This window comes from Myodes glareolus, chromosome 25 (assembly GCF_982192425.1).
Source record: "Myodes glareolus chromosome 25, mMyoGla1.1, whole genome shotgun sequence".
In the NCBI taxonomy this organism is placed as follows: Eukaryota; Metazoa; Chordata; class Mammalia; order Rodentia; family Cricetidae; genus Myodes; species Myodes glareolus.
In genome coordinates this window covers 28,481,201-28,603,096 of record NC_142050.1, presented here as the reverse complement: position 1 = coordinate 28,603,096, position 121,896 = coordinate 28,481,201, and the positions used below count along the sequence as shown (strand labels likewise).

The 121,896-nt window shown below is 45.5% G+C and overlaps 3 protein-coding genes and 1 long non-coding RNA gene across 6 annotated transcripts; 2 read left to right on the top strand and 2 right to left on the bottom strand.

Annotated features, from left to right (window-relative positions):
• Positions 1-23,850: 23,850 nt before the first annotated feature.
• On the top strand, positions 23,851-65,228 carry Cep41 (centrosomal protein 41). The gene is made up of 11 exons (XM_085683907.2): positions 23,851-24,009; positions 37,797-37,860; positions 47,269-47,316; positions 51,437-51,498; positions 52,517-52,586; positions 57,625-57,769; positions 59,827-59,978; positions 60,362-60,429; positions 61,269-61,383; positions 61,975-62,190; positions 62,829-65,228. Exons 1-11 carry the CDS (start codon positions 23,977-23,979, stop codon positions 62,975-62,977), a joined length of 1,122 nt encoding a protein of 373 aa, XP_085540033.2. The 5' UTR covers positions 23,851-23,976; the 3' UTR covers positions 62,978-65,228.
• Positions 65,229-72,567: 7,339 nt separating this feature from the next.
• Cpa1 (carboxypeptidase A1) lies at positions 72,568-78,527 on the bottom strand. Its single transcript, XM_087901695.1, has 10 exons — positions 78,372-78,527; positions 77,901-77,982; positions 77,266-77,499; positions 76,935-77,036; positions 76,305-76,412; positions 76,037-76,147; positions 75,528-75,618; positions 74,845-75,044; positions 74,262-74,346; positions 72,568-72,838 (listed from the first exon to the last, which is right to left on the bottom strand). The coding sequence occupies exons 1-10, from the start codon at positions 78,434-78,436 to the stop codon at positions 72,651-72,653; spliced, it is 1,266 nt and encodes a 421-aa protein (XP_087757821.1). The 5' UTR covers positions 78,437-78,527; the 3' UTR covers positions 72,568-72,650.
• A 442-nt stretch (positions 78,528-78,969) lies between these two features.
• On the top strand, positions 78,970-96,931 carry LOC146889435 (uncharacterized). Its single transcript, XR_015000003.2, has 5 exons — positions 78,970-79,237; positions 83,016-83,117; positions 88,086-88,224; positions 89,360-89,501; positions 95,556-96,931. It is a non-coding gene; the product is annotated as an uncharacterized LOC146889435 (long non-coding RNA).
• Cpa5 (carboxypeptidase A5) lies at positions 86,994-108,387 on the bottom strand. Of its 3 annotated transcripts, none has more exons than XM_085684011.2 (12): positions 107,099-108,387; positions 106,708-106,918; positions 104,907-104,979; positions 103,707-103,841; positions 95,640-95,738; positions 94,305-94,406; positions 92,244-92,345; positions 91,795-91,905; positions 91,262-91,352; positions 88,063-88,262; positions 87,675-87,759; positions 86,994-87,318 (listed from the first exon to the last, which is right to left on the bottom strand). In XM_085684011.2, exons 2-12 carry the CDS (start codon positions 106,821-106,823, stop codon positions 87,131-87,133), a joined length of 1,302 nt encoding a protein of 433 aa, XP_085540137.2. In that variant the 5' UTR covers positions 106,824-106,918; positions 107,099-108,387; the 3' UTR covers positions 86,994-87,130. The 3 variants fall into 3 exon arrangements, with proteins under 3 accessions (XP_085540137.2, XP_085540138.2, XP_087757794.1); XM_085684012.2 differs by having other exon boundaries at positions 86,994-87,312; XM_087901668.1 differs by having other exon boundaries at positions 108,240-108,387.
• Positions 108,388-121,896: the final 13,509 nt, after the last annotated feature.

The following is a 121,896-nucleotide window of genomic DNA, read 5'->3' as shown; positions in this document are numbered from 1 at the left end:
AGCTGTGGCAAGGAGTGTACGACAGCAACAATTAGTAGGAGACAGTAAGACACTAACTCTCTGTTCCCGTGAATCAGCGACTCTAGGGGTGGGAACCAGGGGCCTGCCACAAACCCCCGCAAAGCAGTCCTGGTGTGCCCTGAGGACTGAGAAGCACCCTCCTCGAGCCACCCTGACTCGCCTCTGATGGATACTGGGTTCACACTTGCTGGGGAGCAGGCCCCTTAAAGCCTACAGGTCCTTCAGACAAGGAGAGAGGTGTTGTGATCCTCGCGTAGGCAGTCACAGCTGGATTTGAGACCGGCTGTGAGACTGATGGTGAAGAGATTAGAAGGGAAGCCTAAAGCAAACCAGCTGAAGTGATAGGGTTCTGAGAAGCTCCGGGATTCACAGCCACCTCTCCCCCTCTAGAACAAACTATGGAAAACAACGGGCTTGTGACAGCAGACTTAGTGAGCCCAATAAGGGAAAACAAACAGAGATAACCCTCTGATCCCAACACTGGCCAGGTGTGCAGTTCAGAAGGCCCCCCGGGAAACGAGCGAGGCACATTTTCAGCTTGGCGAAACCAGGTAGTGGAGCGGCACGAAGTTTTAAACATCAGGAAGCAAACGTGCAGACATAATGGGCTGGGGTCAGGGCACTAATGGAGAAGGCGGCAAATGACTGTGATTTTCAGACCTGTGAAACCGTAAACTGGATCAGGAGAACTCTGCCCGCTCTTAGCATCGCATCAGCGGCGCTCACGCCGAAGCGGCTGGAGCCTGCGGAAGTGGTTCCAATGATTCTTGGAAAAGGGGAGAAAACAGTACGTAAAGGATCAGAAGTGCGGCCCAAAGCCCTGACTATAAGGACCTGTACCAGCATCAGGAATAAAATCACGTTCACGTTTCAGCAATGTGTGGACAGATTTTTACAGCTAAAGACTCAAGGGCATTAAAAACAAACAAATGAACTGCCTGTTCTGGCTACCGTTAGCTTTTACATAACAGCCCTAGAAGGGCCCAGTTTGTCCAGGTGGGGACTATGTGCAGGAATTATGGGGGCCACAAGGCTGTTTCTCTACAAATAGCCTCAGCTTTGGGGACCAAGAAGGCCAAGAGACATCCCAGGACTCAGGAGAGACTGAGAGACCTGGTACCTTCTTCACATTCCAACCCCTGAAACTTTTCGCAGACACCAGCGCAGGAAACAAAAACCAAGACACAAAGTGAGTGAGGATGAAAACACTAGAAGAATCTCGGGATGAGACCAAGGAGAATTCGGGAGCCAGAGGCGGGTGACTGCCAGAGTCCGATTTCCTTGACCTAGAGCGTCCGTGAGACTTCTCTCCATTTTGAGTGTTTATAAGTTCTTAATGGCTTCGCTGTATAATCGCTGTTGTACAACGTACACGAACAAGTTATTGTTCAGTGTACAACAGCTTTCAAAGAAAGAATGTGGTTTCACAAAACCCAGCACATGGCAGACTCTGAAATGACACCATGTTCAAAGTAATGGGCACATCCTGTATCTATCCCTCAGCTCCGTGCACTCAAGCATCTTTCTAACCCACTTCCGGTCCTTTATCCCACTTCCTGTCTGCTCTCCGCCACCCCAGGGACTCACCTACTGATTCGGTGTCTGTTCCTGTAGATTAATCAACGCATTCTAGAATTATATGTACATAGTGCTATGTAGTAAGTACCCTTTTTTTGTTAATTTATGTCTTTGTATGTGTAAGCATGTGCCATGGCACGCATACAGACAACGGAGGACAACTTGTGAGAGTCACTTCTCCCCTCCTACTAGGTGGGTCCCAGGGGTTGAACTCACTTACAGTGTTGGCTGCAAGTGCCCTCACCCACTGAACTACATTGCCAATCTCCTACATGCTCCCTTCTGACAAGCTTTTCTCCCTCAACAATTTTCTTGGAGCTTCGTTTATTTTTCAGGACTAAGTTGTATTTCACCATGTGTGAACAGATTTCTCGTAGACAAATATGGAGGGTGCAGTCTTTGATTTTACTAAGATGAGTTTTCTTATCTTATAATATCTTTGTCTAATTTTAGTACCTAATTACTGCTGATCCTAAAAACATGACTTGGGACGGGATTCTTTTTTCATCCTATGGAATCTTTTTGTAAAATGAGTCTTCTTCCTCTCTTAAATATTTGGTGGAACTATCAGTGAAGACATTTTGGTCTGGAGGGTTTGTTGGGTAGAGGGTGAGCCTGTTTTATGGAAGCAACATTTTAGTCTATACATAGGAACCCTTTTATAGATATATTACAATTCTTGTCACCTGCTTCCATCTTGAATGAGTTTGAATAGTGTATTTTGCTGTCAATTTTTTGGCATACCTTTTTCATAAATATTAATGCCACTTTGGCATCTGTCAGATCCATAGTGATACCCCTCGCGCATTCCACGCAGAAGTAATCTGTCTCTTCTTTCTTCTTGACAAAATGACTACACACTATCAGCATCATTGATGATCCCAAACAACCAGATTTTAAACATCCCGAGAGGAATGAGCTCTTGAAAAGTTTTCAGAACTTGGAGCCATTAACCCCCTACCTATCCCAAGAATATTCTAGTCCAATACCTAAAGGGACTCACATAGTCACACATGGTCAGCTGGGAGAAGGAAACAGAAAATTGCCTCCAATTGATGGTCAGCCTGGGCTAAAAGGTAAGTTCCAGGACAGCCTTGAGGCTAAATAAACAAACAAGCTCATGTATCAGTGCAGTTGTTAGGGGAGTGTGCTTACAAATCCATCCTCTGTCCCTCCAGCTGACTGAGTCCATAGCAGGACCAATCACACTGGCCTTCATGATACCAGGAAAGCCAATTTTCCATTCAGAGTGAAAAAAATCTACAGGTAATTCTTAGACCAACGCTGAAGTTTACTGAGGACTGAATGATTTCTTAGCCTGTTAGAGCTCCAGAACAGAGGAAATGGAAGCCAAGTTTCTTACTGTTGGAGAGGGAAGTCTCAGAAAAGAAAGACAGGACAGCTAAAATGAACTCTGTGGAACTTTGTGGTAGTCAGAATAGCACTATGAACTTACTCATCTATCTACCTACATACACATGCATCTATACACATCAACACACACATACGGTAAAACATTTAGAGATATATTTATTTTTATAAATCAGCATATATAAACATTTCCTAGATCAATGTGCTGTGAAATCTAAAGACAATGAGCAAAGATAGTATCAGCATCTAGCTTAGTAGATAGCATTAATCAAATTAATACAAAAGTTAGGCTAGGGTATATAGCTCAGTATTAGGCAATTGTCTAGCTCATACGAGGCCCTGGGTTCTAGCTCCGGTGCTAGAAAAAGATGAATTGAATTGAATCAAAGCAGGCTTCTTGAAGAGACGGATTGATGCTGGAGTGGGATGGGCAAAACTAAACAAAGTTGGAGCACTTTGTAATTCCAGGAAGTAGGAAATGCTCAAAACACAAAGGGAGTGGGCCCAGGCTGTGAAGGACCAATGTGGAAGACTCCCTAAGACCAAAATCTCGGTCAGTTCAAACAATTCAAAAGGCAGCATGGAATGTGAATCCAATGTAAAGTAAGTATACATGAAGTCCCAAGTAAGTAAATAAGTAAACAAGCGAAGCAAAAGAATTCAAGCTCTAAAAAACACCCCCAAAGCATCTGTAGCTAGTCTCCAGTCTAGCATGGAGAACTGAAATCTTTCTTCCGCTGACTCACAGTGAAGACTCAAGTGTGAAAGTGGAGAAAAACACCTATACCACAGAGACGGCAAGCACAGACTAGTTCACCCAAGGATGGCGAATACCCTCACCAGTATGTCATGTGGATAGGATGTGCCTCCTCATCTTCCTGACGAAATCGTATAACCTCTGCCTCATCCTAAGAAATAGCACCAGGGAAACCTTCCGAAGAACATTCAGTTTTGCAAAACAAGGAGAGACTAGACAGAGGCCAGAAAAAACTAAGGATGCGTGACCTCAAGAATACATAAGCAGCTGGCCCCATCGCACAATGGTAGCGCATCTGACTCCCAAGATTCATAAGCAAGGGCAGACATGAAAGTAGGAGGGGGGCGTTGGGGAGAAGAAGGGGCGGAGAAGAAGTGGGAAGTGGGGTGGTAGAGGATAACGGGGAGAGAAAATGACCAAAGTACGTTATCTACATGTATGAAATTAATTAAAAAGTGTGACATGTACCTGGGACAGGGTCCGGGAATAGGAAGACTGCTTATGGCTGAGCGGCTACAGTGCAGATGGAGTCTAGAGTTCAGCTAATAGGAAGGTATAATGTCGGCTTCACGTTGTGCCTAAGGTGTCCTGTAATGTAAAATGCTGGTAACAGGGGGATGGTGGGGGATTAGGAACACCCTCTGTGTTGTTTTTATTCTCTTCAAAATAAAACCTAATATCTACATGGAGATGAAATAAATATGTTCTTAGATAAACACAAGATGAAATCACTGAGCTCCAGAGCTACCCAATCCCTGTTAATGGATTCTTTCTATCTGCGAGAAATGACACCTGGATGAAAACTGGTTACTACTTGAAGAAAGGGGCCTAAGATCTCTCCCTTCTCTGCTGCTGTGGGTTCAGTCTGGACTGTCCGCCCCAGGCCGTGTGTTCAGCTTCTGCTGTCCCCAGCTTGGGTCACTATTGGAAGGCTGTAGAACTCTTTAGAGATGGAGTCTGGCTGGAGGAAGTAGATCACTGGGGGCGAGCCTTTGAGAGTTGTACCCACCTTTGGTTATATAAAAAAAAATATTTCCTGTGTATATGTGTTTGCCTGCATGAATATATGTATACCATGTATATGCCTGGTTCCTAAGAATGTCAGAAGAGGGCTTTGGATCCCTTGGACTAGAGTTAATTATGTTTATGTGGGTGCTGGGAACAGAACCTGTGTCTTCTGCGAGAGCAGCCAATGGTCTTAACAACTGAGCTGTCTCTCCAGTCCTCTAGGTACTTTCCTGACTCCTGGTCGTTCACCACACAAAGAACTAAAGCTCATATTCCTGCCTTCAGGGACTGAGCATTCCTGCCCCCATGCCTCCCCCACCGTGACAAACTGAAGTCCTGAAACCAGGAGCCCCATAAATATCTCCCTTCAACCTTCCCCTCAGAGAGTCTGTCAGGATGAGACAAAGGGAGCCAGTGCACACCCAATAGACTGTGAGTTAAAAGAAAGACTTTTCTAGCTTTATCATTTCCTTAAAGTATAGTTGATATTTAGACTAACATATCAACAGTAACTGACATATTAACTGGGTTTACATGTGTACAAGCAGAATGTATTATAAGAACAAAAAGGACAAAAAAGGCATACAGAGGCCTGCGATATGGCTTAGCGGACAAAAATACTTGCCACAGTCTTAGCAGTCTGAGTCAATGCCCAGAACGCACTGCGTAAAGAGAGAACCAACTCCTGAAAACTGTTCTCTGACCTCCACATGTCCCATGGCATGCACGTCCCCACACTCCCTCACACATCACACACAATAGTAAATAAATAAAAAGGCAAGTCATATTCAAATGTACAGTAGTATACTTAACATAAGACATCAGTTGAAGGTAGAATATAATTATGAAGGACAGCCATTAAATGACATCAAACAAGCACAGGACGATGGAGCTAAAAGCTGTCACCAGTAGCTTAACAGAGAAGATCAAATAAAACACAGAACCACATCCAGTGAAGGCAAGAGAAGGTGTGGGAGGGAAAACAGCAAACGCAGACAAAATAAGCAGAAAACACCAAGAGCAGACACAAATTAAACAAGCTATGATAAAATCTAAATGAACGAAAGTTTCTGCTGTAAAGCAGATAGTAGCCCAGCGAATAAGAAGACAACTGGGTGGTTGCAGAAAGACCCAAACATCTCAAGGAAACAGTCAAAAGATGAATGTCATGTGCAAGCCCTAAGCATAAGAAATCTAGAGTTGACCACATGAAGTTCAGCCAAGCAGACTTCAGGGTAAAAAATATTAGTAGAGATAAAGGAATGTGTCCACTTTTTATTGCTTTATAATAAATGACCACAAAGCTATTAGTTTAGCTTTAAGACAATCCTCATGTGCTAGTTCACAGTCCTGTACACGGGCAGCCTCGCCAAGCCTTGTTGAGCTTTCTACTCCCAGTGATTACAAAACTGAAATTCTCCAAGTTAAAGCTTCATTTAGAAGCTCCGCGGAGGGAATCTGCTTCCAAGAATCAAATTCCTTGTGGTTTATTATTGAGTTCTGCATGTCGTTGCTGCCTCTCATCTGGAGGTCACCCTTCGTTCCCACAGATTGTCTACCATAATTGACGTGTGGTCCCTTCCATCTTCAAGCCAGCGCCAAGGTATTAAATCTCTCTTAGGCTTCAAACTGCTGGCTTGGCTTCTGGAACCAGATAGAGGAAAAACTCCACTTGTAAGTGACTGGGTCAGACCCACTCAGATAGTTCCCATCTTAAGGGCAATGGTAGACATGTGACAGCCACACTCACCAGAGGGACAAGAAATCTGTGTGGTTGTTTTAGAATTCTTCCAGTCAGAAACTCAAGATACATGAAAGCAAACGCTAATAAAGATTAAAAAAAAAAGACAAATTCACATTCATGGTTAGATTTCGCAGCCCTTCTCAGTAATTGATAGAACAAGAAAAAAGAAAAAAAAATACAGATGACCTGAGAATGCTATCAACCAAACTGGCCTAACTGAAATTTGTAGGGCGTGTCCCGATGATTTCAGGATGCTTGTTTTCCCCAAGCTTTCATGATTCACCAGTGTAGACAGTAGAACCGCAGTGTAAACGGCTGAGAATCGTGCAGTGTGCACTCAGAACACAATAACGTTCAATTAGAACTCCATAAAACCCCTGTCACAGTAACTCTACCAAGACGCAGAGAACATGTTTGGATGTTATTCCTTTGGGATGCTCGAAGAAATACTAACTTCCTGGGAGTGGAGGCCCCAAACGTCTCAAGAGTTATAGAGAAGATGGCTTTCTGGAACAAAGTTCGGAAGAGGACGTGAGGAATGAGCAAGCGTGCGATGTTTTACAACAGGAAAGTCCTGCCAGTGGGAATCTTGAAAGGGCCCCACCTACCATGAAATTTCAGAGGCAGCAAACACATGTGCTTGTGAGACCGGGAGTGGGAGAACTTTACAGCATCCTGCAGAAGAGCTGCAGACACTGGCAGGAAATGAAGCTCAGAGATCCAGAGGTAACGCAAGTCCCAGAAGCCTTTGTATGGTCTTCATAACCAAGCAGAAAGAAAGCAAACAACACATTTATAGCTACTGCGCGGGTCAAGGAAATCACGAGGGAAGTGAGAAGGTATTTTGAACTGGACAACAATGAAGCTATATTGGGGGCTGGGGAACGCAGCGCGATCGGTCGATTGCTTGCCTTGGGTACCTGAAGCCCTGGGCTCCATCCCTAGTATCCATAAAACCAGACATCATAGCACATGCCTGTGATCCCAGCACCACTGTAGTGGTGGAAAGAGGCTCTGAAGTCCAGGTTCGTCCTTGGATAGATAATGTCTGACACCAGCATGGGTGTCATGAGAACCTGTCTTTAAAAAAAAAAAAAGTAATAAATCAGAATTCTGGGGATGCAGCTAAGGGAAACCTTTCCTGACTCTAAGAATGTTATGACCTAAGTTTCTGCCTTAAAAAGCTGGAAAAAGAGCAAAAAAAAAAAAAAAAAAAAAAAAAAAAAAGAAAAAGAAAAAGAAAAAAAAAGCTTATAACCAATAAAAAGAGCAGACACTAATAAGGAGAAAATAAAGAAGGGAAAATTGTAAAGAGTTTCTCTGAGAACAGCAACAAAACTGACACACCCTGGGCTTGATCAAGAATTAAATGGTGCATTCCCTGACATCCACAGGAAGGGGACCAGCACCGCAGACGATACACACATTAAAGGAAAATAAAATGGTCCTGCTAATTAGTTTGTGATGAGTTTGACACCCTAAATGAAATGGTGTGCTTCAAAATATACAACGTATAACTCAGACCCAAAATTCACCACCTATGTGTAAGAAAAAGGAGTTGTCTTCAGTACAGATGTAAATCTTAAAATGCTCTACTAAGAAAACCAAAGATCTAAAGAGTTCTTTACAAACGAACATATTTAATGAGCCAACTAGCATACAGTTACAGTATCCCCAGTTAGCAGAGGAAAGCACCCCAACCTGCCATCTTCACCACTACCCACCCACTACGATGACTATGACTTTGAAACCTAGAATACTCCGCACTGGAGAATTCTTCTGTCTCATGTGGAACTGCAAAACGTTTTGGTCACGTTCAAAGAAGTCTGTCACTTCCTTACACAGATAAGCACACCCTTATCCAGCAACCCAGCCATCCTGTTTACACAAGGGAAGAAAGACACATGTCCACATAAAAGCTTGTAGGAGTATTTATAGCGGTTTTATGTAGAGGCTCTCAAATCTGAAAATAATCTGTCAATTAACGGGTGAATGGAAACAGACTGTGGTATGCCTATACTAAATAACAAAAAGTTAATGAGTAACCAACGCCTGAGAAAATGGTGTTCTGCGTCAAGGCGTATACCAATCCCCGCCATTAGGTCATTGCACGTATGTACTGAAATGTCACCCGGTACCCCATAAGTATGTGCAATTGCTGCATGCAGATTTAAACTAAATGGACATATTTATGGCAGAATGATGAACGGCAGTAACCACACCATGCGATTCTATATGGACGAACCAGAAACGAATAGCCAACCTGTAGTGACTGAAGCAGATCTGTGGTAGCCTAGGACCACAGCGTGCTGCCCGGACATAGTACGTAGGTAGCGTGCTGCCCGGACACAGTACGTAGGTAGCGTGCTGCCCGGACACAGTACGTAGGTAGCGTGCTGCCCGGACACAGTACGTAGGTAGCGTGCTGCCCGGACACAGAACATTCCCAGCGTGGCAGAACTGAGTGCTGCTGTAGTTATGTGGGTGCATGTGCTTTCCCAAATTCATTGGATTGTATGTTTGAAATCGGTGCGTGTTACTGTTTGTAAATTACAACTTAATAACGTTGAGTATAAACAATCTTTACACAAGGAAATCCCTAGGTCCAGACGGTCTTGCTAGTTTCTATTAAATGATTAAGAAAGAAATAATAGCAATTTTATACGACTTCAGGAAATAGAGATGAGGACGGTTTTCAGTTCATTTCTTGAGACCCGCAATACCTCGACACCAAAGTCACATGCGTTGCAATCAAGCAGAACTCCAAGCCAACATTCACTCATGAACACATATATGAAAGCAGACTAAAATTAATAAACTGAAAGTAGCAATAAAAGGATACTACATCATGACCAAGCGGGGGTTATCCCAAGAATGGAAAATTGGCTTAACATTTGAAAATCAATTGATGTAATTCAATATACTCTTGGAGTAAAAATGGGAAAGAAAAAGAAAAAAACCCACCATAAATGAGGCCTAGGGTTTGGTAGGCACACGTAGGGTGCTTTTGAACTGCCTCTCTCCACCAGCTGACTCCGGTTCAATGCCCGCTAATGGTTCCTGAGTGGTTTGACCCACCTGCTGATTTGCCTCACACCTAATCACCACCTCTGCTTGCCTCCATTAGAAAGAACATTATGGGCATTGCAGGCTGGTGCCCAGGGATGAGAAGAACAAACCTGGGCAGGATAGCAACAGCCCTGCCTCCTGACTCTTTTTCTGAGAGATTTCTCTCACAGAGAGGGTTCACACTACTGCGGTAACGACACTGAATTCATTTCTCGTGTCTTACTATCTTTTTAATTTTATTATTTTTGTTTTATTTTGTTTTGGGTTTTTGTTGTTTTGTTTTGTTTTTCAAGACAGGGTTTTCTCTGTGTATATCCCTGGCTGTTCTGGAACTCCTTTTGCAAACCAGGCTGGCCTCAAACTCACAGAGATCCGCTTGCCTCTGCCTCCCAAGAGCTGGGATTAAAGTCATATACCACTGCCTAGTGTGACTTATTATCTTAATAAACAACTTTAAAATAATTGTTCAAAACCAAGGGACCTCTGCCTGGTACTCTTCCTGTCCCCAAACGAGAAAGCAATGAGTGAGAAACTGTCTGTCTTCAATCCAGAAGAATCCAGAGTTCTCTCAACCACAGTCAAGTGTTACCTTGAGCAGCCAGCAGGCCCCAGTCCCCATGCCGCCAAACATATCGCTTACCATGACCTCTCAGCCACCAGAGTCTTTTACCCCACACCTCTGACAGACCAGACAGCAAGCATCGTCTTCAAACCAACAGCCCAGAAACTCCAGCCCCAAGATCTGGCCTCAGGAGCTTGAGGGGACCTGCCGCCATTCCACGGCTGCTCTAACTAAATAACCTAAAAGCCAGAAGGAGCCTGAATTCACCTGGGCACCACAGCCCATGGAAGAGGGCCGGAGGGAAGACCGTGAAGTGCGCAGAAGGTTTAAAGGATACCCAAGAAGCTGAGGCAGCTCCTCTCTACCCTTACTGGGGAGTCAGGTCCAGGCCTTTCATCCCCAGGTGCATTTGTAACACTAGACTGGCCATTTTTTCCTTTGTTGCAGCAGCTCCCAAAACTGTGGCCTGGCTGCCCCACCTCCAGCAGCTGTTGACCATAAACTGTATCACCCAAACTGGGACCTTCTGAGAGTAAAATGCGAACACATTAACAAACAATAAACTGGATTGTTTCAGGGAACACGGACGTGTCTCTCCCTAACAATTGCCCCAGGATGGGTCCTTTCAAAACCAACTGGAGAGCCACAACCCTGACACTGTCGTCTTCTCGGCCCCCACGGAAATCCAGGCCGGCTTTTAAAGACATTATTTTCCAGACACTAAACTGAGATTGAAAATGGAAATAAGCAATATGATAAAGTTATAAGAAGGTTCCTGGGTCACTGCCATAGTTCGCTGGGTGAAGGTGTTTGCTGCCAAGACCGGGGACCTGAGTTCAATCCCTGGGACCCCTAGAAGCTGTCCTATGACCTTCACGTGAACACTGTGGGACACACGCACACATGTGTTCACAGCCACCACCACCACTAGCAACAACAAATAAATAAAAATATAATTTTAAAAACTAGTAAAATAATGTTCCCAGTTTATGGTCTAGTCTAAATAGCCAAACTTATTTTGAAAAGACAAGTTTCTCATTTCAAATATAAAGGTGAAATGAGAAACTTGTCTTCTCATATATATTAAACATGTGTGTGTGTGTGTGTGTGTGTGTGTTTAAATGGCTGCTTGCTGTTTTAATACACTTCACACATATTGTGGACAATTAGAAAATTTAAATCAACCTAAAAAATTCAATATTGCATGGTTACCACAGTCACTCTAACTGAGTGAGTTATGTTAGCAAAAGTGGTGGACTGAGGACCTCAGAATCCAGTTCTCTACAAAGTAAAATGGTTCCAAATCAGCTTTTTCAGAACCCTGGAAGTCAACCATGGGGTCTAGCGATCCAGGGAGCATTTATTCGAGAAAGGCCACAGAGCCATCTCCGTTGAAACAGTGAGTTTCTGATTGTTTACCTTGCCCTGTTCCCAAACCGGCTTTCCAGCTCCACAGTAGCCTTGAAAACAAAGAGGCCACGATTCGAATAAACCCAGCGGCCTGGCCAATACGGAGGGAGCCCGCTCTCACCCCTGTGAAAAAGCTGGGGCCTCTTAAAAGCTCCATTCAGCAAGAACTGTTATTATTTCACCTATTTGGTGTTTCCCTGGGAGACTCCATTTGCAAGGCTTTCTTTATTTGATTAGAGTTCATCAGTGCAAGTAAAACCCACTTTTCCCTAGGATGTTTGTCAAAAACAATTAGAGCTAATTGTTTAACTTCATGGCTGCTTGAGTCTGCAAATAATGGTTGGGACAAATAATAGACTAACCAGAAAGCTTCAAAGGAAAAGTCTGGGGATGACATGTTCCTGGGGGAATTAAAATGTATATATTCTTAGACTATCAGAAGCTATGTGTGTGTATACAATACTCTCATGCCTCAGGCTGTGCACATGATCAGCAAGACCATGAGAGTCTGTGTCTCCTGACACTAGAGATGGGGACAATGAAAAGTAAGTGTTGTGGAAATCACTGAAGGAAGTTTAGAAAATGGAACGACACACTGCCAAAGAACTGGGAGGTCTTTTAGTTAAGATGACAAAACTCTGTAAGTGGATTCCATAGGTTCAGTTCCTATAAAGTTTCAACCCCCCCCCTTCTTTTTCATAAATAGACAAGCTTATCATATGAATGGAAATACAGGGAACTGAGAAGATTCCAGCAATCTTTTTCAAAATGCATATTTATTTTTATTTATGTATATGTATGTGAACCTTCATGAGTTTATGCGCATCACATGTTTGTGAGCCCACAGAGGCCAGAAAAGGACCTTGGGTCCACGCAGCTGGAGTTACAGATGTTGGTGAGCTGCCACATGGGTCCTCTGTAAGAGTGGCCAAGGCTCATAAGCCACCTCTCCAGCTCCAAGCCTAACTCCACTGTCTTGATAAAGAACAAAGCTGTGTCCCACATTTAAGTTGTGAAAGCCACAATGTGCAGCGCCCTGAAGTTGATGGAAATGAAAGGAACGGAAGAGATGAAAATTCAGACACGAACCCAGTCATTTAAGGCTCATTGATTTTCTTTGGCTGTTGTTTTGTTGTTGCTGTTGTTTGAGACAGGGTTTCTTTGTGTAGCCCTGGCTATCCTGAAACTTGCCCTGTGACTTAGAGATCCATCTGCTTCTGCCTCCGGATTGCTGTAAGGAAAGGAGTGCACCACCACGCCTGACCCACGCCTGACTCGGGTCCATTGACTTTAGACTAGGGTACTAAGACGATTCAGGAGAAAAAGGAAGAAATCCTCTTTCCCACAGTTGTTTCTAGGGTAACTGGATACAGGAGAACAAGGGTAAATCCTTTCTTCCTTTTCTTTTTTTTTCTTTTTTCTTGTTTTGTTTTGTTTTGCTTTGTTTTGTTTTGTTTTGTTTTTCAAGACAGGATTTCTCTGTAGCTTTGAAGCCTGTCCTGGAACTAGCTCTTGTAGACCAGGCTGGCCTCGAACTCACAGAGATCCACCTGCCTCTGCCTCCCGAGTGCCGGGACTAAAGGCTACGCCCATCGGTTTTGGTGGTGGTGGTTTTGTTTGTTTGAAGCTTTTTTATTACTTATATGTATGTGTGTGTGTCTCTATATGTAGGTGTGTGTGTAACTAGATGTGGGCGCCCATAGAGGCTAAAAAGAAGTCAGATCCCCTAGAGCTGGAACAGCAGGCAATTGTGAGGCACCTGATGTGGGTGCTGGGAACTGGACTCTTGCCCTCTGCAACAACAGCAAGTGCTTCCTAACCACTGGGCCATCTCTGCATCACCAGAGCCCCACCCTCATCATGGCAACTTGCCCTTGTACTTCCCAAGGTTAAGCAGTTCGTGGTCCTCGGCGGGAGAGGAGAAGGTGCCTGTAGGAATTCCTACCGCCTGTAGCCTTTAACTTACCCGCCCACTTGGGCGTGGCCCCTTCTAGTAGTTACACCGTTGCAAAGCGCACCATACCAGAGAAGGTGCTTACAGCCTCTAGAATTGTGAGGCAAAGCTCTTTTCTCTGTAAATTAATCCACGTCAGGTATTCTGTTACAGTCACTGAAAGTGAACTAAAGAGAGCTAGCTAATCCACACTGGCATCTGGGGATGGTAGCTCCTGCCTGAAATCCAGTACTGGGACCGCTGAGGCAGGAGGCTTCAAAACCAGCTGGATTCGTATCTCTCTGAAAGTGTTCCTTTCGGTCCTCAACCTTCTAAAGCCATCACCAAAGTGAGTGCACTTATTGGGGAAGAAGCCATGAGCAAGGATCAGATTTCTGAAGGGTCAGGAAGCCCGAGGACGTACCCTGACTGTGTGTGTGTGGTTAACTGTAGGTTGCCCTTCCCATGATGAAGAACAGGTTAGCCCAAAGCAAGAAAGGCTTGATCAATAGAAGCTGGAGCTCACTCAAGATCCTTTGTCCTCTGCCTATACTGAGCAAGGCAGGGGAACAAAAAGGGAAAATGGGGCCCTGTTGAAGGCCTTAGCAAGGGCTGGGAGAATGAGCACCTCTGTAGCCCCTGGCGTGTAGAAACTGACTGATATATAAACCAGAACACTAATACATTCATATACAAAGAGAATGCTCCCTGCCAAATGGACCAGATGTTCGTGCTGACTGGTCAGCGCATTCTCTCCTGTTGGAAAATCTACATGGGAAGCCAAATTATAATCAGGAGGTTGTTTGTGAGCCTGAAATCAGAACAAAGGGAGGAGCTGGATGAGTTCTGTGGCATCCATGGGGATATAGGATGGACTGCGTGCTTGTGTCTGACAGTCAAAAAAAACAACCCTTTCCCTTGACAGGGCTGGAGACATAATGACAAATGTTTGCTCCTTGGCTCCACTCTTCAGTTCTCCCTACAGACCACCCCCCTCCGACTCCCAGATTCTTGCTTCAGCTGTTAAGGCCATTGATTAGGTTACAGTTCTCCTTCACATTCCGTCATGCCTTGATTCCATTTCCAGGCTCCGCAGCATCCTGTTTCTCAGGATGACATTTGCAGACATTTATGTGTGTATTACGTGTGGGTCTCGTTGGTCTAACAATCAAAGGAAAATATTATTTATCACTTCGGGAGATCATTTATCATTAGGCCTTATTATTGATGCACCAGATTGCAGGTAAGAAAGGTTGAAACCGGCCAGGGTGACAAAGGAGGAGGCTTGCCACGTATCAGTCTCTCGTGTGTCTTCATAGCAACTGTCACAATTCGTTCTTGACAAATATTGAGCACCTCTCTTATCCCAGATACCAAGGGTGTGAGGAATGAGGCTTCGTGGAGTGTCAAGTAGGGTATGGGATAATGAAGGAAACAGATAAAGAAATCACCTATCAGCCCAGGCTGTTTGCAGGCACGTGTTGATGGCATCGGTCTGGGATGAGGACAGAGGTCAGTCACAGAAGGTTCCCAGAGTGTGGCTGTTTTATATCTCTCCAGTCACCAAGCGATCCGAAGCCAGACTTACCAAACAGAAGGCCGTGTAGACAGAGGACTCGGAGGCAAGAGGTGGCGTGGCATGCTGGAAGGAAGAGCTGTCCTTTGGAGTGACTAGATTCTTCAGGGCCATGAGAAGCTGTCCTTTGATAGTAGGCAGGAAGGGAAGCTCAGGAGACTCCATTGTGGGGGATCACTGAATGGTTATGGACCCTGGGGTTATGTGAACGTACCCTTTAAAACGCCGTCCTTGGGAAACTCAATAGCCAGATTCATATGTTCATAACCTTTGGAACTGGGGCATTTGAGAGGCTGTGAGGATTAGGTGAGGTCATGGAGTGGGGCCCCATGACGGCATCAGCGACTGGAGGAGAGGGTGAGAGGCTCTGAGCTCTCAGCCCGCTTTACCATGTGACACACAGAGAAGAGCCCCAACAGGTGCTGAGCAGGTGCTGGCCCTGCGCCTTTGAACTGCTTGGCTCCCAGGGCGTCTAGTCTCCATAAATTACCTGCTCTTGAGGATTTTGTTATGCACACTATAAATCACAGAAGACATTGTTACCACTTGTGCTTAATGAATTTTCTTTTAAAGACAATAAAAATTGATGAGAAATGTCTTTTGTATTTATCCTCATTAAGAAAATTATTCCCATTGTTCTTCGTTTCTTTGTGTTTGTCACGATTCTCGCTATGATCATGCTTTTTCTGGCAAAGAGTGCCTTTTAACATTTTGTTTAATACGAGACAATTGCCAATGAATTTCTCAAATTTTGTCTGAAGAATATCTATTTTTGTTTTTGAAAAATATTTTCCCTGACACTAGGATGTGAGCCCGCTCCAATCAAATCTCTTTGCCAGGGTAGACAAAGATCTCTAAAACCATGACCCAAAATCTATCCTTCCCCCTCAGATAAACAAACAACAAAAGGATACTCTGATTGTAGAACTCAGAATTAGCCTTTCCCCCCTTTCTGCTACACTTCAAACACATCCCTTAATTGTCTTGTTTTGTTTTGTTACCGAAAAGGGCTTTGCTGTACCCTTGTCTTTGTTCTTCTGTGTGTAGCTTCTTCTCTCCTTTCCCAGTGTCTTTGACTTTTTCTCTGCGCCTACACCGTGGTCGTGGGCTTACTTTCTACTTTTATTTGGTTGCACGTACACCATTGAGTTCTTGGACCTCTGCTTTGGCTACCCCCCCCCCTTCATTTTGGAAAATCTTCCTTGCTGTATCCTGTCATCTGCATCCCTCCTGCTTGAGTATCTTCTTGATGACATGCCAAAATTTAAAAAATAAGTAAATATGTTAACTCTTGTGGGTGCATGGATGATATTTATGTGTGAGTGTGTATATTCCAATGTGTGAGCATGGGTGTGTGGACCAGGCGCAGGGCTTCTTTTCAGCTGACCATGTCCCCAGCGCCCCCAACATTTTTAATGTTTTTTTTTTTTCCTGAATTCCTTTCCCAAGCTTTCTCTGCGTTTCATTTTGGATAATCCTCTTACTGTCTTCAAGGTCATTGGTTCCCATCAGCTTTGTCTAGGTTGCCCCTGATCTTAGGAGAATTTTTCAGCCTTTCAAAAAATATGCATTTATTTAGTGCATGTGCATCCTGTGACGCATATGTGCAGGGTAGAGGACAGCCTGTAGGCGTCAGCTCGCTCCTTCCACCGTGTGGGTACCAGGGATCCAATTCAGATCATCAGTCTTCGAAGCAAGTACCCCTTACCCCGTGAACTCTCTTGCCAGCCCCAAATTTTTCACCGTCGATACTGTTCTTACTCCCCATATTTAATTTTTCATAGTTTCCCCCCATTTGCTAAGATTCTCCATATGTTAAGCCATATGTTTTCTACCTTTGTCACTAGAACTTTCAGTATGTTAGTCAGTTATTGCAAAATCCAGGTCTGACGGATCTTCGTGGGTGACTACAAGTCTCCTTTGTTCTCTTCTTTGTTTCTATGGCATGTTTTGGTACCGAGTGGCAGCCATTATGTAAGTTAGGAGAAATGAGGTAACCTGTGTTTTCACCAGGGTGTGGGCAGCCTCCCTCCTCTGTTGGGCTGCTCTTCTGGGAGCCTCTCTAACTGGTCAGTAGTTGAGCTGGTTCATGTTTGGATTTTGCCCTCACTTCCCTGGGTACCACATGGGGTCACAGCTCTGTGCCTGGGGCTGGAAAGGTTTCTTCAGGATGCAGGGTGTCTCTGGCATTCCCGCCTACCTGCACACTGGCATTGTAAGGCTTTTCCCCACACCATCCCTCCAGTCCTGCCTCCTAATCCAAGCAGCTCCCTGCTTGTCACCCGACTGCAGTAAAGAAGAGGAGGTAGTTCTTGATTCTTCTGGTCCAAGCCCCTTGAGTCTCCCACAAGGATAATCCATCTCTAGAGACCTGCTCTGTCCTTCTCCCTCCTCCTGTACCTGGCCAGTCACTGCCTGGCACCTTTGGAGGGCCTAGGCAAAAGTGCCATTCCCCTTGGCACTCCATCCCTGCTGTGTGTTGGTGCAAATTCTTGGGATTCAGGACTTTTTCTTGACCCACCCCATCCTGCCCCCAACACAAACAGCTTATGCCTCTGCCCTTTCTCTAAAACAACAGATGTCTGTGGAATTCCTGGGAATGGAAGGCCAGCTTCCTTCCTGGCCCCAGATGTTTCCCCCCTTCGAGGGGCCCCCTACCCTGATGGTCTAAGGTTTTATCACTTACATAAGAGTCATAGGATATGGGTAATGTTTATGCCTGTCCCCAGTAATGACCGATCACTTCCTGCACATCTACTCCACCGAGGTAGCTTCCTTTGGATACCTTGCCTTGCTCCAGTCTTTCTGTGAGTAACCAGGGGATATGGATGAACAAGGGAGTTCAAATGTATGCTTGTGTCAGGGTCTGTATCCTGGTCAATGTTCTTAGAGAAACAGAAGAAATGGGTTGTGAATGTCTCTACCCGTTTATCTACAAGAGAATTTCTCTGTATGACAGGAAGAGGAGAAGAAAAGACTAAATGGTTTATGTAACTATAGAGGTTAGCAAGTCCAAAAAGTCCGCAGAAGGTGTGCAGGCTGGAGACAAAGAGAAGAGTCCAAAAGCAGCCTGTTGGCAAATTTTCACTTTCTCACTTACTTGAGGGTGGTCTGTCTTTTTTCTCTTAAGGTCTTCAACTGTTTGGATGAAGCCAAATCACAGCATACAGGGTTATCTGTTTTGTTCAAAGTTAACCAGTTAATCTCATCTTTTAAAACACTTTACAAAACGCCCACATTAATGTTTGGCCAAACATCTGGGTGCTTGGCCCAGCCAAGTTGACACACAGAATTAACTACTACAGGCTCTCCATTATTTCTTCCACACTGGTCTGCTAACCCAAATCTAGCCTCTGGGCATGAATCCATTTCTTCTTCCCCACTTGTATGACCTTTTAGTCCTGCCCAATGGGCAGAGTGGGCCCCCGCAGGACTCTGGAGTTAGTTATGTGGCTGCCTTAGGAACATGAGCTCATCTCTCTGAAGACTTCAAGGAAATGAGATTTTTATAGATGAGTTACTTGTCTATGTGTTAGAATGGAGCAATGTTCCCTTGCAGTCTTTTGTATATTAAATGAAAGCAGAACGCCTGTCAATGTGTTTTTGTTTTGCTTTTACTGTGGGTATATCATCTTGGTTGTTTAAAAATTATGGACAAGAATTATATCAGGAGAGAGAAAGAGAGGAGAGGGGGCATTACAAGCTAATGGCCTCAAGGTGTTTTTTTGTTGTTGTTGTTGTTTTGTTTTGTTTTTTTAAACTTTATTTATTTTATTTTATGTACTTTGGTGTTTCCCCTGCATGCATGTCTGTGTGAGGTTGCCAGATTCTAGAGTTACAGACTGTTGTTAACTGTCATGTGGGTGCTGGGAATTGAACCTGGATCCTATAGAAGAGCAGTCAGGGCTCTTAACCACTGTACCATCTCTCCAGGCCCTATGACCTCAAGTTTTTACATGAAATCCTGAGTTCTTGTGTTATTTTTGACAAATATGATCATCTGATAATTCTGTTCTTTTTGGACTTCTCTAGTCCCACAGGCCCGCTGGCCATCCCTTGTGCCCAGAGTACAGTAGTGCCTCCCAATTCCGACTCTTCGTCATTCTGACCCAGGAAGCTCTTCAGAGGGCTTTTGGTACTGGGTCTGTGGCAGAACATTGTTCCACAAAGATCCCAAAGTAATGGTGCTGGAGAGGTGGCTCAGTGGTTAAGAGCACTGACTGCTCTTCCAGATGGACCTGAGTTCAATTCCCAGCACCCATGTGGCAACTCGTAATTGTTTGTAACTCCAAGATCTGACACCCTTACACAGACACACATGCAGGAAAAACATTGATGTACATAAAATAGATAGTTTTTTAAAAATCCCAAGTCAAAGGCCAGAACATTTCTTGTATTCCCCTAACATCCTGGTCTCTATCATAGGTATAAGATCTTCTGGGAGGGAATATCACCTCTGTTTTCTGTCTCATCAAGTCAGTCCATGTACCTCATTGCTAGGGTTTGAAGGTGTCTTCCAAATTTCATATGTTGAAAAATTTAATACCTAATTCATGTATTTATACTTTGGACATTTGAGAGGTGATAGGGTCAATAAGAGTTCTGTCCTCACGAGTAGACTAAATCATTCATGAATCAGTCGATGAATAGGGTACCCTGTCTGGCCTCTGGCATTTTGTTTTAAAAACAGAAAATGGGCTAAGACACAGAGCTGACTGCAAAACTGCACAGGTAGGAACATGGACTCCAGAAGCAATTCAGCCAGGATGCCATGTACACCAGCTGGTCTGTTTCATCAGAAAGTGGTGCAGTATGTGACTGCAGCCTTGAGAACCAGTTCCTCTCTTTGGACTGGCTGCAGAGATGTATAGGCAAGGGCCATATCCCGCACAGATTCGGTGTGCTCCTCCTTTGGACACCAACATAATGGCACCAAAGTGTTACTACTGCTGCAGGAACCCTTTGGCAGGGTAGAGTTTCACTATTTCTGCTATGTTCCATTTCTGGGGACCCAGGAAAGGATCCCAGGACTGGACTAGATTGGGTGGAACTATCTCCTTAACATCTGGACATGCATGTCATTTGGGAAATGAGAAGAAAAGAAGCCAAGGAAAGGAGCCAAGGCCCATATTTGCAAAGGAACATCATGAGACGGGTCTGGTGGAGCGGGGGAATGTGGGCTTTAATCAAGGAATAGACGTGACACCCAAGGGAAGGCAGAGAGAGATTGGATGGAGGCTGCAAAGCTGGACCATCAGAGGGGTTTGGGGTAAAGGAAGGTACAGAGAGTTTGAGGCATGGGAAGGGACCAACCTGAATGGTACCAAAATGCCCATTTAGTTCTGGAGACGGGAGCTGGGGGCCTGAGGGAGCCCAGGGTACCTGCAATACAAGCCAGCTTTCATCAACCACACTGACCTTACCTGATGGCTCCCTCCCCTCCAGCTCAATAGAGACTAAAAGCTCCCGGGAGCCCACACAGGGTTAAAAAGGAGACATCAAACAAATGGAAGTTCCTAAGTGCACTTCTAACTTCAGAGAAAAATAAGATTAATCAGTGGGAGTAGGAACTTCTAAAGAAAAGAATCAGAACTCCTTCTCTCGCAAACAAAGCCCGGCCCTCTCAGCAATCACCACTCTGATTGCAAGGGTCTCACTCAAGTGCCTGGAGAGCCTTTTACCGCTAAGAACCGCAGCACTTCACATAGGGGAATTACTCAGAATTCTGCTCTGGTCTCCATCAGCTCAGACAAAAGCCATAGACAGCTTTTAGGACACAGCCAGCATCACGAGTTCTGTTTCTTGGGGGAAAGAATAAGATTTTTAAAGCGTGGAATGAGTTCATAGTCACTAAAGAAAATCTGCGAAACTCACAAAATGTCTACTGAACAAAACAAATGTCTATGTTCTGTAATCTGGACATAGCTTTTAAGTAAATGTTTTGTTTTTTTTTTTCTCGTTCTTTTCCCTGTGGATACCTGTATTTTTCTTCTCCATACATATCAGGATCATATCAAAGAAGAAGTTCCCCGGTAGCATTTGCTGCATCAGGAGTAGTTCTCCATTGCCCTGATTAGTCCTTGAAATATACTTTTTAATGGTTCTGTCAAAATACCTTTTATGAGTATGGCATCACATATTTTAATCATTTTTTACTTGATGATCAGTTAACTTGGTCCCATTTTTTCAGTATTTTAACTAAGAGTCCAGTTAACACCAGCAAGCGCCATTGTCCTACACTGCTCTGATTATTTCCCGAGAAACTCTTTGGATATTAAGATTTGAGGATTTCTAGTCAAGTAGTGGTAGTGCAGTCCTTTAATTCCAGCATTTGGGAGGCAGAGGCAGGCAGGTCTCTGTGAGTTCGAGACCAGCATGGTCTACAGAGCGAGTTCCAGGATAGTCAGGGCTATATACAGAGAAACCCTGTCTCCAAAACAAAACAAACAAACAAAAACAAAAGAGTTGAAGATTTCTCTGTAACTATTATAAATTCCTCAACAGACGCACCTCTTTCTATCCACACTGGTTATATCTGGAGGCGTTTATTTCATGAATCGCTGGGTGCTGTATAGTTAACATTCTAAAAAAGAAAAATATCTTTGGTCTGCTGGTTGAAAAAGGAGACTTAGCTCTTGACCTTGTTAGACACATCTTACTATGTGTATTGAATGTCTTCTTCCACGGAATATCATTTGATATAATTTAGCTACTTTTCATATGGAGAATAGATACTACTCTTTAACTTTTGCCCCAGTTTTAACAGAAACAGATCTGAAAGAAATCTTGCTGCAAAAAGCCTTTTGGTTTGTAGCTTGACACTGCCAAAGATGTCCATGAATGCATACTATGAAAGGGAGGGTGGCTCTTCCTGAGCAGAGTCTCTTGAAGTGTGGGCTTTGGGCTCTTCTGTATCAAAATCCAAGGGATGGAGAAGAATCCTATGTTTAAATTACTCCACCCCAGTCACAAGGCAGCGCCATATCAAAGAATCCACACTTTCATAACCTTCTATATGCTTTATACACTGCTCTAATTTGATAAACACAGTGGCCACTATGGTCGGTAAACCTGACATTTCCATGCCCACTGTCTTACAAGGAGGTAAACTCCAGCATTGAAGAATGGAAGTTGAGTGTGTGCTGAGCATTACCTTTTCTGTCCTGGGATACTTGATTATTTGTTCTTGATACTTGATTTCCAAGTTTAAAGATTTATAGCTACCCTCGACACATTCCAGTTCCTTACCCACATTCTCCCATCTCATGCATAACCATCACTTCTCCTACAGATGTCTTGAAATTTCTCCTTTCTTCCTTTTCTCCCCACCTCTTGGCTTGGTCCGTTATTACTCTCTCTTCTTCCTCTTTTCGTTTTTTCTCTCTCACACTCGCTTATTTGTGAGTCTGCATGTGAGTACACATATGCGGAAGTCACAGGACAACTTGCAAGGAGCTGGTCCTCTCCTACCATGTATGTTAAAGGGACTGACCTCAGGTCATCCACTTTGGCAGGCAGGACCCTCATCCACTTTACCTGCCCCTTTCTCAATTTTCTACCCCTAATTCCTGTGGCCACTCCAACACTGAGCTGCACAGGGAAGCACACACACTAAATACGCGTCTAGAAGCTTCCGTTTCCTACGCAAAGATCTGATAACTATTCTCCTACCTAATCCTTACTAATTTGTTGCAGTGGCCATTCTTTTATTCTAGAATGATGAGGGGCTGGGACTACGAGAAGGGCTAAAGGACTACAGACAGCAAAGGAAGCTAAGGAAAAGCTTGGCGGGCACTAAGGACTAAACAAAATGCAAGGGACAGCTATGGTGTTAGCCCAAGGTCCCGCCTGTCGGAATGACTTGAACCAAGAGCAGGTTTCTAAAGCCCCTAAGAAGACAGGGTATGGGAGCCCATGTTGTTAAACGGGTCATCTGTACAGACCCTCCCGCGGCTCGCGTGGGTGTTATTATTCACACAGCTAGTCAGTATGAACACCCCAATGTAACCCTTCTCTATTCCCGGAAAAAAAAGGCTTAGAGCAAAGGGCAAAGGGTTGCTGTGCTGGTCCCTCCCTGTAAAAGGGAATAATAATTTTGATGGATTCGGTGGGACAATTAGGGGCCGAGTCAAACTGTGTGGGTAATTGTTTTGTAAAGGTGCTAGGACTTAATTTTCAGATCTGGAATGAGAACAGGTGGTGGTTGGTGGCAGGAGTCACAATGGTTTCCATGGCAACGGGATTGGGTTTTAGTCATCTCTCCCATCCTCCACAAACCGTACTGTAGCTTTCCTCATAAGGTGCTTATTAAATACTTGTTAAATGAATGATGAGCCACTGAACGGTGTGTGCTCTTTGCAATTAAGGCTGCCGTTCTTTAGCTAGACTAAAAGCTTTTAAAGCAACAATAATTACTGTGTTTACTCATGATATTTTGCATAATTTGCATAATAACTTTAACCCGAAAATAATAAACTATGTACTCATTCCAGTTGAACAACCATGGCCCATATAATGCCTTCTGTCGTAGAAGAATAAGCCTCGAAGTTTGGTTAAAATGGCAATACGGGAAGGGGGAGGACAACCTGGCCAGAATTTGTGTTCTCACTTTGGCCTCAGGTCGGGCCCCTCGCCTCAGTTCTGCGCAGGCGCAGCCTTCCCTCCCACCCTCCACCCCCCACCCCCCACCCCCGCGCCCTTCTTCCCGCTTTCAGGCAGGAGCAGCGCTAGCGGGCGTCCCACGTTGCCCTTGGCAACCATTGAGCGGCTTCTCGCTCTCCCTCGCCCAGCCGAAACAGTAAACGAAGCTTTTATTGGCTGGCCTGAATAGCCTGGCCAATCGGAAGAGAGGTTACAGGGAGGCGGCTGAGCGGGCTGTGGGGGTAGGAAGCTAGATTAGTAGCAAGACGTGAGGCTAGAACCCCGAGCGTGGTCGGTTGGAGCAGATATGTCTGCCCGGAGGCACATTGGGAATCCTGAGGTGAGGGCCAGGTCCGGACCCGAGAGCCGGAGGGGGCGGGCGCACCGGAAAAGGCGCCACGTGGGCAGGGACGAACAGCCGGCCACTTCCGCCGCCTGGAAGGCGGGAAGTAGCCAGCGTGAGGAGGGGGCCGAGCACAGGGCCTGGGGCGGGGCAGGCCTAGGCTCTGCGTCAGGAAGCGCCCGTGGTGACAGGCGTGCTCCCCTCCAAATGCTGACCTGACAGCAGTGTTGGAGGGTTGGAGGAGCCATGTACGTAAAGAAACAGTCCCTGCCTTCAAAGAGTTTACAGTCTAGGAGAGACACTTGCCAAACAAGTAAAAAATAAAAGACACTCCAGAAACATGGAAGGAGGTGAAGGGGCCCGTCACTTCTGAGGGTCTGAATACAAGCAGACCAAGCCGTTGCAAAGGGAGCAAAATGGGACGCTTTCTATTGTACCTTTTACTTTATTCATCTCGTTTACCTTCCGTGCCCTTCTGCATTTATAATGTCACCCAGTATGATTTGACTCTTACCAAACAAGTTCCAAGTCTACAAAGAAAACAACTGAGTCTCCACACTTTGTGAGTTCAGTCTAGAGATGGGAACTTGAAAACTGGAGTTGAGTACGGTGAGATTGGGGAAAGATGTTAGAGGAAGATAAAACTCAGTTGAGAGAACGAGGAAGGTTCTGGAGTTGGAAGGGTCCGACACATTAAGACCGTTCACTAGCCAGATGAAGAGTTAGCCCAGCGCGAACAAAGCTAAGGAGAAATGAGCTCCCACCAAGCCCTTGTAGGAGTCTATGGAGGCAGGTTGAGAGGGGCCTTCTGTGCCTTCAGACCAAACACCAGTTGTGGGTTTTTCTTGGCGAATGCCTGGTGTTCAGAGAAACTGTGACATGTGCATTGAAGCGCCATAATTAATAATATCTGTTACTTTATGTTTTTGGTTTTTTTGAGACGGGAGTCTCACATGTAGCACTGGCTGTCCTGGAACTTGCTCTGTAGACCAGGCTGGCCTCGAACTCACAGAGATCTACGTCTGCCTTTGACTCTTGAGTACTGGGATTAAAGGCATGCGCCACCCCCACCCGGCCTTGATAGTAAATACTCCACGGTATCACTTCCGTTTTGGAATATAAATAAAATCCAACTCGTTGAAGAAGAAAGTCGAATAGCAGTCACCAGAAGCTGGGGATGGGGGGTACAAAGAGATGCACAGACACAGGTCACAGGTTAGCAAGTTCGTTACAACTAAAATTCTGAGGTCTGTTATGTAGCAGTATGGCTAAAAATAATGTATATTTCAGATTAGCTAAGAGAACATTCCAGATCTCTCATCACAAAATGTGAGGTGATGACTGTGTTTACCAACTTGATAATTCCACAGTGTGTGCACATCTGTACTGTGTCCTGTAAATAAATTTAAACGTTTTGTCAACTAATATTAACATGAGATGCATGTGATGGAGTGGGGTGGGAGAGGCGGCTGTAGGGTGACAGTGTACTTCTGCCTGTTGGTCAGAACTCAAAAAACTTTGAAGAAGTTTTGATAGTGTGGTCAGATTTGCAGGTTAGGCACAATTGCAGCCACACCGTGGAGGATGGAGTTGAGAAGGCCAAGGCAAGAAGCAGAGAGACTGAGGAGGTGACTCTGTTGATGTGTGTCTGAACTGGGGCTAGGAAGTAGGGACAGAGTTAGGGAGATATGTGAGGTGTGAACCCCTCCAGTAGGCATGATCACCCTCGAGAGAGGGCACTGAGATGGAGAACTCAGCTGGGACCACTCGTTGGCTCTCATTAATGAAGTCAGGGATCCAGGAGGAAGAGAATGTTAGAGGAGGGGTACAAACAGTTGCTGGGTTTATGGCCTTCCTTGAGTAGAGGGCAAGTTTCCAGGAATCATGAGAAAGAATGCATAATTAACTTTCATAGCTAAAATGTAAGGCATGTCTGAAACTGTTTATAGTCTACATTCACCTTTTGATTTTTCTTTTTCTCACCTGAGAGCGTGGCTGAGGATACAATTCTTGGTTGGGAACATTAACGTTTTGGAAACACTGCTCAGTGGCCCAGCAGCCAGTGTTTCTGTAGGAACCTCCAAAGCCATCTTGTTGCTCCCTTTATTCCCAATGTTAGGACATTTCACGAAAAGATCCTCGCTATGGTCTGTTTTCACTCACTTTGGTAAACACCAGAAACTGGTATCTTTCTAGTCTGTTGTTTTTTTCTTGAGTTTTTTTTTTATTGTCGACGTCATTTTCTCTGCCCTCATTCTTGTATTCGTTGTTTTGAGATTAGACCCATGGTTCTGATTTTTTTCACTTTTATCTCCTGTCTCTATATTTTTGTCTTTATGCTTTAAGAAATTTAACTTTATTTTCTAATTCTTATATTGGTTGTAATGTCTGCTGTGGTGTGTGTGTGGGATATCTGTGTGTGTGTGTGTGTGTGTGTGAGAGAGAGAGAGAGACAGAGAGAGAGAGAGAGAGAGAATCACTGTGTGTTTGTATGTGAGTTCATGTGTGTGGGTATGTGGGGGGGGGTCCTGTATGTGTATGGGTGTGTGTGTGTGTATAGGTCAGCAGCCTCAGGTACTCCCCTCAGATGCTATTCACCTTGGGTTTCCTGCTGTTGTTGTTTTGGTTTGAGACAGTCTCTCCTTGACTTGGGACTCAGCACTGAGCTAGGCTAGTTGGGCAGCACATGCCAGGGAATGGAAATCAGGTCCTCATGCTTGGCCAGCCATACTTTTACTGACTGAGATGTCTCTCAGACCCCCATCACTTTTAAGAGCCGTTTTTCACTCCGATGTCCCTTTTCAAAGCTTTGTAGAAAGGTGCCAGCATCGTGAGAGAGGTCTGTGTGCCTTTCACTGTGTTCCACAAGTACACGGCAGAGCTAGAGTAGTAAAGTCTGCACAATTTGTGCGTGGTTGTAGGCCATCTCCGCACAGATGCAGGTTCGGTGTAGTCTAATTTGCGTTCGTGGAGAGCTGCAGACACAGGGGAACTCTAGCGCCGCTGTAGCTCCTCTGCCTCCCCCAGTCTCACCCAGTTTCCTCTCCTGCTGCCCTCATCCCTGGCAGCCACAGAGCGGTTCTCCATCTCTGTACCTCTGCCATCTTAAGAGTGCCATCTGAATAGAACCGCCTCATAGATGACCTTTCCAGATGGCTTTTTCTACTTAGGATGATGTCCTTGAGACGCATCAGGGTGAGCGGGGAGCGTGCAGTCGATGCCTTAGTGATGGCCAGTTCCTGTAGTTTGGATGTTCAGTTTGTCTGCTCATTAGCTCGTTCAGTCAACGGAAAGCATTGTGGTTGCTTCCAGTTTGGGACTATTAGAAATAAAGATACCTGTCTTCGGGTCCAGCTTTGTGTGCGGGCATTAATTTTCATTTCTGTGAGATAAGTGGGGACCCAGTGGCCGAGTTGTATGGTAAGCATATGTTTAGTTCTAATAGAAAACACCATACGACTTTTCAGAGAGGCTGCACTGTTTTCCATTTCTGTTACTAGTGAATGAGAGTCTTGGGTTCTGCAAAAACGTTGTTAGCATCTGTTATTGTCATTGTTGTTACAGCTGCTCTCAGTAGGTACACAGTGTTAGCTCATTGTGGGATTAAAAGCAAACCATTTGTGTGTGGAGTGTTTGTGTGTTATGGTATGTGTGTGGAGTGTTTGTGTGTTATGGTATGTGTGTGGAGTGTTTGTGTGTTATGGTATGTGTGTGGAGTGTTTGTGTGTTATGGTATGTGTGTGGAGTGTTTGTGTGTTATGGTATGTGTGTGGAGTGTTTGTGTGTTATGGTATGTGTGTGGAGTGTTTGTGTGTTATGGTATGTGTGTGGAGTGTTTGTGTGTTATGGTATGTGTGTGGAGTGTTTGTGTGTTATGGTATGTGTGTGGAGTGTTTGTGTGTTATGGTATGTGTGTGGAGTGTTTGTGTGTTATGGTATGTGTGTGGAGTGTTTGTGTGTTATGGTATGTGTGTGGAGTGTTTGTGTGTTATGGTATGTGTGTGGAGTGTTTGTGTGTTATGGTATGTGTGTGGAGTGTTTGTGTGTTATGGTATGTGTGTGGAGTGTTTGTGTGTTATGGTATGTGTGTGGAGTGTTTGTGTGTTATGGTATGTGTGTGGAGTGTTTGTGTGTTATGGTATGTGTGTGGAGTGTTTGTGTGTTATGGTATGTGTGTGGAGTGTTTGTGTGTTATGGTATGTGTGTGGAGTGTTTGTGTGTTATGGTATGTGTGTGGAGTGTTTGTGTGTTATGGTATGTGTGTGGAGTGTTTGTGTGTTATGGTATGTGTGTGGAGTGTTTGTGTGTTATGGTATGTGTGTGGAGGGCAGAGGACAACATGGAGGATTGGCTCTTCCTTCCACCGTGTGGTTGGCAGGCTTGGCACTGAGTACCTTTACCTGTGGAGTCATCTCACCAACCCTCATTGTGGTTTTAGTTTGTGTCCCCTGAATGGACACAAACTGGCAGTCTTTTCATGCGGTTGTGTTATCATCTGTCATCTAGACAACTTCAGCAAAATATCTCCGTGTCTTTTCCTTTCCTCTTCTTTCTTTTGTCTTTTAATTTTAAGATAGGGTCTCACAGCCGGAAGGCGGTGGCATGCACCTTTAATCCCAGCACCAGGGAGGCAGAGGCAGGTGGACCTCAGTGAATTCAAGGCCAGCCTGGTCTACAAAGTGAGTTCCAGGACAGCCAGGACTGTTACACAGAGAAACCCTGTCTCAAAACAAAACAAAACAGAAAAGGATCGGGTCTCCACTGGAGCCTGGACAAACCTTGAACTCACCTCACTTCAGCCTCAGCCTCATGAGTGCTAGGAGTACCTGCACGGGCCTCTCCGCGGGCCTTCCTGCTCTAACACTTGAGCCTTTTGTTCCCTTTTGTTGCCATTGTTGCTGTTGCTGTAATAATAATTAGAATTTAAATTCCTTACTGCTTTTTGTTTTTCCTGGAGTTTCTGTCTGCCTTCACTCTGACTCTACACTTCTTATGAATAATGTGTCTCCATCATTATCACTGCTTGTAATTGTTACTATCAAATTTTATTTTTATTCTATTTTATATTTAGGAAAATTTCCTACACCACTATCACTATAATTTTTTTTCATAATTATCATTTCCAAAACTTTCTCTCTACACATTTTACTAAAAAATTTATGTCGGGTGGCAAGGAAAGATTTATATTGTAATTTTATTTTACATAAATGTTGTATTGTACATATGGTGTTTTGACTTGCTTTTTCCCCCCACTTAACAATATGTCTTGAAGCTCTGGGTGCCAGCTGATCCCATTTCTGGTGAGGACTGCCTTTGCTTGTAAATAGCTAACTTCTTATGATGTCCTCACGGTGTTTGTGAGAAAAGAGGCAGTTCCCTGGTGTCTCTTTTTAGAAAGTTGTCTTGTGTTTTTTAAAAGTTTACTTGTGAAGCTGGGCATAGTGGCACAAACCTTTAATCCCAGCACTCAGGAGGCACAGGCAAGCAGATCTCTGTGAGTTTGAGGCCAGCCGGGTCCACATAGTGAGTTCCAGGGCAGTCATGACTACATAGTGAGACTCTGTCTTTTTTTTTATGGTTTATTTAACTTTTATTTTATGTGCATTGGTGTGAAGGTGTCAGATCCCCTGCAACTGGATCTTCAGACAGTTGTGAGCTGCCATGTGGGTGCTGGGAATTGAACCTGGGTCCTCTGGAAGAGCAGTCAGTGCTCTTAACCACTGAGCCATCTCTCCAGCCCCGTGAAACTCTGTCTTTAAAAAAAAATTATTTATGGGTGTAGGTGTGGTATGTGCACGTGTACATGTTCATTCCTGTGCATGTGTGGTCAGAACTCGACATTTAGTGTCGTCCTTTGCTGCCTATTTTGTGAGATGGGGTCTCTCACTGAACCTGGAGTTCGTGGGCTAAGCTCTGCTGCCTGGTCAGTGAGCCCCGGGGAGTCTGCCCGTTGCCATCCTGCTGCCCATGGCTCCCACTGCTGGAGCTACAGAACATGCCATCACGTGAGTGCTAGGAATTGGAGCTCAAGCCTCTGACTTGCATGGCAAGCACTTTACCAATTGAGCCACCTCTCCAGCCACTGGTACTCTCTTTTTATAAGGACACTGATATTCTTAGACAAGGTAAGATGTTTTCAGAATTCTTTTAACCATCAGTTTTCGATTTATGTTTCTGAGTAGGCGATTTTAAAAGGTGATTGAGATATTGAGGTTTTTGTTTTTCATTAAGAGGCCTGCTGATGGTGAGCTACAGATGGTGACATTTACCAAGATGGGCAAGAAATAATTGTCTCGTGCAGTGATGTGTGTGTGTGTGTGGGGGGGTGTGATTTGGAGAGCCGGCTCCAAGAGCTTTCATCAGCCCGTATTCAGCCACTCCTTTTAGTCCCATTGTGGGGGATGCTGGAGGTGGCCCATTCTTCCGCCTTTTCAAGCTTGTTCCTGGCTTTCCCTGGCGGTCCTTCTTCTTCAGCTGTCCTAAGTCTATCAAGTCATTTTCACTTGTTGATCTCTAGTGATATATGGCTTATTCCCCTGCCAGCCACTTAATTACTCATTCCCTAGGGTTCTGCCTTCTCAGTCACTAGCTTCTCTGTGGCTTTGAGAACTCTGCTGTTTGATTGCTGCCATTTCTCCCACTCTCTGGACTTGGCATTGTTTATATTCTTTAGATCCTTTTTAATGAAGCCTTACTGAGGTTTTGGGAGGGAGTGAAGTTAGGTGCATCCATCCAGTCTGGTCTCTGTTCCAGTTTATCATCATCCACAGTGAGTTTATGGACTTGTTTTTCTGACGTGCTTGAGAGCATCGGGACTTTAAGTCACCTGCACTGCTCTTGTCAGGCATGGTAGTTCACAGATACTTTTGAATAAATGAGTATATGTCTAAAACTGAAAGGAGAAGTTAAGGGTAAAATTCCACCATTTGGAGATTAGAAGCCTATAAAAGGAAGTAAGTCTAAGTCTTTGACTCACAGGGAGTCTATTGATTGAGGAGGTGGAATCCTGAAAAACACAGTAATTAGGGGGCTGACAGAGGAATGAGTCATGTATCAATGGAACGTCAGGGGAGAGAGATATTACTGAAGCCAATTTCCGTAGGAACAAGTGTGCGTGTGTTTTATTATATTCTATCATGTGGTATAAAAGGATTAAGAAAATTCAAGGAAAAATACCCATTATATTTGACATTGGGCAGCGAGCATGAGAACTATAGTCATGTAGTGCATGACAGTAAAGTTCAGACAGTGTAGACTTTTGCCATTGTTAGACCCAAGAGACTTGGCAGAAGACATAAGGGTAGGGCACTACTCCCAGTATATGTTGGTTTGTTATGAATAGTGCCCTTATTTAGTGACTTGACAGGAGTCCTTCTGCCATTATCTCTTCTGACTCTTAGCTCTGCTACATGCTTATCTCATGAAAGCGCACGTGATTTTGCAGGCAGCCTGAAGCTGGAGTTTTTGAAAAAACTCCACTTACATGTATGTCCATCAGTGCTATCTGTTGACTGGAGCCAATAATCTCCTACCAATGTCCTTTTCCGTATGGACTGGACTTTCCCACACTTGGTGGCTGAGTTCTAAGAGCAAGCGGCCAAGAGAACCGCTTTTACCATTGCAGCTTAGATGTCATACCCCAGGCTCACCCGAGTCTAGAGATGAGGGAAGGCCTAGGCCCCATCTCTCAGACAGCAGACAGTAAAACCACAGGCTAATGGGATGGGAGATTTTGACTCCATCTTGAACAATACAGTCTGCCATCGGTAGTAGCTACTGAGAAAGTAGGTATTGTTATACATGGAGTCTTGGGCCAAGATGATTGTTTGATATTAACAAAACTGGACCATTAAAACACCTATTTCAAAAGTTCCTCTTTGAAAAACCTATTTTAATATGAGATTACATCAGGACCAGTATTCACCCCTCCCCCATTTGTGAATATAAAACTAGGGTGGATCTGAACCAAATGTACAGTGTCTTTTAAAAAAAAGCTGAAGTGTGCCAAACAGCGTGTGAGTCCTGTCTTGAGAGATGGGAAATCAGAAAAGCGCGTGTGGTTCAGACATTTTGCTGTTGTTGGTGTGTTTTGTTCTGTTGTAGTTTTCCTTCAGAAAAATGCCATTGCGGACGTCTCATTAATCTTTCTTCTCCCACATTCATATCTTCAGAAATCTGTGTCTGTCGGTATGCAAAGAAGACACTGCTAAGATAGTGTCGTGATTGTGTGCCTCACACCTCGGTATTTTCACTGTGACCATCGTTGGAAGGGCTAGTCCTCACTCCTAATCTATAGTCAGGCTTTCTCCTTTTGAAGTCTCACTCTCCAGGTGCAGCATTATCTATGGCCCAGGATCCCACATCCTGATGGTTATTGAGGTTTTGGGGATTACATACTCCTTTGGAAATTCGGTGGGTGCCCAGGACCCTGGCAGAGACAATGCACGCACACAGAATGTTTCACAGAGCTTCCCGGACTCATGGAAACTTACCAGTGAGCTCATGTGAAGACCCTGGCAGGAGTTCAGAGTCACAGTGGCTGATGGTTAAATGAGACGAAGTAGATAAAATGCTTAGTCAGATGTCAAACAACATAGGACGTGCTCACTAAATGAGAGGAGCGGTTGCCATTCTGCTGAGTTTCAACTTTCTTCAGCAAATAGGAACAGTTTGTTTTTCAAACATGCCCTTAAAATGGCTTTGCTATTAGAATTTATTTCCACTTGGAATACTTTTTCCATCCCTGTTATCTAGTGCTCGTTCTTCCAGGAAGTCTGCCTTCTCAACCCAGTGTCTGGGCTCTCTTTGTTCAGACCTCTAAGAGTCTTGAATGTTGAACTACTCTTATGGTACCAGAGTGTGCATGGGCCCTCATGTTTTGTCTTGTATGTGTGTTAGCATGTGTGTATTGAGTTGGGTTCTTACAAAGTTGCCCAAGTTGTCCTAGAACTCACATCCTCCCCCCAAACCTCCAAAGGACCTGGGTTGCAGGTGTCTGCCACTGTGCCCGGTTTCAGTGTATCTGGCAAACACTCCCTGCTGCTTTGTTAGCACAAGGTTTTCTGACAGGTACTGAATGGTGTACAGGGTAGAGCCCCTTTCCCAAGACAAACTATGATCATGACATGGAGCCAAATGAAGCCTTTCCTCATGGGATTGCTCTGTGGTCATGGTGTTTGTCAGAACCACAGGCAAGTGACCAAGATAGTGCACCTTAAAGTGTTTTTGATACAGCTGGTCATTTCCAAAAAGCCTGTAGTATTTTACAAACACAAACTTTCTCAACTTCCTGCCCACTCATGGTGAGCTTTATTATAACCATAGATTTTTTTAATCTTTATTTTAAATATGTATCAAAAGCTGCCCCTTCACCTGGACTCTGGACCTCTGCCCGTTCGTCTGTACACATCCATCCTTAAGTCTCTCCTTTAACTCCCTCCCCCCCCAAAAAATACATAAACAGCACCACAGAGAGGAGAGAGAGAGGGGGAGAGGAAAGAGAGTTCACCTTGACTAGTCTCCTTCCCCACCCCCATACATTTGACCTCTTGTTTTTGCTTCTGCCCTTCTTACTTTCCTATAATTGCTTCCATCTAGCCCCATCAACAATGTCCTGATTTGTAAATCCAAATTTACTTCTCTGTTCTGTTAATTGACCTGGATTCTTGTTTGTCTGTTCTTGCTTGGCCTCTTGTTCTTGGATTTGACAGCTTTGTTCCATGTTGACTCCTTCCTTCTTCCTGTAAATCTTTTCTCCCAGTTTTTGTAATCCCCTTCCTCTGGCCTCTCCTGCATCCCAGCCAGGGCTCTTCCCCACCTGACTGTCAAGGTTGGGAAATGTCTTCCGAGTGCACACTGTTCCTAGAGTAACTTTGGACAGTCCCCCGGCTTCATATCCTATACATGAATAATTCCCAAGTTGTTTTTTAACCTAGTTTTCTCCTGATCTCGATGTCCATATAGTCAGCTGGACACTTCTGTTTTTGATAACCTACAAACATCCCTACTTAATAGGTCCCCAAACTTCCCATATAATGTTTTTCCATATATGCTTTGTCTATTCACTACTTTTTCTGGGGGTTATGGTGCTACTGCCCTCTTTTTTTGGTGGTCCTTGAGTAGCCATGTTGATTTTACATGTTAGAGATGGAGGGGTAGGCACTAGGCAGAGCTACAACCCCAGCTTCACACTGCAAAGATTTCTCAAAACCTTCTTCTTCTCTGTGCCGCCACTTTTATAGGGCTTCCTGCCCGCTTAGCATGAACTTCTCAGCTGATGTTTGTGCTTCTTTTCTTGACTATGATCATGTTCTCCATATTGTGCAGATAGATCATCCCAAAATGTAAATAAGCTCTCACCATGCCTCCCTAAACCTTCAGTGACTCCCAGTCTTCTCCTCTTGGGCTTCTTGAGCTCCATGCTGTCGACATCTGGGCTGGCTCTTGTTATAGGATGTTACCAGTCTCTCTTGCCTTTTCCTAGGAAACGCCAGCAACACACCAGCACCATGACCCAGATATAACAACCCAGATGTCTCCAGACCTTGATAAATGTCCCTAGGCACAGAGCTGGCAAAATTGCCCCTATTGGAAACCAGTGATTGACGGGGCAGAATGCAAAGTGCCTTAGGCTTTTTCCACAGAAGGTCCTTTGTGATCTGCCCCACCCTGCCTCTCCAGTGCCTTCCAGTGATGACTAGCTTTCTGGAGATGTCACCTACAGGTTGTCCTCACAGTTCACCTGGGCCTCTCTATTATTGGGGCCTTGCAGTGCCCACAGGCCACTGTTTTCACTACCCACGTGACCCTCAGAGTTCAGCTCTCTCTTCAGCAGTTCTTGACTCCTGGCCTTGTTACAGTACTAGTCTCATTTGTCCCCATCCCTCTGTCCCCTCTCCTTGTCACATGGACACCAAATAGCTGCCAGGAGCAAGGGGTGATGGCCAGGCCTGTTTTTACCTCTGTGTTCCTCAGAGGGGCCCGCTTCTGCCAGGCCCTCAGTAATAAATGTCCATGGAATGAATGGCACTCACTAAGTGTTTGTAGAAGGAATGAACAGTCTCTCTGGAACCGGCTTCTTGTCACAGGGCTTCCACTTCCCACCATTCCAGCCTGTGTATATCATGGAAACAAAGCCAGTTGGTCAGTAGGTCAAGAGGCAGCCATCCCCAAAGCAGGAGTTTTCAGAAAGAAAGTGTGGCTCCTCCTCAGAGCCTAAGGCACTCCGCTGGCAGTGTAGCACACAGAGCTTACTGTCGATTCAGGTCCTAGAAAGGACTCAAAAATTGAACAGAGATGAGAACTCGGGAAAGAAATCTGACATTTTTCTCCAGCAGCATATGGATTTCTCATTAGTCCATGTAAGGGAAAACCGGGGGTGGGGAGGCCTCCGCAGCTGCAGCTGTCCACACTCCCTCCCCTCATCACTCTGCTGCCACCACACCTGGTCCCCAGAGGCACCCTCACGGCTCAGCTATTTGGCTGGGGGATGGACAAATATCCATGGTTCGGCAGAGACTAGCCTGGAATTTTTCAAAAGAAGCTTTGCTAGGAAACAAAACAAAAGTAGAAACAGGAAATAGGGTATAGAAATGATAAAAATATAGACTAGGGGGAAACGTCCCTCAGCTGAAGCTGGAGATAAGTGAAACTGTGCGTGTGTGTGTGTGTGTGTGTGTGTGTGTGGTTTTGCTGGACTTAGCTCCCTGTTTAATTTTTCATGATATTGTCTGCCTCTGGGAACTTGCCCTCAGGTCTCTCTGCGTCTGCGTGCTGTTCTTTCTCTTAGGAACAGTCTCCCTCTTCATCTAGGGAAGGTGTCAGAGCTGCCATTGTTCCTTGCTCTTCTAGGCAGCCATTACTGATCACAACGGGAAGCAAGTTTTCCACCATATTTCTGAGGCCCAGTCAGCTCAGTGATTGCAAACACTAGCAGCGGATCAGTGCTCAGTGTTCATAATAAAGGTTTTACTTGCCTAGTGTGAAATGAAAAACACAGACAACGTCATTGGCTTTTTAATAACATGAAGGAACTGACCTTTTTACCCTGAGGGCTTTTTTTTTTAACCTTTTAGGTAATTGAAATAGCAGATGGTGGGACTGGAGTATAGTGTATAGTTTGGTTGCCTAGCATGTGAGAGGCCCTGGGTTTGATCCTCAGTGGTAAAAAAAAAAAAAATAGCAGATAGATTATGTATTATGCCATTTAAAAATTAATTTAATTAAAAAACAAATATACTTACCTAAAAAAGTAAAATAGCAAGTGGAAGTTGTGAAGATTTTGTGTACTTACTTGGCAAAATTTTAAAAAATTAAAAATGGATAATTCTCCATAGGTACCCCCAGTTTTGTTTTGTTGGGTTTGTGTGTGTGTGTGTGTGTGTGTGTGTGTGTGCACAGATGTGTGCATGTAGTGTTAAGGCCATAGGACAACCTTCCGGACTTGGTTCTCTCCTTCCGCCATGTGGGTCGTAGGGATGAATGCAGGTCATCGGGGTTGGTAGAAAGCGTCTTTACCTACCAAGTCATCTCTCCGATCATACTGCCCTCAGTTTTTAAAAATTCTTCTTGGGCTCTGATTGCATAAATCATAGAAATGCCAGGCTGTTTCTGTGCCTTGTAGGCCATTCTGAAAGGTGTGATTTATTTCACAGTCCCCCCAACAGCATGCTTGTCCCTCACTGTTTGCTAAGGCAAGTGATCCACTCTTCATAAGTTTGACATTCTTCTCTCTTAGGAGCTAGGTAGTGTAGATCAGTCCTCAGACAAGTAATCATCGATTGACTGAAGCAACAATAAATGGACTTAGCATGTACTGGGTCCCACAAACATGAGTAACTCATTGTCTCTGTCTTCAAGAAAATCCAAAATTAGAGGAAAAGATCTAATGTGGAGGATGGGATGGGGTTCCATATTCTGCAGGCCAGGAGGAGAGTATCTCCTTCTGCCTCAGGCAGCTTCACAGTGGACAAAAGTTTTGCCAAAGAGAAGTTGAGGACAGGCACTTTTGGCAGTTATCTGCCTGGGCTGGTGACATTAGGAGAGACAGTCCCCACCCATGCAACATGGGGTCATGTGCAGGAGATGAAGGTCTGAAGGTACCTGTCCAGCACACACGCTTTCATATCCAGAGACTAGAAACAGGTCAGCGCAGACGCTCTTCATGCTGAGCTTGCCCTTCCTTAGTGGCTTCTGCATTCACCTCAGGGATTTAATATGGGGGATTGTCTGCACTTGGATTCCAAGGGTTAACTACCGGAACATAGCACAACACACGGCAAATCTGACATAGACGTCTCTGCCGACTGTAAGCTCACCCCGAGCCCACATGAGCCTCAGCTGCCACAGAGCAGATGCCATGGCACTGACATCTGTGGAGCCCCAGAGAGCCTGCCAGCATCTGGAGCATCTGGATCCCGCCTGCCACACTGTAGGGAGCTGTGGATAGACCTAGGAGTGTCCAGAGGAGATGGCCCTGAAGCCATCTGAAAAAGAATGACATTAAAAAGAGAGCAGCATAGCTGCTTCATTGGAAGATAACCTTCCTAAGGGTTTTTTCCTTAGCACACAGCACTCTGAGATTATTTTTGATAAAATGTGGAGATGTTTTAATAGAAACAAGGTAACTACCTCCACTGGAGGAAATGTACTGCAGAGTCCTTTCTGTAAGGGCTCCGACCCTCTGAACCTCATTCATCATTAGAACCTGAAATTTCAGTGTGTGTTCCTCTTCCCACCACAACCCTCACGTTAACCCCTTCCTTGTGAATTGTCTTCTGTTGTAGTACCTGACCAGACGGATACCACAGAACCCAAGGTATCAACATATCAAGTCAAGACTGGATACTGGTAAGTCACAATCAGAAACAGAATTGTAAAAATCTAATAGCTATTGATAGACAGGAAAGTGCCCATCAAACAGGGGTCAACCATAGCTGGAAGTTTCTTATTGTCTTGCCTGATGTCTTTGAAAGCTGATTTTCAGGTTATCAGTAAAATTTCTCATTCATATAATTTCAGTTATTGTTGCTTACCCCATTAAAATCATCTAAATCAAGAAAAGGAAATCATAGGAATTGAAGCCATTGTTCAATAAGTTACAGGCCTGATGCTGAGTAAATACCAGGAGGTCACACTCCATTTTGGAGCACCTTAAGTGTACTCCATCAAACTGACAGCAATAGATTATACATGTGCGTGTTTGTTCAGTCCCATGTTTGCACAGTGCTGACTGCATGTAAAAGTGTGGACTCTGCTAGATAGGAGGATGGCTGTGGGTTGTGGCTTTTGCAATTAGAGCACCAAGACTCAAGTGGAGGCTGACTGGCCTGAGAGGAACTAAAATGCCAGCCGAGATTGAATTAGAGCTGCCCGTAGGTGAGAGCAGTTGCAAGAGAGCCTTGCTAATTTCCATACTGTCCGAATCTCTCCCGAGTTCTGCTGCTGCTGCTGCTGCCCAGATCTCAGTGGGGCTGCAATCTTGGGAGGTTTGAGCTGCTTGTTTCTGTTCTCTTCAGCCTTTCCCTCGCAGTTGAGAACTTCTCTGCGGTGTCTGAAGCCACTTGAGGAGAGTGAAGGGAGGGGTTCCCTCCGTCTAAATCATCTTTCCTTTCTCCAGTCATCTTCAAAACCATGCTCTTCCATCCTGCATTTCCTAACTAGCTTAGGTACACATGATTTCAGTACCAGATTTGCATGAACTGTTCCTTTGAAGCATCTCCATGCTACACAGATATTTATTATTGCACATATTTTGTGTGATGGGCAAATGAAAATATTATTACTGTTCCAGAGGAGAAAATCATGACCTGGAGATTTTGTAATTTACTCAGATTTCAGTGAAGGAGATAAAAACTAGGGTCTTTGACAGGGTGAGGAAGTCAACACTGGAGAGTGGGTACCAAGCCTGATGCTCTGGCTCTTAGACTTCTTGTCCTGTGCCCCCCCCGCCCCCCCAGTGTTTCTTCTGCCGCAGTGTCCTAACAACTCCAGCTTCCCCTCAATAGCAAGTCCTCCGTCTTCTGGAAGACTCACAGTGCTATAGTGTTGAAGGGGCTCGTCTCTTTTGTTAAAAACCACTGGAAATAAATGAATTTCAGTCAAAATCTTCTGACCTCTGTATGTTTTTGTGCTGCAGATCCCTCGGTGGCTTGGAACTGCCATGTAGATCAGACTAGCCGTGAACTCACAGAGGTCTGCCTATCACTAAAAATTAAAAATCTTGTCTTTTAAAAGAATGGGAGTATAGCTCAGTGGTAGAGTGCAGGTCTAGCATTTGCTAGGCCTTGGGTTCTATTTCTTGTAGCACAATAAACAAGCAAAATTTAAGAGCCCAGGTTTATTTCAGATATCTAGATTTATCTATACCTTCATAAAGTTTTTCTCATGGAAATAAGTAGGAATTTGTGCCACCCCTGTCTATCTCTTCAGTTCAATCCATAACAAAAATTTGACTTAATAATGGCATCTGAAATTAATTTTAATTTTTAATATAATACATAGCATCTGATTTTGTAATGCATATTAAATGCCAGAATCCTTTTATATCCCACGAGTTTTAAATTGCTTTTTGTTAATTAAGCTTTTTATTTTGAAATAATTGTGGATGCAGATGTATTTGTAAGAAACAGAATGGAAATTCTGCATACTCTTTGCTAGTTTCTCCCCGCCTGCACTATTGCTATGGTGATAACAGACAGCATCGACATGTGCAGTCAGGCTATGGGCTACTGCCGTCCTCACAAAGATTCCCATGTGGTCCTTTAGTAGCCCTGCCTTCTTTCCACTCCCGTTCCTCTTTAATCTTCACAACTGCTAATTTTTCCAGTCTGTCATTCTGTCATTGTCTTTTCTGAGCGCTACATCTGTGGAGCTGTACAGTATGCAACGTTTCGGATTGTGTTCTGCTGTTCTTCTGTTTCTTTTCCTTGCTTTTATCCATGGGTATCGCTGGCGCAGGGAAGGGGAGAGTAAACACGGGGCCTTAAACTTGCTAGACTGTTGCTCTACCACAGAGCCACACGTGTCGAGCCTAGGTGGATGTTTTTCACTGGGCAGAATTCTCTGGAGCTTCAAGTTTGTTGTGGGTAGCAGCGGTGCGTTCTTTTGTGTTATTGCCTAGTGTTCCCTGGTATGGCTGTACTTGGTTTAATCACTTGCTAGTTGAAGGAAATTAGCACTGTTTCCAATTGGGGGATAGTTACAACATAAAAATAAAATAAAAAATAAAGTGTTGTAGGCATTTGTTTACAGATTATTTTGTGTATGAGCAAGTCTTAGTGTTTTTTTTCCTAGAGGCAACTGCTAGGTCATATTTTGTAGTTTGGTTTGATTCGGTTTGTTTTGTCTCTTTTTGAGACAGAGTCTCATTTAGCCCAGACTAGCCACAGACTCCTTTTATAGCCAAGACGGGCTTTGAACTCCTGATTTTCCTGCCTTTGCCTCCTGGTTGTAAGAAACTGTCAAACTATTTCTCAAAGCAGCTATACCATTTAACATTCCCACCAGGAGGAGATGCATGACCATTTTCTCCACAGCTTCACCTATATTTGGCGGCGGCGCCATCTTTTACCTTTCCCATACTGATAAGGTTTGTAGTAGTATAGCGTTACAGTTAGACTCACCTGCTAGCAAATGAGGGCTCTGTCTGCAAGTGCTCGTCGTCTGTCCTCCTTGCATTTTTGCCATTGAATCTAGACGCTCGCCTTTGTGAGAGGCATGGTTCATAAGTATCCTTTCTCCATCTGTAGCTTGTCTTTTCCTCTTCCTGACAGTCTTTGAAGAAAAACTTTTTATCTTGATGAGATTCACTTTTATCTGTCTCCTTTTAGTAATCATAATTCTAATCATCCACTTTAAGAACTCCTGACCTCAACTATATCCCAGAGACGCTTTCTGTCACAATTTTTTTTCCTTAAAGTTTTTAGGTTTTACCTTTAAATCCATGATACATTTTGAACTGCTTTCATGTAAAGAGGGTTGACTCAGATGAAGATTAGCTTCCTGATTTAGGGTCTCCCACTGCTCTGGCATCTTCATCTTTGTCAGCAGTCAGAAGAATATTTACGCGGGTTATTTACAGGTCCATGTTTTGTTCCCGTGATCTGTTTGTGTAGCCTTTTGCCAATACCACAGTCTTGATTAATGTAGCTGCATAGTGAACTGGATACCTAGAATTGATTAGCCTCATTATTCCCACTCTGTTCTTCTTTACAAAATTTTAGTAAATTTAGTAAAACTAGTCTAATTTCTTTGCTTTTCCATATAAATTTTAGAATAATTTTCTTTACTTTTGTAAAAGGGCTGATTTTTGTTTTGGTTTGGATTTTTTGAGGCAAAGCTCCAGCTGCTCTGCAACAGTCTGTAGAGCAGGCTGACCTCAGACACAGAGCTCCGCCTGCCTCTGCCTGCCAAGTGCTGGGATTAAAGGTGTGCGCCACCACACCCAGCAAAAAGGCTGGTTTTTAATAGGAATTATTTAGCAATTTGTAGAGAACATCTTGACTATGTTGAGAACTACTGGTCTTTTTCTGTTTCTGTGAATATGCCTATTCTGACCATTCATGTACATGGAGTTGTATTGTATGTGGCCTGTTGTGTCTATCCCCTTTAACACAGTGTAATGTATTCAGGGTTTACCCATGCCACAGCTTATGTCAGTACTTCGTTCCTTCTTATTGCCAAGGAATGGTCTATTGTGCAGGTATTCTGTTTGCTTCTCTGCTCACCAGTTGATGGACATTTAGATTACTTATACTCTTTGGGTATGGTATGTCTAAGAACATTATATATGCAAGTTTTTCTGTACATATGTTTCTAGTTTTCTTGGATATTGAGGAGTTGAATTACTGGTCATATGATACTTTTTTTTTTTTCTGAGAACATGCCAGACTTTTCTAACCAAACCACACCAGTTTACCTTGCCATCAGCAATGCAAGAGTGCTGTGTCCCCTCCACATCTTCACCATTGCTTTGTCCACCATCATGGGCATGAAGTATCTTCTTGTGATTTTAATTTGTGTGTTTCTAATGACTAATGATGATGAATGCCTTTTCTGTGCGCTTATTGGCACTTGTTTATTTTCTATGGAAAAATGTCTCTTCGGATCATTTGTTCATTTTAAAACTGGTTATTTTTCCACATTTTAAGTTCTTTTGTTTATTCTGGATACTAGACTCTTAACAGAAATATGATTTTCAGATGTATGTTCCTATGCTGTGGTTTGTCTGGGGTTTTTGTGGGACTCGGCTGGAGGAATAAATTACATCTACCCATCTTTCCTAGAAGCAAAAGTCTCTCAAACTAGTTTTGTAATAGCTTTTGGAAGAACCAAAGCATGCCTTATTGCTTCAAAATCCCAAGTACTTTATAGTCAGTGTGGGAGAAAAATCCTATTCTAGCATTTGGTTTGTGTGTGTGTTTCACATTTACCCATCAATCAACTTCAGGGAGAGATCTTTAATGTTTACATTTCCATGTATTTTTGTGACTTAGCTCCCTGGTGTTCAAAACCTGCGGGTTATATGCTAAGATGTACAGCCTGTCAGCCTTTGGGGGCTATCAAGGCCTATAGGAGTCCTAAACACATCATTTTGCCCAAAGATTATCATTGCCGTAGGTGAAAACGTTGAGGAGTCCTGCTTTAAAAAACACTAGAGAAAACCTTAGAGCCCAAGCTCCATGGAGAAGGTCTCACCTGAGCACGGGATGTTTTTAAGCTCTGTAGCCACAGCTGTGGAAATGGGCAGAATGAGTGGGCAGCTCCCATTTCCAGGCTAAATAGGTGAGCCTTTATTCTTTTCTTATAAAACAGTGATCAACTTAGAATTAATCACACACACTAACCAAGAACTCTGGGCATATCTTATCTTCTGGAGAGGCTGACCTCTTCCTTCTGAAGGAGGCTGTTTGGTCTCTGCCCCTGACTCCAGTTCTCGAGGAGACCTACCCTGCTGTACAGCAGTGACTGACAGCAGGATTGTGCTGAACTTCCAGTATTTCCTTTGTTTTTCAGAGGTGCCTAGGTTTATCTTTTCAGTCCCTACCATTGCCAGAATATGCCTGGAGTGGGCTGGCTTCTGAGTTATTTTGCTCAGTCCCAGCAGCAGAACTCTGTGTTGCAAGCACCCTCTCTGGGTTTCTGTTCTGCAGCTCTGCTTCATTAGGGGCCACTCTCTAAAGTGCCCGGCTCTTCCTGGGCAAGGCTCATCTTCATGGTCGCTGCATTGTTGTCTGCCTTCTATTTTCAGTCTAACTCTTGTTTCTTTAGCTTTCCTCCTCCTCTTGGTCTTTTCTACCATGATTTCTTTATTTTGGTGGATGTCGCCTTCCTTTTGTCACATCTGCACAGCTAATCATTTCCTTTCCTCTCTCTTAGTCACTCCTTTTGCTGATGATTCACTAATAGTTTTGATCTTAAGCACTCAAGCTCATTACAGGCTACGTGCGCTTCATTTTCATTTGGTATTTGATTTGTCTCTTACGTCAAAGAAAGAATGTATGTGAAAGGCTTTTACAAACCAGAAAGCTGTAGACCCACGTATAACTGATCTGGGTTAACAAAGGACCACTGTGCCTCTTTTCACTCTTCCTGCTCCTTCTGAGCCAAAAGAACTTCTCCATAGAGGAGGGAAATATTGAAGAAAAAAATAAAGCCGTGGAGCTGTCTCTTAGCAACTGAATTCCTGCCTTATAAATCTTGCCCTCTCTAGATTACTGCTGCTCAGAATCATTTGCTTTTGTTACATGCTCAGTACAAATAACGTTATTAAATTATAGGAACACAATGGGGAAAAAAAATCAAAGCAGTGAGTCACTCCGTGAATCGATTGTACTCTGTCTTTGCACAGGGCTACTGATAGAGTTGAGTTGTTTCTTTCTCTTGATTCAAATTGTAGAACTCTTGTTAGATATCTTTCATTGCAACTTCAGTGGTAAACAAGGTAGAAGCTAAATATCACCTTAGGCATTTTTAGGCTGCCTGAGTCGATGGCTCATATGCGTACTCTGTCACATAATTGTGTATCATTCAAGTTGCACGTCATTTAAAGGAAATTAGAAGATCGGATATATACGAAACGCAAGGCAAATTAGGATGTGATGATTTACATTACAAAATAACTTTCTCTAAAGACTTTTCAAATGGTAGAGTTTTGTAGTAGGTTTATCCAGCTAATGTCTTTTTAGTGTCTCCTACACTAGAACACAGGAATAAAGATTTTATGTGTGGATGTGCACAGATAAATGTGCACAGATAAATAGCCCTGGGCTTTCTGTAGAAGACAGTAGATAAGGCAGTCTAGTCAGTGATATATGCTTTGTTAGAGGCAAGCCGCTTGCTGTAGGAGTGAGGGGAGGGAAAGGCCACACATCCTGTGAGGAAGCCAGTGCAGGGACTCTAGAAAATGAAGGCTAACAGAGCTCAAGGTTAGCCATTAAGACCGCACTGAAAGTCAGCAAGCTGCTGGCATCCTCCCTACTAGAGCTGGGAATTCAAATCCAGTATTGGGCAGTGGACAGCCGCTCAGCTTTTATTTTGCTTCATTTGGCTTTTTAATTAGTCTTATTTAGGAAAATTTGGCAATAATAATGGATTTCAAAAAGTCTTAAAAGATTAACTCTCTGATAACTTTTCAGGCTCCTTTGGTATAAAAAGACATGCTTATAAATAAATGGCCTATGAAGTTTGTCCATTTCCAGTCATTTTGTTGCAATTAGATGTAGTAAGACAAAGTCCTTATTTGACACACCACTATAAAATGCTTGATAAAATGCCACTTTTCATACTTATTCAGACCATTTACAAGGGGCCGGGGGAGTCTTCCTACTGTCTCCGTCTGCAGCTGAAGCAGAGTAGAAACCCTCTGCTCTCCTTTCTCCTCCACGCCGGGAGAAGAGTGAATGTCTAAAAAGAAAACATCCTTTTGTTACTCGTCCTCCTGGATTTGATCATAATTATGCCAAGTATTTGTAGAAACAAATGCAAGAGGTTTTTGGTTTTCCGCCTTCAGTAGGAAAAGCAGAGGTGGTGAAGCCCTGGCCCTGCCGGCGCTGCTGCTGCAGGACAGGGCGCTGTGTAAACCCGCAGGAAGTGGGGGTAGAGCAGAGATTAATTTTCAGGGCCAGCTATCGCTTAGTGGTCGAGCACTTACTTAGTACATCTGTGGCCGTGGATTCAATACCCAGCACTGTAGAAATTTTAAAAAATACATATATTCATATATAAATTTTAGATACTTTGTTAATATAAACAGTATTAGTTGTGACTACAATATTTTAATAAGAGATTAAATTAGTGGAGCTGGCTGTTGTTTTCCATTCCTCAGGAAATTTGTAGCATCAAAATGATCCTGTGCTCAAAGAAGGAACACAAGTTACAAGGCATTTTAAACCACAGGAGGACTTGATTGTCACTTAAGGTAGACGCCTTGCCTAGCATGCAGGAAGCCTGGGGTTCAATCTCCACTACCAGTTACAATAAAACAGCAGTGGAAAAGCCAGGTGGTTCTGTGAGCCGTACTAGAAACTGGGAGGGTGGGAATGCTAATCCTCGAATAATTGGTAAGTTGCTGCATTGCTGGGCAAATTGATGAGGGTTTTTTTTTCCTCCCAGTCTTCTGACTAAATCGCCTGAAGCTCCCCCTAAACCTAAAGAAACCTAAAGAAACTGCCACTTCAACCACACACGGTGTAGGAGACACAGGAAGGGACCTGTCACTGGGACTCTTGTGTCGAGTGTTTTAAGGATAAGTCTATAAGATGCTGAACAGCAAACTAATTGGCGTTTTCTTCAAAACCTCGGTGTGTTGACTGGCAAGTCCACACTTGCGTTCAGAGCTGCAGTAGGGGAGAGGGTGGGGATCCAGAAGAATTGATGGTCTCTGCTGTGGAATTCCTGGGTCAGTTCGCAGGTCAGAGGCTTAGTTTAGACATTTAAGGAGTATCGGCTCTTTCTTTCTCTCCCTCTGTACATCCTCTCCACAGAAGGAGGAAGAAAGCTTTGACCCAAGAAAGAAAAACCCAAATCTCTTAAAACACATTGTATTTGGCTCTTGTCTGGTTCTTGGGGACTTGGGAGGGTCTTCTGAAACATAGTCAGGGTCCCTTGAGCTGGCTTCAAGCCTTCTTCACAGCCCCGATTTCTCTCTGAGATTCTGGAAGAATACCATCTGAGTTTAGGGGTGCACTGTACCCTTTCTTTCCTGATAGTGTGTGTCCTAAGATTAAAAACAGACAAAAGTAACAATAATAACTAAAAACAAACCTAAAATAGTGTCTATTCTATGCTGAATTCATGGTAAATTTTTAATAACAAATTAAGTATGGTGTTATTTTGAAAATACATTTGGGGGTTTAAAATGGGATTTTTTTTTCCTCTCAGTCTCTGACCCAAACATGACAGAATTAATGTCATCAAAGTGTTACTTTGATCTGAAGTTAGGCTGAATCTTGAGGTCTGAAGAGGAGCAAAACTGTAGAAATGAGAAATTACTTTTAATGTTTTTCATTTACCATGTTTAGGTGTAAGATAGAACTTGCCATGTTGAATAAATCAAATCGCAGCATACTCAGTTTAAAAATAATAATAGCCCTGGTTTGAGAGCTAGAGTTTAATTCATGTGGAAACCAGAATGATCACGGACTGGTTTTAAAGCATGAAAATGCTCCAAACCACCTTGGCTAGGGCTGAGTATTGCAGAACCAGACCATAAAACATGAGGGCCGGGCGTGCTCCGTGGTGCACACCAAGTCCATGGTGAATACTAGCGCCCAGATTGTGTGGTCTGGTTCAGGCTGCAGCATCAGCATGAATAGTGGAATACACGGTGGGGGAAGGGGAAGCCACAGAGACAAAGTGGAGTGGAAAGAGTTGCTTGGGCAGCCACAGAGGCAGATTTTAGAAATTCAAAGATGATTGCTTCTTTCTTCGTTTTCTTCTGTATATCTAACCACAAAAGGCTTTGGGGGGTATGAGGAGGAAGAAACCTCTGACTCTAAAAGGGTAATACAAGGGAATAAAGGCTGTAAACGATCATCTGTGTTGCCTGAGACTAGGCACTGGTTGGGGCAATACACCTGGACCAGAGCCTTTCCCTGGTTCCGTTTCTTTAGCTGACGCGTGGCTCATTTGCCTGTTGTCCCACATTCTCTGGTGATGGGGCAGAGAAACTGGGGGGTGCTCACTCTCAGCCTGAGTTCACGATGATCCCCATTTCCCAACAGTAAAGCATATCTAAGATATGTCTTCTCTTTCTAGGTAACAGTATGACCAAATACATTGAGAAGCTAGAAGAGATTAAAAAAAGTGAGTACCACTCTTGATGGCTTGGGAGAAATGATGGACTCTGTAGTCATCTGTCAGCTGGCCACCACACTCTACAGCTGCCATGCGTGGAGGGCTGTGGGGGTCAGGTGAGCCTGCTGGTGCTAGGGGACACCAGGCACCCCCGTGTCTGCTCAGCGTCCATCCTGTAGGGAATTTTCATGTTGGAACCCAAGCTTCTGGCTCCATCATACTGCAGTGGTTCTGGTCTTCTTAGTTGGTCCACACCTGAGATAGGGTAATAATAGCTCTATTCATAATGGTCTTATAAGTATTCATTGGAGAATGTTCGTGAAGGACTAAGAGGTCTGAGGAAGCTGACTTGTCCTTAGTGCTCCACATTAGCCATTCATTGCAGTCTGTTTTCTTTTAATTAAAAACCATATTTCATGCAGATCCCTTTAGAAGCTAATCTTCTGCCGAGCTATCTGGCTGGTAACTGAATGCATTGCCCTCACAGAGAATCGTTGTTGTTGTTGTTTTTTTTTTTAATCTGTATCCAAAGCCAGTCAATAGCAAATGTACATGCTGAGGCCAGAATTAAAGAAGATGTTTTCTAAGATGGATTCTCTTGGTGTTAAGTAGGAGAAGTCAGGGCCAGGGTATTTGGCTGATAGGAAGAGGCTCTTTTACCCCAGCTCAGGATTTGACTCTGTGAACATGCATCTTCTTGGGAGAGAAATTACAGTTCTGAAATACATCAGAACATATTTTTTTTTGACATAACAGACCTTTTTAAGTTAAAAAGATGGTGTCCCATTTGAACTGTGCAGTATAGGGAAACCCACAGTAGATGCGGCCTTGGGGCAGCTTTCTACCCTCTTTATTTGCTGCAGTCGACTAGAAGACCCAGGTCTATAGACATCCTAGAGTATATATTCAATATTAAATAGTAAATACAATGTCATATAAATACATTTTATATTATGTCAATTATCGATCTTAATATATGCATGTTAAATTTCTGAACTATGAACGAAATCTTGTTCACTCACCGACACCGCACTGCTGTCGTTCTCGGCTCGGCACACGGCCTGCTTCGGTTTGGGTCTGTGGCCCCTTTCAGCTCCCTTCCATTTGAAGCAAGGTGTCAGCTCACATGTCCATACCAGGATCTAGTCCATTCAGATCATCTAAACCTTGCTTTGAAACATTTGTTAAGAGTACAGTGTGGTCTCCAGAGCCTCTAAACTTTAATAGAGACTATCTCCTGCATAGAACCATTCTTGGAACTGAATCCTTGAACATATTCCTTCCTTCCTTCCTTAGAAGTCATGGGCTTCCTCTCACCTCCTTCTGATGCTTTGTGCTCATCCCCAATGAAACACTTTAGATTCTGGTTTGGCGCCTGCATTTTAGAAGCTGGCCCGCCCCATTTTCTGTTGCAAGTGCTCTCTTGGGTCTGCATGGAGGAGAGTGCTGCTTTGTCTCTCCGCTGGCCTCACCTCAGATGCCACGTCTGTCTGTGAAATCACAAACCTTGTTCTGTTACTTTCTTTTATTTGTCTTCCTCTGTGAGTTCAACTTCCTTTTCTTTGCTAATAACACATTTTAACAGAACCCTGAAAATGCAGAAGTCCTTTGTAACCTGAACATTCTTTGCACTGTACCTGGGGAAAAGGAGGCTTTCTGCTATTGACCATTGACAAAGCCTATTCTTGGGACCTGGTGGTTAGATGACACTAGTTGGACCTAGTGTGAGACATCCTAGATAGTCAGGTCTCTGTCCTTCCAGTCACTCAAGAGAGGCCAACTCAGCCCCTGGACTCACTGGAGAAGCGAAGCTTGATAGTGTCTGAGCTGGGATAATCTGTCTCCTGCAGAGGCTGAGAGGAGCCCAAATAGTAGAAGCTCCATTCTTAAAGCTGTGTTCGCTCTTGCGAGGACAGACGGACAGAGTCGTCCAAGTCATCTTTTTTTATACAACTTAAAACTCCACATAAGACTTTGGCTTGATCTTTTATCTCTGAGTAATAATGTCAGAAAGTCCTACCGATGGCTCTCCTCCTAAACCAGAACCAGGTATGTAGTGCCCAGGCTGCAGTACATGGTGGGTTCTGAGGGCTTGTCCAAGATATTCTGCATGCTACAGCAAAGCTTGCTATCTGTGTGGTACTATCTCTGCTTAGCTACAGGGGATTTTAGTGTGTACATTTTTTACTTACAGGTATTTCAAACTATGTAACAATACCAAAGAAATACCAATGGATAGATGTTAAAATACAAGCTCTTTGAAAGCTATTGGCCTTTTTATTGTCTAATTTATCACTATTTTAGTTTACAAGAAATTTCTTTAGGTGGGCAGGTTGGTGTTGAGAGAACTACTATAGCAGCTCCCTTGTTCTTGAGAGGACTCCACTCCTGGTTGCTGGGGTGTGCAATCAGGCACATTTATTAACTTACTTTATTCAGTAGAAGCTACTCTAAGAACTTTCTAGAAATAATAGTTTACTTGCCAAATTGCTCTCTTCAAGACATTTTAAAACAGAGTTTTAATTCCCTGCAAGAAAGAGCTGTACTATATTTAACAGATGGTTAGTTTTTAAGGTATTATTATTTCCTGACTCTAATTATTAAAATATTTGGTAAATCAAGCTTAGATTAACCTCCAAAGTAACCATCCAGTTTGTGCCGAGTTTTTTGGGGAATTCATGGAACTGATTAGTAACACCAAGTAAATAATCTTAAACACCTTTAATCCTTTCCTTTGTTGCTAGGAGTCTCGGTGTACGAGACATTCTGTGAAGGCCGTGGCAATTATCCAGCTAACCTTTAGTAATTCTTAAATAATGAGGCAGTCTTTGAGGAGCCCTGGGCACCAGTGTAAAAACCATGAACAGGAAGGAAGGATAAAGGCGGGCAGAGTTCAACAATGCAAGCTTTAAAATTAGCATCATTGTTAGAAAAATTTCAGGAAGTGAGCTTCTGGGGAGAATCTTCAGAGCAGATATTGCTCTAAATGAGATTGTCTGGTTTTTAAAGTTTGTCCGATGTGTTCTGAAGGTATCTTTTTCTTTGTGTGAAGACAAGATCTTGCTGTTCTTTCAGGCTGGTCTTGAACTTGGGAACTCCTGTCTCTGCCTCCCAGTTGCTGGGATTACAGAATGTTCTAGCATGCCTGACTGATACAAAGAGCTGTTGGTGGTCAGTGGTGGTGCACACCTTCAATACTAGAACTCACAAGGCAAAAGCAGGCAGATCTCTGAGTTCAAGGCCAGCCTGGTCTACAGAATGAGTTCCAGGACAGCCAGGACTGCACAGAGAAACCATGTCTCGAAAAACAAAAACCAAAACAACAACAACAAACCAAAAGCAGCAAAGAGTCATTGCTATAACTGTAGAAGCACCCCTCATTTGAGTTATATTTCAAAACTATAAAGATGATGCTGAGTAAATACAGATTATTTAGTTTGGTTTTTATTTGATTTTATTTTCATTTTGGTAAAAACATAATTTACCACCAATCCGTTTTTAAGTGCACAGTTATTACAGTTGTGTCGCGTGTCCTGTTGTGCAGCAGACCTCCAGAACCGTCCTGGGGAAAACTGGCTGTCTTGAGTCTCTAAAGAAACACTCATTAAGTCATGAGGCCCAATCATCACCTTGCACCCAGCACACACACACACACACACACACACACACACACACACACACACACACACGATGTCTCCTGTCTCTGGCATAGTTTACAACCACTGGGAAAACAATCCCTGTCATTGAAGCCAGAGTCAGAAGAGCAGGGTAGAGACGCCTCACCGGCTGTGTGGCCTGAGGCAACTCTGAGTCTCTGTCATCGTCTGTAAAATGTAGACAGTTATCCCTTGCTTTGTTCTAAAAAGGACTTGAGGCAGTTCCCACAATTGCACGCCACACAGTATGGCCATAGTGGAGACAACTTAGTGGAAGGAGAGCTCTCCAGGTGGCCAAGCACAAGGGTATGCTGAAACTCCACCTTGCCTCCTTGAGCACCCTTCAAAGATCAGATCTTGTGTGAAAGCACACTCAGAACTTGAAAGTGACACCATAGAACTTGTTCACTAGAACAAATAGCCAAGAGACCACAGTGAACCCTCACAAGTGTGTGTCGTATTCTGCTTTTCAGATTATAGATACAAAAAAGATGAACTTTTCAAGAGACTAAAAGTTACCACCTTTGCCCAGCTGGTAAGTTTGTCGATCTTTTATTGGACTAAAGGTGAGTTTGTGTTGTTCTGCATGAGCATTCTAGGTTTCTCTGGGCTCTTCTGGCAGGGAGAAGCTTCTGGCCCTTTCTATTTCACCATAATTTCACCATGAATTGGTGACTATGGGGGTGATGCTCACAAAGGGATGGCACGAAATTCTTCTCTTTAATAGGGGTTCCATGAAATAAATACATCTGCATTCTATTTTTAATGATCAGAGTTGTGGTTTAGATTTTTTATTATACTCTGTACACTTAACATTTAGAATCTAACATTTTGAATTCTAGATTGTTTGAATTTTTTTTAAACAAATGACTCCCTTGTTGTGTCACTGAACTTTCTGAACTGCTCTGCTGCGAGCTATTTCCTTACTTCAAGCAAGGCGTTTTCTCCCTTCGCTGAAAAATAATGGACAAGGTGTCTCTGTGACCCCCAAACAAGAGGTTCGTTGACTCAAGTTAGATTTGGGGTTCTGTGGACAATGCTTTAAAAATCATCTCTGTGTTAAGACAATCTGTAATCAGCATATTCATAGTTCCCTTTATTTCCCAATTGTATGGAGACCTGTCCACACCATCCTGTGTTGTTATAAGTCAGTATCATGTTTTCAAGTAACACTATGCTGTGCTGACTGCGTCTCTATACGTGTAGATTTAAACTCTTATCACGTCTCCCATCTGAGCTGATCCCTCGGGGTTTCTATGTTGATACTATGATGCTTCTTTATTTGATTGTTTCTTGTGCCATTTGTGTGTAAAGTTTTGAGTGAGTTTCTGTTTTGTTTTGTTTTTTTCTGGAACATTCATCTATAGTGTAATTAGCACCCTGATGATTAAGAGGCCTGAAATTCAGTAAGATTTGCCAGTCAGGACACTACCGCTGCTTCAAGCAAGATGGCTTTGATGTTTGGAGTTGCCCAGTCTTTTGTAAAAGACAGAACCACCTGTGTTTAAAGCAAAACTATGTGCACATCTACACGTTTCGTTCTTTTCTATCAGGTCATTCAAGTTGCTTCCCTGTCAGATCAAACACTGGAAGTGACAGCTGAGGAGATTCAAAGGCTTGAAGGTAATGAGAATTGAGGATGTCGGAAACTAGCAGATTGGCCAGTGGTGAAAGTACTCACCCTGTATGTGTCTTGGTGTGTTTATAGGGAATTGGGTCATTGATACAGCTGTTCGCAGTCAGTTACTCACAGAGAAATGCTATCTGGTGCCCTAATTATTCTCATTTCTTTAAAAAAAAAATATTTTCTGACACTCAATTTCAACATTTTTGATGTTTGAATATACGACTTCCTTTTTTCCAGAAAATATTTCTAATGTCTTGTGCATACACACAGGTTACAGAAGTCAGTGGTAAGAGACTAGAAAGCTGAGAAAACACCTCTGCTCCCGTAGGGTTTGTAGCTGTGCGTGGACACACACAAGTGTATGTGTGTGTGTGATGGGAGAATGCTACAGTGCTGAAAGTTACCTGTGAAAGGAGTTATTGCTGGAAGGCAGCAATAGTTTGTTACACGCGGAATTCTATTGTTTAATATTCTCAAAAATGGGAAGGAAGGTCCATTTCGTAGCTGAGATGCCCAAGCATCAGGAGATAAGCCCCCGTGGCACATCTGGTCAAGAGTGGCCCTGGGATTCCACTCTAAAGGTCTCCAGTAGTGTTCTTCTCCTGGTATCACCAAGGGACTCTGCAGAGCTCCTTTGAAGATACGTGAGATGTTACGGGAGTTCTCAGGAAGGAAGGATGTTTTCCAGTTAGACCGAACCAGGCTTCCTGAAGGTGTCTGAGCTAAGCCTCAAAGGGGTGGGCACAGTTAGCGGGGAGAGAAGCCTAGGCGAGGCATGGCTGTGAAAGGACAGTGTGTTCCTGGAATCTGGTAATCCAGGCTGGTTTGGGTCTTCAGGGACGGGTAGACACTGGGTGGAAGATAAGGCCAGAAAGATAAGCAGGCTCCAGATTTCCTTGCTTAAATACCAACTGGAAAATAAAACCCGTTTAGTTGTACACTCATGAAAGGAATACACAGACTTCGGGTCTTGATTTTATCCTGAAGTACCCTGCAATCAATGCGCGCCTGTTTACTAAAGAGGAATGTGTTTGTTAAGGTTGATGTAGGCCAGGAATTTAACTTCTGATTTCAAGACAAGGTTCTCAGGAAGTCTGAACACACTGGTTTTGTGCAACTCATTTTACTGGGCTGGTTTTTGTTAGGGAGGATAAAGAGAATCTGAAAACGACAGGAATTTATCTTTGACAGATGCCTCTCACCCAGCAGAGAAATAAGGGTTCATTGTAACAGAGGTAATTGAGTCTCCTCATACAAGCGCTCCCAATTTTAACCGGGTTATAGGAGCACCTAGATTTGGCCTTTAATTCATTGTTGAGATTGCTGCACCAGAACATATGCGCACATGCAATTTTCTCCTCTGAGATAAATTTGCACAGCAAAATAGGCTCTTGTAAAATAGGACGCCATAATGTGTGAGTAATATTAGTGTTTTTCTAGTGCCCTGCACGGATAATAGCTCAGTCAGGAGTGCCTACAGAACTAGCTGTGTCTGAACATTTGTTGGTTACCTTTGAAGGATGCAAAACCTTCCTTTTACAATGTTAATGCTTTTTCCTGACTTAAAAATGTTTCAGGATGGCAAAAATATATAAAGAAGAAAATGATGATAATGAGTGTCAATGTTTAGGTCCGTTTTCCTGCATCTTCCTCCTTACAATGCATGCTCTGTGTGTAGCTTTGCTCTGTGCAGCTCTAAATTAACATTTTTTTCATGCGTATTTTCCAATGTCATTAAACGGACTTCAAAAACATGACTTTAAAAATTGTGTTCTTGTATATATCTATCTTTGGGACATACCTTAATTATCCTACTGTTGAGCACAGCAGTTTTTATGTGCTGTGTCACTTTGATGAAGTGATACCACATTGTACATGTGTAAACAGGCATGTGAGTCTCATTGTTCCTTGCAGTTGAGTCGCTGCAGATGGTCGAAGGTGAAACCACTTCCACACCATCGCGGTGTGGCTGTGACCTACATGCATTCCTGTCAGGAGTGAATGGGAACACCTTGCCGCTAAAATGGAATAAATACCCCTTAGAAACTATTTGCTCGTGTGATGGATTAAAAAAAATTGTATCTAATCATTTTAGTTTTTAATTCCTTTGATAATGACATTGAGCTCTGTACATATGCATGCGCATGTCCCCACATACATTCATTTACTGGGCCTCTGTCTTTTAAAAATATTTTTGTATGTTGTTTCCTATTTTATTTTTCTAAACCAATGCCCATCTTTTTTTCTTATTGATTTTGTGAGCACTATGGATAGTTTATATCTTAATTCAACAGTAACCAATGTAATACTGAAAACGATGAGAAAAAACTTTGCTTATTTATAACAATTTTCACTGAGACCAGAATTAAGGATTAACATGTTTGGCTGGGGGGGGCAGTCAATCAGGAACATGCCACAAGTAGTACCTCTTCATTGAGGGCTTCATTAAGACCCAGAATAAAAGGGGCCTAAAAGGTCTGAATATATCTTTATAGTTGTAGTTTTATTTCTAAGGGAATGTTTAATCACTACAGTTATAGTAAATGAGATCTTTTCCATGTTTTCTAATCAGTATATAAGAAAGATGTTCTGTGTGGTTATTAGCATTTAAATAATAACCTCAGACTTGTTTATCCCTGTCGTCCTAGTATTTGGTTGAAGTTTCTAGGCATATTATATCATATACAAATTAAATTTTTAATAGCTAAGCCTTCTATTTCTTCTTTCACTGTATTTGTTAGAACAGAAAATCCCCTAATGTCATTGTCTCATTCCCATTCTATATTCTTAGAGATTTTTGAAGACCCAGAGAGCTTTGGTATATGTGAACTGTATTTATTCAAATTTAGTATATTAAAAAAAATTTTGTTTATTTTTCAAGGAAGGGTTTCTCTGTGTTGCCATGGCTGTCCCAGAACTCTCTCTGTAGATCAGGCTGACCTCGAACTCACAGAGATCCGCCTGCCTCTACCTCCTGAGTGCTGGGATTAAAGGCGTGCACTGCCACCACCCAGCCAGGTATATTAAAATTTTAACCTGAGAATTTAAGCAATATTTATTGCCAAATATAAAAATATCAATCATAATCCCATCACAAACAAAAACAGTGCATGGGGGGATTACTGGGGCTCACACCCCCCACTGTGTGCGTAGTAGACACATGCTCTTCCACTGAGTTTTATCCCCAACACATAAAAATAATACTTTTATATTTAAAAAAATTATTAAATTTCCAACACAGAACTTTACCAAGTGGTTTTAAGTATTTTGTAAGTGTCTTTCATGTCTGTTTTAATAGACAACAGCTGATTCTGATATCTGCTTTTTGCCTTCAGTCGGTGCAATGTGCTGTTTGGGTTGAAGTCTGTGAAGCAAAGCTGACTCACATGGACCTGTAGTTAGTTGGGAGAGGGATGGGTATTTTACTAACCCTTTCAGTCAGCTGTTTCTACTTCCTTTGATACTACATAAAACCCATCAGCTGGCTCATCCTCCCTCCCTCTTTCCCTCTCTTCCTTCCCTTTGCTCCCCCTCCCCTTCCTCTTTCCTTCCTTACTCTCCATCCTTTCCCTTCTTTCTTGCCTAGCCTCAGACTCCATGTCCTACTGCAGATCACAGGTGCAGCCAGCCCGCTTGACCATTTGTTTCTTAAGGGTTTGCTGCATCTGGCTTCTGACCCACTTCCGTGGACTGCTGCGCTCTGTTGTGTTGAAGCCCTTTGGTCGGCCTCATGCTTTCAGCCTCTCCTGCCTGTGTGCAGCCTCACATCATGCACTGCTTGTTTGCCCAATGTCATTTGACTGACATGGAAATCAGATGTGTCCAATGTGAGGGACTCTTCATGCTTCACCTCCAAGTGCCAAACACAGATTCCAAAAGTCTGGGTTTTCTTCAAAATTTAGACAAGAAATACCATCAACTGTTTTGGGTTTTTTTTGTTTTTGTTCTTTAAGAATTCTCCCTTAATTCATCATTGAGAAATTCATCATTGAGACAATGTCTCCAAATATGCAAGTAAGGACCCAGATTTTCTTGCAAAGAAAAGGTGCCTGCAGCAAAAATGTGTGACTAGCAAGCATTCTAATCCTTACCCCTGACATTGCCTGGGTACATGGATATCTAGAAAACCACCCTGGCATCACACAGACTACTCAAAGGCAAACACCTACACTAGAGAATCAGTTCGCTCCTCTTTCTGAGCTAGGGTACCCTGTAGCTCTGGCTGGCCTGGGACTCACTGACTCAAACATTTCAGTCTTCTCGCCTCAGCCTCCCAAGTGCTAAGATTGTAGCCATGAGTCACCACACCGGTTCAAAGTGAGAGGTAATGGAAATGATTAATCATTGTTTTATGAGGGACACTCTTTAGTATGACTGCCGAACGTGTTTACTGCAAGAGCATGTGCAACAGGGAAAACTGTGCCTGCTAATGAGTGTGGAGCCGCTTCTTGATGTTTCCCGAGTGCTAGAGTTTCCACTGTCTTCTTTATACCAGCAGAGCAAACATAAATACCGCTGAAAAATGGCAGGGGCTTTGAACTTAGCTCAGCTGGTAAAACACTTGCCTACCAAGTTCAGGGCACCGGGTTCTGTCCTCAACTGAGGTGGGGGTGGGGACAGATGACGTCTTAAGAATAGCTTTCACTTAGTAGACAACATGAAAGGATCTTGAGGAACTCCTGGGGTTTATTTCGCTGCATTTTGAGAGCTCCCTGTATTACAACCTTTAGAATAACTCATCAATAGTGATATGATTGTTTTTTGCTTTGTATCAGTGGAGATACTTAATAAGTAAATTCCAATCCTGAGATTGCATTTGGTTACTTTTTTAAAAATTTTTTAAAGATCTGCATTTATTTGTGGGTGTGCGTGAGTGGGCACACACGTGCAGCCGTGCACATGTGGAGGTAATTGAGTCTCTCCTTTCACTGTGTGGTTTCCAGGGATCAAGCGCATGTCATCAGACTTGATGGCAAGCGTCTACACCCACTGAGTCGTTTAACCCTCCCTGTATTTCTTCGTTGCAAATTTTAGACAATGATTCTGCAGCTTCAGAGGCTGATGCTGAAATTGCTGCCAAGACCAATGGGAAAGGGAGCCCTGGGGAGCAGTCACCCAGTCCTGTCCAGTTCATCAACAGCCCTGGAGCAGGGGACTCCAGTCGCTCCACTCTCCAGAGGTACCTGTGTTGGTCCGAGCATTTCCTCTGTGTTCTTCTGGCCCCTTTCAGTGACTGACCTACCTGAAACAGAACTGGCAGCAGTGACATCCTACATTTTAATCCCAGCCCTCTACATTCTTTCTTTTTATTTAAATGTTGCCTGAGCCCTTTTCACTTCTTACTGAACTAATTAGTGAGAGTGGATTAATAGGTGTGTATTAATTTTCACTTCTTGGTTCCATTCTTCTCAACCCTTCTGCGTGTGGGCTAATTAGGATCTAGCTTTTTCAGGTACTATGTTTCTATTCTGAGTATGAATTTTGCCCTGTCTACTGAAGTTTATATTGTCCTATATAGAATAAGAAAGATTCAGTGCCACAAAATGCCCTGGCATGGAACAAGCATAAGGAGAATGACAACAGCCATTCTGGCATTTATCCTAAAACTGCACATGGCCCATCCTTTTATTTACAAGGACCTTACTCTGTGCATTGCTTCTCACTAATATTAGCTGTGGATTGTAAGACTGGTGTTGGTTTTCAGCACGTATCCATCCCATCTCCTCACAAAACACTTCTGCCAGGGAAATTTCTAGCAAAAGAAGTGCCATTGTTGGTTGTTGTCATTTTCATAGCTGTGTTTGTGAAAGGGCTATATAAAAAGGCATTCAAGAAGATATAGGTGGGGCTGGAGAGATGGCTCAGCAGTTAAGAGCACTTGTTGCTCTTGCAGAGGACCTGGGTTCAGTTCCCAGTATCCATATTGCAGCTCAAAACCAAATTCTGACCTCTGAGAGCTTCTGCAAACCTGAGGTGTGCACACATGCAAACACATACATACATACCCAGGTGCACATGCACGCGCACACACAAAGATTAAAAAAGAAGAGATATGGGCCACCAGTGCTTCCTCGGAACATGCAGGCTTGTGTCAAATAGGTTTTCTTCTCCTTTGCCTCATTGAAGTATGCACTGTGTAGCATGGAGTCACAGTGTTTACTGGATATAAATGCAGATAGTGAAGTCCTGCAATGGCAGAGGAACTAGGCAACACGCTGATCTCTGACTGAGCGGCTCCTTGCCATGTCCTGCAATGATAATCTTCTTACTTCCTTACAGATCCTTCGCCGTTTTGTTCGTGGTCCCTGGTCTTCTTAGTCCTCTGATGTCCTGCCACGTTTTCTTTATGACATTAAGATGGCAGCTCAGCTCATGCTTAATGACCGTAGCGGCAGCACTGTCAGTCGTGAAGCCCCTCATTTCAATCCCATCTCTTCCCTTGTCTCATTATATGAATGCCACTAGCTCTAAAAGCCTCTTCAGGCTCATCATCTTCCTGTATAAATTGGAAGTAAGTGCAGATAACTATTGAAAATAGGGTTCAGTGTCCACATCGAGTAGGCCGTTGTGTAAGTACATCCACGCATCACTTAATGATAGGACATTCCGAGAAATGTGTCATTAGATGATTTTTTTCCATGATGGAGCATCAAGAGTGTACTTTAACAAACTGAAATGGCTCCCCTATCACTCTGCAGAGTCATCTTATGGGGCTGCCATTATATTCTGTCCACGTTTGACTGGAATATCTTCACATGGTCCGAGACCGTATGTGAAATACATAAAACAATATTGGTACTTTATATTGTGCTTAATATACATAAAAATATTTTGCATTTCTGTTGTCCTGCAAGCCATTTTCTCTGTCCATGTATTCTGTTTTCTTACTGCTTACTCTAATCCTATTAGATAACTGTCGCCTCTTTCTTTGTGACTGTCACCTTTGCAGCTGAAGGCAGCGTGTGCCCTACACTTTCTACCTATCTGCCCCTAGCATTCTCTGCGGGTAATGGTGAATCCACACCAACCCCTTCTTGGGGTCCAGTGCTGTAAAGTAGCATCTACACAGCCCTGCCTTCTGGAAAGAAATGAAGCACTCTGCCCATTTGGTTTTTCTTGGGGGTACCCTTTGAGAAGACAAGGAACCCTCATCTCCCCATTCTGAAGAGACACATTTGACTTTTCAACCTCTGACCCCTGACTAGTTTCTGATGACCTATTGTTTTCCGCTTACAGCGTCATCAGCGGCGTTGGGGAACTGGATGTAGACAAAGGGCTAGTAAAAAAAGAAGAGCCCAGTGGTAAAGACAAGCCTTATCCGGACTGCCCCTTCCTGCTGCTAGACGTGCGCGACAGAGACTCTTATCAGCAGTGCCACATTGTCGGGGGTAAGAGGAGAGGGGTAGTGGAGCCCCTCAGTCCCAGGAGCAGGGCCTAGCCTTGTTCCAGGGGAAGTGGGACGCTAGCACAGGTCAACCGTCCATCATGGGAACCCTTGGAGTGAGCACCACATATCCCCTGGGAGAGGCTGACCGTGTCCTCTGGGGCTCACAGGCCCAGCGCAACACTGCACTCAACAGGGAAGCCGTGCTTCCTTTGTTCATGGTGCCCTTTCTCTTTTCATGTCTTTCATGGAGTACTTAGGTGTATTTAGGTTTATGGCTCACTGACTTTGAAATATATATTTACCTCTTAGACTGTAAGTCAGCTGGGAAGTGGGGCCAGATTGTAAGAGAGCTCTAGGCATCCTAATCTTGTTCTTCTCTTGTAGCTTACAGTTACCCAATCGCAACTCTATCCAGGACAATGAACCCCTATTCAAACGATATACTTGAGTATGTATCCTTTGTTGCGTTGTAAGGAGTTGGATGTTATCGGGATTTTAAGACTCAAACTTATCATGAACCATGTTCTTAGTGTGAAAACTGCAAAGGACTCTTGACACTCACCAGGTTAGCATATTTTAAATTTCAGATTCCTAGCAGCTGTTGAGTGTCCCATTAAGACAGATTCTTTTCAGTTATGCCTCCCTGCGCCAGAAACGACTAGGTGCAGGGTGTATAGTTGGGCAAGAGTTGTTCTAAGACTGCGCCTCCTCTAGAAAGCTGGCCCACATTGAACTTAAGAGTAAATATGTTTAAATTTTCATTTTTCTTTTAAAATTTTTAATTTTTTTCAATCATAAAAATCACAAAAGTAGAAAATACTAAAAATGTTAAAAAGAAAATAAAATATCCTATTATCAGACAATTGAGTAGCAACTCCTGTCACAATGCTGGTATATTTTGTTCTGACTATTTTCTATAGGTATATGTGAAATTCGTCTTCACAAAATTGTACCAGATGTCATTCACATCTGTAATTTCCCATACTAATGGAAGCTGTTGGTAAGCTCCATTTTTGACAGTATATAATATCTCCTTGTCAGATCTACTTCCTAAACTGCCCCTTTATTGTGGGCTTTCAGGTGCTTCTATTGTATTATGGTAAGGAAGCCTTCTATTGTATTATGGTAAGGAAGCCTTCGGTGGATGTGTTGGACACAGAAATCTCAAATGAAAGCTGTAATCTTTCCTCTCCAGTATTGTAAGGTGAAAGAACTAGAAGGTGTAAAGTGTGCAGCCCGTGCTGTCAGGACTTAGGTCATGCTAGTTCCAAAACCTTAACTCACCTCACGGAAAAATGCTCACGGCAAGATCATCATTATGTACGATGACGACGAGAGGCTGGCCAGCCAGGCGGCCACCACCATGTGTGAGCGCGGCTTTGAAAACCTCTTCATGCTTTCTGGGGGTGAGCAAAGCTTCGGTCTCCTTACACATCCGACCCCTGCACTCAGCAGCCCTTCGGACCCACACTGTTACCTTCCAGTACTCAGTGACAGGACCTTAGCTCGGACAGAGAAAGCCATGCTGTCTGAAGGAACCAGGGGTCATTCAAAACGTCCTCTGCTTCTGTCAGCACGACTCTGGGTTTGTTTCAGGGGTGGGGGTGAGGGTTTCATTTTCTTCACTGTAGGTTTTGTTGATTTGAAGCTTTGATGGTTTTTGAGACAGGATCTTGCTACATAGACCAGGCTGGCCTCAAACTCTTAATCTTCCTGCATCAGCATCCTGACTGCTAGGATTACAGACATGGCCTCCAGGCCTAGCTAGCACATGGTTTTAATTCCTAAGATAACAGCATTACTGCAGGGTTCTGTAAGAATGCCAAAACCAAGCAGAAGATTTCCTATGGAATTCTCAGCTGACATTTCTAGTTTCCGTGTTGACACAGCAGGGAAGGACTCGGTGACGAAGGGCTAGAAGATACACAGGCCTCTCTAGCTTTGCTGTGGCCTCACTATGTTAATCCTGCTTTTTCTTGTGCTCTCCTGCATCTTAGGTTTGAAAGTCTTAGCTCAGAAATTCCCAGAAGGACTGGTCACTGGTTCCCTGCCAGCTGCTTGCCAGCAGGCCCTCCCTCTCGGTTCTGCCCGGAAGCGATCCAGCCCCAAAATGCCACCCCTGCCAGCTGAGAACAAGTGGAGATTTACCCCAGAAGACTTAAAAAAGATAGAATGTTATCTGGAAGCGGACCAGGGGCTGACAGGCAATCACAGTAAGAGATTCTGACCTTTGTTTTTGTACACCTTTGACTATCCCCTCATCACAGAAGAAGCACCATTCTATCCCTGTTTTTAAAGTACTCGAGGTTCTGTGTGTGACACAGGTACTGGTGGGGGTCACCGGTGATGGCAAAGATTAGGCACTGAGGACAAACGTGGAGAGTCAGCCGCAGAGTGTGCTTCTTAGGCATAGTATGGGCTTCGAGATTCCTTCTTGGGAGATCTGCCCTTTCTTCTCTGCTTCTGGGTTTGCTTAAAGACCTACCAGAAGACTCCTGCTCTGTCTTCCGTCTTTGCCTGCCACTTCCTCTTCCCCTCTCCACAATTGCCCCTCAACCTGTATACCCATCTTTACCAAGGAAGGAGTGAGAGATTGTCCAGATTTGTTGAAGATAGTGAGGGGGAAGAAAATAGACTGTGTGGGCTTCTCTCCATTCCCTCCCCCTTCCCCAACATCAAGTTGATCTCAGGGATGAGAAATAGATCATCACTGGCCCACAGTAGATTCTGTGGAGGGCTTCATTAGCATAAAAGTGGTCATAGACTAAGCATCATTAGCTTAAAAGTGTTCTTGGCCCATTGTCCCTGGAACCCTTCTTGCATCTCTGTCCCTCTTTTTTGCTCCCTTCAGGCCGAATGAACCAGAATAACTCTGCCGGAAGAGACTTGAAGGTGCCTGCTGGTCGCAGTGGCCAGAACCTGTCTACCGGGGGTCCTGCTAGCCACTCAAACCCCCGCACACTCCACAGTGGTCACCTGCAAGGCAAACCTTGGAAGTGAAGACCTTGTGTCGTTCAGTCAAATAAATGTCCCCTCCTTTGGAACCCCCAGCACTCCCAACTTGGTCATTTCAGAACTGCTATAGAGAAAAGCCACACTACCTGGGCCTCCTGTCTGCAGCTTCCCCTTCCTTCTCTCAGGAAGGATTTTGACAGATGACCACAAAAACCAGAGGCTTGACCGGCTCTAGTGCCCTCCCCATTGTTTACAGGATATTCATGTCTTTTGAAATTGAATAGGAAAAAAGAAAGATACTGTCTGTTAAATAAGGTCCAGCCTGTTTGGTCTGTAAGCAGTGTTGTTTTGTAAATAATTTAGTCACATCTGCTGGTGTGTTCTTCCAGGCCAGCTTTTTCATTCTCTGCTGATTTCATGAAAGATTCTCCAGGTGGGCCAGCCATTGGCGCTTGTCCCCAGGGGGTGCAGATGAGTTTTGGTTCCTGCAGCCCACAGGCTCCACACTGGGCCAGGTGGCTGGCTGAGTCACTTAGTCTACGTCCTGCAGGCTCTGTGTGTGCGCTGCAGGCTCTGCTGGGAATTTGAGACTGAGGGGTCTGTGAGCATGGTTCCATCTTCCTGGTTTATCAGAGAGGCTCTAAGCAAAATAATCCCCTTGTTAAATAGTTTCTGAGACCAGGAAGGTGTGTGCTCAGTTGTCCTCACACCAGAAGGAGGGCTGAGTATACGGAGGTCCCAGCATCCTACAGGGCTGTGCTAAGAGCCCTGGAAGGCCACCACAGCTGCCCCCTCCATTGTGAGCCTTATTTCAATTAAAATTTCCCATTGTCTAATTTGAGTCCAGCTGTGTTAGATGGATAGCAATCATAGTCATTTGAGAGCATCAGCTCCTCTCAGACAAGGGGAGCACACAGGTGAGGAGGACGCACAGTCCTTTGTCAGAGCTGACAACCCCTCAAGGCCTTGCTTAAAAATACAGTATTAGTCTAATTGAGTAATTAGTGCAATTTCCTGCTTGCTTTTCATTCTCACGACTGAGCTGTGATTAGGAGGCTGTGATTATAGATTCTGGTTTTGGCCGGAATTTTGAATTGGCATTAATTGAATTGCTAGATGACTGACATCCATTCTCTTTAATTGGGGGAACAAAAGACCTCAGGTAAGGATGAGGCACATGAAGTCTCGGGGAAGAAGAGCCCTGTTAATTTTTATGGTCTGTGATCGGAGCTGTGATAAGGGACTAAGGAATAAATTGTGCTCTTTGTCATGGCAACCAGCTCTGAAAAGCCAACTGAAAATTGCCTATGCTTAGGTGGTTACTGCTGCTGGGTAAGATTTTCCTTAACAGTACTATTTTCTAACCACTAAAGAAAAAAAAAAAGGAAAAGAGAAAAAGGCCCACAGTATTTCTAGCACGAGGGCTGTGTTTGTAAGAGAAATAAACGTAATAAATATCTCATGGAGACATATGGAAAAATAACTCAGTCAACCCAGCTCTGTTTCAGAATGTGTTTATTCTTCTCTACTTGATTTCCAAAGTGCGACGTTTTCCAGTGCTTTAGAAATCAAACAAACCAGGGACATTGTTCAGATGTCAAGCCGTGCCCAATTTTCCACAAGATTCGAGAATCTTGTACAAAACTCAGCCAACGTACACATAGCTTTAATGAGAAGCCTGTCATGTTTCCCCATAAATTTATTGCCTGAGAACTTAGTTCAGCCTTTTGCTAATGCCAAAATGCACTGGCTCTTTATTTTCTTTGCAGAATAGATAGAAAAATGCAATTTTTTCCACATTCGACTTTCCCCTAGCATGGACAAGATTTTCAGTCATCTTTGACATTCCTAAGGAAAGTATTTTCCTCGGCAGCAAAGTTCTGGTTTGCTGCCTTAACACGGGCTAGTCAGGAGGTCAGACCTCATGACCCAATTCTGATTTCAAAGTAAAGGGCAGTTTCCTCTCGTTCCTCTTCTGCATTCCCACCAATGGACGGTAGTGTTGGGAAGTATTGTGTAGACGTGCAAAGCTGGCTTAGCCGAAGCTGTTAGCCTCCCTGCATTCGCTGGCGTGGTCTAGCAGGCTGGATCTAGCTCCGTGTGCTTCTCCACAGTGCTTTGCCCCGTTGGCAGAGACCGATCTGAATCTGCACTCAGTGTTACTCTCTGCCGCTGTTGCTTCTTGACATTCCACTTTACCAGTTCCTTCATTAGATTATTTGACATGTATTATTTAAATGATCACTGATACTTTGTGCAGTTATGAATGTTGAAGATTAAAGAACGTAGTTACTAATTTGTCGTTTGCTATTAATGTGCTGAAACCTGCCAACTTCCCTCTTCCTCTCTGTCAGAATGATTTGGGGGAGCCCCAGGAGACTAGAGTGATTTGAAAGCGTACCTCTTTTTACTGCATTTCCCAGAAAGGCGTATGCTCTTTGCATCAATGAATCTGGAAATCATTCCAGTTTAGAGCAAGAGAGCACAGCTTTCTAGTCAGGAGCCCTGTGTTTTTCCTGGAACTCGGGCAGGGACAGATTGCTACCTTGGACAACTGTCTTATGGCTTTCGTGCCGTTGTGTTGGGGACTGGCTTGTTCCCCTGTCTGGAGGTTTGTGCACTCTGCGAAGAAGCTGCTTGATATAATGTATGATGGCCTTCGCTCTACCCAGTATCTCAAAGGGGATATGGGTTTAAGAAAGAGAGGCCATTAAGGGGTACTTATTTAAGAGGCCAGGCAGGAAGGAAGCCAGGAAACAAAGGAGGGAAGATAGAAGAGAGGCAGGAAGTGGCCGGAGAGCGAGGAAGGAAAAAGCTACACTGTTCATTCAAAAGCGGGAACATCCTGGGCTGTAACATCAGGCTGGGTCTATTGAAATCTGTGGAATGAGTAAATAGCCTAAAAGTAATTTTCTTTTTCCCTTTCTCTCTCTGTGGTGGAAAGCCAGAGCCGGCAGTCATATTGGACTTGATATAAACAGGAATTAGAATAAATAATGTCCCTTAGTTGCTCAGGGAGTTTTTCCTGTGGTGCTGTTTAAATTATACAGAACTTAAGACATTAAGCTACTCAAAAGCAAACAGAACAAAACAAAACCCTCCTCTTCTCTGATTCCCTTGTGGGGTATAAGTTGTCAGAATCCTGGGCTGGAAGAAGTATGTCAGTGATTTTTCATGTTGCTTTTCATTGCTGCCAGGTTGTTTACTGGCTGAGAATCTGTCTTTTATGTTGTCTGACATGTTTAAGGGAATAACTAATTTCAGTCCACCTGGATGTAAATCCATGACGACCTCTTCTAGCTCAAGCCTGAAGATAACCAGCCATTAGGAACATTTGACAAAGTGTTGAGTGTCTTTAGTGTGCATTTATGGTCTTCAAAATTCTTTCAACTATCCAAGTCCCATAACTTCTCTCTCTCAAAAAAAAACAAACAAACCCAGAACCATGTGGATTATAATTCATCAATTAAATTATGTGAACATGTTGAGTACTTATACGTAATTCAATTATTTTTTATAAACAAGGATATTTCTCATGGAAAAAGCAATGAACAAGGCCCAATGTGCTTCCCAGTGTTCAAAATAAATTTGGGTGGTTAAACTTTCCTAAACTCTTAGTAATTATTGAAATCAGGGGCTGGGGATGGTTCACTGGGTAAAGTGCTCACTGTGTAAACGTGAGAATCTGAGCTGAGATCCCTAGTACCTACATAAAAGGCCAGGCATGGTGGTACATACCTGTAATTCCAGTGCTGGGGAGGCAGAAACAGAAGGATCCCTGGGACTTGCCAAGCCACTGAGGTCCAGGTCTGGTGAGAGACCCCATCTCATAGAGTAAGGTAGAGAACAACTAAGGAAGATCTCTAGCCTTCATGCACACACATAAACACATCCGCACGGAACATGCTTATATCCATATACCACAAACAAAATTTACTGAAATTATTATGGCATCCTTAAGTTGAACCCCAAGTCAGGTATAGCATTTTAAAAATGTACCAGAAGGCGTTTATCCAGCCTGAATTCTTTTGTTTGTTTTATTGTTTTTACTGAGCTATATATTTTCCCCCACTCCCATCCCTTCCTCCCCACTGCCTTTTACCCTCTCCCATGGTCCCCACACTTCCAGTTTACTCAGGAGATCTTGTCTTTGTTTGTTTGTTTGTTTTTGGGTTTTGGTTTTTGTGGGTTTTTTGTTTTGTTTTGTTTTGTTTTGCCTCCTCCCCCCCCAGGCAGGGTTTCTCTGTAGCTTTGGAGCCTGTCCTGGAACTAGCTCTTGTAGACCAGGCTGGCCTCAAACTCAGAGAGATCCACCTGCCTCTGCCTCCCGAGTGCTGGGATTAAAGGCGTGTGCCACCACCGCCCGGCAATCTTGTCTTTTTCTACTTCCCATGTAGATTAGATCCACGTGTGTCTCTCTCAGGGTCCTCTTTGTTGTCTAGGTTCTCTGGGGTTTGTGAATTGTAGGCTGGTTTTCTTTACTTTATGTCTAAAAGCCACTTATGAGTGAGTACCTAGGATGTTTGTCTTTCTGGGTCTGGGTTACCTCACTCATTGTGATGTTTTCTAGATCCGTCCATTTGCCACCCAGCCTGAATTCTGAAAGAACAGGATTCAGCACACAGTTTATGTGAGTTCACAGACCTCTTCATGTGTTCCGCTGGTCCCCTCATGGCCTCGTTCTGGTGCTGATATAGAAGCCCAGGTCCCTTCACCTGTCCAGCGTCCTGACTCCTGGTAAATTGTATCATAAACAGAGCTCACTCACTTAGGGGCCGTTGACTGCTGGGCCACATTTTCACAAGAAAATCAACATGACTTCCCTTTGAAATTTAGACAAGAAGCTCTCCCAGGGTCTGGTTCACCGACTCTGTGGCAGGGGTCCTTAAGTAAATATTCATGAGTAAATAAACTATCAGGACTGTGCCTGGTTAGGGCGTGGTGGCCACTCCGCCAGCCTGTTCTGGAGAACCAGAGGGCTCATTCTCTTTTGTCTCCTGTGCAGCTTCCTCTTCTCCAGGCATTTGCAGCCATGGTTTTTCTCCCCTCTCCAGAAGGTGCCCAGAGAGCCAGCCTGTGAGTTATTTTGCCTGTTTCTGCTGTTTTCACTGTTCTTTTAGCACAATTCATCGTTACAGGTAACCCTCACTGCCTCCATCTAAGAGTTGTTTTCCCTTGTGTTTCAAAACTGGGAAATTCCAGATAATGCCAGTTGTTATATGTTAGGCAGCACTCATGGGTCTCTCTGGTATGTTTTGACGTGTTCTGTGTTCCCAGCAGTCCAGGGCGGTGGCACCCCCACTGTCAGAAGAGGAGACGGGCGTTGGACAGCTAACGCTGTAATACTGACTGGATGAGAAGCTGGGACCGGACCCAAGAGTCACAGCTCCCAAGCAAAACCCGTGGGTTCTCGCTTCGGCTTCTCAGGACAGACTCAGCCATGCTCTTTCTTCCTGGGTGATTCCTCAGTTTACCCATGGAAATGTAACTTCTACTTGGCTTTTGGCTGCCCTTCCCTTTCATCCGTGCCCTTGTTCTGAAACTGCCTTCTACCTACGCAAGACTCAACGGAGCTCATCTAATAGCGGCTCCCGGTCTGACATCTCCACTGCCTGCGTCAGGAGTCCTGTCCCCGATAACAGCGTCTTTGGAGGGTTTTTGTTTGCTTGTCTGTTCACAGCCATGTGATGAGGTTTCACTTACGGAATGAGAGTTGCAAAGCTTTAACCAACTGCAGAAGGGGAACGCAGGCTATGCCCCTCACAGACTGAACTGTTCCCATAATAAAGCATGCTGATATGATTGGCGTCTGATCTCTCCTTCTTTGATAATATTTCTGGTTTAAGCTAACACAGGTTTCAAGAACTGGCCAATGGCCCCAGGCCTGTGTTTCATGGGGAAACAGAGAACAGCTCCTTGCTGCAGCCCGTGTCAGCAGAAGCCTGACTTCACCGTGTTCTTCTCCAGCTGCAGCTGGCACTGTAGCTGTGTTTAAGAGGGACTTTTAATTTTCTCCTTTTACTTTGGCAATAAACACTTGGCTGTCTCCATCTCTGGGATTTTTAGATGATGCTCACAGTTTGAGTTGCCAAATGAATGCGGATCCTGAAAGCTTCAGGGAAGAATTCATTACCCTTTGACGGGTTCTCAGGTGTGATGATGCTCTGTGCTTTTCCCAGAGCTCTTCTTGGCCCGGACACTGCAAACACCGTGGCTGTTCATCTCAAGTTCCTCCCGGCAACATCTGGGGCTTAGCGTGTTCACAAAATGATGTTTCCCTAGTCCTCCAAGTGGGAGCCCCTGAGTACCTTCCAATCCACCTCGTCCCTCTTGCCCCTGCAGAACCGTTGCCAGGTGGTGAATAACTGCACTGGGGAGGGATAGGTGAAGTCATTTCTGGACTGTAGTCAATAACACTTTAGCTCCAGGCCGAAGCCAGAAAACTAAATACCCCTATCTAAGTGTTAATTCAAGAGACTACCTGAAGAGTTCTCGCGAAGAAGCAGTGGCCCCTGGGCTTCACTGAGAACCACCTGTAATGGCCTAAGAGAGACATGAAATGAGCTCACTTGAAATAAAGCCCTAAGAGGGGCCCTGGAGACTTGACATTAGCATAATACAGTCCCAAGATTGCAATGGGAACTGAATGTGAGCAGAAAGGGCTCTTGGGAGTCTCCACCAGAGCTACAGCGGAGGACTTAAAGTATGTCCCAACTGGGAACCTGTGTAGCCCCAGCCGTGTTTGTAACACGGGTATCCGGAATATAAATCTAAATATAAACCAGGGAAAGCTAGTGAAATGTGATGCTGGCCCAGAGGGTTGGAGTTTAGACAAATTATCTAAAAGGAACTGAGCAAAGACTAAGGTGGCCCTTCCGAAGTTTGAGGTTGGTAAGTTGGCGTTAAGTAACTTCACACAGAGGTTTCTCACCTGGTGTGCTTCAGATAGCCCTCACCGCCCCTAACTGTAAGAGCCCATTGCAGGAAACTGAAAAGTATAGAGAAGAACCACCACCACAGTTGTTACCGGGGGATGTGTCGTGTGTGTGTGTGTGTGTGTGTGTGTGTGTGTGTGTGTGTGTGTTAGACAAAACGATATTTCTAACATACTATTTTGTAGCTAACTTTGTACAGAAACAACTATTGGCATATAAATCATATACCCTGCAACTCAGCTATTTGAAGAATGCAACCATTTTAGTAAATTTACAGAACTGTTCAACCATCAACATGATCCAGTTTTAAACATTTCCATCTTGTAGCCGACCTCTTCCCCTTAATGCGCGGTGAACAGTGTCTCCAGGTGAACACAGACCTGTGTGGTCTCACGACACCCTGCCATGTGGCTGTGGCACACTGGTACCGACACCAATCCTTGTGAAGGCTCCTTTTGACGCACTTGGCTCCTCTGCTGTTCCAATCTTGCGATACAGTCCAAATATTTTCATAAATTCCTTCAAATGGATTTGCCCCATCAAAGAGGTACTATATTTAATTCTGAAAGTCAAATTGCCAAATGCACACACAGTTCTCTTCCTTCCAGCAGCACAGGGCTGTGTTTATTTCCTCATGCCCTTGATAGCACTGCGTGGCCAGTCTTTTGTTATCCAGCTATCTGATGAAAGGAATATGTTTTCCTTTAATATTCAAGAATTCACTGAGGATCAGTATCTTTCATGTTTTATTGGCTTTTTTTATCTCTTCTTTGGGGAGAGATAGCTGCTTGTCTTTTGAAATGTTAGTCTTTTCCTTCAGTCTTTTTTATTTACTTTTATGCCCTCGAGGTTATTAATACTTATCTTCATTTAAGGTGTACTAGTTTCTAAAATTGTTATAGTTTTATAAGTTTATATAATTTGTACCTATGGATTTGTAACTCAGTGACTAGCATAAAGCTCTTCTCACATCTGAATCTCTTTAAGTGTTAATAAGTGCCATAGCTTGCCGGGAGATGGTGGTACACGCCTTTAGTCCAAGCACTCAGGAAGCAGAGGCAGGCGCATCTCTGTGAGTTCGAGGCCATCCTGGTCTACAAAGCAAGTTCTAGGACAGCCAGGGCTACACAGAGAGAGTCAGTATTTGTCTGTCTGTCCCTTCTCCTCTTCCTCTTCCTCTCTCTTCCTCTCTCTCTCTCTCTCTCTCTCTCTCTCTCTCTCTCTCTCTGTAAAAGTAAGAGTTCTCTGAACAATTACTAGGTACCTGTATTCTAAACTCTGTTGATGTTGGAAATGGAAAGCCCTTTACTAGCAGGGAGGGCACAGTTTATTTTAAACTAAGGAGTTATTTGTAAAATAAGTCATCATACTAACCTAGTATTATTTTTAACTACTCTTTATTAAGCTGGTGACCAACTTCTTAGTTGGCCAAACTGTCTGTTACAGGTACAGATTTGCTTTTCTACAGTCTCTTGTCACGTGGCTTAAAGGGAAATACTTTTCAAAAGATAAAGAGTCTTACCAAATCTTCAGTCTAAAATACCTTTTTATTGTTGTTTGAGATAGGGTCTTTCTAAGTAGCCTGAGGCTGGTTCCAAACTCAAATCCCCCTGCCTCTGCCTCCCTTGTGCAGGACTTTACCACCGTGCCTGGCTGGGAAGACCTTGTCACCTTGTCTCCCAATCTTAGTATGCAGACATTTATGTGTAATCAGCTTCGTTCTAATTTTTAGAATATTTGGTAGGAAAAAAACAATATTAAAATAGAACTCTAAGATAAAAGGCCTTTTGACCTTCAAGCCATTTTCTATGGAAAAGGCAAGACTTGACTCTGGTGCTAGAAGCATCTTGAAATCTAAGTGGCAGGAAGAGGGACAAGACCCCAGTCTCACCCCAGCCTATCTACCTGCATCCTTTGATATCAGTGTTCCCCAGCTCACATTCACACTAAGGTATACAGAGGAAACCAAGGTCAAGTCTTGCTTTAAAGAAGGTGGCTAAGTCCCTGTATTGTGATGCCAGCCGGTAAATGTGCTGTCGCAGGCCTGAGGGTCTCCATGCCAAGGGAGGTCAGCTTTTTGGAGAGGGGTAGGACAGGAAAATGGGCGGGGGGGGGACAGAAACAAGAGGCAGCAGAGGTGGCACACTGGAGACCTCATGGAGGATTTGGCAAACAAAATGTCAGCTGCTTCCATCCTTCCAGACAAAGTGTCCCCGGTACACGGCAGTTGATAAGTGTCCTTGGCTGGGCGTTCAATCTTTATCTTCAGTAAATGATTTCATTTCTCCTCAATGTTTTCCTCCAATGTAATTCTGTAGTGGGAGGTCTACAGCTTGCTTCTAATAATCTGTTTGACTCACCTGCAACATCACCTTTGGACAGCTGGGGCCACCAGGACTATTCTATTCCACACTCTGGGCTACTGCTTTTGAAGATGAATGGCTACCATCAGCTAGACTGCTGCACATGCTAAGTGCTAGGCATTTGGTTAGCAAGCTGGGGTTGTTGCCTGCACTATGCTAGGAACAGACCACCCCACTGCCTCTTGAATGCAACTTCATGGGACCCTGGAATGCAGGAGAATTTAGGGGGTCATCCAGTTCATCCACCCACAACGTTTCCCTTGAGACCGGCAGGAGCTAAATCACTTCTGCTTCAGCTAAAAAAGCGAGCCCTCTATGTGCATCCCACACTGAAAGGTTCTTTTTCTTGTACAATCCAACTTTATTGGGTTGCCCGGATGGGGCTAGGGAGAGGGGAGAGGCTGGGGCTAAAGGGCTGCTTTAGTAGGGGTTTTTCAAGGTGTGGTCCATGATGGTCAGAAGGGCCAGCCACGTCTCCTCAGCTGTGGGGATGATCTGAGAGGCCGGCAGCAAGAAGCCTCTGAGCCCGGTGTCCCGCAGCTCAAAGGTGAAAGAATACTTGATGCCCTTATTGTAGGCCCAGTCGACAGAGCTCCCACTGGCTTGATCTGGGGCAGGAACAAAGACAAGAGGCGAGTGTCAGGGCTGATCAGCCTTACAGATATCTACATGGACTGGGTTAGCACCAAAGTCCAGGCCTTTTGTGGTGCCAAATAGAGTCTGTGCCTTCTGGGGGCTGTGACACACAGTGAGGCTTCCAGGAAACCCCTGCTGGGTCTAAACCCAAGAGACCGACATCCGGCAGTGGTTGTCCTGTTCACTGGGGGGGGGGGGGGGGGGGGCGTTGCCAAAAGTCTGTGTAATCGCAAAAGCCTATCTGAAAACTATCTCCACCCAACTGTCACCTCAGTGACACCTTTAAATATGCCAGAACCCCATGCTTGGAGGACCAGGAATTGATCTCCAGAGACCCTGGCCTGCAGAGGAAAGTACAAAGAGCCTTCAGCAAGGCAAAGCCTCCTGTCTGTCTGTCTGTCTTCTGCAGGGAGAATCTCCCAGGTTTGCAGTATACACTGGCTGACAAAACTGCTTTTGTTGAACTGGGCAGTGGGAAAAGGGAACCGGGCTGCAAATCAGAATTTCACTGCGGGACACTAAATGCAGCAAAATCGTTGAACGCAGATTAGAAATCATTTCCAAAGAAAGCATGAGGTCCCAAATAAATTCTGTTTTGGGTAAGATTGCAGCCCACTTCCCACCTAAGACCTGGGCCCACTGGCGAGAGCGCATGCGGAGCGGGTGGAGCTGGTGTGCAGCTCTCTCCACCTTGGCACCTGGGTCCCACTTTGCTTGCCAGGCAAAATCCCCCAAACACCCCACACCACATCACACAGCACAGCCTTTACTCTAGAAAGTTCTTCTGCCTGGAGGCCTATTACCTAGACAGATGGCCTCTCCTGGCTTCTCTTCATTTCCTTCGCCACCAGCCCAAATTCCTCTCTGTCTACAAGTCTGCCTTTTACCCTGGTATTCGGCCTCCACCCTAGTACTCCTGATGCTCCAGGGCGCTCATACTGTCTTCCTGAATCCACTGTGGCTTCTAAGCACAGGGCCAGTCTTCCTGCCTAGAACATGTTTGCTCCCCTTATTCCCAGCCAAGGCCTGGGGCAGAGCAGGTGCTGAGTAAACACGCTGACTGTATTCCCTGTGCATGTAACAACGACCCTCCCAGGGGCACCTCGTGTATCGTCTAAGGAAGGGGTGGAAAGGCGTTTCTTAAACAGAATTTTATGGTGGCCTATAAATCCCGTCAGAGTTCCACCTCATCCGTGCAGGGATCCAGGTGTAACCTCGAGATAAGAGAACAATGTGCTCAGAGGAGCCTACTAAACAGTGTCGGGAAAGACAGGGTTCATAGCAAGAGATGGCACTGCCCACCCTCCAGAGGGGTTCAGCCAGCAACTCCCAGATCTGAGCACCCTAGGCAAGAGGAGCCAGCTCCTGCTGGTTCCTGGGCCACTAGTAACTTACAGATTGTATCAATGATGCTGCCATACTTGTACTTGGTCCCATACAGAGATGTCAAGGCCGTCACGGCAGACTTAGCTAGCTCATCCTGGAAGAAAGATCCAGCAGTGCCAGTCAGGGCCGGGCTAGCCCAAGTACTGTCAGGGTGACCCAGGAATGGGCACCAGCATAATCAGGCCCCTGACAGAGGCCATGGAACCTGCCCTTCAGGGCAGCCCTAGGATATGACAGCAGCGTGATCCCTCTGTCTCCACAGGATGGCTGCCTGGCACTCCAGTTGTACCGCAACTCCAGGTGGAGCCCACAGATTCAGGGTCTAGCCTTGCCTCTTGCTCTGTCATGTGACAGAAGTGACTCAACCACACTGTGCTTCTGTTTCCCAGCAAATGAAGCAGGTCTACCTTGTCCGTCAACACAAATCATCCTGCCAGACGTCCCAAGTCATCAGGAGACTGTGGGGAAAGGGGGGCACCAGGGACATCGGTAGGCCCTTATCCCTTCATCACTCTGAGGGGTGAGACCCAGGTTCCTAAAAGTGGGGGCACAGAAGGAGCCCAGACAAAAGGCAATCGGGGTCATCACCCACCAGCTCCTCCTTGTCGGGTGGTGCTTCCGATGTGTAGCCATAAGGATAGAGAAGGAGCTGGGAGTAGCTGTGGATGGAGATGTAGGCCTTGATATTTCCATGGTCTGTCAAAAAGTCCACGATGGACTTGACCTCTACTTCAGAGTTGGCAAACTTGCCCTGGTAAGTCTCCGAGCAGGGGTTGCTACTAGCTCCGGACACTGTGGGAAGGCAGAGGCAACAGCTGTGTCTGAAGCCAAGTGGCGAGGCTTCTGCGACATCCATGACTTCTGGTACATTTCATGGAGTTATGTTGAAGTGGGGTGTGGGGAGGTCCCACCCCCTCCCCTGGCTTGAGGAACAGTCAGCCATCACGTCATCTGGAGCCCCACCTCCTTTACTACCCAGGTTTGGGTAAAGCAGAAACCAGCTTATACAGGGGCATGGCCAAGGAGAGCAAGAGTTAATACAAAGTTCTCGTCTTCAAGAGAAGTTCTCAGACCCAAATTCCATCTAGAAGGAGTTTTCTTCCTACAAACAAGGGCCCAAGTCCCTGAGTGCCACCTCCAACCCGGAGAACCCTCAGCAGAGCTAAGAGCTCAAACATTTCTTCACTGCTGGGTCAAGGAAGGGGTAGGGAAGCAACCAGAAAAAGGAGAGCAAGAAGCCAAGCCTGTCCCATCCCTGCCCCACAGAAGTCTTACACCCGAAGCCAGCATCCCAGTTCCTGTTGGGGTCCACCCCAAAGCAGAAGGAGCCCTGTGTACGGGATCGAGTCTTGCGCCACATGCGGTTCTGAGGAAGGGAAGAGGATGAGCCAGGGGTCAGCACTGCTACAGCGCTAGCTATGACATCTGCCACAGAATAAAAGCTGCTATGGAAATCGGGATCAGGGCTGGGGCAAGGGTCTCAACCGAGGACAGCGTAGGCTTCCCCATACGTTTTACAGTGTCTAGAGGTATGTTGCTATGCCTGAAGGAGTATTGTAGTAGAATCTATTGGGTAAGTGAAGAGGCTGTTCAATACCTGCCACGCACAGATAGTCCCCAACAACGAAGAATCATCAATCTAAGATGACAGTGGTGCCCTAGGCTGAAAGTTCCAGCTCCATGAGGGCAAGTCTGATTGCCCGCCCTCCACTGGGGGGGCCATGTCTGCTCATGGGGCTCAAAGGTACATCCTGCTGTCCTAGAGAACAAGAGGTAGTCTGTACCGTTTTGTGGGTATATGCAAAACCATCAGGGTTGGTGACAATCTCCAGGAAGATGTCCAGGCCATCGAGAATGGCAGTGAGGGTTTTGTCCTTTCCATAGTCTGTAGTGATCTAGTGGGCGGAGAAGGAGAAGGTAGAGTGTCGGCCATGTTGGTACAATGGACACATCCTGTCCTCCCTTTGTGATCGTTGCTTCTGAGGTGCAGTCTCCTATGGTCTGTGAACACCAATTCTCCAGCAAGCAAGAGCCTCATCCCCCCAGATTTACCTTTTTGGCGAACCAGACCCCACTAGCCTGGGTGACCCATTCCCGGGCGTGGATGCCGGTGTCAATCCAGACAGCTGGGCGATTGGGGACATCAGGCTTAGTGCTGAACTGAAGAGGAGGCAGGGAAATGGGCAAAGGGTAACTTTCCATTCAGACCTTAGTTCATCCCCTGCAAAGGAACCCTCCTGGACCCGAAGCCACCAGCTCTCTATACCTAACGTCGAGGGAGGCTGTCTTGAGGACCCTCCATTACGGATTTATGAGATCAGGGGCCAGACAGCGACCCTACAGAGCTTGGGTTCCTGACTTCCAAGCCCTGACCCTATCCCAATGCTCTGACAGTCCTGTAGAAGGTCACCAGGGAAACACTTTATCTGCCCAGACGCCACCATACTTCTCATACGGCAACACTTGATTGGTAACACTTGGGTGACCTCAGACTTTGTGTGCATGACCACCCAGGCCAGCATGGATGCTCAGACCTTCCCAAGTGTCTGCTCTGCACAGGGATTGTGTAGAGCAACATTCCATTATACGTCTAGGAGACTTGATCTACACCCTTATATGGAGGTTCACAGGGGGGGCCCGTTTTTGCGTGTGTGACCTTGTCTACATGTGGGCTTCTCTTACCTTCAGGACATAAATGGGGCGGTCTTCATAAGTGTTGCCAATCTGGATCTTGCTTACAAACTGTGGGTTCTCTTTCACCAGCAGGTCTATGAATTCATAGATCTGAGACAGGAAAGAAGAAAAGGAGAGACGGAGGGACTTAATGAATTCTGGGAATCCAGATGCCTCCCTCAGCAGCCCCGTCATGCTGTGTTGTCACAACTGACCACAGTGGCCACACAGAAACACTGGGGGTTACCCACAGCAGACCAGTCTTGACCCTGGCCTGCGTTCGGTCAACCATGAAGAAAAGTGTGGAGCTATGGATAGAATCTTCCAGGGCGGTCTTCACCTCATCCAGTGTGTGATAGGTGGCGTAGTTGAAGGTATCGGTAGTCAGGGCCCTGGCCCGGAAGGCAGACATCTGCTTCTGTTCCTCATCCAGCAGTGACTGAATATCTTCAATCATGATTTCATAGCTAATATCATGTGATTCCAAGAAGACTTTGACAGACTGGACGCTGGGGAAGGGCACTCGGACATCGATGGGGAGTCCAGGCCGGGCAGGGTCCCGCCAGAAGTCCAACTAGGAAGGACAGGAGTCAGAACTGTTAGAGTGAGCTAGAGGTACCAACAAGGGCCTTAGAGTGGGAGAGCTGGAGAAGGAATGTTGACACTAGGAGCTCCGCATAGCTGGGGGTGACGCATGGGCATTGGGAGCAGAAAAAGAATGGGGAAGCTTGGGAACTGGACAAAGTCCAGTGTGGTCAGGAAATGGTCAGAATGGAGAGGCTTTGAGGGAACAAGGCAGACAGAGGAAGTGGGAAAGGGGTCTTGGAATGCCATCAGATTCTCAAGGGCTCTGAAGTCATTTCTCAACAGACCAGTCTCATGGCTCTTTACTGGGAGGCTAGATGGACATGGGAAGCAGTGGGGACCCGAGGTGCTCCTGTGGGTCCCCAGCGAGCCCCGCACCGCCTCTCTGACCTGCAAATGCTCCAAGCTCTCCAGCTCCTTCACTTTCTGCACCTGGGCTTCATCAGCTGCAGAGATTCGGAGAAGCTGGTGCCTGGGCAGAGCAGAAGGGGCCCTGAGAACTGGAGGTACCCCCAACACTTCCCAGGCTGGCTCGTGGAGACAAAGTGGGGTCTGAGCAGCGGGAGCCCCAAACTTCCTCGCATCTTTTCTCCCTGTCTTTGAAAGCTTCTAGACCTTTGTGCTGGCCCCATCACAATTTAGACTGGTTTCCCAACCAGACCTCTTCCGCCTAAAAATTCCTTCTCAGGGCTCAACTTCTTTCAGGACCCAGAAGGAGCTGGGCTCTTCCGAGCCCTGCCCTCCCCGTCAGCACCCAGGGTGTCTGTCTCTGGCTGTGTGTCTGTCTGTCCCTTCCAGACACCGACTTGGGGAGCCCTTTCATCACCCTCCAGGACACCCCCCTGCTCTCCACATCCCTACCCCACAAAGATCTCAGCGCCGAAGACTGCCTCCAGCAGCACACTCAAAACCAGTAGCCTCCGCATGTTGAGAAGGTTGGGCGGGCTGAGGCCCAGCCTGAGGTCAGAGGCCTTTTAAGCGCTGACAGAGGTCCCTGCAGACTGTCCCTCACACCTGGACCCAGTCCCACGGGGAGGGAGAAGTGGAAGTTCCAAACCGTGCCGCCTACTCGCTCTTCCTGATAAAGTGGCAGGGAACGAGGCAGGTGGAGTGATAAGCTAGGCTTTCCACCCTTGACCGTGAGGGTCAGCTGGGCCTGAAGTCTCCCAGCTGGGACTACTTGTCCGGCTTCTCACAGCCCCAGGTACTTTATTGTTAGCACACTCCATCAGAAACAAGAACAGACATATTTGCGTTTTTCCACAGGGTTAGGATTTACTGGATAGCAATAAATGCCCAGGTTGCATCATTGGCTTCAATTAATCATATTCACTCGATATTCATGGCCACTGGCAAACACAGAGTCTTCCTGATTGCTGATATTAGCTCTGTGATCACACATTACATTTCACACGATAGTAGAGAGATTCCCCCAAAGAGTTAAAGGGCTTCTGGGTCCAGAGGGGCCTTAGTAAAGGCAGGATCGGATGCAGGTGGTGAGATAAGATATTGATGTAGCTAACACTGTCACAGAGCTGTTCAGGCAAAGGGCTGCCAAGCGCTGAGCTGCATCAAGGTCCTGAACTAGCTCTAAGCTTTCGGAGTCCAAATGATGAAATGGAGGTTGGCCGTGTCGAGCAAGGAGATCACACTGGACAGAAAATCCAGGAAGAGACTCAATAGTTTGTTTCCTGCCCCATGCCACAACGCCTGGACGTGATGATCAGGTAATGGCCGTGAGTACCACCACACCCCACCCAGTATTTAGTGTCCGTCTTTTTGTAGGACCCAGGTGAAGGGGTTGTGTGATTCACTGTTGTGTTTGATAAGCTCATAAACCCGTTTTCGTTGACTTTTTTTTTTTTTCTGATAGCTTTGAAATGCCTGTGAGGCCAGATGTTCCTGATTTAAGTTGGTAAAATTTCTAGGTGGTGATGTTTTGTGTAAAGAAGTTATTTTTCAGCCTGTGTCTTATGACTTGTGACAGACAGGTGATGGCCATGTACAGACACGAACAAGATGCAAACCCATCCTGCCTCGACACCCGCCCTCGCAATGGGCATATTGCTGGGTTTGGTTTGGTTGTATGTTTGTACCTGCTGAGGCCAGAGTATCATCTCAGGTGTTGTTCATTAGGGCGCATCACTTGGTCATTATTTTTAATCTATTTATATTCTTTTTCCTCCCTCAAAAGTCGCAGCTCAGCTGGGCCTAGTTCCAGGAAGGGCCAACTAATTCCATTTTTTTCCCATTCGGGATTTAAGTTGCTTTTCTGCTACCTGTGACCAAAATAAAAGACACTTCAAAGACACTCCCTAACTTCAGAAGAGAAAAAAAAATGGCACGGAAGGGTATGCCCACTGAGCAGATGACCGTGATGATGTCTGTGGGCCTTCCAGTTGGGACAGGTAAAAACTCCAGGACACTCGGGTTTCTTTTTTACTTTAAAATCAAGCCGTGGAAACATGCTTAGGAATGGTGAAGAGAACTCTGTCAGGACCGTGGGGCAGTCAGAAGTCACTAAGGGAATCGGCCTGGCAATGGGGTGGCCAGGGCAGTGTAGGTTGGGGCCGCATGTTTTGCTAAGGTTTTGATGTGGTAAAACCATCAGGCTTGAGCTTGTGTGGGAGTTTGGGATAAGGTCCCATCCACACCCTGCTTCAGTTTTGCCTTAAACTGTTCCGTGAAGCCCATGTGTTACTTTGAAGATACCAAGCTGTCCCTGTACAGTGGCTAGTGGCATGTGTTTCCATAAGTGAGGACAGACCTTATATCTGGAGTCAGGGCCCTCTGAAGAGAGACATTCCAATGTCAAGGGTCTTTGGGGGAATGTCACATCAAAGCCCAAATTTTTGCTTGTGACAAAGAAATAGATAGGGGTGCACTCCCATGAAAAGTTGGGGCGACAGAGTGCTTCTACTGAGCCTAAAGGAGGGTCAGGGACTCTTGTCCCCAGAAACAGAAGCTCAGAGAGAGCAGATGTGATGCGTTTCCTCATGAAGGACTCGAACGTCAGCGCCACATCCGGCTTTCCTGTTTTCTATAGAGTATTTCCCGTTTGTACCCCAAGTACAGTTTTATGAACATTTCCCCTGTGGTCTTCCCTCTGCTTCAGGAAGTTGAGGGAGGTGGGCTAGGGGGTCGGGAAAAGGATGAGAACCACAAAGTTTAGCCATGCTTGGTAGAACAGAAGGCCAATTGCAGACCAGGGCAAAAAGCTAGCAAGATGCTGGCCCAACCCAAGGGTTTTGAGGCTCTGTCATTATTTCTAAGGGTTGTGGCTAATACTCACTTTGGAAGGCTAGGTGGGTTTGAGTTGCCCACTATCAGCCTGTCTCTCATGCTGAAGATGGGGCAGGCCTGGCCCAATTCAGTCAGTTTATGGGTGTGGGAAGGCAAAGCCAAAAGAGGCTAGCAGTGTGGCACTCAGTAACCAGGGACCCATGGAAAACAGGGACAGTTGGAGGCAGAACTCAAGGCTGTAGCCTTGGAAATGGATGTCACCCGGGAACATTTTACAGGCACCACCTCAACCCTGGTTCCAACGACCCTGTGACCACGCTGGGAGCAGAAGTGGCGTGATGGCAGAGAAAGTTCTACTGGGAAAATGGGGAATGGACACTGGCGTACAGATCTGTGCGACTGTCTGCCTCTCTGGTTCTCAGACTCAGAGTATTTGGGACGATTTTCAGACAATGGTCACACGTTCCATGGCTCCATGCAGTCTGGCCTGCCTGTGGCTAGCCTAGCCTCGCTTCCTGTTCTGCACAGACCCCCTGGTTTTTCTCGACGGCCCCTCCAGGCCAGCTCAGAAGCACTTCAAGGCCCAGTGTTCCCTGGACTCTCTCACGCCTGCCCCTTCTGATGGCCCCAGCCTTCCTGCTTTTCTAAAGGAGTGTTTGAAATCTTGGCTTTTTTTTTCTGTAGTCATTTTCTTTGCAGTCCTGTCTCTCTGGAATGGTCAGAGGGGAGAGGAAGAGGCTGGGAATGGAAACAGCACCTGGCAGTACCCCTGAATAGGGGGCATTGGCCCTTCAACCTGGGCCTCTGCCGCTGGCCGGCCTCACACGAGCCGCTCACATTCCAAACTGGAGGGCTGGTTTGTTTTCTTAAGAAAGCAATAACTGCGCACATTCGCTGCGGTTCTTATGGTTTTCCATATATATAATCGCTCTTTCTCCTTCAGTTTTTTCAATTTTTTTCACTTTCAAATAAATGCTCATAAATTTTATGGGTGAAAAGGACGAAAAACATACCTAAAAGGAATAGCTTGTAGGAAAAAGGAAGGGGGGGGGGGGGGGACAGATGTAGAAAAACCAAGGTTCTGTTTAGCTCTACATAGTCAAGAAAACGGGAGGGGGACATTTCAGGTTTAGGAAAAAGAGAAAGCTTAAGAGAATTTTTCTAGCCCCATAGCGTCTGAATCTTAAGCTCTTGGCCAATGCACTTAAGCCCTGGCCATTACCTCCCTGATCTTGCTGGGACCTGGTGGGACCTCAGTCCTAGGCAAAGCAACCACCAGTTGAGACCACACCACCTCCTGGAGTTAGGAGTCTCTCAGCCAAGCTTCGTGTTGTAGAAGCCCAAGTCCTTCATGAAGTCTTTATGGAGCCCCAGTATGAAGGGGATGGATTAGAACATCTGGGAACGTTAGGGCTTTTCAGTTAACTACAACAAGAAGTTGGTTCTGAGGCCCTTCCCACGCTCCCTTCCCCCACAGACGCTGTCACGGATGCCATTGGGTGTCTTTCGAATATCCATCCTTCCTTCCTCCTTATCAGAGCTCTGCTTTTATTTGAAGCAGTGATGTGACCAGCTGCGGAGCAAGTTCCCAGCCTCCCTTGTAAGCCGGGCGGCGCCACATGGCACTGCTCCAAGCCGTGAGATAGGAATTTGAGCCCACAGACCAGCCGACGGACGCAGTAGCTCACACTTTTACCCCCTGCTCTTCCGGCCTGAAATTCAGATCTGGGTTAGGGGTAATAGCACCATCTAGAAAAATAAGGTCAAAATGCAACCAGGCAACCAGGCTCCCCGTAAAACCCCTGACAGTGGTCTCACCAGATGGTCATAGAGCTGAAAATTTCCAGTCATCTAATATCACGGTAGTCACCATAAAGTCTGGGAAGGCAAGCACATCGGCTCGTGCGTTTGTGGGGACGTCGGCGTACTCAAACCTCTTCCGCTTCCAGGCGTACCAAAATGTCGGGCAGACTGTTACACACGCCACGTGACACTTGAGGAAACACCCGTGTTCCTGGGTTCTATGTGCACCAGCCTATGTTTTTTTTAATTGTCGTCTTAGAAGGCACTTGTGGTGGTTTGAATGAGAAATGTCCTCGACAGGCTCATAGATGTGAACATGTGGGCACCTCGCTGGTGGCAGTTTAGGAAGGCTGTGGGGCCTTTGGGAGATGGAGCCTTGCTGAAGGGCCTACATTGCTGGGGGTGGACTTGAAGAACCTCTCCCCACTTCCGGTTCTTTCTCTCTGGCTTGTGTTGCAGTTGACAATGTGACCGGTCAGCTTCCTGCTCCAGCCTCCTGCTGCCAGGCCTTACCTCCATTCTGGACTCTCCCTCTGGAACCGTGATTGCAGATACTCTTCTGTAAGTTGGCTTTAGTCATGATATTTTATCACAGCAACAAAGGGAGCTAATACAGTCCTGTCTCTTAATTAAAAAAAAAAAATCTGGAGTAGAGCAGACAGGTTACTCCAGAGACAACCATATATATCTTGTGGTTTGTGGGGTATCATTTCTGAAAGTGCTGGAGATTGAACCTGGGGCCTTGAACATATCAAGCAAACTTCATTACTGAACCACATCCCAAGTTATCATCTCTTGCTTGCCACGTTTCTTGATGATGCCACACTTTCTTGTGCTTTATCTCATTTTTCCTTCATTGTGGATAGAGAGGACAGGCCCTGCCGTATGCACATGCCCTGAAACCTGGGTGCGCAGTGGGCGAAAGCATCTACAGCTATGCAAACACACTATGATGCTTGCTCAATGATGAAATCGCTGGTGGCTATGTCCCCACTGTTATGATACAGCTCTCTGTGTCTCCAATGACAAGACAGATTAGAAGGGTTTGGGTCCCCAGTGCATCAAAAACAGTCACTGATCAGGTGGTTGGCGGCACACCTTTAATCTAAGCCCTCAGAGGCAGGTGGATCTCTGTGAGTTCAAGGCCAGCCTGGTATACAAAGGGAGTTTCAGGATATCCAGAGCTGTTATATATAGTTACAGAGAGAGAAACCCTGTCTCAAACAAACAAACAAATAAACAAAAACAGTCCCCGGACTGCCCCTGTTGGATGAACCCCACCCATTTCAGCCATAGTGAGGTGAGTTCTGTCACACGGTCACATATAGCAACGTGGATGGAGGTGAGGCTGAGGAGAAGAGACGCTTCCACAAATCTCAGTGCCTTTCATACGCCTGGTGCTGCCAAGAGCTAAGGGAGAGCAAACAACCCAGACGCAGGGCCTGCCTTACGGTCTCAGAGACCAGCCAAGATGAACAAGGAAACAAAATCAATTAGTTGCTAACGATCAGTGCTTCAAAGGAGATAAATGAGGCCTTGGAAAGGAAGATTATGGGAGACAATGATCTATGGCCAATGGATAGTCCTAGGGCTAAGGCTTATGAGGAAATGGTAAAGGGGAAGAGTGGGCAAAAGAATGTTCCGGAGAGGAGAAGCAGCACACGGGAGGATCCTAGTGGGAGACCTGGAGGGGCTGAGAGGGGTAAGAACAGGTCATCTGACCTGGGTGGGGTTTTGAAATCATCATTTTTGGTGGTTGTTATTTGGTTTGGTTGCTGTTGGCACTGTTGTTTTGGTTGGTTGATGTGGTTTTGTTTTGAGAATGAGGCCATTATAGGCCCCATCCATACAAGTCCAGAGACAGAAGCAGGGGGATCTCTGTAAGTTCTAGACCAAGCTCGTCTACATAGTGTCTCAAAAAACAAACAAACAAACAAAGAAACAAACAAAAGACCACCTCTAGCCATTAACATCACTCAGTTTCTGTGGGACTCTTCTCTGCCCAGGAGTTCTTGACAACAGGCTCCTAGCATCTTCAGGGAGCTTGAAAGTAAGACGTCTTCAGGGTTTGTGGCACCTGAGGGCCAGCTGCACCCTGCTTCGCTGTAGTGTGCCCTTTAACTGCTGTTGTCTCTGAGTCTGAGCCTTCTCCTCAAAAATGAGGTCCTTAGCAGTTCTGCCTAAGACAGCTAAGAGGAAGACGAATCCCATAATGCACCAGGAGCTGAATCCCATAATGCACTAGGAGCTGAATCCCATAATGCACCAGGAGCTGTGTGGGCCACATAGTCGGTACTCAGAAAGAACTTAACACCACATGACTAAAAACCTATCAGCTGAGTCCTCCTACCTCCAGGACAATGCTGCTCCAGCTCCTCCTGCCCCACCCCGGGGAACGCAGGTTAACTGTCAAGATGAAATCCTAATACCTTCAGGATATGCAAGCCCCCACGACTGGACAAATAATGACAGAAGTTTCAGATTCACACAAACCAGGTTCTGGGTGACTTTGTAATGCTTTTTAAATGCTCGGAAACAGCTTCCCTTATCTTAAAAATGAGCTTATTGAGTCAGGTTTAATAGTTCACAAGGGGCTGAGACAGGAGGATTGTCATGAGTTCCAGGCCAGCTTGAACTACAGTGTGAGATTCTGCTTCAAAAATAATTTTGTAATTTTAAAATGAGTTTATTAATACCAGTAATGTACCCTCCCATGAGGATAAAATGAAAACATTTGTGTAGGGGCATAAAAGCTATAACCACACTTGAGTGTGCGGAAGTAGAACCCGTTTTATTCATCTCCAGCTTATATGAATGTAGCCCGTGACCCTGTATTTCCACTAACAGAAAACTTCGGGTTGGAAATTCCGACTTGACTAAACCACTTCCAGCTTTAAAAAGAAAAACACCTCAGTTTCTTGTGGAAATTTTAGCCAGAATGTTCTGGCCTCCTCCACTGCTGGCTCTTCCCCTGCAGGTAATCCAGCTTCTTGAGGGGTTAAATGCCCTGACTCCCCTGAGACTTCCCAGCTGGTCCTCTGTATGTCCCTCTAATGGACCAGTATGCCATCGTGTTACAGGCTGGACAGTCGTTGGTCTTGGCCTTGTCTCTCACCTGCAGAACCTACACACACACACACACACACACGCACACACACGCACACACAAACACACACACACGCACACAAACACACACACACACGCACACAAACACACACACGCACACAAACACACACACGCACACACACACACGCACACACACGCACACACAAACACACACACACACACACAAGCGAACTTTTTTCCCTTTTGGTCAGAATTCTTAATAGCTGTAGCTCGTATAGCTGCCTCTAATACCAGCCGTTAGTAATTTGCTGCTTAGGCATCACAGTGAATATGGGCCTTGTCTAGGTTCAAAATAGTGACTGTAGTTTGATCATTTAAAATCACCTTTCGTGAAGGGTTTCTTTCTTTTTTATTTTTTTTATAAAACTTTATTTAACTTTATTTCATGCGCATTGGTATAATGATGTCAGATTCTCTTGAACTGGAGCTACAGACAGCTGCGAGCTGCCATGTGGGTGCTGGGAATTGAACCCAGGTCCTCTGGAGGAGCAGTCAGTGCTCTTAACCACTGAACCATCTCACCAGCCCCAGGGTTTCTCTTTTTGCAGGCTGTAGAGGGGCTTCTTCCTATATCTTTCTGCTTTCATCCTTTTCTGTGTCACTCAGGAACTGACTTTGGGGCATCCAGAATCTTTAACATAAACACACACACACACACACACACACACACACACACACACGCTTGCATAGGACCTGACTTTTGCAACCAAAAGTCTTGCTTGCAAACTACTGTTTCCCCCTCAGATTTCCACAAATATTGTCAGCCTCCATTTGATTTCTTGCTTCTAGGACATACCAGGAGGCTCTCTTCCTTGCTCCCCGATAGTAGGTGACAGGAAGCCCACCTCATTGGGATCTCAAAATGATGCCTTCCTCCTCTCCCTGAGAAAGTCCTGCTCAGCATACACCTAACCTAGAGTAACTGCTTAATGGCCACAAACCAAGAACTTATTCACATTCAGACGTGGGGCCTGTTCAACCCTTTGGGGAAGCACCTCAAATGTCCTCCACCCCATCCCCAGTCTAAGAGAAAGGTGAGAGAAAGAACCTTCTTCTCCCTGCTTAAATCAAGCCTGGTCCCCCTCTGCATTTCATTAAAATGTCAAGCACTGCTAGGACAATGTATACTTTGCTTATCCCTGGGGTTGGGGAGCAAAGAGAAGAAACAGCAGAGCTCAGGCCCCATATTTTCCTGACGACAGCAGGGGGGTGGGGTGGAGGAATGTCCCAGACACATCAAGTTGCCCTGAGGGACGTCTCAGCAGACTGTCCCTTCTCTGAGCACAAAGGTGGCAGCCAACACTAGAGGCAACAGGCTGTTCAAACTTGCTTCTATTTTCTAAGGATCCAACAAGGGTGTGGGAGAAATGCTTAACTTGGGGTTCAGGAGGCATCCCAGGCCTCGGGGAGAAGGGTGAACTCCAATTGCTCTGGCCTGAGTAAGGTGGCTAGTAGGGGTGTCTCAGGGCGTGTTTCATGATGGTCCGAATGGCCATCCATGTCTCCTGGGCTGTGGGAACAATCTGTGAGGCCGGCAGCAGGAAGCCATATTGTCCGGTGTCCCGGAGCTCGAAGCTGAAGGCATACTTGATGCCGCTGTCATAGGCCCAGTCCACCGTGATCCCACTGGCTGTATCTAAAAAGAAAAGGGCAAACAAGTGCCCAGGGAAGACGAAGATGTGACCACAGGATACAGAGGAATCCTGAGTGGAGAGTGGGGTGCTGCCGCTCACCTGGACCTGATCACATCAGACTTCCTGATTCAGACCTCATCCTGGGCGCTACCCCACCCACCCACAACCAATCTTCCCCCTTGCAGAAATAGGCCAACAGACTGAGAACCTTTCCCCTCGGGGGACTTTGAAATAGGCCAGCTATCAGGATCTGATGCTGTAGACCAAGAGCTGCCTGGATACCAGCATCCACCCAACCCAGCTAGGTCAGTGGTACTGCTGCACCTGCCCTGGCCCAGGCAGATATGGCTTCACTCACAGAGGGTGGTACTGATGCTGCCAAAAGTGTACTCGGTCCCGTGCACCTTATTCAGGGCCTTCGCTGTATCCTTGGCAAGGTTGAACTGCAAATGACAGACAGAGAGTAAGAGACCGGGGCTCCCCAACCCCTGCATGCTCAGCAGCCAGTGAGAAGTGGGGGTCTGGGAGCCTTGGAAGTCAACCAGGTAGACAGTGCCATACCTCCAACTTTGAGTTTGATCACACATGAGAACGACTCTACTGATTCGTTCTATTATGGGGTCTCCCTATCATTGGTCCGGACCTTCATGTTGGGAGTCAAAATCTCAATCTCCTGGGCATGCACCAGGGATGAACTTCCTAGAGAGAGGCTTTCTGCTTTCCCATGCTTTAACAGCCAGTCTTACCAGCTCCTCGTGGTTTGGCACAGGCTCCAGAGAGTGGCCGTAAGGATACATGACCATCTGAGAGTAGCTGTGGATGGAGACCAGCGCTTTGAAGTTCCCGTGGCCTGTGATGAACTCCACAATTGCAGCTACCTCTGGCTCCGACTGAGGTGCAGGCCCTCGGTACGTCTCTGAGCAGGGATTTTTGTTAGAACCGTTTCCTGAAAATAAAGTAAAGCCACCCCAACGATCAGATGTGGCAAAACAGTGTTCACCATACACCATTATGGCTTGCAAGTGTCTCTTGCAATTTGGTTGAGGTCATGTGACAGCTTCTGGCCAATGAAAATATGAGTAGAAATGATGTGTCCATTGTTTCAAGGCTGTTAAGGAAAGAGGTGGCGAGACCTGGTAGCATATATACCTTTAATTCCAGCACTTGGGAGGTAGAGGCAGACAGATCTCTGAGAGTTCAAGGCCAGCCTGGTTTACAGACCAAGTCCTGGAGAACAGTCCTGGCTACCTAGAGAGAACTCAGCTCAAAAAAAAAAAAAAAAAAAAAAAAAAGAGAGAGAGAGAAAGAAAGGAAGGAGGGAGGGAGGGAGGGAGGAAAGGAGGGAGGGAAGGACAACTCCACATTCTCTTCTGTGTGACTGAAGCAAAGCACTCTGGATAGAAGCACCATGACTCAGCAACTCTGGGTTTGCAGGGAGCACCCTAGCTAATCCTTTGACCTAAGTCCCTACTGTCCACTGGAGAGGCAGGCCTGCCAGGGAAGGTACATCCAAAAGCAACCCACTCCTCTGATCCAACCCCAGGCCCACCTTGAGTGGCAGCCCTTTGGTTGGCTCTTTTGAGGTTCATGCTAGTGAGGGCCTCAAACTCAGTATCTGGTGAAGCTTGATCCCCAGCCACAGCCCTAGAAGTTCCATGGCCTTGTGGACCAGAAAGACAAAATGGCTTCCCAGAGCTGCTCGAGGCTGACCTGAGAATCACAGGAGAGGCTTTTGAGATTTTTTTTTGAGAATTGGAGGAGAGGGCAAAGAGTTGAGTGTGTGTGCGTGTACGTGTGCGTGTGTGTACTCGCGTATTACTTTGTGTGTGCATGTGTGCGTGCCTGCATGTAGGCTGGTGGTGTTACTGTTACTCAGTGAGACCCCCAGGCCTGTGCTTCCATTTTTTTTTGGCACATTTCGGTGCCTTGGTCATTTCCTCAGAGCCATGCCATATAGTGCTGGACAGGGATGGTCAAGATCTATGAGTTAACAGCCCATGGGGAAGGTAAATTCCTACTTCCATCTCCCCTTCTACCTCTCAGAAGTGACTGCGTCCAATATCCAAGCCCTTCTCAGAGACCAGGGATCGCCTCCGACTTCTGAAGCTTTGAGAAGGTACCAGAACAGCCTTCTTGTCCCCGATGCCAACAACAGGCTACTGCAAACTGTTCCCCAGGAGTTCAGGTAAGGGGTGACATAGTTCTCTGAGGGATAGTCTCCAGACTTCCCATAACACAACAATTAAGACAGTTATGAGAACCGCGAACAGTATCTTCCCGCCTGAGTCACGTGTTCTTCCTGGCCAGAGGCAGCCCAGAGGCTGTTCTGTCAACAAAGAACACAGCCCCTCTTGATTGGGTGGTCCTCGCCTAAGGTGGGGGACCCTGGCTAGTAGGGGGAGAGCAGCCCCCCACCCCCCGGATTGGCACGGTCTGGGCTCACAGTGGCCCTGTTTGTTGTGTCTATTGAGTTCCTGCACCTGCTCCACTTGACGAATGACAAACAGCAACAGATGAGCAGAGCTTTGTCTGTGTTTGCAGCCCACGCAGGGAGAGCGGTTCCCCTGCCAACGGCCAGGTGGCTTTGCCCAAATATGGAGAAACACTTGAGGCCATTAGTTCTAGTTTGAGCTAAGCAGAATGAACTAATCTCCCCTGCCCAAACGGGAATTAGCTGCCTGCCTCTCTGACGTCCACAGTCAAGGTCTTCTGAGCCTGCCTGTCTCACAAGTGTCTGCTAATGGACTCGTTAGCTGTTTATTTTTCCTTCTCTAAAGATGTAGTTGTGGCAAGAGGAGATCTCTGAAAGTACATTGTGAATTATTAAAGCACTAATCTTCGGGCAGTGGGATTATGGGAGCTTTTCTACCCCTGTGGGCTCCCCCACCCCCGTAACAGTTTTTACATTGTGTATCTACAGATTTTATTTTATTTTACTTGTTTACAGATAGACCCACAAATGCTATTTTCTTTAAGACAGAGTTTTATCCACCTCTAAACTGGGCTACCTCAGTATTTGTGAGTACTCTCAGGTCTTAGAGCCATGGCTGCCTGCCTAGGTGAACCCTGGTCAATCTGGAGGCAGACAGTTCTAATTTTACAGTCAACAATCCCTGGCCACAGTGGTTACACATGGCCCTGATCCTCGGGTACCCACCACTATGTGACCTGGGGGCTTTTCTACCCATCCTTTAGACATTTCCTTAGTTTCCACTGTTAACAAACTCCAAGAAGCCAGATTTACAGAGCCACAGACACCTACAATATTTTATCATTAATCTAACATCTAGAATATTCTACCATTAGCTTGAGCACCAACTTATGGATCTGTTTGTTAATAGCAGTGGCTTGGTCTCCCCTGGGGAGCCAACCCATGTCTCCATTGTGGAGTACAGATGCTGTGTTTGGGGATGAAGGCTGTGTGTATCCTGTAGATGACTCCGGCTGGTCCTGAAATCCCACCCATCCAAATTGCTACTTTACTGGGATCCTGATAGTCCCTCTGAATGGTCTTGGTTTCCCTATCTAGTCTCTGTGCCTTTGACACACGCTGAGAGAGAAACAACCAGAAAAGCTAATCAAAGAACTCCGGAGAAAGCTGCCAAGCCAGCCTTGGGATGGTATGACTCTGCCAGGATGCGCTAGCTTCCTGGAGCCTTTCTCTGCCATGTTGAGGATTTGATGATACTTGCAATGTGTCTTCATTTTAATAGCTAAGGGTTCCCTTATAGGCTTAGCATATGGATCTACGTATCACGCATACAATCTCACCCACATTCCACAGTCGGCCTTAGCTATGTGTTCACCTGACCCTGGCCATGACGCACATATATTAGTCAGTGATGTTGTCCATGCCTCCCAACTTATGAGTCAACCCACCCTGATGGTACTGAAGACCAACCCCTCCTCCCCAAGTCCTGCCCTGGATGAAACTGATTGCCATACCTCCAAAACCTATCTTCCAGTTCCTGTTGAGGTCTACGCCAATGCAGGAGATGCCGGGTCGACTTGACTTGTTTTTCCGCCACAAGCGATTCTAAGGAAAGCCAGGGCATGCAGCCTCGTTAATTGGGCCCACTCCCAGGGATGGGATAACTAACATCCTGGCCCATGGAAAGGGAAAATTGTCCTAGTGGGGCTGGAAGGAGCAAAAGCAAGGAGCTTTCAGGGACATGATGAGCTGACACGGAGGTGGGCCAGACTGTGTGCAGACTGGATCTCCAGTGGTTCAAGCGAGTGCCTGGGGAGAAATCTAATCACACACTGACAATGGAAGCTTCTTTGGGCAGTGGGCAGGTTCTTGGGAAAGATGGTTTTAATCCCTTAGCCTTAATACCCCTGCAGCCCTCTTTTTGCCAGACAGGCTCTCTGTAGAAAGCCCCCAAAGAAGACAGTCAGAAGCTACCATGACATTTCCCTGCCCCAACACACACTCGAGGTAACCACTATTAGGGATCATACCCCCCCGCTGCCCTTACCATGCTGTGAGTAAAAGCAAAGCCATCGGGGTTGGTGACAATCTCGATGAAAATGTCCATGGCATTCAATATTTTTTTCAAGACATGGTCTTTGCTATATGCACTGACAATCTGCAAGAGAGGGTGACAGTGGCGGGCCCGTTCCAGCTGTCCCTGGAGGTGCAGCAGGACTCTTCCACAGGAGGAGGTGGCAATGGCTTATCAAACACATCCCACAGAGAACCAAAAGCTTTAGTTTTAAACAATTAGAAGCCAGATAGACAGACTCCCTAATCGGAAAAGGTCAGAGCATATCATAATGTTCCAAAGGCCAGGAGAGGACTAAGAACCCTAAAGTTAGAGAAACTGACTCAAATTTTTCAACTAGAGGTCCCTTTAAATACACAAAACTCCCCTTCCCCTCGTCCCCACCCTTTGATGCTATTCCCTAGTTGCCAGTCATAGCTGACCTTATTCGAGATCCAGATGCCAGTGGCGTGGGTGATCCACTCCCGGGAATGGATCCCAGTGTCGATCCAGATAGCCCGGCGATTTGAACCTCCAGTGCTGAACTGGGGAAAAGGATCAGACCACAAACAGAAGTGTGACCAAGGTAGCCATGGATGGTACTGTCCTTCAAGATGCTTCCTCACTGTCTGGAATGAATCCGTATGGTCGAGCAAGGAGGATATGCTGGTCCATGCACACACACTTGTGAAGAGGGAACACATACTGTGGTCTTTACCTTACAGTTGGTGCTCTTGGAAGACAAAGCCACCCAACCTGGAACACAGAATTTCCCAAGACTAAAAGCACCTTAAGACTAGCGCCTCTCATTGTGAGTGAGGTAACCCAGACCCAGGAAGGCAATTATCACATGTATGCACTCATAAGTGGCTTTTAAACATAAAGCAAAGAAAGCCAGCCTACAAATTACAATCCCAGAGAACCTAGACAACAATGAGGACTCTAAGAGAGACATACATAGATCTAATCTACATGGGAAGTAGGAAAAGACAAGATCTCCTGAGTAAATTGGGAGTATGGGGACCTTAGGAGAGGGATGAAGGGGAGGGGAGAGCCAGGGAGGGGAGCAGAGAAAAATGTAGAGTTCAATAAAAATCAATTTTAAAAAAAAAAATGTAGAAGTGGACTTCCTGTATGAAATCATCAAAGAATTAACTAAAATACTTTGAACAAAAGGACAATTACTTGGAGCATTTTGTAATGAAATGTGTTTCCACTTCCAGCTTAGAAAAGAGGGGCAGGAAATAAATTGAATTAGTTGACAGTGTACATGGACCCCTAAAACCTTATGAAACTTATGAAGCTGACAGTGCATATTTAGAAGATTGTTACTTGACACTTGAATGAAAACTCAATTTTCCTGATAGTTGATGATACTGTTGCAAAGCTTGGATATAATCTAGAGATGAGAGAATTAAAATGGTGATTGCCAACAATGTCAAAAAAGAAAAAAAACCTAGCGCCTCAGCGGGGCGGTGGTGGCGCACACCTTTAATCCCAGCACTTGGAAGGCAGAGAGAGAGGTGAATCTCTGTGAGTTCAAGGCCAGCCTAGTCTACGAGAGAGTTCCAGGGCAGGCTCCAAAGCTACGGAGAAAACTTGTCTCAAAAAACAAAAACAAAGCCTTGTGCTTCTCAGACTTTAATCGGCATGTGTTCTCATGTACACTGTGGTGCATGAGTCTGGGGAGGCTGTAAAGTTTGCATTTCTAATACATGTGCTTTCAGGTGATGAGGGGACTGATGTACAAAGTCACACTTTGAGGAGCAATGTCCTTTGAGAAAGAGAGAGAGAGAGAGAGAGAGAGAGAGAGAGAGAGACTGTGGCAGTGCCTGGTGAGAGGTCAAAGCAGAGGCAAGTTAAGTCACGGCAAGGTTAGGTGAGGTCATGTGACTGTCCAGAAGCATCCACCAGAGTCCTGCCAGTGCCTCAGTGCCTAGCCTCCTTGACAACCGATGTCGAGCACCAACATGGTTCACACGCTGGAGCACAGGCTATGGATTCTTTTCTAGGAGGGTTGTGCTGCCCATCCTGCATCCATCATGACTAAGAGCTCTACAGTTTGCTCAGGCTGTGTTCAGTGGCCCCCCTGAAGGGCTGGAAGGTTTCTCTAGAGCTGAGGGCCCATCTGTAGGGCTGCTTAAGCCAGACACCCTCGGTCACTATCAAATGAGCTCTCGGTTCTCACTTAGCAGGTAAAGCAAGTTTGGCAACAGGAAGGGCACTGACTCACACACACTCACCCCGAGCTGAGGTGACAACTGCCACGCCACATGCCTGTCTCTTTAACAACCTTCCACTCCTTCCCGCCCAGGTCACGGCACTGCCGCCTGTCCATAGCTACAGAGGTGAGCCCCTGATTACACAAGGCTCATGGGTCTGTGGTATGGCGTACGCATATCCTTGCTATCCAGAAACTCCCACCCAGCCACTTCTCCACAAGCTCAATCTTATGATAAAGACATTCACTGTCTGATCTACTTCCTGACGCAGTAGGCTCTTACCTTCAGGACAAGAATGGACCGATTTTCAAAGCTGTTGCCAATCTGAATTTTGGAGACGAGATTAGAATGTTCAGCTGCGAAGTTGTCAATCCAATTGTATATCTGAAAGCAACGAGGTCTATCAGACTGGCAGTTAAGCGGGGAGGGGGTGAGTTCCAAGCATGCCCGTGAATACTGTTCATCCATCTCACCTTCCTTATTGCTTTCCTGCTTCCCCTGAGCATCTTAAAGATCATGGCTCCAGAATCGCAAATCCCAAAGATACCCTCAGAACTAAAGGACATGGAGCAGTGGCCTGCTAGAATGCCAGGCTCCTCATGCCCATGCGGAGCTGTATTTTCACTGAGAGAACAAAGTGCGTCGAGCCCTTGCAAATCCTAGCAGGAGCTGCCATGTCTGTAATCCCAGCCCTTGAGAGGCAGAGGCAGGGGGATCAGTAATTCAAGCCAGCCGAGGCTACATAGGAAGGCCCTGTCTAAAAAAAATCATGAATAAATAAATAATAAATAAGTTCCTAGACGTAGTCTGCATGGATCTCTCAGTTGAAAATTCATTCTCTTGCCTTGGCTTTATTCATCTGACAGATCTCATAAACTGTGGAGCACTGTTATATCTTCCACTTCTTCTACACTCAGCGGCTTGAAGGGAAGGGTAGTATTTTATTTATTGTCGACATCAATAACAGTGACAATGTCTATTAGTTCATTTTCTTGTCCTTTCAGTACATATCAATGAATAAACATTAGAAAGAAAATGGATTCTCTGTTACAGGTCTTATGAATTGGGAAGAGGGGTGGAGGAGACCATATCAGTAATGTTGTGTCCTGTACAGGCAGATGAGACCCATACCTTGAGTTTCTCTCTGAAGTGGAAGTTTCTGTACCCACTTGTATGTTCCCCTTTAAACACAGTGACCATGGCTCAAATCAGCCCTAGCTGGCTGTCTCCATGGCCATACATTTTCTCCCAGTAGAGGCAACTGTTTGTTTCCACAAGTATGGCTTCCCAAATGTGTCTGGATTGCTGCCTCTCATACCTCAGGGATCCACAGCCAGGGCCCCAGAGCACCAGGACTGGTCGGTCACAGGGAGGTCAATGACTCACTAGTCAGGTACCTGCAGCTTCTCTGTTCTGGCCTGGCATGGGTCCGCACCTTAGTGGGCCAACCGAAGCGCCATCCCGTAGGCTCTGAGCCTGCCTAGGTGTCCTTCTGAGCTGTAGTCCTCACTGTCTGACTCTGGACCCCTGTAGGCTGCCGTCTACCAAACATCTCTTTACCCAACGTTTCCTCCTGGAGATCCCAAGGGGCTCAGGAGCTGGCCCGGGGGGACCTACCTCCTCCAGAGTGTGATAAGAAGAGTAGCTGAAGCCGCTGGTGCTGCGCTCCAGCCTGCGGGACCTCGCCATGGCGTCTCTCTCCTCATCCAGCAGCACCTATCAGATAGGAAGACTCATGGGAAAAGCAGAAGAAGGCTCAGCCCACAGCAGCGACACCGGGGAATGAACCACCACGATCGTGTGTCATGCATGCCACGGAAGGGTGTAGAGGTGAAGAGCGACCCTCCACGTACTGGCATCCGTGCTATCTTTGCCCAAATGAGCGCAGAACGGGTCAGTCTGAAGAGACCAGTTCTAAGCGTCTCTGCTCCCAACCCTTGTGTTATTTGCTGTAGCCTTAGTTGTCTTGGCTGTGCGGCCTCACAAGATAAAAGGTGGTCATGAGTTTGAAGGTGCATCAAGAGAGATGCTCATGGGTTCCCGCCAAGGTTGTTTTTGCACTTTTTAACACTGGACAGTGACCACCCTGGGGAGCAGATGGCTGCTCTGATGTCCTACAGCACCCCTTCTTCTGGGAAGCAGTCTAGACAGCTAGTATCCAAGCCACTGAGAAAGTCAGGCACGGACAAAGCCAGCCCAAATCGTGATGAATGTGTCAATATTCTCACTCATCACGTTAACTGCTTGCCAGACCAGCACCCAGGAGCCAGCAGCACTGTCCTGGAGTGCTGGTTTGCTGTTGGCATTCAATCTCCATGTAGTACTTTCCCCTGGTCATAGGAAGGAAGTGCAGGCAAGTGCCTCGGCTGACTATCGACCGCTTGGACTACCCCCCTGCTGAAATCACTGCTGAGCCCCTACTCCCAGCTCAGGTAAGAGTGTGACAGGCAAGCCCTGACCTAAGGCACCCCAGGACTAGCATGAGTCGTTCACTGTGGAAAGCACGCAAGTCCTTCTGCCTGAGGGTGTGAGCCAGCATTCTCGTTGACCCAAAGGGGCCTCCTCAAGCTCTGGGTCACAGTTTGGACCTTGCCTTATTTGGTGACCCGTGCCTTTTGGTCTATGAAGTCTCTTTATCCTCTGTTCTCTCTCACACTTGGTCAGATGACCAGATTCCAGGGAAGGAATGAACTCGGGGTCGGGGTGTTTTAGAGATAAAACAGATTGGAGAGGTGACAGCTCTTCAATGCAAAGCTAAGAAGTGGCAGAGCTGAGAAGAAAGCCAGATCTTCTGGTCCCCAGCACTGGATTCCTCAAGTTGAGCTATCAAAGACCACGGACTAACAATAATAACACATACACCCAGATATGCATATTTGTGTGTATATAAATAAATGTAGATAAGGAGAGGAAGCAGAAGTGTGCAAAATGTTAACAGCCGAAAACGCCGTCATATCGTTCTTGCAATTAAAAAGTTTTTTTTCAAGCAATGAAAAATCAAGTATCCTCAAGCACAGGAAAACAAGACATTAAAATGCCAAAAATAAATATAACAAAATGCTAATGGTGCCTGTTCGAATAAGATTAGAATTTTGAACATTTTCTCCCATACTCTCTTTCTTACATTTTTGGCAACCTGCTTATACTCCTTCAGTGAGCAAGGGCTTTTAAGTGAATAAATAATACCAGAGCCAAAGCCTTAATACTCGTGTGAAGTGCCAGCTGCAATGTCTTCAGTCCCCAGGATTGGGGGAGAGACAGGGTGCCCATCAACTGCTATATAGGCATGAGGCTACTTGCCCAATGGCCCATGCTTCCCCGAGGGTCGTCTGCTTCTTCGCAACCCTCCAATTCACAGATTACCCATTTTAAAACAGGACTGGAAAGCAATGTCTGGGGCTCACATGACTTACTGTGTCAGCACCAACTACAGGTTCAGTCATTGCAATTACCATGTTTCTGACTAGGCTGGCCCAGCTAGGGGCTTCCCACTTGAGCAAATCCGGAATAACTAGGTAAGTCAAGACATGGCTGGAGGAGACCGTATCCTTGTGGGCCACTCACAAGTACTACCCTGGGAAAGCTCCCATAGAAGGAATGTGTCTTCTTCCCAGGAAATCCATCCAAATCGCAGCAGCCCACCATGACCAATGTATATCTGTCACCGAGGGCCGGTCCAGTCAGCTGTCGTGAACAGCTGCGAGAAGGCTGACAGCTGGGTCCGGACAGGCCTGGTCTTTCTCTACACCCACCAAAAATAAGCTACAAGTTTGGGAGTTCTAATGTCCCAGGGTATAGTGGTGTCAGAGTTGGGAATACTTGGTGGAGAAATTGGGAAGAAAGTCATAGAAGGGAAGAAAGTCATAGAAGGCCCAGTTCTTCCAAACAAGGCCAGGGACACCCATAGCAAACAGCCCGGAAGAGTCCAGCCTGGGGCCGACAAATCAGGCTGGCACCAAACAGCAAATGTCTTTTCAAACCCCCTCCTAGTCCCATGGATAGATAGGATACCCTCCTAGGAGCTGGGAACCCTCAGCCCTTACAGCTGGACCTCAATTCTAGGGATATTAATCTACCCTGGCCTGAAAACCTGCACAGATGTTTGCTCCCTCCTGGGGGTGAGGGAAGAGGGTGAGAGCTGAGAAGGAGGCCTAACGTGGGTTGAGGATGTCAAACAACCCGGCAGGCTCCTCAGGGGGAAGAGTTAGAACACAAAGGTTAGCAGTCGGCCATTTGCTCTCCCTGGAAGCCATAACCTGACAGGGACAGAGAGACCTGGATTGCATTCATTCATTACAGGGATAAGGAAGTGTGAGGCCTTAAGGGGAAAAAAAATAGCAGCCCCATAGTGAGGGAAAGAAGCAGCCCCAGGACCCCAACGGTCCTGAGGTCTGAAGAACGCCAATCTCCATGCCCCCTGCTCCAACGACAGACCTCCGTAGACACAGCTCAGCAGGCAGTTCTCTTGGATTCTCTCTGTCTCTCTTTTTCTAGGCCTAATGTTTGCTATGTAAGCAGCATATATGGGAGGTGCTACTGACCTGCCGTTGTTAAAATGAAGCCCCTCAGCAGTTAAGGCTGAACCCTTGGGCAGTGAAACCCAAGTTACGACACCACACACAAGCAACCATCTTGATTGGCACGGTGTGGTCCCCTAGTCAGGCTGTCTCAGATGAGACACTAATACTGTCCTCCAACAGTTCCCCTTGTACCATGAGGGTCGTTTTATCTTACACTGTAGCACATACTTAAAAGTGCTGTCCCAGCCTGGCACATGGTAAATTCCAGCTAACTTTAGCTGGGAGGAGGAGGGTAGTGACCATGACAAGGGGCTGGGGGAATAGGAGAGGGGACAGGGATAGTTTAAAGAGGGGTAGAAGCTGACACGGGGGCAAGATTTTTGAAAGCAATGAGCAAGTAAACCATGCAGACAGATACCTACTGAAACGGCATTCCAGGGTTGACAGCTGCCGGTATAAAGACTTGAGGTGTGGGGATAGCCAAGGGCCCTGAGGCAGGAATGTTATCAGGCAAGTTCTAGGAATGTCAAAGGCGAAGGCTGGCACAGATCACCAGACCGCAAGGATGACTTGGGGTAAGGGGTGACTCACTCGGAGCCTTGGCTTTTTTAAGAACTTTACATTCATTTTGAGTTGGAGAAGCCCCCTAACAACTTGCCTGTCTTTTCCTTCCTGCTTTTATTTGTTTGTTTGTTTGTTTGTTTGTTTGTTTACTTACTTGCTTGGACAGAGTCTTACTATCTAGCCAGCCTGGAACTTCATGTCCCCTTAGCTCCATCTCCAGAGGGGTGGTTTGCCCAGCCCCAAGTGGAGATTGTCAAGTAGGGGATGGACACAATCCGATTTATACATTTTTGTAAAGGACCCATCTGGCTGCTGTCTTGAGAATGGAAAAGAGGGAAGCAGGGATAAAGTTGGGGAGAGAAATTAGAAAGTTCCCGAAACACAGCCCGCCACTCCTATAATCCCAATTCTCAAGGAGGCTGAGGCGGGAGTCTTAGTGGGTCCCTTTGTGGGACGCTGCTGGTACGGCCCCCAGTGATAGTTGTGCTGACCCGCAGTAGTAGATTGGAATGCATCACAAGTGTTTGAAGGAAGAGCCTGCAGGAGCTCCCTTCTAGGCTGGATAGAAGGTTTGAGAAGGAAGTCCAGAATGATTCCTAGGGCACTCCTGAGTTCCCAGAAGCTGTAGAGGAGCAGATGGAGACTTAGGATGTTGCTATTGTACCTGTAAAGTTTGCAAAGACCCTCAGACAGCCATGCAAACTATAGGAAGGTGCTAGAGTTCAAGGAAGACCCCAGCTGGATACACAAGGTCATGGGGGGGGATTTAGCTCCATCACCCTGGACCAAGGTGTGGAGAACGGTCTGAGTGTTCCTGCAAACAAGAACACCGTGGTCAACAGAACAACCAGGGAACAGAGCTGGTGACAGTACACAGAGGCCTAGGAGGCCAGTGAGAGACACCGCTAAACCGCACCAGGGAAAGACGTACAGTTAACTGAGCAGAAGTGGACTGAATGTCTCTGTGCCTTTGTCCAGGACCCTTTTGGTGAAGTGAGGGGTAGACAGCCTGCCAAAGGAAATTGGTAGGCAGAACAAATAAAGTCAGTATTTCTAGTTTTGTTCTAGAAGGAAGCAGAGAATGAGGGGGAAAAGGAGGCTTTTTTCCAGAGAGCTCAAAAGCTCCTATTTGTATGCTGATGCGGGCCAGCCTACAGAGAGGGAAGCTGCTGAAGCGGGGCTTATGCTAAATTGTCTTTCTCTCTGGATGGTCAGAGCACGGGTGATTTTTGTTTTCTTCTTGTGCTTTTCCCTTGTTTTCCAAATTATCTAACATGAATATTTATTAATTTTGTAATCAGAAAAAAGCCATTAAAATCCGAAGCGCTGATTGCTCAAGTGAAGCTTTCGGTGGTGACTCATCCCGGGGAAGAAGAAAAAAAAAACCACTGAAGGACTGAAAAGAACGAAGAGGTGAAGAAAAATTAAATGCAAATCAAGCACCCTCGGAATCAGATAATTTCTTGCCTGGCCCACTGCAATTTCCCCACCAGCCTCCTGCCTGTCAGTCTCCGGGGCCCTGTCCCCAGCTCAACGCAGCCTCAGTAAGAGCAGCCTTTCTGAATGCAAATCTGGTGGTGTAAGTCCTAAGTCTCCCCTTCCAGCTACGGTTTGGGGGGGGATAAACCCCTCCCACTCCACAGGGCAGAAGATGCCCTTTACATGAAGTCTGGGCCCCATCATCAAATCAGGGTGGGGGGCCTCCTTCCCCGCAAGCCCCCCTTCCGTGCTCAGCTCCACACACGCACGGGTAATTACTGCTTCACAGCGCCAATGACGTGCAATGCCTCTGGTATTCGCTCCCATAGCAACCTGTGCACACTCCATCAGGGCTCTCACCCACTCCACTGTAACCACCATTTACTCCCGCCCTCCCACCCCCCACTCTCTCCAGCTCCCAGTGATACAGCCCTGAGTTCGGTGGGTTTTATTTTTTTATTTTTTTATTTCAGTTCCTATGTTTCCTAGCGCCTTGCCCAGTACCCAGCACACAGTAGGCACATGTGTGTCCGCGGGTGGAGTGCTCAGCACACAGTAGGCACATGTGTGTCCGCGGGTAAAGTACTCAACACGCAGTAGGCACATGTGTGTCTGAGGTGGAGCAAGCAGAGCTGCCTTTCTAAGTACTCCCTGGTCCTCTCCTCAAAAGTCTTCCCAGCCTCTGGATAAAAATCAAAACCACCAGCAAAGGTTTCCATGAGCGGCCGTGCCTGGTCCCAACTGCCAGACACACTTCTTTCTTCTTTGCCTTCTCATGTATATTAATTCAGCCAGCACTTACTAAGGCCTAACCAAGGCCAGGGGTGCACAGATCAATAAGAAAAATGCAGCTGGATCTGGAGGGGACCAATATATCAATAAGGACCCTCCCCACCCCCGTCCACACCAGTCCTAGACCCACTGACATCATTCAAGTTACTATTTGGAAGGCTCACTTTGAGGGCACAAAGCTGAGCCTGGGTCCGTATCTCAAATAAACTTGCTTCACATCAACCTGGGTGTGCAAATCCCTTCCAGGCTTGTCAGTACTTCTGAGCCTCTGGCCTGCACCCCTCCCCCACTGTCACCACAAATCAACCAGGAACAACAGCCTCTCCCCACCCCTGGCGCCCTCGAAGCCACAGAGTGACCTCAAGGACGGCAGTCCGAGCTTGATGCTTTGCAGACGGATGGTTGGAAATTCTGCCTGCAGAGGTTAGGGCGGAGAGCTCAGGGCATTTTCCTGGGAAGGGGTCCCGTAGGAATTCAGGCTTGGGGACTTCAGGAGAGGCTCTCTCTAGAGGGGCCGGTGAGGGAAACACGGGGTGACCCAGGGACTGCCCCTATCATGCAGAAATCAACAGTTTTTTGAGTGTCTGTTTGCTAAATGCTGCTGGGTTCCCAGGGCTGGCGCAGCAGAAGCAGGGAAATAGGAACTTCAAAATGTAGGCATGAGTTAAAAAACTGAGAACTCGGTCCTGTTCTTTTGATGTGGTAGCCTCTTTTGTCTGTGTGAGTTTCCCCATTTTTGTTTGTGGGGGATTTAATTAGAGAAACATCCCACCCCCACATGTTGAGCGGGAAACAGATGTGTCTGATGAGGGATAAAGGACTTTGAATGGACCCAGTGCCCCAGCCCTGTGCTGGCCTGGGAAAGGAATGTTGCCTAATGCGTTGATCCCTTGGCATGCGGTGTCAAGTGTGTGCGCGCTGGGAGGCTCTGTGTTCCCACACTCTAAGCCTTTAGAGGAGATTAGTGCTGAACAGTGTGGTTAGGAATGAATTTCTGTGGATGCAGTTCTACAGGTACATAGGCAATAACAGAATCTGCACAAGGATGCAGCCTAGGAGGCTGAACATCTGAGTGGTACCCAAGGATCTGCTATGCGAGGAGGCTGTGCCACCAATACCCACTCCCCTTATGTGCGGGCAGCGCACAACAGGGCCAGAAGACAATGTCTTTCTCACTCACTCTCCACCTTAGTTTTTGAGACAAGGTTTCTCCCTGAACCTCTTGTTCTCTGATTCAGCTAGACTGGCTAGCCAGAAAGTCCCAGGATCCTCCTGTCTCCACCTCCCCAACATTGGGATTGCAGGCAGTTGCTGTGTTTGATATGGATGCTGGAGATCCAACTCAGATCCTCATGCTTGAGTGGCAAGCGCTTCAACTGAATCATCTCCCCAGACCCGTCTTTGAACACAGCGCAGATGAAATCCATTTTCATAGCGCTTAAGAAGACAGTGGACGATGTGGAATCAGGTGGGGACAGGGAATTTGGGGGCTTAAGATGCCACTCTCTGTGCCCTAACCTGAGAAGAGTCTGCCATCCTCCCCAAGCTATTGGAAGAATCCCGTCTAGGGGAGACGTTCTGAGCACATTGGGTACAGAGAGGGTGGCAAAGCCCAGCCGAGTCTTTAGACGTCTTTCCCCCACAGGAATGTCTGAGACCTAACGGGACAAGAGGAAGCCATCGGAGGGGCCTAGGAAGGACCTTGGCTGTTCCCTTCTGTCTCCATTTTCCCTGATACTTTCCTGGTAGTTGCCAAGTCTCCCAGAAGAGGGTACGTCCACAGTTGCCACGCTGTGAGCTCTCCTTGCCTCCATGAGGGAGTTCTGTCCCAGACTTAAAATTCCTCTTAGAAATGTACGCTTTAATACTTAGTTTGTTTTGGTTTTGCATGTGTTCATATATGCAGTCGTGTTTGTTTGCTTTTTGCTTTGAGACAGCCTCGGTACCCTAAGATGGCCTGAAACTCACTATATAGCTTTGAACTTAACTTTTGAAGTTTTAACTCCCTAGTTAACTAGGATTACAGGTACGTGCCACTGCGTCCAGCTCTATGCCCAGTTCTATGCAGAGCCGATCATTGAGCCCAGGGTCTCATGCATGCTAGGCAAATATTCCACCAACTGAGTTATACCCCCAAGCCCAGAAATAAACAATTTAATTTCTTCCATAATCTGTCCACAAGCATACAGCTGGACATCCACAAGCAAGATGTCTGCGCTTGGCCTGAGGGGTTTTTGTTCGTATGTATTTTTTTTCTCTCCACGGTGTGAACCAGCCAAAACGAATGTGGAAAAGGAGATTCTCACTGTGACCCAGGGTAGGACCTCACCTGGATGTCCTTTATCATGACGGTGTAAACGAGGCCGTGAGACTTCAGATAATCTTTGACATCATGCAGTTCGGAGAAGGGCACTCTCATGTCCACAGGGAGGCTAGGTCTGGCTGGACCACGCCAGAAGTCCACCTTGTTCACAAAAAAAAAAAAAAAAAAAAAAAAAAAAAAAAGGAGGAGAGGAAGGAGGGAGGGAAGAAACACAGCTGTATTTATCACCTGCCCTTATATATTCCCCCCAGGGCAGGGGGAGGGGGAAACTAGGCTTCTTTTATGCTTCAAAGGGGTCCAGGTCCATAAAGAAAATCCTAGGGCGTGCAGAGAGGAATAAATCCACCCTCATGCAAGCTTCTTTTCCCATTTCCTGGTCATCTTACCGCCCTGCCTCGCTCATCCCTTGCTAGGTCACCTGGATCCACAGAGCCCTAGAGTTCCTACAAGTCAGACTGTCGTCACCTGGGACATTAGCCTGGTCAAGACCCTGGGCCAGAAGAGGCAAGCATGACTTCTGATAGTCCCCCGAGAAGCAGAGGCAAAGCAGAGGCCACACCCTGCGTCTACCTATAAACTTGCAATATGGAGACTCTGAGAGCGGTAAAATCCCTCGCTGATAGGGCCATGCCTACAAGGAGCAGCCAGAGCTTTGGGCCACATCCAAAAAGAGCTGGTTGTTTTACAAGCCCTCAGACAAAAGCCCCCTCTATTATAATTGTCAAAGAAAATGTTTTCCATTGTGAGAACTTGTGGAGGACAAATGTTCTTGGAAACAGATACCCGGGCTGACAGACACCAACCCAAATACCACACAAGTTTGCCAAGCGAAGCCTCTCCAGTCGGAAGGCAGATGTGAGCAGCCCCCGTGCTACGTGGCACGGCAGCAGGGACATCTGTGCTTCCCTGTGGCTTTAGGACATTGCAGCTGTGTTCAGAGCATGCTCGTCATTCCCCCCCCCCCCCGCCCATCCACGACAGAGGGAAAAGCTAAAGGAATCACAACTTAGAACGGCCACCCAACTTCACGGGGACATGGCCCTAATGTGTGGCAGAGAAGCCACTTAGCAGTTGTCCGCCATCTCGGGGAACATTTGTGAGACCTCAGGAAGGTTTGGGAGAGGAAAGAGTAAGGGGACCAGACAAGGAGCCTAGGCGGACCGTGACAAGAACTGTGACAGTAGGGTCCCCAAGAGCAGTCCTCACCTTCAGGCCCTCCAGATCCCTGAGAAGTGACAGCTGCTTCTCATCTTTGGCCAGGACTCGAAGAACCTGGTCTCTGGGAAAACATGGGGAGAAAGCTATGGTGGCACCCTGGAAGGCTAGGTCGGTAGGAAGAGGTGATGTGGAGAAGGGGAAGGCAGAAAGGACTCAACACACAGAGCTAGGGAACCAAGGGCAGCTCACGAAAGGGAGATCAAAGAACTCAGGCTCTCCTGACAGAGGAGCTGTGCTCTTTCCTTCCAGCTGGGTGGGTAGGTGGACAGTGAAGAGCTAGCGTCCCACAGCACGAGCTCCGGGGTCTGAGGTGGGATGGTGCCGGCTCTCTGACTGCTTGGTTCTGGGACCAGGAGGTGACTCTTTCTAAGCTGTGTCTCTTTCTTATTGTACAGTCTGTAGATCAACCTTCTGGGATATTGGGAGGCCTGGTGTGTACGCTTGAGTTTGCTACGATTCAGAGGATAATATCACATCTACTTTTGATATGAGTGTATAGTCTAATGAGGATTAGCAAATTCTTCAAGGAAAATAGAATCCTTCAGCCCTAAAGAAGAACATGTATAAAATCTGTTGCATGTGATTTTAGAAGTTTTTAATTTGTTTTTATTGATGTATATTAATTGTACTTAATAACTGGTTTCATTATGGCGGTTTCACGCATGCATATAATGTGTTTTGATCCTGTTCACCCCTCCCCATTGCCTTTTCTTGTCCCTTCCCATTTCTTCTGGTCCTTTCTCTCTTCCCAACTAGCCTCAATTTTAGGGGATCCTCTCAGAACCCTGAAAACTTCATCCTGAGCTTCATATTTAGAACTCTAGATTTGGAAAGGGATAATGACGTAGCCAAGACATCAGCTCCGGGGTATGAGTGAGAGATCAAGGAACATGAAGGGGTTCTAGATGAGAGCTGAGCCTTCTGTCTGGTCTCACCCAGGAGTTCACAAAGACACACACACATGCACAGACACACACACACACACAGACATGCACACATATATTCAGACAGACCGATACACACATACACCCAAGCAGACAGACACACACACACATAGATACACAAAGACACATATACACACTTCACACAGGCACATACATATGCACACAGGCACACACACCACACACACACTATACACAGATACACACACATACAGACAGACACACACACACCACACGTGGCACATGCACAAATCCACACAGAGACACATACCACACACAAACACACCACAGACACACAGACATGCACACCACACACAAACACACCACAGACACACACACCACATACAGACACATAGACACACACACCATATACACCACACACACACACACCACATAGAGAAACATAGACACACACACCATATATACCACGCACACCCACCACATACAGACACATAGACACACACACCATACATACCACACACACACACCACATACAGACACATAGACACACACACCATACACACCACACATGCACACCACCTACAGACACATAGACACACACACACCACACATAGACACACAGACACACACACTACACACAACCAACCACACACACAAACACGCATACAGACACAAGCACACATACCATACACACACATACCATACACACCACACACACCACATACAGACACATAGACACACACACCATACACACCACATACATACATACACACCACACACACACACACCACACACACACACACACACACACACACACACACCACACACAGCATTTGGTCTCCTCCCTCCCAGCCAGTCTTCCTTCCCACCAAGCAGCAACAACTCACCCTGTGAAATTCATTTGGCCCCAAGCTACAGCCAGGATAAAGGCGCAGATCAGAAGTGTCCGTCTGTCCACAGGGGACAGCCAAGGGCCTGTTCCTCCTCCTAGGGGGCCCTGCATGCTTCTTTCTCCAGGTAAGCTTCAGGGGCCTTCTTCCAGTTTAGCCATGGCCTAGGCCTCACAACAGCACATCACCTAGAGGCCGCAGGCCGGGCCTGAGAACGGACATTAGGCTCTAAGGGTCTAGGTCTGGCATGTGGTACCCACATGCCAGCCCCTGAGAGAGCCAGGCCGACCCTCCTCCCTCCTTCCCTGGTAAGGGAGTGGAAGTGGGGGGGGGAGATAGGACTCTTTTCTTTCCTCTGCAGGATGGGGAGGAAATTCCCTGCGCCAACCTCACAAGCATCAAATCCTCCAGCTCCAGAGAAAGAGAAGTAGCTAGCGGCTCTAGGCTGTCCTCTCCACACAACTGCTCTTCTACCCCCTTCCCTTCCCACACACTGACACTGTCACTGGGCCAGATGCTCCTTACACAGAAGAGAGAAAGGGTCACAGGGCTCAGGACAGAGAATTGGGTGCTCAGGCCCTGTCTAAAGGAACTGGGCCTTTGACCTGCTCTAATCTCAGGGACTAACTCGCCAGTCAGGTGGTGATGAAAATACTTTCCCTCGCTCCCTCACAGAAGACCTGGAGTATTAGATGAGACAACCTGGATGAACTGGCTTGGTGAAGCCTGGGACACGTAATGTCTTATTATCTAGAAGGCATTAACTCTTAGCCACAGGTCTGTACTCCTGTTGCAAAGGCGAAGGGAGAGTGGAGCAGAGGAAATATATATTGTACAAGAGAGGGAATTCAGTCAGGATGCCTGGTCTCTGTCATTGGGTAGCCACCACTTCACTGAGACAGGTGGAGCAATTTCTGCAGGATGTGAAGGCCGCGGCCGTCATTTGTATATTCTCAACAAACAGCAAAGTTCATTTCTCAGTCCTGCAGAAGCCCTACACAGTCTCCTCGTGGTCTGGGAACAGTAAGAACAAAGCAGAGGCCAGTACACAAAGTAGTCATCTTGAAAGAACAAAGCGAAAGATGGGGCGTGAACAATACAGGACGAATCTAACAAAATCCGAGAGGAGGGAAGATTCCAAGCCAAAATCCAACAAAGTTGTTCTGTCCACAAAGGCCACTTAACTGTCACTAGAGATTCTCAGCAGCCCCCTCTCCACCCATCCTTTCCCACAGTGGCCAATTAGCTGGCCATGTGTATAGAGGGGGGTCACTCTCCTATTGATAGCTGGTCCCGCTCTCCACCCCGCCTGCCCTTACTCCATTATTTCATGGGTCAGCTGTTCAGACGCGCCAAACTCTCCTAGAACCCCAGCTTTGGAAACGCTCAAAAAGTAACATTAGCAAAGGGCCTAAGGACCTAGAAAAGAAAGCAATTGTCTGGCTTTGGTAGCCTTGAGAATAAAAGAATGAGCTGGTAAATAAAAGCTCAGAAATTCAAAAGAAAAAAGTGGGAATGGTACTAGTCACCGAAAGCACCCAGCATCCTCTTGTTCAAAAGCATCATTTTAAGCCACTAACAATGAGACAACTATCCCTGTACTTGGTTTAGGAGTGGGAGAGAGATGGAAAGAGAGAGAGAGAGAGAATTAGAGTGAGAACCGGGGGACAAGGAGAGAGAAAGAGAAGCGTTAGGAATTCCAGAGAATTCTATGGCAGCACTCCCAATAGAACTTTCTAGGATAATGGAGATGTTCTATCTTCACATCATCAAGAGAGCACTCAACTGGACCCTTGGCATGCCTGAGAAATTTTTAATTGTGCTTCATTTTCATTAATTTAAATAGCCCCACTTAGGGAATGCCTACAACACCAGAAGGCAGAGTTCAATAGGAATTTATGTAGGCTCCGAGTGCCACAGACAATGGCTATATTTGAAGGATATATCTGTTTAACAAAATTCTTCATACTGGCTTCTCACTCATCATTAATGGTCCGTTAATTATTTACTCAATGAGCAGTCTACCGGAACACCTACTATGTGCCAAACACTCGCTGAAATCTGGGAGTAAAAGTGCAGCCTAGCCCCTAACGGGCAGGGCAGGGCGAGCTGACAGTGAAGAGCGCACAGCAGGTGGGCGTGCATCTGCCACCCGGGAGAAGCACGCAAGGACAGACAACACACAGCTGCAAGTGTCCTTAAACAAAAATTTGTTGACAGACTTTTACTTTCGGCAAGTGGGCAGGGTTAAACACCCAAACAATGCGGCCCAAAAAGAGCAACTGGGATGCAGGATACAATATCTTCAAAAACATCTTTCTAAACGTATCTCCGGGGTGCCATACAAGTAAGTGTGTGCAGACCCCACAGTCCTAAAACGTCAGCCAGACAGACATCTGCGAGCCAAGCAAGCCTTCCCCTGTGTTCGCAGAGCCCTGGCTTCTCCTCCTAGAAGGAACACCTCATATCTAGGCTGACTTTTTCCCATTTGCTTGGATAAGAAAGAAAATTTTCTTATCATTGTTTTGATTCTTGGAGAAGCCTTTGTTCTGCTCTCATTCTTGAAGGAGTTTTAATGGGTATAAATTCCACTTGATTATTGTTTGTCTCTGGACACACGGAAAATCTGTCCCGCGGTGTTCTGGCGTCTATTTTGCTGTTTAATCAGTTGCTCTATCTGCTCCAAGTTCCTTAGTAGGTTTTGTTCATTTCTGGTTGCTTTGAAGATCTCTTTGCTTTTCATGTTCTACAGCTTTGTTATCATTGATACTTCAGAAATCATAATAAGCCCAAGGACGAGCCTCTTTGTTCTGTTCTGTTTGAGACTCATTTAGCCTCCCACATTTGGATATTAGCACTATTTTCAAATTTTCTCAGCTATCGTGTTTTTCAAACATTGTCTCCTTTCCAGTCCCCATTACCTCCATCTGGAGCTCTTGATTAGCTGATGTTAGGCCTTTTCATGCCGTCCTCTCAGACTTTAACTATTCCATTATGTTTTCATTTCATTGTCTTTCCGGGCTACATGTAAGAGAATTAATTTGCATCAAACATTTGTTAACTTTCTCACCAATTAAATTTAATATGTAATTTAATTGATCGAGTGAGTTTGAAATTTCAATTGCTTAATGCGACAATCCTAAAACAAATTTTCTCCTCACATTTCAAAGCCTTTGAAATCAAGATGCATTGTGCAGGAAGGGCGCATCTTCCAGCAAGTGGCAGTGGTTTTGATGGCACATAAAAATTACAGTTTCTTACAATCAATCCTATTTTATCATCAACAAAATAGAGTATTTACTTTTTCATTTGTAATTCAAGTTGATATTTCTTCAAGCTCAACTAACCAGATTGTTGGTCCTTTCCCATGCATGCTAGGCAAGTGCTCTATCACCAAGCTATGTGTGCCTAACCTTCATTTGTTTGTTTTTTGAGACAGGGTCTCTCTGTAGCTTTGGAGCCTGTCCTAGAACTAGCTCTTGTGGACCAGGCTGGCCTCGAACTCACAGAGATCTGCTTGCCTCTGCCTCCCGAGTGCTGGGATTAAAGGCGTGCGCCACCATCACCCGGTGCCTTTTTTTTAACAGTTGTACGCATTTATGTAGTGTATCATGCTTATATCCTCAAACCCACCTCTGTGATCTCTCCCTCTTCTCTCTGAATTCTTTCCTCTTCCCAACAAATCCCTCAGTGGCTGAACCATTGAAGAAAATGAAATTGACAACGGAAGCCTTGTACTGTTGTTCATTTAAACTTAAACAGGCCAGGATCCAGAGATTCGGTCTAATTCCTTTCACCTCAAAGCTTAATGGTTGCATAAAATTCATCAAGCTGAAAAGCTGTTTTTGAAAAAACAAAGACCATAAGGAAAGTGCACCTGCAGATGAGAGGGAGGCTCGGCCTGTCATTACTGGGACAATATAAAGCCAGAACGAGGCCAATAGCTCATAGGAAGCACAGAAAGAAGCCCAAACACATTTGGAAACTTCATCTTTTTAGAGATGGCACCGCGGATCGATGTGGAACAGACAGACTAGACAGTGGATGTGGCTGGGACTGTATAGATCTGGATGGGGAAATGAAATTAAATCTCTATTATACCACATACAAAAATCAATTCCAGGTAGATTAAAATTCTTAAATGTAAGGGCCAAACTATAAAGCTTCTAGAAGGCAACACAGAGAATTTATTTGTATGTAACATTGGGGTAAGAAGTAGCTTTTAAAAACAAAACATAAGAAGCAAAATAAAATAAAGGTTTGTATAAAGGGAAAGATTGGTAAAAAAAAAAAATTATCCACACTAAAGTGAGGAACCTCTCTAGCTGGTTGTATCTGAAACTTGTATCTGAGATCAGAATATGCTCAAGCAGAGTGATATTTTTGAGGTTAGCCAAGGAACATACTGAGACTCCCATTTCTTTTTTTTTTAATTGATTTTTATTGAACTCTAAATTTTTCTCTGCTCCCCTCCCTACCTCTCCCCTTCCCTCTTCAACCCTCACCTAAGGTCCCCATGCTCCCAATTTACTCAGGAGATCTTGGTTTTTTCTACTTTCTACTTCCCATGTGGATTAGATCTATATAAGTCTCTCTTAGTGTCCTCATTGTTGTCTAAGTTCTCTGGGATTGCGGTTTGTAGGCTGGTTTTCTTTGCTTTATGTTTAAAAATCACCTATGAGTGAGTACATGTGATAATTGCCTTTCTGTGTCTCAGTTACCTCACTCAAAATAATGTTTTCTAGCTTCATTCATTTTCTTGCAAAATTCAAGATGTCATTATTTTTTTCTGCTGTGTAGTACTCCATTGTGTAAATGTACCACATTTTCCTTATCCATTCTTCGGTCAAGGGGCATTTAGGTTTCCAGGTTCTGGCTATGACAAACAAAGCTGCTATGAACATAGTTGAGCACATGTCCTTGTGGCACGATTGAGCATCCTTTGAATATATACCCAAAGGTGGTATTACTGGGTCTTGAGGAAGGTTGTTCCCTAATTTTCTGAGAAATCACCACACTGACATCCAAAGGGGTTGTACCAGCTTGCATTCCCACCAGCAATGTAGAAGTGTTCCCTTTTCCCCACAACCTCTCCAGCATAAGTTGTCATCAGTGGTTTTGATCTTGGACATTCTTACAGGTGTAAGATGGAATCTCAGAGTTGTTTTGATTTGCATTTCTCTGATGACTAAGGATGTTGAACATTTCCTTAAGTGTCCTTCAGCCATTTTAGATTCCTCTGTTGAGAGTTCTCTGTTTAGGTTTGTACTCCATTTTTTTTTATTGGATTATGTGATCTTTTGGTGTCCAATTTCTTGAGTTCTTTATATATTTTGGAGATCAGACCTCTGTCTGATGTGGGGTTAGTGAAGATCTTTTCCCATTCTGTAGGCTGTCATTTTGTCTTGTTGACTGTGTCCTTTACTTTACAGAAGCTTTTCAGTTTCAGGAGATTCCATTTATTAATTGTTTCTCTCAGTGTCTGTGCTGCTGGGATTATGTTTTGGAAGTGGTCTCCATTGCCAATGCATTCAAGTGTATTTCCCACTTTCTCTTCTATAAGGTTCAGTGTGGCTGGCTTTATGTTGAGGTCTTTGATCCATTTGAACTTGAATCTTGTGCATGGTGATAGATATGGGTCTATTTTCATTCTTTTACATGTTGATATTCAGTTATGCCAGCACCACTTGTTAAATATGCTTTCTTTTTTTTTCATTTGATATTTTTTGCTTCTTTATCAAAAATCAGGTGTTCAAAGATGTGTGGATTGATATCCAGGTCTTCTATTCGGTCCCATTGGTCCTCCTGTCTGTTCTTATGCCAATACTATGCCGTTTTCAGTACTGTAGCTCTGTAGTAGAGTTTGAAGTCAGGAATTGTGATGTCTCCAGAAGTTCTTTTATTGTACAGGATTGTTTTGCTTTTCCATATGAAGTTGAGTACCATTCTTTCGAGGTCTTTGAAGAATTTTGCCGGGATTTTGATGGGCATTGCACTGAATCTGTGACACCCCCCCATCTCTTAAGAGAAAGAAAAGCAAAAGGAGAGAGAGAGAGAGAGAGAGAGAGAGAGAGAGAGAGAGAGAGAAACAAGATTGATTGCCAGGCATGGTGTATATGCTTTAATCCCACCACTATTGAGGTTGAGGCAGGAGGATCACAAGTTGGAGGACAACCTGGCATACGCAGTGATACTCTATCTCAAAATAAAATTAGAAATTAATTTATTCAGCCAGGTGGTGGTGGCACATGCCTTTGATTCCAGCACTCGGGAGGCAGGGGCAGGCAGATGGATCTCTGTGAGTTCGAAACCAGCCTGATCTACAGAACAAGTCCCAGGACAGGCTCTAAAGCTACAGAAAAACCCTGTTTCAAAAAAAAAATTATTTCTAATGTTAAAATTAAAAAATAAATGAAAATTGTCTAAATCCGGCACAGTGGTGCACATGCATAATCCTAGCTACTTGGGAGGTTGATGTAGAAGCTCACAAATTCAAAGCCAGCCTGAGCTATATAATGTGTTGGAGGCAGCTTGAGCCACTGAACAAGACCACTTCTTAGAAGAAAGAAGGGACATCTGTTTTTAAGATTCTAAATTAAGAACTTTTTACAACATATAAAACTGGTAAAGAATTAATACCCAAGATATATACAGACCATATGTAAATCAATTTCTATAAGTTATTTTTTTAATGAAAAGTTACGTGACAGAAGGGGATTCAAATTGTCTATAAATGTACAAAATTCAGTCATGTAACGGCAAGCTAAAACCACAATGGAATTACCGTTGCATGCTACCAAATTAGCCAAAGTTTAAAAACTCAGCCAACGATAAGAGGTAACAAAAACAGATGCGGGTCACATAGCTTGTCATCTGCACATGGTAGAGTTTAAGGTGAAATGATGTCAGAACAATACTAGAACACCTACCTAGTAATTTATGAGGCTCTGGACTCTATCCCTAGCAGGTGGAAATATTCTTTTTGTTGGCATCGCGTTAGCTAGTTAGCTAGTAAGGTAGAAACTGTGCTGTGCCCTAATGTCCTGCCTACCAGCCTGCAGAAAGCAGATGGACCAGAGGACATGCGCAAGGCCGGACAAAGAAACTGGAGTGACAGCCAGGCACGGTGGTGCGCCTCTCTAATCCCAGCACTCAGGCCGAGAGGCAGGTGGATCTCTGTGAGTTCGAGGCCAGTCGGGACGACATAGTGGGACCCTGTCTCAAAGACAAAAGCAAGCAATGGAAATGAATCACGGCCAGGTGCATGCGCCCAGGTGGACAAACCCCGAAATGTGAAATGGCAAAGTTAGAAGACGCTTGTCTCCATTGATATAGGCCTAAGGAACCGCACACTGCTTCAAAAGAACACGTAGACCTATGTGATAATTAAGAGGAAAAGCAAGGGACTCAGTAGTGCCGATTGGTGGTTTTATCTGGGGGAAGGGAGGGTGTGCATGTAGGAGGCTGTGAAGCTCTTTGGCGATGTTGTTGCTTCTTTTTCTGGGGCTGAAAAAGAGCATAAAACCAATATATGCATATGTTCAATAGATTTTTAAATGAATGAATGACTATCTTACAGAAGATGCTAGAATGTTAAAGTCTTCTTTCTCTTTCTCTTTCTCTTTCTCTTTCTTTTCTTAAGGGGACGGATAAGATGGTGTTTCATTTTATAGTCCAGGCTGGCCTCAGATCACATGGCAAGCTTCCTGCCTCCACCTCCCAAGTTCTAGAATTACAGGTGTGAGCCGTCATGTCCAGCTTATATTTGTACTTTTCATAGTGAGAAATCAAGTTTAAAAAAATGCCCCAAACTGAAAAGTCAAAGCAGCTGCGTACACCCTTACCTGGGTTTATAAATTCGAGTAACGTGGTTGCAAGATGTGGGCGGGGCTCTTCACAGCAAGAGTTTAGAAAGCGATTTCATCCTTCCAACAAGATGTTGACTATGTCTCTAAGTCTCCAAATTTAGAGCCACAGGGTACATAGAGAGATTTACCAGGGACGATGAGGAGAGAGGGGAGAGATGCTTCCTGAGTGGGGATTTCAGTCGGGCGCCCTGACAAAGTCCAGGAGATGTGTGGGGATTGAGAGTTGCATGGTAATATGAACATTCTTAATGCTACAAAAAAGTTTAAGTTCTATATTATATGTATGTATGTATGTATATTTAATTATACACTCAGATTTTTTTTTTAAACAATTAAGAAGAGAACAAACGGTGACATTTGAGCCGCTAGGTAAGATGAGAAGAAGTTAAGCAGCCAAGGCAAGGGCAGGAAGGCACCAGGAAACCTGACGCTAGAGAGCCCTGAATCCCTGTCATTAAGGTATTAATTCCCACTTCTGTCAGCGACCACCCTGAGGGTCTCCAAGATCCATGAGGTGCCTCAACGCTCACAAATAAAACTCCCAGACTAAATTATGTTTAATCTCCACAAGTCCCCTTTGGGTGCTTTACAGAAATAAATACGTCAACTGTAATCTTTAAAACAACAGAAAAACAGGAGTGCGCCATCGTTCCCATCCGGTTCTTCGATTAACAAGCAAGTTTTCCACAGTTCTTTAAAATAGCAGATCCCCCCTCCCCCAGATACTCAAATGTTATTGAATTAACTGAAAAGCAGGTTTAGCCTACCTTCCAGAACTATTCGAAAGATGTGCTTTCAGAGGGGATTAGGTATTGGATATCCAAGAAAACAATGAGCTACCAAAAGGTGGGCTAATATTGCTGGAGACTGGGGGCTCTAGAGCTGCTTCCTCGTTCAGAACTGCGCACAGGGTTTCCCACCTCCTAGGGGAAACCACAGCCACGAACCACATCTCCCCGGTTTAGCTAATCACGTCTTGGGCCTCCCTGTCACCATCGACCACACACTCAAATTCCTTGTAGGTTGCAACAATATGCAGCTAGCCCCTTGTCGGCTGGGGCTTGGCCATGCAATCTGCTTAACTTCAGGAATCATGTGGCTAGCCCAGACCGGGTTCTAGGATCTGTTTGTTGTCCGTTCTGTGCTTTCATTCCCTGGAACGATTCCTTCCAATCTTAGAACAGACTCCCAGTTCCTGGACCTTCAACAATGCCAGCTTCTTCCAGTTTGGCACCCAGCACTCAGAGCTCTGAAACCTTGGTAGGTCCTGCTTCTCCATTTTTAGTTACTGGACCCCAGTCTCTACAGCCAGAGAACCCACTTCACGTCATCCTCAAGTGTAACTCTCAACATCATCACCTTACCCCCACCCTCCTTGTCCCTGCCCCAGCAGTTAACTGCAGGTTCTCAGACAACCCTCTGCTGCATGGTTGCCTCCATCCAGCACCCAGCTGCTGTCTCTCAACCCTTTTAGACCTGCTTTTCCTTACAGCTGGCTCAGATACCCACCAAGGGAACCCCAGCCCTAACCCATTCCGCCCATCTCTGGGCTGGGGACTGTACAGAAACATGCCCTGGGCCTCTTTCCCACAACCCTTGCTACCATGTGGTGGGAGATAGGGGATCAGGGTGGGAATGGCTACCCAGGATCCAGCTAATGACCTCTGTAGAAGGAGAAAACCATTATTAGCTTAAGGCTGTACAACCCAGGTAGAGGTTAGATCAAGTCTGCGGGTTGTAGCGCGTAGGTCCCTCATCTAGTTGAAGAATGGATCTTCTTTTATGACTAAAGCAAACCTAGCAGAGGGTACATGGGGATCAGAGCTAACGATGGGTCCTCTGATTCAGAAACCTCCAAAGTGAGGCATTTGCTCCTCTTGGGGGTAAAGGAGAAAGGATCAGGACTTCTGAGGTGTATTTTTAATCTCATCCTTTTCAACTTCGGTTTTTCTTTATGTTTAATAAAATACGAATATAATGATATTTGTGCAGAATTTCTAAGCTATGTAATTATACAGCTTGGGTGTGACATGCTAATTTTTTAAATTATAGGAATGCGGCATGAAAAAAAAAACTGAAGTGCGGTCTAATCGCACATCAATTAATTTTGAAAACCTTCACACTGTCATTTCTTTGTTCCTGGAAATATCTTTCACACAGTGCTGGGTGGCAGAATCTGATTTTTAATTGATTTTTCTTGCTAAATAAATGTTGATAGACGTTGGGGAATTTCACTATCCTTGAAATTGTTGTACTATGGGGGAAAATATTGAGCAGAACTGTAAGCAAGAGTTTGCCTGTAGAGCCTGGCGTCTGCTTGGGATTTTCTTGGCTGCTCCTTGTCACGTAGAGTCAGGACCATCATACCCCAAGGAAGGCCTTTGGGATCAATAATTTTCAAACTCCTGCTGGGGTCATGTTGGCTTCAGGCTGGGCTTGACACACATAAATTACACAGCAGTATTCCCTGTGTTGCTGAATTCAGTCTCCCGAACAAAGCCAACTTTTGTACAAGGGTGGAAGACGGGGTGGGGGAGGCTTCCAGTGTGGCTCCTCACCTCCCTTGCCTTCATCCACACAGCAGCATCTGGAGTGCTTTCTGCAAAGGGGTGGAAAATGGAAAACTGAATGTATTAGTCTTAAAGTTTCGATAACCTTGATGCAACCAAAACAATGCAGCCAACATACTGGAGGCCAATTATTACCTTCCCTTGGACGGACATTCTTTGGTTTAGCCCGGCTGTCTGAATACTGATTTAGATAGGAAAAAAGGTAAAAACTAGGGAAGACATAGTCACAGACTGTGAAGGGAGGCTGAGGAAATGGCTCAGTCAGTAGTGTGTTTGTCTTGCAAGGATGAGGACCTGAACTCAATTCAAGAACCCACATTTGGGCTGGAGAGATGACTCAGTGGTTGTAAGTACTGGCTGCCCTTCCAGAGGGCCCAGGTTCTATTCCCAGCACCCACATGGCAGCTCACAGCTATCTGTAATTCCAGTCCTAAGGGATCTGATACCTTCACACCAACGCTCATAAAATAAAGTTTAAAAGAAGAACCAATAAAGGCATTTAAAAAAAAAAGAACCCACACTACAAATGTCCACAATGGCAGCATATAGTTGTAATCCCAGTGTGGGGGAGACAAGTGTGTCTCAGAGGCTTATTGGCCAGTCAGCTTAGCCTACCCACCAAGCTACAAGTCATTGAGAGACATTATGAGACACTGAGTAGATGGCTTCTGAATTTGTCCTCTGGCTTCCACAAGCACACGCACAAACATGCACACACATGCACACAAAGAAACAAATCAAAATAGGGGCTGAGGAAATGTGCCCGTTGATAAAAATACCTGCTGTGTAAGATGAGGACTGAGTTTGGATCCCTGGAACCAATGTAAACACCTAAGCATGGCAGCCCATGTCTGTCACCCCAGGTCTGAGGGGACAGAGTAGGAAGGACCTGGAGTGAAGTGGCTGGCCAGCCCAGCAGAATCCATGCAGTCCAGGCTCACTGAAAAGCCCTGCTGCCTGCCCCCCAAGATAAGGTGGAGAGCAACTGAGAAAGTGACCCAGCATCAACATCTGGCCTGCACACACACACACACACACACACACACGCATGCACATCCACACACATATATGTACACACCCACACCAACATACACATATGCCTTAACATACAAAGTAAAGATTATTTTTAAAAAATGGAAAACTGTGAAGAGTTGGGAGCTTTTCTTACAGTTTCTATAAAGTGAGCGAGTTAGTGGACAGATGGTAGCAGAAGCCACACAAACCCTGACTCAGAGACACTGTCAACGCGTGTACCTCCTCTCTGAGCCCCGTTTCTCACGAGGCAACATAAGAGATCAGAGACTCCTGCTAATCCCAGTGGGCTGAATTACAAAAGCGTCTGCGCCTGGAGAACCCGAAACCGTGTATGATTTCTGTTCTTATAAAGTTCTTGATATTTTTATGACCCGGGATCTGTCTACCTTCGCGTGTATTCCATGGGCTCTCTAGAAGAATGCCTATGTACCCAGTTGCTGTTGGATAGATTATTCCATAAATGCCAGTGATAGCAAGCTGACGGATGGTGCTTTAACAGGTCAACCCTATTTTTTACTGATTTTCTGCCCGTGTTGCCTATAAATTACCATAAGATGAGTTTCTAAAGAAGTCTCCGACTATAATGGTAGACTTGGGTTTTCCTTGCGGCTCTGTCAGGTTTTGCCTCATTAATGTATCATGCTTAGCCTGTAATAGCCTCTAGCTTATAACACTCAAATGGCACTCTGCTACCAGGCAGGTGCTGGTAACTGGTACTCCTGATCCCCTCCTCCTGTCTTTACAGGGCTGCTAAATTCCTTCACTACTTCATACGCTACATTCAGAACACGCAGCCATTTTACTGACCAGTTATCCATTAAATTAAGAATGGGAAAAAGAAACTCTTTTGATTTTTTTTTCCTTCAGATACGCCTGTCCCCTTCCCTTTCTTTATATAGATCCGAATGTCCGACCTATATCATTTTCTATGCCCTGAATCACTTCTTTAACTATTGCTTGCAGAGCAAGTGTGCCGTGATGAATGTCCTAGGATTTTGCTTGTCTGAGGAAGTATTGATCCTTGACTCTTGAAAGATAATCTCACTGGATACAGAATTCTAGAAGAGTGGGCTTTTCTTCCAACACTGCAAATATTTCAGTCCACTCTTCTTGCTTGCGTAGTTTCTAGCAAAGCAGCTAGGTAATTCTTATTCTTGGTACTGTGTAAGGTGGCTTCCCCTCTTGATGTCTTTGCTTTTCTGAAGTTAAATTATGATGGCTCCGAGTATAATTTCCTGGTGTTTATGATGCTAATTTGTGAATAGTCTCAGTCATATTACTTCAAATATTTCTTCTGCTCTGTTCTTTCCTCCCCTTCTAGTGTTCCAATTACACATATATTAGACCTTTAAACATTATTCCACAGTTCTTAGGTATTCTGTTGTTTTGTTTGGAAGGTTTTTTTTTCTTTCCCCTTTTGCATTTTCCTTCCAGAAGTTTCTACTGACCATATCTTTAATCTTCCTTTTTCTTTTTTTCTGGCCATGTCTAGTTTACTAATAATAGGTCCACCCAAAGCATCCTTTAATTCTGCTTCAGTACTTCTATTGCCAGCACTTCCTTTGGGATTTTATTTTCTCTCTGCTGTTTATAGCACCCATGTAGCTTTTTCCATTAGAGTCCTTAACATATTGATCACTGTTGCTTTTTAAAGATATATTTTATTTTTATCTATGTGTATGTATGTGTATAAATATGTTCACCTGTATGGGGGATACCCTAGGAGACTAGAACCAGGTGTCAGAGACCCGGGGGCAGAAGTTACAGGCAGTTATGAGCCACCTAACATCAATGCTGGGAACTGAACTCTGGCCTTCCTCAAGAGCAGCAAGTACTCTCAAGCACTGAGCCATCTTCCTAACTCCTGGTCCTGGTTATCTTTAATTCCCCATGTGATGGCTCCCCAATATGACTCTAGTTCTGATGCTTGCCTTCCTTCTACGGTGTTTTGTTCCTCGCCCTTCAGCATGCCTTGTGACTTTTTGTTCAAAGATAGACACAACATATGGAGTAATAGAACTGGACTAAACAGGCCTTGGGTGTCAGGGTCTAGATTAATCTTGGTAGGAGCCGGGCTGCGTTTCGTGGTTGACATAGATAAACAATACTAGAGCCTTCAGATTTTTCAAGTGTTTATTGTTATTATTTGTTTGTTTGTTACGTCTCTGCTCTTCTCTTTGGGCTTCCCTCAGCAGTGTCCTCTGAGAAAGCCAGCACCTTGCAATTCCTCCAGTTTTAATCCACAGTGAGCCCTACTGGTGTGGCAACAAGATATGAGGGCAAGAAAATGCTCCATAGCTTCAGGATGAAACAGTCTTGATGAGTTCCTCAACTCCAAACTTTACTAGTGTTCTTATGCTTTCTTTTCCCCTTCTCTCCCTTAGGTGAGCGAGGAAGACTAGAAAAGGTTGGATTTGGCCATGTGTTTCCCCCAAAGTCAGACAAAGCCTTGGAAGTCTCACTCAGCACTTAGAGACAATTTTAAGGTTGGCATGTAGCTTCCTGGGGGTGGAGAGAGATATTTTGACATATGTGATCCATGTTCAATGATCAAACAAGGGTCACTAGCATGTCCATCTTCTTAGACGTGTATCCATTTTTTAAAAAAAAAATTTAAAAGTGTGTGAGTGTTTTTCTGCATGTACATCTGTACACCATTTTCTGCATGTGCATCTGTGGACCACTGTACACCACTTATGCTCCTGGTGCCTGCCGAGGCAAGAAGAGGGGGTGGAATCCCTTAGGACTGGAGTTACAGACAGTTGTGAGCGGCCATGCAGGCACTGGGAATCAAAGCCAGGTCCTCTGGAAAAGGAGCCAGTGCGTTAAGACGTGGAGCCGCCACTACAGCCTCACACGTCAGTTCTTTATGTTGACATAGTCAACATTCCCTCTTCCACAGAGTAGGGCTACGCTGAGGAGAACACGCTGGGTGTGTTTCAAAATGGTTGGCTTTCTCTCCCCTCTTCCTGAGACAACAGGAACGTTTTCTGGCCTCTTTACCAGGAGACCCTAGTCAGGGTCCAGAGAAAAGACCCACAAAAACAAAACAAAGCGAAAAACACAAGAAAGGAGACTGAGCCTGTGTCTTGGTGGGGGGGGGGGGTCCTCTCACACACACGCAAGTCCACACTCAACCTCCAACCTCATCTAAAGTTCTGTGTAATTCTGATCCTCCTACCCACCGTGTCTTCTGCTCTGGGTACATAGGTCACATCTGTGACCCCGAACGTGCTGTCTTTCTAGAGTCCAGGATATCAGCTTGCCTTCTGACCTCCATTCTCTGGTAAGCCCAAGGAAAGTCATCCGTTTCTAGTTTATTCAGATTCCTGCTTGCGGATGAAGGAAGAGAGGCAGGCTTGTGACAGGGCTGAAGCCCAAAGACCCTGAACTTCCATAATAGGCAGTGAACCCAACTGTCCTGGGCTTCACAAACAGACATTATTTTTATTTTACTGGACAGTAAATAAATCTGCCCTTCACTCCAGAGGGAAACACTATCTCCAGCTTCCAGGGCTGTTTATTGTTCTAACGTCCTTGAAAAGACAGCGTGGGTGCGGGGAAATGTGAAGCTCCACAGAGGAGTGTCTCTTGCTGGATTTCCAGCCACTGGAGAAAAGGCACCGGGAACCGGGTGGAAACCAGCAGTGTTCGACATCAGCCATGTAGTAACACCAGATTTATATAAAGCCGGTATCCAGAGGTTCTGTTTC

Bases quoted from the DNA above. Each gene is read 5' to 3' on its own strand.
- Cep41 (XM_085683907.2), top strand. From the start codon at position 23,977: ATGTCTGCCCGGAGGCACATTGGGAATCCTGAG. The intron at 37,861-47,268 runs GTAAGTCACAAT...TTCTCTTTCTAG, and splicing joins CAAGTCAAGACTGGATACTG to GTAACAGTATGACCAAATAC. The intron at 51,499-52,516 runs GTAAGTTTGTCG...CTTTTCTATCAG, and splicing joins TTACCACCTTTGCCCAGCTG to GTCATTCAAGTTGCTTCCCT.
- Cpa1 (XM_087901695.1), bottom strand. From the start codon at position 78,436: ATGCGGAGGCTACTGGTTTTGAGTGTGCTGCTGGAGGCAGTCTTCGGC. The intron at 75,619-76,036 runs GTACAGACTACC...TCCCTTCCTCAG, and splicing joins TTGCATATACCCACAAAACG to AACCGCATGTGGCGCAAGAC. The intron at 72,839-74,261 runs GTAAGTTACTAG...TTCCTGCCCCAG, and splicing joins CAGCATCATTGATACAATCT to ATCAAGCCAGTGGGAGCTCT.
- Cpa5 (XM_085684011.2), bottom strand. From the start codon at position 106,823: ATGCAGGGCCCCCTAGGAGGAGGAACAGGCCCTTGGCTGTCCCCTGTG. The intron at 104,980-106,707 runs GTGAGTTGTTGC...ATGTTTTCCCAG, and splicing joins GGCCAAATGAATTTCACAGG to AGACCAGGTTCTTCGAGTCC. The intron at 95,739-103,706 runs GTGAGGTCCTAC...CCTATCTGATAG, and splicing joins TCATGATAAAGGACATCCAG to GTGCTGCTGGATGAGGAGAG.